Source organism: Lutra lutra, chromosome 4, assembly GCF_902655055.1.
Source record: "Lutra lutra chromosome 4, mLutLut1.2, whole genome shotgun sequence".
NCBI classification, from domain to species: Eukaryota; Metazoa; Chordata; class Mammalia; order Carnivora; family Mustelidae; genus Lutra; species Lutra lutra.
In genome coordinates, this window is record NC_062281.1 from 118,832,981 (window position 1) to 118,957,749 (window position 124,769).

Consider the following 124,769-nt stretch of genomic DNA (forward strand, 5'->3'; position numbering starts at 1 on the left):
AAGAACCTGGTCACAGGGTTATAATTAGCTGCAGGATTAGCTTCCCAAGGCTGGGAAATGGACTATTTATTCTGATTGGCCAAGTATCCAGCTATAAAATTCAGGATTTTATTAGGAAGGAAAAGGAGAAGAATAGATTTTAGAGTAGGATAGAGCAGCTGCACCAGTCAGGGTTGTCCAGAGAAACAGAACCAATCAGAGATATTATTAGATTTATTTCAAGGAATTAGCCCACAGAATTGTGGGGGCTGACAAGTCTGAAATCTGTAGATCAGGTTGGAGACTCAGGCAGGAGTTGGTGCTTTGATCTTAAGGCAGAATTCCTTCTTTAGAAAACTTCAGTTTGTGCTTGTAAGGCCTTCAACTAATTGGATGCAGCTCACTAACATTACTGAGGGCAATCTCCTATACTTAGCCAAGTGATTTATACAGGCTAAATACATTGACAAAATACCTCAGAACAACACTTAGATTAATGTTTGATTAAATCACTGGGTACTATAGCCTAGCTGAACTGACACATAAGACTATCACAGCAGTCTTTATCATAAATAGTTTATACAATTTATACATATATACATTAATATCTCCTTCATTTAATTGTGATAAAATCACAATAAATCCCCAAATAATCAGATATTTATTAAAATGGTGTGATATCCTAACATATCAAAATAATTTATTTATTCCTACATTTCAAGACTTTAAAAATATCATACACACACACACATATATATATATATATAAATTATTTCTGATTATCATTAAATTTCTAAAAGTGAGATTATCAAGTTAATGATTATAAAGAATGTAAAGGCCTATATTCCTATTGCCAATGTGCTTTCCAGAAAGTTTGCACCAATTTACACTTATACCAACAATTTATGAATGCAATGCCAATGTCACTGTACTCTGGACAAAAGTAGATTTCATAATCTTATCAATTAAATAGATGAACATATTTTGTTTTATTTTGTATCTCTTTACTGCTATATAAAACATTTAATCATTCACTATATTTTTATTGATACTTTCTATTTTTTCTTTTGTTAATTTTGTTTTTACTTTTGCCTAGTTTTCTGCTAGATTACTACTAGCATTCTTCTGATTGATATATGAGGTATTTATATATTAATATATTGGTCATACTTCCTGAAAATAAGATTCCTAATTTGCTTTTCTAGTTTTTTCTTATTATAAAACTTTTAGGGGCGCCCTTGTGGCTCAGTGGGTTGAGCTCTGCCTTCGGCTCAGGTCATAATCTCAGGGTTCTGGGATAGAGCCCCCCATCGGGCTCTCTGCTCCGAAAACAAGGAGCCTGCTTCTCCATCTCTCTCTGCCTGCCTCTCTGCCTACTGATCTCTCTCTATCAATCAGTAAATAAAATCTTAAAAAAAAAACTTTTAGAATATAAAATCCTTTAAGTAAAGTAAATCCTTCCTTTAAGTAAAGGAAGAAACTATAGATACTTCAAGTTTTCACTTAGGGTAAACACTTGATCAAAATTAATAAAGATATAAGGGAACTAAAACATGAAAATGAGATTATTTTCATACACAAAAGAAGTATCACTCCCATGGATGGCTCAGTAACTAGTCACATCTTTCCAAAAAACATACTTAGGAAAACTCACATTTTTTTTCCCTGAGAATTCTTACATATGAAATATCTTTCTTCATTTAGTAGTATCACTAACTTCAGAACCTACTGACTGAATTGTCATTCCTAAGATGTCATCAACATTATGTTCAAATAAATTTTGAGATGATCAGTAATTTTTAAGAAAAAAAGTAGAATAAAAAATTAACTTATGATTTTTTCTGCTTCTAAATACATTAAAAAATGTAAAAAGCAAATAAGGTGTTAAATCTGTGATGGTAATAATAGCTGCTTGACACTGACATGCTACAAATAAATCTGTGTGGCAATATAAACTGACTCAGAGATTTGTGCCACATATGACAGCTCAAAATATTTTCATTTCCTCCTTAGTAATTTTTAGATTTTCTTATCTCATTGACTATGAAAAGCACAATCATCCCACACATTGTTCTTGAATTGAGTTTAATGTAATCGGCCCAGAATTCTAGCTTGATTTTTTCTTTTTTTTTTTTCAGCTTGATTTTCAAAATTGAGGTGAAACTGAATTCCAAGCAAGTTATCTAATTTGACCAATAATTTAAACTTGTGTAGTATAGTAATACTTGGAATTATTTTTCTACTTTAATATAGTTCAACTGGTTAGTTGAGTCTAATTAGTTCCAATGATTTTTTATAATGTTGGCAAAGCATCTAATTTGTTTTCATTTATAATTCCTAATTAAAGTGGGTTAGTGGCTATTCACTTATTTTACTTAAAATATTTTCACTTATCAAATGTGTTATGACTTACTGAATCTATGCATATTTTTAAAAACCTTTTCTTCTATGGTTCTTTTTCTGATGCTTCTTTAATCATGAGTCTCGTCAAATATATTTTGTTTACCAGCTGTTTGCATTTTAATTTTTGTTAAAAAGCAAAAATTTGCTAATAATACATATATGTTAATTTAAAAAAGCAAAAATTTCCCCCCAATTTATCTTCTGCTTTTTCATTTTGTTTATGGTATTTTGGACATATGTTAGTTCTAAATTTTAAATAGCCAAATTATCAATCTCATACTTTATGTTTAATGTTTCAGAGTTGCATGAGTCTTCTGAGGTTTGTGTGCTTTATTTCAAGATTATATATATATTTTTAAAGATTTTATATATATATTATGTTACATATATACTATACTATATTATATTATTATATATATTATATATTTATTAATATATATATTTTAAAGATTTTGTCAGAGAGAGAGTACAAGCGGGGGAGAGCAGCAGGCACAGGGAGAGGGAGAAGCAGTCTCCCTGCTGAGCAGGGAGCCCAATGTGAAACTCGATCCCAGGACCCTGGGAGCATGACCTGAGCCAAAAGCAGACACTTAACTGAGCCACCTAGGCGCCCCTTATTTCAAGATTATATTAAAACACTATGCATGTTTTTGTATAGTACTCTTTTGGCTTCATAGTTTCAAGTTAAATTTTGGTATCTATGGAGATGATGGTATTATTTTTCTACATTTAACCTATTAATATGGATGTACCATACGTCTAGGCTTCTCTACATTAAATCATCTTGCATTCCTTAAATTTTCATGTATTAAATATTTCTGAGTCTTTTAGGAATTTTGTGTTATTATAAGTGGTATTATTCTATAATTTTCTGTATTATGCTATGTTTAGGCAGGTTTATGGTAATCACGTTATGACAGCTTCTTAAATTGCATCTGGAGGCTTTTCTTGTTTCTCCATACTCCAAAATGACCTTGGATGCTTTCTCCGTTTCTTCCAAGGTATAGATTTTTTTCTCTCTTTTTGAGCTTATTTTGGTAATTTATATTTCTCTAGAAGTCCATTTCATCCAGGTTTTCAATGGTTTTGTATGCAGTTGTGCAAATTAGTACCTTGTTATTTCATCTCTAATATTATGTTTTTCTCTCCATTGTGAAGATTATTTTAAGAATCAGCTCTTAGACTTACCAGTTTCACTCATCTCTGATTTCTAATTAAGTTCTACTATTGTCTGTATTCATTCCTTTCTTCTGATTCAATTTAATGTTATTTTTCTCACTTCTTGAGTGCTATTCTCTATACTTTAAATCAGAAAACTGTAAAAGTATTTTATTTATCTTCTTGACTTTAAAAGTAGATTATGTATGTTTTGAGAGTTGCATGTATCTAAGTAAAAAAACAATTTTGTAAGGGTGTTGTAGACATCTTTTTATTAAGCGTGTAGTAGTTTAAATGTAAGTATATTTCTATTTCAGTTTTTTATAAAGTTCTCTTGCCAGGCTAATATTGAGCATAAATGGAAAGAAAAGAGGTACATTTTATATGAAAACTTTTTTTTTTAAGATTTTATTTATTTATTTGACAGAGATCACAAGTAGGCAGAGAGGCAGGCAGAGAGAGAGAGGAGGAAGCAGGCTCCCTGCTGAGCAGAGAGCCCGATGGGGGCTCGATCCCAGGACCCTGGGACCATGACCTGAGCCGAAGGCAGAGGCTTTAACCCACTGAGCCACCCAGGCGCCCCATATATGAAAACTCTTTTAGGGAAAAAATAAATCTTTGTGTGAAAGTATTTTTTCTTAATAACTTCCTAATTTGGAAATTCATGTTTAATTGATTGGGATATTATTCTTTTTAAGATTTTATTTATTTATTTGACAGAGAGAGAGAGATAACAAGTAGGCAGAGAGGCAGGCAGAGAGAGAGGGGGCAGCAGGTTCCCTCTCGATGTGGGGCTCAATCCCAGGACCCTGAGACCATGACCTGAGCTGAAGGCAGAGGCTTAACCCACTGAGCCACCCAGGCACCCCTGACTGGGATATTATTATAAAAATGTAGAATCAGAATAGAATTGAAATTCTCAAAATTAAAATTCTTGTGCTAATGTTGGCTAAATTTGGAAGTAGTTAAGGAATCACTGTATGAAAGATGAATCATGTACATTAAAAGTAACTCATGTGATATTAACATGATAAAAATGTACACCTCTCATATCTAAGCCAGATTCAAAGTGCTCTTAGTATAAGAATTTACAATATGAAAAATATAAATATCACTAGAGAAGAGTGTATAGATAATTACAAGTTGAAAATAGCTCCTGGAAGTTATCATTAAACTGAGCCAAACCAAGTCTCCACTTTCAGCTGCCCAAACCCCTGCAGAACTAGCAGAAGATGTTGTGGGAGTAGAAAGATCATAGTTTGTTGAGTTTCTGAATTTTGAAAGATGTTCTATTGTGTACCTTGGTTATCTCAATTACACCTCAAATGTGACATGTCCAAATTGAAAATTATCTTTTTTTCAATCAGGAACTGTCTTCCTTTTTTTTTTTTTTTTTTTTACTTGTTAGAATTATGGGATATGGGTAGGGGATCACCTTTATCCCTCTTCCCAAGTCTTCACCCTCAAATTGCAACCACATCTCGTTCATTCTACTCCAATTATCTCTCAATTCTGTCCTCTCATTTCTATCCTTGATACTAGTTCCTAAGCGTGGGCCTCTTTTTTCCCTTAATCATTCCAATGACACTTTTACAGGTCTTCCTTCCTCTAGTTTCTTTTCATTCCAAAATATTTTCTATATAACCTTAATGAAAGTCCTATAATGTATTTGCTTTAAAATTTTTTCTAAATATGTTTGCCTAGATGGCAAACATCATGTTTTGGCCTGGCCTGTATTTCTCCAGCTTTATATTCCACTGCTGTCTCACATGCATTCAGTGCTTTAATTGTATTAAATACCTGAAGTTCCTTGAAGTGCCCGGTGTTGGTTAGGACTCTTTGTGCTTTATCCCACTGCCTCCTGCCTCTTCCTTGATAGCCTTCATTCAGTGATTATTACCAACTTCTTATTTTCAAAGTGCTGAAGTTACTTCCATCTCAAAAACAAACTACCACTGTCTCCTTTTCAGTCTACTTCCTTGAAACAGTTGTTTACCTCCTGCTCACCTTTTTGCCCTTCCTACTACTCTAAAAAACACCAACTGACAAAAGCTGCCAGTAAAATCATAATGTCCAAATCTAATGAACTAGTCTAGGTGTGCACCTTAGTTGACATTTCAAACAGCATTCAACACTGTTAACTACTTCTACTTATCCCCAAACAAACAAACCTATTTATTTTTCTGTGCTTTGTAGAACACATGGAAAATATGTGAGTTAAAAGATAAAATCATCAGTACCACTTAACCATAACCATCATTAACATTTTTACTTATTTCCTTCAAGTCTCTTCTTCTATATACTTATAAATATGGAAAATTGGGATATTATAAATATGTATTTTGGGTTTTTAAGCATCTTCCCTTGGCATTAAACAGATGTTCTGGAAACAATTATAATCATTGCATAATGTGTTATAGACGCACCATATTTTATTTAGCCTTCTGCTACTGTTGACATTCAGCTAGTTTTCAATTTTCATTAATGTATCTAGGTCTCAGATTCTTATTTCTTAGTGGGAGATTCCAAGAAGGGAAAGGACTAGGTTCAGGATATGAAGTTATATTCATGATATAGATTGCCTAATTACTTACAGGAAAGGTAATTTACATGCCCATAGCAACATAGGAGTATCCAGAATTTATCATTCTCTTGCTAACATTGTATTTTTTAAAAAATCCTTTCAGTTTGATAGGTTCAAATGGAATCTCTTGGCCTTGATTTGTCCTTCTGATTAGTAGTGAGATTATACATTCATCAGTCTTTTCTCCTTACCTTACCCTGCTAGTTCTCTTACTTCAGAATATTCCTTTTCATTCTCCTTCTCAGGCTTTTTTCTTTTTTTTTTTAATTTTTTTTAAAGATTTTATTTATTCATTTGACAGAGAGAGATTACAAGTAGGCAGAGAGGCAGGCAGAGAGAGAGGAAGGGAAGCAGGCTCCCTACTGAGCAGAGAGCCTCACGCGGGGCTTGATCCCAGGACCCTGAGATCATGACCTGAGCAGAAGGCAGAGGCTTTAACCCACTGAGCCACCCAGGCGCCCCTCTCAGGCTTTTTTCTATTCCATGGTATTTTGTCCTCAGCCCCTTGAATGTCCCACAGGCAGCTCAAACTCAGTTATACTCAAAATTAAACTCATCCTAAGCTTACTTCAATTTCTGGGTAATGATATCATCAACCACCCAGGCACCCTAGTCAGAAACCTGAGTCTTTTAACCCACTGAGCCACCCAGGCGCCCCAAGAAACCTGAGTCTTTTAAGATGACTCCCTCCTCTCACCCCCACATCAGTCACTAAGTTTTTCTAACCCACATGTTAAATCTCTCAAATATGTCCACATCTCTCTATCTCCACAGCTACTACTCTTATCCAAGCTTTGGTTACTGAAATACTCATCACTGATCTCCCACCTTGTCACCCTGCTTCCAGAATGATCTTTTTCTTTAAGATTTATTTATTTGAGGGATGCCTGGGTGGCTCAGTTGGTTAAGCGGCTGCCTTCCGCTCAGGTCATGATCCCAGCGTCCTGGGATCGAGTCCCACATCAGGCTCCTTGCTCGGCAGGGAGCCTGCTTCTCCCTCTGCCTCTGCCTACCACTCTGTCTGCCTGTGCTCTCTCTCTCTAACAAATAAATAAATAAATAAATAAATAAATAAATAAATAAATAAATAATTTATTCGAGAGGGGAGAGAGAGAGAAAAAGAGCACAAGAGACAGGATGAATGGGGGGCGGGGTGGGCAGAGGGAGAGAGAGAATTCCAAGCAGACTCCCCACTGAGCATGGAGCCCCTCCAGTCTTGATCTTAAGACCCTGAGACCATGACCTGAGGTGAAACAAAGAGTCAGTCACTCAACAACTGAGTAACCCAGAAGCCCCCAGAGTGATCTTTCTAAAATGTACATCTGGAGCACCTGGGTAGCTCAGTCAGTTAAGTGACTCTTGATCTCAGCTCAGGACTTGATCTCACGGTTTTGAGTTCACGATCCACTGGGCCCAGCATGGAGCCTCCTTAAAAAAATAATGAAAATAAGATGCAAATCAGATTGTGTTACTCCCGGGACTCTACATCCCCATCCAACTTTATCCCTTGCCTTACCATCTGTTCCCTTCTCTCTAGCCATATGGAACAACCAGAATTCCCCACTGCCTCTAAACTCTTTCTGCCAAGAGTATGCCTCTTTTGTCTTGTGAACTCCTACAATAATAAGGGAACCCATCCAAGTAACATCCCATCATTTCCCTCTCCTTTAGGCACTGATTATACTTTATATAGAGCTATGTTATGACACATTAGAATTTCATAATTTTTTAAAAAAGATTTTTATTTGAGAGAGAGCATGACCTGGAGGGGAGGGGCAAAAGGAGAGGGAAAGCAAGCTCCCCACTGAGTAGGGAGCCCCATGCGGGGATCAGTCCCAGGACACGACCTGAGCCGAAGGCAGACGCTTAACCAACTGAGCCACCCAGGTGCCCCTGAATGATAGCGATTATAAAATTCCTTTTAATCTTCTCCCACCATCTAATTATCACCAAATTCTGTAATCTCAGTCTATCTGGTATCTCTGTTACCAGATCCTCCTTCATTTCCCATTTCTAAGGTTGACAAAACTATTTTAATTGCATCCTGAGACTTGGGTGCTTCTTCAAACCAGGCCATCTTCACTAGAGCTGACAGTTATTTTTCTGAAATACATCTAGTTTTGTTACCTAATTACTTAAAAAAAACAACTCTGATGACTACCCATTTTGATTGTAGGTGGCTATTTCCTCAAAACATGGATAGCTTGTCTATTGAGAGTTAAAGGAATGCACAGTGGAAGGAGAGACAATTCTCACTAAATCCAGGATTTTGACTATTTAAACACTATAGCATAGTATTTCCGAATTTTAAGAATCCAACTCTAGTCTCTTCTTTAGCTCCTATAATTCTTCCTCCTCATCCTCAATACACATCTGTTACCATTCTTTAACACACTGTTGTGTCTAGCATGCCCTATCACCAAGCAAATTCTTACTCATCCTTGAAAGCCAGCATCTGGTTACTTGGTTGCTCCAAGAGATGGTATAAAGGGGTTTTAGACTGTTTTCATAATCTTTATCAGTCCTCCAAAGCAAGCCAAATCATAATCTTTATCAGTCCTCCAAAGCAAGCCAAATAAAAATAGGATTTTTTTCTAGGTATGGGCAATTGGATGTTTTGTAACTTCATATAAACTATGTATAAAAGCATCTTTTAAGGACATTTCTATTTTTATTTATCTATAACATAGAGTCAAAGTAAAACCAAAGTACTTTCTATACAAGTACTCTTCAAACTAAGTCCCCTGGCCTACACTTCCAACTAGACTGTAGCCATTAAGCCCTTTATAAAAATTCTGAAGGAGTCACAGAATATTAGTTACTCTAAGAAGCTTTCTCTAATCTTCTCTTCCTGACAAACTGTTTGTAGCTTCTCCTTCTGGGCTCACACATCTCTGACCATATACAACTGTTATCTTACCAAACAAAAGTATAGTGTGTTATTTCTCTTTTAGTTTCTTCCACTAGGGTAGCTAATCCAGGGTAAGGACTCTATTATCAGTTTCCTCGTGTGTAAAATAAAGATGATAAGAAGACGATTCTCATATAATTATTATGAGAATTAATGTTAGTGTATATTTAAAGCACTTAGCACAGTGTCTAGCATATAATAGGAGTTAAATAAATGTTAGCAATTATTTTTCCCTTTGTGTTTGTTAAATCATGAAGTACTAGCCTGAAGAGTCCCACAGCAAACAGTCTGGCAGATGCATAAAAAGCATAAGAAAACACACATGTCCTGAAATTACCTAAGAGGTCACTACTTAAGCAAAATGCCTTCCCTATTACCTAATTTGCAGATGTAACATGAAACTGAATGGCTTTTTAATGTCTAGTAGTTGAAGAACAAAGTTTTTAATACCTTAGAACTGGGAAAGAAGTCTCATTTATAAAGCATCAAATTTCTGAGCTATTTATTAAAAAGAACACATAAAACAATTTCACATTTGGAAAAAAGGAATTAACACAATGTCTTGGGAATTTGCACTCTTTCTGACTATCATACATTACTTCTTTATATCACAAATCACCTATAAATATACTTGCTCTCAAGCTTTATGATAAAAATCAAATGAGCATGTTGTGTGGTAGAAATAACATCAAATTAAAATAAAGAAATATTAGATTGTAGCCCACGAATTAGTTGTGGGACCTTAGACAATCTTTCAATTCCTATGGGCTTCAGAATTCTTTGGAATTTGAAGGGATTAGACTAATCTCTAAGTTCCCACCCGGCTTGAAAATACAATGTTCTTACAATGCTGTATTTTAACCTCTTACATGGTTTTCCCCCTCACTAGAAACTGAACACTCTTTTTTTTGAGTGGAACAGGAATCAAACCTTATTTATCTTTGTACCTCCGTGTGTAGAACAAATGCCTGTTTCTTGACGGAATGAATGAGTGCCCCCTCCAGAGCTTCTAGTTTAAAAAGGCTTGGCTTTGGGGCGTCTGGGTGGCTCAGTTGGTTAAACAACTGCTTTCGGCTCAGGGCATGATCCCAGGGTCCTGGAATCAAGACCCACATCTGGCTCCTTGCTCAGCGGGGTACCTGCTTCTCCCCCTCGGAAAATTTATGGTGTAACAGGTTAGTGGCTAAAATATAATTGTTATGATATAAAAATAAATGATTGTGCATTAATGTGATTGCAGCTATTCAAAATACAGATTCACTCTACTGTTAATTTGTTGAAAACTGTTATTTTATTTATTTATTTATTTATTTGACAGAGAGAGAGAGAGAGAGAGAGAGAGAGAGAGACAGCCAGCAAGAGAGGGAACATAAGCAGGGGGAGTATATGAGGGAGAAGCAGGCTTCCCGCCGAGCCAGGAGTCTGATGCAGGGCTTGATCCCAGGACCCTTGGATCATGACCTAGGCAAAGGCAGACCCCCAACGACTGAGCCACCCAGATGCCCTGTGAAAACCGTTATTTTAGAAAAGGAATTCTAAACCAAAAGGTTTCCTTACTTTTGACATATTTTAGAGAAATTATGTTAGTTACATAGCTTTGAGAGAGGCTAATTCTATTAAATTTTATCATCCTAAGAGCAATGTCCACATATATGAAGTAGGTATCCAAGTGTTCACTCTCCAGTACCATTTTGTAGAAGAGATTTTTATCTTTGTCTTGCTACCAAAATTATAGACTGAAAGACAATGTGATCCAGGAAATAAGGAACCAGATTATACAGACACATGGAGAAAGCAAACATACATGCATGTGTGTGCACATACACACACAGTTTAACTTAGTAACTCAAATGACTCATGTACCCATTTTAAAATTAATATTTAGTGCAGGCTTATTGCTGGAATAGTTCCAAAACATCTCTAATATGGGATGGAAAATGAAGAGCGATTAACTAACTATAAAGTCTGTATAGGTGAAACAAATGGACAAGGGCAGATGCCTCTCTTTGGATATGTCCCAAAAAAGATAGTTACGAAGGATTCCATTTCTCTGTTTTAGTAGCAATGTGATTGAAATTTGAAGTGCATTTACTTCACAATTTCCTGGACCTGCACTGTTAGGAAAGTGAAAGTTTCTTCTAATATTCAGTTAGCAGGCTCAATCGCACCAACCTGAGCTTGAATGTTACTCACTGATTAACTCTACATAAATTGACACAAGCACAGCAAGTTTTTTTATTGTTAAATTACTGTTATCATATGCAGAGCAAAAAGTAAAGGGACTGATCTACTTGTGCATTCACATTTTAAATCCTTGAATTATAAACAAGTGAACGAATGATCAGTTAGGAAAGGAAAACTGTAGGGTTTCTTTGTAAGTTTACTAATTCCTCTAATAATTAATAAAACATGCTCAAAATTTTAGAAAAACACTTTTTCCTACATATGATATATTAATAAACAAATTATGTTTACCTCAACAAATTGGAAAGACTCCCTCAATATTAAGGACAGTCTATCTCTGGCTAATGCAATTATTATTTGGATATAATATAAGCATCAAAAAATAAAGTGGTGGCATAGTTCAAAATTTTCCGAAGTGTTAATACTCTTAATGCTGAGTTTCCAGTTCCAGAATTGTCCATTCCCCTTGGGGTGAACAATCTTCAGAGGAAAAACTAGCCATGGTGATGCTTGCTGAGGAATCATCAAGGGGAGAGGTTAGTTCACTCCATCTGTTCAAAGTGTCAACATGTGCTTTACCCTGAGGTTTTGAGCTGTCTCGTGCTAAAAGTAGTGTCTGCTTGATTAGATACTGTGCTAAATTTAAGTCTTCAGGAACAGAATTCGTAATATTTAAGTTTGAATCCTGTTCAGAGAGCAGTTGCTTTAATAGTGTCCAATCTTGTTCTGCAAAGTGCTGATCATCTTCAAAATCCATGTCTGTAACATGTGTTTCTGATTCCATTTTCTGCTCAAATGCTTCTATTACATCCATCTCATATATTGGAGAGAGGGTTTTTGAAGGCCGATGGTCATACATGTAGGTTTGTGCCAGTGTGTCACAATCATCTATGTCTCCTGAAATAATTCATAATACTACACAATGTAAAAATTGCTCATGTTGGTACCCCTCAGAGTTTTGTAGAACAATATTAAAACAATGTAACAGTTATAGTCCAAAAAAAAAAAAAAAACCCAGAATGGAAAAAATAACACTTATACAAAATTGACAAGATTATTGAGGCATTTCTTTTTCTATATTAAAAAAAAAAAACAACCGGAGGATGTTTAGCAGCAAAATCAACATAGGCAACTAACAATAATTCTCTATACTTTAATTTGAAAATGTGTGATACAGAAAACAAAAATTATTTAAACATAAACATAGAATGCACACATGTATCTAATTCACTATAATATGAACTTAAAAGAGAAAAAAAGACATGGCTATTTATGGTGATTTTTAAGTTAAGTCAGTTCCAAAAGGGGAATAAATACGTTTTATCTAAAGTCTTATTTGTATATTGCACATGCAAAAGAGGATGCAAGCAAGGACAAACAAAAAATACAACTTTAAAGAGCTCCCTACTGTTGTGATTTTGCTGAACAAGGGCTATTGATCAGTGTCTTTCTTAGTTCTGATATACAATAGCTATGCAGTCAGTCACTATTGCATATTTTAAATGTGGGTCATTAGTTCAAATTACTTTAATAAGGAAGACAAACACACAAAACAATTAGACAGGAAATCATCTATACATATTAAATAAGCCTGGGCTTTTTCATATATTTTCATTACTTCTAAATATAATCTCTTTTAGGAAATTTATCTTTTTACTTGAAAATTTTAGAATTATAGTGATCCTCAAAGTGTTAATCTCTGTAAAATGCATATAAATTGTAATAATTAATCTAGTTAAAATATTTCAGTGCTTTTAGTTATATTATTATAGTTATTGCACAGCCCTCTTAGATATATACTAGCATAGTCCATAAATCATATCCAATGTATAATAAAATTTCTAATAGTCAAGAATTCTATGTTAAATTAGACATAAATAACTAAGTAATAGCAAACTAAGTTTTTCTCTTTATTCTTTCATGTAAAATCTCTTAATAGATTAGCTCTAATAATAACCAAAATTTTGCTAGATCTTAACTCTGTACTAGGATTTTAAGTGAACAATAAAGATTAACTAGCTAGTTTTCATATTATTAAGAAATTTAAGTTTTCATTTGAAATTTGTATCTGTTGCTTAATTATTCTAACTAAAATATAACATTTGGGGCTACTTACAACTTTAAAATCTATAAACTCATTTTCTTACGGATTTAGCATTTCTATTTCTGTACATTACCTGCAGATAAAGCAATATTAGCTTTTTTGGTAGCTGTAGAATGGTTCTCTTTCACTTGACCTTCCTGAGGCAGAAGTTGACTCCGACAGGAGTCCAGAAATTTTGTAGAGCTGTTCTTTGGTATGTCAGAATTGGGTTCTCTTTGATGAAGCTCCAAATGACATGGTCTTTCTTGAGATTTTATATCATTATCTGAGAGTTTGCTGCGTTGTTGAAAGTCATTATCTACCTTGCTTCCACTGTTTACTTTATCTTCTGGAAGAAGCTGTCTGCCTCCTTTGAACAGGATATCTACTGTGAACTTTTTTCCTGTGGCTGAAGCACTCTGTTTATCTTTTCTTGATGAGTCAATGCTATTGGGACCCAAGAGAGAGCTTTCGTTTTTATATACACTATTGCCTTTATCTTGTTTACATTCTAAAATACTACCTTCACTTCCTTGTGTGTACCTGGAATAGCAGGTCCTTCCATGATGTTCATGAGAAATGCCATCAAAAACATCAGAAGGTGAAACAGAATCTACAGAAGGCTGAAAGGGAGTATGGGCTTCTCCTTCATCAGATCCTAGTTCTTCACATTCATCTACTGAAAGTAAGACTGATCTTTTAAATTTTTTAGTTGCAGAAAACTCATGACTTTCATTTTCTGTTGCATCTTCAAAAGCCAAATTAATTATTCCCTGAAACTGCTGAGGAACTGAGTTAGATGTACACAAATTTTCTCCAACATTTTCAGCTTCAGATCTTTCATCTTCTGTTTCATCTGCTGAGGAAGAAACTTGATCTAGTTCTTGAGCAAACTGGACACTGCCTCGTCGAATATTTTCTTTTTCCCTAGGGAGAACTACTGTAGATCGAGACCAAATTTCTGGCCGTTTCCTAGGAATCTCATCATCACTTGTTGAATTAACTTGGAAAAGATCATTACTACTTTGCTTCTTCATTTTCACCTCAATTCTTAAGTTACTATCATATATTTTTAATTCTTCAGGAGTACTGGTATCACTGCTACTTCTTCCAAGAAAATCATGGCACAGCATAGTGCCACATTTAGAAATACCTCTGTCATTTGACCCATCATCATCCTGAGACCCTCCAGCATCATAGTCTTCAGATCTGGGCTTTATGTCATCAGAGGATGTGGTAGCACTGCCAGTATCAGATTCAGGGCTTTCTCTCTGATGCAGACCACTGGTACTCAAATTCCAGTGGCTCATAAAGGGAATTTCTGGAGTTTCATGGCTCTCCGGAGTTTCTGTTGTTTCCATATCTTTAGGAGAATTTTTTCCCGATATTTGTTCCAAAACACAGTTGGAAGAAATATCTGAGTCTGCTGTAGCATGTTTGATTTCACTCATAGCAGAGTCATCAGACAAGTAACCAGGAATTTTCTGTTCTTCTACATGAGTTTTAGATTTTCTGTTATCTTGGACAGAATTTAAGGTACCATTTGTCCTTTCAGCAACACATGGTAGAACATCTTTGACACATTTAATGCTTAATTTTTTGTTTATATCTTGTTTCCCTCCTTGCTTCTCCCTATCTGATACTGAATGGATTTGCTCTGCATTTGCTGAATCTAAATCACAAACAGGATTAGAGTTCAAGGAGTTTTCACTGTGATTTGAAATCATGGATTTTAGGACAGTGGTGCTGTAAAATTTTGGATCTGCATTATCACTCCTATCAGAAAGACAATGTATTTTAGCTGTGTTGTATTGATCTGATTCTTTGCTGGAAAATTTTGTTTCACTTTTATCTGAACAAATCCATTTTGATTCTAGTTCATGTTTTATTGATTTATCCAGACTTGAAATACTTTGGCATTCTAATACTAACTCCTCTTTTCCTTGATTGTTTAATGGCTTTGTGGGTCAGGTTTGCATGATGACTGGAATGCTTCTCTACTGCTGATTTCTGATGTGACATTAATTAGAGGTTCATGAGGCTTCTGTTCAGAAATATCATCCTTGTTATTATTATCATGTATATCATGAAGCATACTTTTTTTGGACAACACATGTTTCACTTTTTAAAGGTCTTTGAGAAGAAGGCTGAGTTTGCAATATAACCTGTCCAGGAAGTGTTTTCTGTTTTGACTCTTTATTCCTCAAGTTTCACTTTTCTTAGACTGATTTGTTAAGTTTTTAGGCATTGCCGCTATTTTTGCATTAACCTTAGGCAAAGATGTGTGTCCTTGCTTAACAATTTTTCTCTTAGGTGTTTGTTTATCTGCAGCTGTATTGTGGTCCAATTTTGTCACATTTTCATCAGACTTCTTTGAAGACAATGAAGATTTTACTGAATTTGGTGACTCTCCTTGAGATCCTAAGAAAAGAAAATTTAAAGTACTTTCCAATTTGTGAATGAAATGCAGTATTTGTTTTTAAATTACTTTGGAAGAAATAAAATAAACAAGAAATTATGTACCTGTGACATGGACTATGAAAGATTAGGTGTCAGGAACATGATAAAATTAAAAAAAATTTTATTACAAATATAGGGGACTACTGCAGCATCTTAGTAAAATTATTTAAATAGGATCTTTTTTCCTCAAGAGTGTTGATCCTTACACCAGAATTGGATTTGCATAAATATATGAGGGTGGAAAAATCTGATTTTCTTATATCAAAAGAGTAGGAAGGGTCTTCCCTTTGAAGTTTTTTTTGGGGAGTGCTCGCTTCGGCAGCACATATACTAAAATTGAAGTTTTTTTTGGGGAAAAAGACTGTTCCACACAGCTAAAAGGAGCATCAAGCTAAATATAAAATAGAAATGTTGAAATTACTGCAGTTATTTTCCTGTCAAACATGAACAAAACTAATTTATTTTTCAAAACAAGACCATTATTATTGTAGATCATTTGAATTAACTTAGATGTACAGTGGAAACTAAAAATGGTAATTGGAGGGCAAGGATTAATTTTGAGAATCTATTTGTTTACACTGGTTGAGTCCTAGAGATGATAATTAAAACTATGAAACAGAATTGCCAAACCTCTGTAAATGTTTAATTTTTTTTTTTTAAAGATTTTATTTATTTATTTGACAGAGAGAGATCACAAGCAGACGGAGAGGCAGGCAGAGAGAGAGAGAGAGAGGGAAGCAGGCTTCCCGCTGAGCAGAGAGCCCGATGTGGGACTCGATCCCAGGACCCTGAGATCATGACCCGAGCCGAAGGCAGCAGCTCAACCCACTGAGCCACCCAGGCGCCCAAATGTTTAATTTTTAATTATTACTAAATCTTGAATAATTTTTCTCTAGCTTATTTTAAAATTCACTTTCAGTATTATCTAACTCAAAATCATTTTTAGGTTTTTACAAACTGCTCACACTTATGTGAATGCTTAATACATAAAGCAAATTAATTTTAAAATCAGTTGTTATGTCATCTGCATGTCATTATGCAATCTGATCGGTATGCTTTTCTCTTAGAACATGGCAAAACAGGCACGGCACAGAGGGAAAATTCTTCCCTACATGTCACAGTGCTCAAGACTGTACCATTACTTTTTAAAGGGCTCTAATATTAGTGCTGGTTTTGCACATGGAATTCCTATAGTTATCAATGAAACTGAAGAAACCTAGGCATAATATATAAAAGGACTAAAAATACAGATAAATTATTGACTCCCTTAATTATTTCTCATAAAAGACAATAAAAACCAAACCCACACCCTGAAATACCAAAGTCCTTATATAGGGGCGCCTGGGTTTCACTCTTGGTTTTGGCTTAGGCTCAGGTCATGATCTCAGGACCCTGAGATCCATCTGCCTGCTTCCTCCACAGCTCTGCCCTCCAGAGCCTGTTTGGGACTCTTCCTCTGACCCTCCCACTACGTGCTGGCCCCACGCTCTTTCCAAATAAATCTTTTTAAAAAATACTTATCTAAAAGTAAAAGGGTAAAGTCTTATCTCTATAGTATGACACAAATGTAAAATGAGTGAAACCCTGTTATATTCTTATTTGTTGCTAAAGTTCCACATCAGAGTTCTGCTTATTCAATTTAAACACAGAAGTAATACCCAGGACTATATCAGCTTTACCTTGAGTTTTAGCAAGATTAGATGAGGCATTTTTTGTCCTCTGTTGAGCTGTAGCACATCCACTGCCATTTCCTTTTTTCTTTAAAATTGCCTGTGGTACTGGATCACTATATCCTTTGTTAGTGACCTTCTTTAGCACACTAAGAAAAATGATTTGCATTCAGTACTGCACTCAGCAACACATGAAATTTTAAGACTCATATTACAAAATATATTTTTTTCTCAAAGAAATTAAAAATTATCTTTTTTTCCTAAAAATAGAAAAACCTTATGTTCATAGGTCTTTAAGTTTGTAAACCTGCAGGTCAAGTATGACAAAGCAATACGTATCAAGTGCCACAAATGTAATATATCATTTTTCAAACACTATCTTCTTTTAATAAAGTTTAAAAATATTGTGTAAATAAATACATTCCCTAACAAGAATAAAAGATGTTTTTAAAATATTTAGCTAGAAGTAAGCACATAATTAACTTGCAGAGAAAGCTAATGTACATGTAAAATAATGAATGAAGACTTACCTGTTATTTATACTAGTTTCTTCTTGAATGCCTTTTTTATTTGAAGTTCCATTGGTAACTTTGAAGCAGGTCGAGATTTTACTGCTGTAAATTAAGAAAAAGTCAACCATGAAACAGAACGTTGAATATGTAAAAGCCATGCATAAATTCACTGACCAGACACTATATCCAAAAATAAACGTTAATGTGGGAAGAAGTATGTTTTCTCTCAGTTTGCATGAACACATGTAAATAAATGTTTTTTGGAATTTGAAACTAAATAAACATCCAACTACAGAATCCTTTTTTTTTCTAGGAACTTTAACTGTCAGGAGCTATTAAAAGTGAGGGTGCTAAAACCCACCTACAGTAGAAGTTTTGATACTTTCCACACTGTTTTTCACTGTCTGTCCTGTAGAGTCACAAAAGGTCAGTTTATCACCAGAAGGCTTCTCTTCTCCTACAGATCCATTTTCTTTTGGTTCATCCAGGCATTCAGTGGAAATCAGAAATTCCATACTTGAATTGGTCGATCTGCTGGAAGCCCCTGCAATACTGAGGCATGGAGAATCTTTTCCTGTCACTTTCTTCAAAGGCTTTGCTTTGGCTTGCACATTTAAGTTTCCAGTGAGTACCTTGGGCCTGGCACCTGTAATGTGCCCTTCCTGATTTCTCACTCTTTTCTCATTTAATGAGTTTTTCTGTCCATTTGCTGACGCTGCTGCACACCTTTCCACAGCTTGTCTAGGCGACTTGTTTGCTGACTTAGCATTATCACTGTTTCTGTTTGGGACTTTATTACAGCTTTGGGGCTTTCCAGAAAACATTCTTTCCCCAAGTTTTAAGTTCTTTGTAACCTTAGATGCTGTTTTGTACCACCCTTTTCCTTTAAATCATCATGTTTCAAAGTTTTATTTATAGTATTTCTATTAGTACTTGATGAATGACCAGATGCTCCTAATCCATCAGATTTCATCTTTTGCTTAGTAGAGGGATAACTCCAACAATCCTTCTTGGTATTTCCTCTCCAAGATTTGTTTTTTATAACACCAGAGTCAGAAACTTGTCTCCTTTGCTATAAAGAAGAAAAAAAATTCTTTATAACTTGATGGAAGTACTTGACTTACAATACTTTGTTTCAATAAGCAGCTTTTCAAAGAGGAGAAAGTAAAGATCACATTACAATATAGGGCCACTCAAAATTTGAATCACCTTTGATCACTTGAATGTGTCTTTGGTCACATTACCTTAATTGAATCTGAAATACAGCATAAAAAATTAAAAGACAATGCTATTTTAAAAAGGCATACTATTAGCTTTGTGAAGTTACGGTAGAGATTAACACCTAAAGGTGTCAGGATGCCTTGGGTCAATGATAACAATGTCCAATGTTTTTTTGAGGCCCACTCCCAGGTTCTGTGCTAAAACCCTTTTCACGTGTTATCTCACTTAATATTCATAACACTCCTATGAGAAAGCTCCTGTTGCTATCTCTATTTCATAAACAAGAAACTGGGGATTAAAGCATATGTGATTTACCAAGGTCACATGCTTGTAGGGATGGAAGTAGGATTGAGCTCATGATTTACTGCTTTAAGCAGGCAGGTCATTTGTATGGTATAATTTGAGGTACATTATAAGATTTTCAACCAAGAACTGTCTCTTCAATCCTATCCCAAATGTCTGAAATTTTATCACTAAAGATTTAATCCTTGGGGGTGGGCTCTTGGGCTGCAAGCCCCTGGGAAACGAGACAGTACATCTGAAAAGTTTGGCTTTTGGAAGAAACAAAATAGTAACACAACACTGGCAATATGGAGAAAGTGGAGGAAAAGGGATCCTAAAAACAGGTGAAGTAGGTAAAAAAGAGGAAAAGAGAAGAACAGTTAAGACACTGAAGACAATGTGCCTGTATCATTTTGGTTAGAATCAACCTTGCTATGCAAGGGAACAACAACATTTTAAAAAGTGCTGGGAAGTGCAGAATAAAATTTTAAGATTATATTGCCACTCTTTATGAAATATGCCCCCTCTTTGAAAAGCTGTATGAGACTGCAAAGGTCTAAGGAGGAGCCTATGCTGTCTTCATCTTTGTATCCCTTAATACTGTGCCCATAACATACTGGATACTCAAAAAAATGTGACACATATTCTCAAACCTGAGCATATATTGATATACAAATGAAGGGCTAATATTTCTGAATATAGAAAACTTCCATTTACATTAAAAAATCTATCTAAGGTAACATATATGGGGGTGGGAATACACACATACACAAAGTAATAAATAACCTGGCTGAGTTTAGGGAAAAGAGAGGTAGAGTCCTAACAAAGGAATCATTGGGTTGTCATAGTTTTATCTCTAATTGACTTAGGATAGTTAAGAAGTTATTAACCTCTCTGGGCTTCATATTATTTATTTCTAGAGGGTAGAGACTGGTCCTACTCAGAGCAGTGTTCCAGGATTCTATGTAATATTTATAAAAGTTCAAATAGGTTTGGTTCTCATTTTTTGTTTTCTTGATCAAATCTTAGCTCAAAAAAAAAAAAAAAAGGGGGTGCCTGGGTGGCTCAGTGGGTTAAGCCTCTGCCTTTGGCTCAGGTCATGATCTCAGGGTCCTGGGATCAAGCCCTGCATCGGGCTCTCTGCTCAGCGGGGAGCCTGCTTCTCCCTCTGTCTCTCTCTGCCTGCCTTTCTGCCTACTTGTGATCTCTGCCTGTCAAATAAATAAATAAAATCTTTTTTAAAAATCCTTTCTCTATTTTTAATACCTAAAACCAGGCAGACTTCTGATTTTAGACTTCTTACCCTTAAAAGTAATCCTACTTAATCTACCATATCCTTGAATCGATCTCTTATTTTTTTTTAATTTTATTTATTTGACAGAGAGAGAGATCACAAGTAGGCAGAGCAGCAGGCAGAGAGAGGGGGAAGCAGGCTCCCTGCTGAGCAGAAAGCCTGATGCAGGGCTCCACCCCAGGACCCTGATATCATGACCTGAGCCGAAGGCAAGGCTTAACCCACTGAGCCACCCAGGTGCCTTGAATCTATCTCTTTTAAAGCATCATGAGATGGGTGAGATCTATGTAGTATATGTGGTAACCATACTCCTTTAGAAACTTTATATTAACATAGTATAGCATGATGAGGATTCAATGTATACACATATATCTAGGCATTCTCTAACTTACATCTGTGAAGTTTACATATATTTCTTAATACAAATGGCCAGGTGGGAAGATGCCTGCTACTGACAAAAATGAGACCACATGCTAATGAGAAAAATGAGAAAAGAGAGCTATCCTCTAGAGAATTTTGTTTCCAGTATGATTCCTTTTGTTTGTTGGTTTTTATTTAACTTTTTATTGTAGTAAAATTTACACATAATCAAAAGAAGATAGACTAGCATAATGAACCCCCATGTACCTATTGTCCAGCTTTAACAGCAATCAGCTCTTGGCCAATTTTGTTTCATATATTAACTTCCCTTTTATTTTGAAACAAGTCCCAGACATTACCTTAAGTATTCTGGTACCAGCAGTCTTCTTAAACCTTTCTCTCTGTCTTATCTCACTATCTTTCTCCCACTTCCAGATCTCATCTCGTCTTGTAAAACACATCTATTCATTCCATACTTATGAGCACTTACTACGTACCAAATAATTGCACATAAATTATTTCACTTAATTTTCCCAAGAATTCTGCTAGGTTTTATTAGTCCATTTTACAGATAGCTAGCTCACAGATGGCAGAGATAACAAACTCGACATCAAGGCTGCACTGTCCTGGCAGCTGTGCCGGTCGGCAGTGCTGCAATCCCCGCACTTGGCTGAAGAGGCTTCCTCCCACACTCACACACACTTCCCGCCCCTGTGTGGGAGTAGGAAAAAACACCTTAGAAGATAAAGAATGATGCTAAAAGACCCCAGGAAACCTGTATCCTGTGCTTAGCCTTCTGGCCTCATAGAGGCCACACCTTTTCCACTTTACTCCCTCACAAAACCAGTGAAAATCTAGCTAAGGATTAAAAAAAAAAAAAAGAAAGAAAGAAAGAAAGAAAGAAAGAAAGAAAGAAAGAAAGAAAGAAAGAAAAAGTGAAGTCAAGATTTTAACTCTTATTATCCCAAGTCCAGCACCCCTGTCAGTATTCTGCCCTTCTGAGGGAAACAGTATTACAATATTACCCTATTTTCTTCCCACCATGGTTAACAGTATAAACCCTCAGGCCACCTGAATGTCAGGAGGGGAAGAAGAACAATGAGACTGTTCTCTTTTGCTGTTAAGCAAGAAAAGTGGACAAGCTTGGCTGATAACAGCGAGTAGAAAAGCAGAAAGAAAGGCAGATAAAATAATTCTTAGGAACCCTAAAAAAACACAAAAAACAAACAACAACAACAACAACAAAAAAAAACCACTGGGGATAACAGAGAGGGAATCAGTACATAGAGAATAATGTCCTAAGAGTATTTTCTTAGAAAAATGTCCTAAGAGTATATGGTACAGTGTATATGGTACAGTTTGATAACTGTACCATATACCTAAGAATGGTCAGTGGGGAGTCTAAGCGTTCCATGCTTAGCAGAAGAAAAATGGCTCACATTGTAACAAATATACCAAGTCATTTGTGTGTGGGAAGTGGTTAAAAAAAAAAGACAAAATTTACCATCTTAACCATTTTTAAGTGGGAAGTACAATAATGTTAACTATACAGACCTTGTGCAACAAATCTCTAGAACTTTCTCGTCTTGTAAAACTGAAATTCTATACCCACTGAAAAATTGCCCTTTTCCTTATACCTTTAGCCCCTGGCAACCGCTATTCTCCTTCCTGTTTTTCTGAGTTTGACTACTTCATATACCTTATATAAATACAGCAAGTAACTTTTAAAGTAAAACACAACTAACTATACTCTTGGTATGAATTGCCTTTTTCACACCAAAAATGTATTATGTGAATTAAAATCTTAGTATTGAGAAAACTGGGACAACTAAAATCTTCTTTAAGAAGTAGGTTAATTAGAAAATTAGACATTGAATTAGGTGTAGTATTTTAGACAACTTCTGATCTGTTGGAATAGCTTCAATATGTTAGTTGCCAAAAAGGTTTTCAAGGAAATAAAAAAGGCAGAATATTTCACTTCCTATGCCAGCTGGATATTAAAAATTCACATCATTTAAAAATTTATAGAATATTAGCTTGATTGTAGAAAGACTCAAAATTATTTTCATTAAGAAACAGCTTTAATGAATACATTTAAATAATCACTGAAACATAAATAAAATTTAAATTATTTAGCATCCTTTTTCATTCAGACCCGTGAAATTTTAAAACTTTTTTTTTTTTTTTAAGATTTTATTTATTATTTGACAGACAGAGATCACAAGTAGGCAGAGAGGCAGGCAGAGAGAGAGAGGAGGAAGCAGGCTCCCCGCTGAGCAGAGAGCCTGATTCGGGGCTCGATCCCAGGACCCTGGGATCATGACCTGAGCTGAAGACACAGGCTTTAACCCACTGAGCCACCCAGGCGCCCCCAGACCCGTGAAATTTTAAAAGTTTACCTGAGAACTACTGAATACAGGTTTCTTGCCAAGTCTTCGATCATCACCTTTGTCAAATGCAGCTGTAGAAAGAAACAATTTATTTTTATAGGAAATACTATCATTACCATAAAAGTAGAGGGAAAACAGTACGCTATCGGAAAAAGGTTATGTTTTAATGGAAGTAACTTAAGAAAGGCTAAAAGCAACCTAGTGTACACAAGTAATTCCATTATATTTTAGAATTTTTTTTTAAAGAACCCCATTTTCAATCTTATTTTCTGGTGTCTATGGATTTTACATAATTAATAAATAAGAAATGTAAAATCATGAGAGGATTCATAAATTTAACAAAAAACCAGAATTTTCTCAAGCTGTGGAAATTTTAGAGATAATTGGTTTCATTTAGTTTTCTAAATTTCAAAAAATTACAGATTGTGGCAAATGTAATATTTTATAAACCATTAAATATGAGAAGGTGCCTATCCTAAAAAATGTAAAAATACTTTGCTGAAATTAGCTACAAATATTTCCTGCTTTTGCAGAGATATCATGAGGGAGAAGGAAAGAGAAGAGAAAAAAATTAGGTTCTGTTGAAGATAAAACAAGAAACAATCCTCAAACCCATATCGTCCTTTTCAGAGTTACATAAGAATTCACTTTCTACATTAGGTTTATATGGCAATTATTGGAGAACTCATGTTTTCATGCTCTTCAAATAAGAATTTGAATGACGTCAGGAAAATATAAAGAAATAATGGGATGAGAGCTATAAATACAGTTTAGCTAATATAGTTCTTTTTTTTTTTTTGAGGGTTATATTTCTTTTTTTTTTTTTAATGTTTAGTAAATGTTGATTGACTGGAAGAAGGCATGAGTGAATGACCTGAAGATTTTGGTGTTTTGTTTTGTTTTTTAGATTTTATTTATTTATTTATTTGACAGACAGAGATCACAAGTAGGCAGAGAGGGAGGGAGGAAGCATGCTCCCTGCTGAGCAGAGAGCCCTATGTGGGGCCTGATCCCAGGACCTGGGATCATGACCCAAGCCAAAGGCAGAGGCTTTAACCCACTGAGCCACTCAGGTGCCCCTTGAGGGTTATATTTCAAACTATATAAACTATAGTTTGGAAAAATACAATCTCAAAAAATCATTTGATATTTACTAAAACAGCCGATGAAAAATATATTAAATTATATGTAACACTCCCATTGCATCTTCTATTTGTATCCTATAGGATCTGTGCTATAACACAAAGCAGGATCCTAGAAATAGCATTATAAGGACTGATTAATAGTAAGCAAATGACTTTGCACAATCCTATACAAAAAGAAGTTAATATAAGATTTCTCCCAAAAGTGAGTAACTCAATCAGAATGTAAGAAATGCTGTAACAAAGACAATCTAGAATCACTCCTTTATCTGAGGTTTCCCAATGCAGTAACTATCCATAAGTCAGGACTCATTATAATTCAACATACTGAAGATTATAAAAAAGATATTATTACACTGATGGGATAGATTAAAAAAGTTCTTTTTGACAATTAGTACAATTACCAATACATTTTGTTTTACATATATGTGTGTATATATGTATTTGTATGTATTTGTAATTAGCACTTTATAGAATAAAGATAAAGAATGTTGTTTAAGGCACAACTTAACTATGAAATCCTCTAAAATGAAGAAAAACAAAGTTTACTACCAATCAGAAGAGAGCTGAATCACACCTACTCATGCAATGCTGATCTTATTTCTTCACATTGAATAGATTTTGTAGTAAAAATTAACTGTCATCCAAAAATCAGTACAGAAATAGTCACAAGGAAAAAATCTCAAATTCCTGAAGACCTTGATTTTCATTGTTTCATGATTTTGTTCTTTGATTATTTTGTTGGAATTTCTTTGAAAAGTGCTCCTCAGCTCACATCCAGCTACACAATCATGTTATGCTCATAATGCAAGCCAGAGCAAATCATATTCTGACTACTCCATTAAAGAATTTAACATATCTATGTACTATCAAGAAATATCACATATGGCTTTTGTGTTTTATAGTAAAAAATGTTTGCTTTCTAAAATATAGTCTCTTAAAATGTTTTTAAAAGTATACTTGCTGAATCTGCAAATATTTTTTTTAAGGCACCTGCTTTAACCCAAAAATAGTCATGAAGCCATTTTTAGCTCCACACCCTCAACATTTTTATCTTAATATTTTTGAAACAAACATATATTCTGAGCAATACACATCTTTTGTTTAATGCTAATGTTTTAAATGGTACCTATTAAATGTCAGAGAGCACTGTGCGGCTCCTGAGGGACACTCTGCAATAGCACACATCGTATCACTGAACCAATCAATTGTGAAATAAAGCCATCTAGTTTAGACAAAACCACAAGAAATGATACATTATGCAAAAGATGGAAAAGCTTTAGGCAAAATATATTTAAAAAGGAAGAGAAAGTATGTTTGGTAATATGTTCTCTGTGAATTACATTTTCCTGTACTTCTAACCTCTTTATAAAAACGCTTTTAAGCAAATTTGGTTGGAACACTGCTGCTACTATAGAGTAGGATTAAAAACTGATAAATACATATATAAAGGAAATGAGTCATTTTCCAAGAACAGCCGAGCATGATTTATTAAAACTGCCTAAACATACTATCATGAGTTTCAAATAGCAAGCTATTATTGAACAGAAGCAAACAATGTTAATCCTACTACTTATTAGCATCCCCTCCAAAGGTCTCTTATCACAGAGATCATAAAATAAGAATAAAAAAATCTCACAGCTAACATACCTGCTTGGATTTTCTGTTGATCATCTGTGCTCATCAGCTTCCAGCTTTCTGTGTGACGAACAGCATAGAAAGACCGAACCAGGAAGATCCACAGCTTATCACGCAGAGCCTGGATCTTGCACGTAAAACCCTGTGTTCAAGCAACAAATCAGCAGCTGGTAAGAGCCACATTGTCATAGCAACCAGTCATTATTCCTTTCCGAATCTACTTACTCCTCAGCTAGATCAATGATGTCATCACTTAGATTTTTAAAATCGTCGGGTATATGTTATTTATGAAGGCTTACTCGTCAAAAACAGAATTTTATAGTGAACATGAAACTAAACCTTATCCTTTCAACCAAACATTATTTTAAATCACCAATAGCCTTTACATAAATATCTTCTACAGCCTTTTCAAATCAACTATTACATTACAAGGTCAAATATTCTATATAATAGTAATAAATACGATGAAATTTTTTATCATTCTTGTTGAACAGATAAAAACTGTCAATAATTTGCAATAAGCTTACTAATCTTGATTAAGTGGATTTCAAAATAAGTAATATTTTAATTTTGCTTTTTCCTAGTCCGTCCAATTTTAAATATGATTTTATGAGGGTAAAAAGGGATTAATAATATATTATAAAATTAAAAAAGATTATTAAAAATTATTTAAAATTTATTTAAATTTTTCTGTCTGTTCTATTTTTAGGAAATTTAATATGGTGCACAGGAGAAATACTAGAGTTATGCTATACCAATTAATATTAAGTACCAAACTATGTTTAGAATTAGTGAGTCAAACTGCCAAATTCTGAACTTTTACAGTAAGTCTATTTAGAGGTAAATGGAATTAAAAAATTTTTATTTTGTGAAAAATTCCAAATAGACACGAAAGTAGGGACAATAACCAATCCCCATTATCTAGTTTCAGTGAACCATGCAACATTTAAGATGTGCATATATTATAAAATCTTAAAACAATTCAAATATTATATCATTTAAATGAATTTCATCACTTTCAATACCATTTCCTTTGTGCTGTCAGAGTTCAGTAACATGTCCAGAGCCATAAGAAGAGAGCAACTATTCTCAGTGGTAATGTTTTCTTCAATTGCTTTTAAAATTTTGTCCAATAGATCAGCTGTGCTGCTCATTGCTTGCGACTACAAAACATAGAAATTTATATTTAATAGGAATACATGTAAAATGTGTAAGAAATGTGAAAGTCTGGCTTAACAACAGACCATTCATCATAACTGGCCATATGAAGTCAACCAGAAATCTTATTTTCTCTGTTAATAATTATTATAATTACATAACTATAACAATAACTATTATTATAAAAATCCCTTTCCTTTAAAAAAAAATTTGCACACAACACATACACTGTTCCTAGAAGCCAAAATAGTCCTAAAAACGGATCTAGAAATAAATAAAGTTCTTTATTCAATAACTAAGTTTAGAACAAGTGGGTCCCCAATAAGACCAAGAATTTTGCATTGATCATAACTGTATTACTGACAAAACAGTATCTTTATGACTGGTTTCTAAAATATGGCTTATGCTGATTGAGGGTTACTGCTGGCCAGAGTTACATTATGCCTTGCCAGTGCATGCAAACCTGTCCCCTCCTGCCTTCATTATCTTGTGAGCCAAAAATCCTGTCCATCATTGCTCTAAATCCTATGCAAGCATGCCATCTGCTATGGAATTTATTTAAGTTACACCAATTTAATCAAAGGCAACCTGTGTTTAAAAACTCTTACATAATGGTAATCAGAACACAAAGATGCGGCTAAATATAGGATATAATTTTAGACATAGTACCTGTAAGAGAAGAGCAAAATTTTCACTTTGAATGATCTTGGAGAAGTTTTCTATAATAAAGGCAATACATTCTTCTTGTAGCTGAGATGCCATAGTCAGTGCTACTTCTGTCCACTTCACTCTGGGTAAACTGATGATTAGCCTGTCACTTTCCATCAGAATAAAAGCAGCATTCTTATCATTCTTACAATTTTAAAAAAATTGGAAAAAATGTTAGATTACTATTCATAATACAACTTTCTAAGCAAATAAAATACCTTTGTTTTCTTATGATGTTTTCTGCAAAAACAAAAAAACAAAAAACAAAAAACAAAATTCCAGGTAGCTAATGTCTTTGTCATTACTTATAATATTTATTTATTCATTCATTCAGAAATATCCAAAAGGGCAAACTTTATGCTGGGAACAAACCACCTCTAAAAGATCACTAAAACAAACCTGAGAACAGAGGTATAATATAACTACAGAGAAAAACTTGACCTGAGATTTTCACTACTGAATTAGTTTTTGTGCTTATAGATATCATTCATAACTGTATAGCTACACTGACATAACCTTAATTCTTTTCTGACTATAAAATACATGTAGTTTATTATAAATTTAGAAAGGTTAAAAATTACTTATATTCTCCAGTGATTTTTTCCCCTCCTAATTAGGTAAGACTCTTTATATTTATTCATTTAATGATGATTCATTTTTATGCCACAGGAAAAAAAATTCATGAATACTGATCCCTATGGAAGATAGAATGATAATTTACAAATACCATGTGCTCCAAGGAAAAGGAAAAAAAATAGCAACATACAAACATTACTGTATCTTATTCATATTTGATTTCTAGTTCTTAAAACAATGCTTAGTAAATAACTAATGAGTACATAGTTACCCAATAGATTATAATAGATTGAAAAACATGGCCACAAATTCTTTGTAGCTCTATTCATCAAGAGGTGGAATTTATTTACTCTTCCCTTGAATTTAGACTGGCCTTTTCACCTGCTTACAGAAATAGTGATACTGTGCAAGTTCCAGAGCCAAGGTCTGAAGAAGCCCTGCAGCTTCTGTCTTTCTGCTCTTGAAATTCTGGAATCGCAAAGCCACGAAGTTGGGTTAAGAAAGACCACACAGAGTGGGAAGGAACTCAGAAGAATCAGTGGAAGAATCACCCACTTAATCCACAAAATTATGAGAAATAATAAACCGTAGTTTTAAGTCACTTAGTTTCGGAGTAGTCTGTTACAGAACAATAGACAACTGATAAATATCTGGAAGCCGCAGAATGAAATTCCCTTTTTTTTTTTTTTAAAGATTTTATTTATTTATTTGACAGAGAGAGATCACAAGTAGATGGAGAGGCAGGCAGAGAGAGAGAGAGAGAGAGAGGGAAGCAGGCTCCCTGCTGAGAAGAGAGCCCGATGCGGGACTCGATCCCAGGACCCTGAGATCATGACCTGAGCCGAAGGCAGCGGCTTAACCCACTGAGCCACCCAGGCGCCCCGCAGAATGAAATTCTTAACAAAGGCTGCATGATGTAAACTTTGCACATCCTTTGTATGCTTCAGATCTCAACTCAAACTCTATCTTCCCTGATTTATAGCCCCACATCAGATTCCTTTTATATATAATACCATCAGAAAACCTGTCCCTTTTCTCTAGAGTACCTGACTCATTTGTAATTATTTGATCATGAACACAACTCCTTGATTCATATCTGTCTCTCACTAGGCTTTATGCTTACTGAGCATGAAACCATGTCTGTTTTGGCTCACCACTATATCCCCAGGGCCTACTACAGAATTGGGTCATAGTGGACCCTCAAATATTTGTTCATTTTTTAGCATCACCAGGAGGTAAGAGTCTATATGTGAATTCCTAAAGCAAATTAAGTTTAATCCTTGAACAACAAAACATTTTTTAATTTTTAAAAATTAACATATAATGTGTTATTTGTTTCAGGGGTACAGGTCTGTGATTCATCAGTCTTACACAATTCACAGCACTCACCACAGCCATTACCCTTCCCAGTGTCCATCACTCAGCCTTGCCTCCCCTCCAGCAACCCTCAGTTTGTTTCCTGAGATTAAGAGTCTCTTAATGGTTTGTCTCTCTGGTTTCATTCCATTTCCTTTTTTCCTCTCTTCCCCCATGATTCTCTGACTTGTTTCTCAAATTCCACGTATCAGCGACATCATATGATAAATGTTTTTCTCTGATTTACTTACTTCACTTAGCATAATACCCTCTACTTGAACAACAAAACTTTTAACATTTTACCCTTTTACACTTACCAAGAATTATTTTTTTCCAAGAATTCTTTTAAAATGTATTATATATTTCCCATGCTTTATTAGAATAAAAATATCATACGTTGCTATAATTTTTTTTATTTTTATTTTTTGGTACCATCATCCTTCCCTCCTCTGGCGACATCCTGAATAATTGTGCTTTTAGGCAATTTGCTCTACCATAGGCACTGTTCTGGGGGTGAAGCCAAATGCAGGGTATTCAGATAAACTTGGCAGGTAGCTACCAAGTGCTTACTATACACAATGTTATGTGTTATGACAATAATTTTTTTATTTAATTTTTTTTCAGTGTTTCAAGGACAATTTTTTAAAAAATACAGATATAAACTATAGTTGGAACCTGTTGGAAAACTAATATGGACATAAATGATAACATAGGTGGTAAGTGATCTTATTCCAATACTGATCTGAATATATAACATTCAATGTTAGCATTCAAAGAAGGCTGAGAAGGAAGAAAATGTAATACATTTCTAGACCAAACAAAAAAAATTTTAATCCAATAATTAACATATGCTCCAAACTTCAACCATCTATAAAGGGCGGTATTAAGAAAATTCTCCTTCCCTTTCCTGTCTCCAAGCTATGCATTTTCCTTCCTCCCAATCAATATTATTTAATTTCTGTATCTTTCCAGAGTTATTTCATACATACACACACAAGAAATATATGTCATATTGTCTTTATTTTACTCTCATGGAGGCATTAGTATGAATGATACTCTATCCTCACCCTTTATGCTTAGCATACATCTTAAATATTTTTCTTATCTGAATATAAAGAACCTTGTTATTGTTATAACAGCTATATAATAGCCCACAGTACAGTAAGTCATTCAACCAACCCTCTACTTATATTTATATTGTTTCTATTTTTTTGCTGTTATGATATTGTAATGAAAGATCTTGTAAATAAAATTATTTTATACGTATGGGAACATTTCTATAGGATGAATTCCTAGAAACAGAAGTAATGGATCATTACTACTTGTCTTAGCCTGGGTTCTGCCTAACCCTTGAGCCTGAGAAACAGGCTTGTATGAAGATAGTTTATTTTGGGAAATGATCCCAAGAGAATCTGAGGTATTAGGGGAGTGAAACAGGGAAGGAGGGAAAGCCAATGGAGGGATATGTTTTCTAGGTCCTTACAACTCAGTGTGAGCCACACCATCTCAATCACCTGGAGCTCACTAAAAACAACAGAATCTCAGGCTCCACCTCTGACTTACTGAATTAGAATCTACATGTAACCAAGATCCTGAAGTGTTTTGTGTATATATTAAACTTTGACACACACTGATATAGCATTCACTATTATTGGCAACTGGGGCTCAGTCTTGCTGAGCCACAGAGAATGCACTTTGAGTTACTCTGCCCTAGGGACAAAACAGGTAACATTTGACCACTGGCTCCCACCTCCCATTAATCAAGGCTTATTCCCTGGGGTGTTAACGTTCTTCTACTTCCAGGTTTGCACAGGTGTCAGAATTACTGAGTTGTAGGTACACTGTGTTGAGTGATAGTGAAGACTTAGGCCAGAAAGTGAGAAATACGTGTGATGTGGCTGAGGGAAAGTGCTGTCGGACTTTACGCATATGCAGCTAGATCCTGCAGCAATGGGCTAGAGTTATTACACAGGCCAAGAGGATATGAGGTGGGGCACCAGAAGTATCCTAACCATTGCCAATATATTTCAATGGAGAACTGTTTTCCAAACTGTAGATTTCTCTCCTGGCAACCTAGAGGAATATTTTTAGTGGCTTACAATCAGCATTAGAAAACAAAAAAGAGAGAAAAGTGAAAAATAGGAAATATCAGTACATCATGTAATAATGGTAAGTATTCTTTTGTGAAACTTGTTTCAGTTTTGTATGTGTGAGTATACTGGGTTACAGAGTAAAAAGAAATCCTACTCAGTCACAGTCAAAAAAGTTTGAAAAACACAGCAAAAGTTGTGCTAATTTTTTTTATTCTAAAAGTCAGAAAATGGTTTGATACTGTAATTTCCATGTCCATTTCTCTTAAATGAAGTTGATTTATTCATCAAATTAAGAAGTGTTTATATTTTCTTTGTGAACTAATTCTATACTATTTTTAAAAATCCTCTATATTAGGAAAATTAGATAAAAAATATGATATGAACTGTCATTTGTCTTTTAAGTTTGCTTATTGTCATTTTTACTACACAGAAATTTTGCATCTTGATCTTGTAATTCTGATCTCGTAATCAGAATTTTTTAAGGCTTCTGAATTTTATTAGTGTTTTTTTTTTTTTTTAAGATTCCATCCATTTATTTGACAGAGACCACAAGTAGGCAGAGAGGCAGGCAGAGAGAGAGGAGGAAGCAGGCTCCCCGCTAAGCAGAGAGCCCGATGCAGGGCTCGATCCCAGGACCCTGGGATCATGACCTGAGCCAACGGCAGAGGCTTAACCCACTGAGCCACCCAGGCACCCCAAGGCTTCTGAATTTTATATCCCCACTCCCCTGCCAAGGTTATAATTCTCCTAGGGTTTATTGTAGTATTTTAATGGCTTTTTCCCCCCACATTCGAACCTTTGATCTATTTGGAATATATCCCTGGCATACAGGATGTGAGGTATAGATTCAACTTAAAATTTTTCTAGCTAGCTTCCTCGTTGTCTTAATACCGTATATTGAACAAACACTATGACTCATCTTATTTCCTAATTCTTATGATATTGTGTTAAATAGGTCTTTAGCTATCCTTTAGCCTTAGGACTAATTGCATAATATATACAACTTTGATTTACCCTAACGACCATGCCCATACCTACTTTTGTTTTAATTTTCTCCAATTTAAAAACTTTTCATAATTTGCTTTTTAAGGGGTTTAAACAAAATATTTTTTTTAAAGATTTTTATTTATTTATTTGACAGATCACAAGTAGGCAGAGAGGCAGGCAGAGAGAGAGAGAGGAGGAAACAGGCTCCCTGCTGAGCAGAGATCCCGATGTGGGGCTCGATCACAGGACCCTGGGATCATGACCTGAGCCGAAGGCAGAGGCTTTAACCCACTGAGCCACCCAGGCGCCCCTAAACAAAATATTTTGACAAAGAAAAATTTAATCTTATTGTGAGATAGTTCAAGTAATTACACATTATAAAATCATAACTTTCCTAACACCTTTGTCTCGTATACTAATGCCTCCTCCCTGCTTTCCCTTCTTCCCCAAAAGAGTGGTTGTACATGGTAGGAGGGAGCAGTCACGTCTTAGTGAACTGCCCTCACATTAATAAAAAACAAACAAAACCCTCCAAATATAGTTCAATGCAGCATTTTCTTATCTCCCTTGGTATATGACAGTGTAGGGCATGTCACCAATGGAGGTAACTGACGGAAGTCACCTATGGAGTAAAGCACCCATCATGGCATCTGCAACTGACCTGAATTAGAACTAAAGAAGACTGACAAAACTGCCTGCTCTTTCACTTTTTGGATAACGTATTTTAAATTTTAATTTGAAAAAAATTAATAGTATTCTATTAAATATGAGTATAGTTGACACACATTACTTTCACGTGTACAACATACTGATTCAATTTCTCTATACGTTATACTATGCTCACCAAAAGTGTAGCTCACATCTGTCACCAAGCAACGCTATTACAGTACCACAGACTATTCTCTCTATGCCACTTACTTGTTCCATAACTGGAAGGTTGTATCTACCTTTTACCCATTTTGTCCATCCTCCCACCCTTTCCTTTTGGCAACCCCAATTTGTTTGTATTTATAGGTCTGATTCTGCTTTTTGTTTTTTCATTTGTTTTTTTAGTTTCAAAATATAAGTGAAATTATATGGTGTTTTTTTTTCTCAGTCTGACTTATTTCACTTAGCATAATACCATCTGGGTCCATTCATGTTGTCACAAATGGTAGGATCTCATCCTTTTTATGGTTGCATAATATTCCTCTGTGTGTGTGTATTTGTGTATGTGTATGTACATCTTCTCTATCAGTGGACACTTAGATTGCTTCCATATCTTGGCTATTGTAAATAATGTAGCAATAAGCAGTGAGGTGCATTTATCTTTTTGAACCAGTTTTCTCATTTTCTTTGGGTAAATATCCACTAGTGCAGTTACTGGGCCATATGGTATTTCTATTTTTAATTTGTTGAAGAAACTTCATACCGTTTTCCACAGTGCTTGCACCAGTTTGCATTCCCACCAATAGTTTATGAGGGTTCCCTTTTCTCCATATCCTCGCCAACACTTGTTATTTATCTTTTTGATAACTAGTCATTCTGCCTGGTGTGAAATGATATCTCATTGTGGTTTTGATTTGCATTTCCCTGATGATTAGTGATGCTAAGCATCTTTTCATGTATCTGTTGGCCATCTGTATATCTGCTTTGGAAAAATGTCTATTCAGCTCTTCTGCCCATTTTTTAATTGGACTGTTTAGTTTTTGGTGTTGAGCTGTGTAAGTTCTTCATATATTATGGATATTAATCTCTTATTGGATATATCATCTGCAAATATCTTCTCCCATTCGGTAGGTTGCTTTTTATTTGTTGATGCTTTCCTTCACTGTGCAAAACCTTTTTATTTTGATGTAGTCCCAATAATTTATTTCTGTGTTTGTTTTCCTTGCCTGAGGAGACCTATCTAGAAAAATATTGCCATGACCATATCAGACATACTACTGCCTCTGTTCTAAGATTTTTATGGTTTCAGGTTCCATATTCAGGTCCTTAATTCTTCTTGAGTTTGTTTTTGTGTATAGTGTTAGAAAATGGTCCAGTTTCATTCTTTTGCATGTAGTTGTCCAGTTTTCCCAGTACTATTTTAAAATACCCTATTTTTAAAATAAAAAACTAAGAATATTTTATTTATATAATAAAATATGAAGGGGGCACCTGGGTGGCTCAGTGGGTTAAGCCTCTGCCTTCGGCCCAGGTCATGCTTTCAGGGTCCTGGGATGGAGCCCTGCATTGGGCTCTCTGCTCAGCAGGGAGCCTGCTTCTCCCTCTCTCTCTCTGCCTGCCTCTCTGCCTACTTGTGATCTCTCCCTCTCTGTCAAATAAATAAATCAAATCTTGAAAAAATATATGAAGACTATATTAAGTTAATGTTTCTTAAAGCTTGACTATTCACAAGGAAAGACATAATTTCAAATTTTCATTATAATCATCAGAATACCAAAGGCTACTGGATGTTTGGCTGTTCTGATGTTCACCTGTTCATCTCTCTTGAAAGGAAAAAAAAGAACATTCACAATGCTTCTAAAAATCTGATTAGAGTTATAAAATTAAAATAACAGAGGTAGAGGCGTAGTTCATAAAGGGCTTATTCTACAATTAAACTCATATACTTACCACTTATAAAAAAAAATCAGACTTTTTAACAAGACATTCAGTTAAGATCCCTCCCAAATCTGGCCTTAGCCTCGCCCCAGACTTATCTCTTCTCATTCCAGTTACAGCAGAATATTGGAATTGCCTGTCTCCAGGTCTCTGGTACATTTTTAAAGTTTGTTAGGAATATCCTAATGTACCTATTTTATTTGGAAATTATCTTCATCTTCAGCTTCATCTCAAATTACTGCTCTCATCCCTCTAATTACTTTAACCTCTGTGATTCCAGTACATACCTGAATTATATCTTATCCTTATCCATTCATTTATTTACCTATCTGACAATATACAGTGAGTTGCCTAATATGTGCCATGCACTGCTCTAAGGCTGGGCTATCAGCGTAAATTAGACTGACATGGAACTTTTCTTCTTTTCAAATTTTTATTTAAATTCTATTTATTTATTTATTTTTAAGATTTTATTTATTTATTTGTCAGAGAAAGAGCACAAGTAGGGGAATGGTACACAGAGGTAGAGGAAGAAGCAGGCTTCCTGCTGAGCAAGAAGCCTGATGTGGGACTCGATCCCAGGACCCTGGGATCATAACCTGAGCCGAAGGCAGCCGCTTAACTGACTGAGCCACCCAGGTGTCCATAAATTCTGTTTAGTTAACATATAGCTCAATATTGGTTTCAGGAGTAGAATTCAGTGATTTATCACTTACATACAACACCCAGAGCTCTTCATATCAAGTGCCCTCCTTAATATCCATCACCCACCTAGCCCACCCCCAACCCTCGTCCCTCCATCAACCTTCAGTTTGTTCTCTGTCTTAATCTTAAGGAGTCTCTTATGGTTTGTTTACCTCTTTTTTTTTCTCCCATATGTTCTTGTTTTGTTTCTTAAATTCCATATGAGGGAAATCATAGGGTATTTGTCCTTCTCTAACTTATTTTCCTTAGTACAATACCCTCCAACGCCATCCGTGTCATTGCAAATGGCAAGCTTCCATTCTTTTTGACGGCTAATATTCCATTGTGTATATATACACCACATCTTCTTTATCCGTTCCTCAGTGGATGGGCATTTGGGTTGTTTCCATAATTTGGCTATTGTTGACAATGCTACCATAAACATCAGGGTGCACATGCCCCTTTGAATCAGTATTTTTAATTTTTTTGGGTAAATAGCTAGTAGTGCAATTGTTAGGACATAAAGTAGTTCCTGTTCTACATTTTTGAGGAAGCTCCATACTATTTTCCAGAGTGGCTACACTGTTTTGCATTCCCACCAACAGTATGAGAGAGTTCCCCTTTATCCAAATCCTAACACCTGTTGTCTCCTGTGTTATTAATTTTAGTGATTCTGACAGATGTGAGGTGGTATCTCATCCTGGTTTTAATTTGTATTTCCCTGATGATGAGTGATGTTGAGCATCTTTTCATGTGTCTGTTAGCCATCTGTATGTTTTTTTGGAAAAATATCTGTTCCTATCTTCTGCCCATTTCTTTTCTAGATTGTTTATTTTTTGGGTGTTGAGTGTGCTTAAATTCTCTACAGATTTGGGGTACTAGCCCTTTATCTCTTAAGACTATTTGCAAATATCTTCTCCCATTCTGTAGGCTGCCTTTTATTTTGTTGACTATTTCCTTTGCTGTGCAGAAGCATTTTATCTTGATGAAGTCCCCATAGTTCATTTTTGCTTTTGTTTTCCTTGCCTCCAGAGAGGTGTCTAGTAAGAAGTTGCTATGGCTGAGGTCAAAGAGGTTGCTGCCTGTTTTCTCCTCTAGGATTTTGATGGATTCTTGTCTCACATTTAAGTCTTTCATCCATTTTGAATTTATTTTTGTGAATGGTCTAAGAAAATGGTCCAGTTTCATTCTTCTGCATGCCGCTGTCCAGTTTTCCCAACACTATCTGTTGAAGACATTTTCTTTTTTCCATTGAATATTCTTTCCTGCTTTGTTGAATAATAGTTGGCCATATAGCTGTGGGTCGATTTCTGGGTTCTCTATTGTGTTCCTTTGATCTATGTACCTGTTTTTGTGCCAGTACCATGTCTTGATTCTTATAGCTTTGTAATATAGCTTGATCTGAAATTGTGATGCCTCCAGCTTTGCTTTTCTTTTCAAAATTACTTTGGCTATTTAGGATCTTTTGTGGTTCCATACAAATTTTGGGATTGTTCTAGCTCTGTGAAAAATACTGGTGATATTTTGATAGGGTTTGCATTAAATGTGTAGATTGATTGAGTAATATAGACATTTTTTTTCCAATTGTTCTTCCAATCCATGAGCATGGAATGTTTTTCCCTTTCTTTGTGTCCTTCAATTTCTTTCATAAGTATTCTATAGTTTATAGAGTACAAGATCTTTTAACCTCTTTGGTTAGGTTTATTTCTAGGTATCTTACTGTTTTTGGTGCAATTGCAAATGGGATCAAGTCCCTGATTTCTTTTTCTGTTGCTTCATTATTGGTGTACAGAAATGCAACAGATTTCTGCACATTGATTTTATATTCTGTGACTTTGCTGAATTCATGTATTATTTCTAGCATTTTTTTTGGTGGAATCTTTTGGGTTTTCTACATAGAGTATCGCATTGTCTACAAATAGCCAAAGTCTGACTTCTTCCTTGCTGATTTGGATGCCTTTTATTTCTTTTTGTTTTCTGATCGCTGAGGCTAAGACTTCCAGTACTATGGTGAGAGTGGAATCCTTGTCTTGTTCCTGACCATGGAGGAAAAGCTGTTTTTCCCCATTGAGGATAATAATAATTGTGGGTCTTTCATAATATGGTCTTTATGATGTTGAGGTATATTCCAGTTATCCCTACTTTGCTGAATGTTTTTATCAAGAATGGATGCTATGTTTTGACATGGAACTTAATGTTAGTACTCATCAGAGTCTAACTTGTATTTTACTTAGTTAAATACCATTTCTTCCATCAGTTTGTGAAATGATGAAGTCAAGGTCCATACTTCTTCTTCAAAAAAAAATAATAATCTACCCACAGTGAGTACCTACCATATTATTTTTAGAATGGCAGCAACTGGTTTTAAGATTTGCTATGTCATTTACTGACATTGTGAACTTGAATAAAGCCTTAGTTCTCTGATTCTCTTTTCTCATACGTGAAATAGAGATAAGAATACCTTATATAAAATTTATATAAATTATATATATATTTTATTTATATATATATTTATTATATATATATATTATATATATAATTATATAAATTATATAAAATTTTAAAAATTCAAATTATTTTTTCAACTGTAAAGATCTAAAAACACCTACTAAACAATAACAATAATAATAACAGTAATAGTAGTAAATGATGTTTGTACCTCTAGTAAACTGAATTGTAGCTGGGCCATTTGTTTGCCTTCATGAACAGTGAGTAACTATTCACTGACCAAAGAAACTAATACAAAATATTAAGCAACAAAATGACACAGTTCTTCATTAGCAGAAATACAGATTTAGATTTATTTTTTGCAGTGGTATCTCACCAGCTGACGGCCTACACTTATTTTCCCGGTTATGTTTAGATACATCTTCAATGTCACCCAGTCTGATGTATCATTCAGGGTTCAATCAGAGAAAGAGAACCACTAGGAGGTAATTACAGATACATGGGAACTTGTTACAGGGATTCTACCGTAGGCAATCATGGGAGCTGGTTAAACAGTCTTTGCATGTGTTAATGTAGTTTGAAGATCACAGGGAAGGTGGCTGAGAAGGAAGGACAAATATAAAGTATAGGACAGCAAGAACAAGCTGACATCCAAGAGCGCAAACTATAACCCAGTAGGATGAACTCATTTCAGTTCTCACTGCCTCCAACCTGGATGAAATGGGTGTCCTCCAGGAGATGCTCGTGCCCTTCATCATGGAGCTAACCATATCCTTTGCATAGGGGTAAGAGCAGCCAAAAAAGGACACAGGGCAAGTGGAGCAGTTGCAGCTCGTCTGCTATTTCATGCCAACTAGGTGAGCCAGTAAACAAGCAACATATATGAGATAAGGTGCTTGCCCCAACAGTCCCGGTGTTAAGAAAAAAAAAAAAGAAAGAAAGAAAGGCTGCTGCTTCACTTTTATCCTCTAAATCTCATGACAAATTGTCTCGTGTGGCCACTTCAACTGGAAACATTCAAAGAGGGAAATTCTGGGAAGCACAGCTTATCCTAGCCAACCTGACAATGTTACAAAACCATTATAGCCAGTCCTTTGTCAGCTTGGCACCCATATGCTTACTTCTCTTTAAACAATACTTAATTCCCAAATGGAGATAATAACAAACTTACGTTTTTGCCTAACCTGGTATAACTCTCCTGTATACAACAAACATGCTAACCCTTTCCCAGTAAGAGGATACAAAGTCCCTTTTTTGTCTTTGGGTGATATTGTTTATATTGATTCATACTCCCCTTTGGTATCCTGTAACTTCAATACAGAGATATAAAATCCACTATTATTAACATGGCTTAGATGGTAGAGAGATGAGACAGTGGAAAAAGTCTATACAAAGAGTGGTTAATATAAACAAATATTCACATAAAAAAGGGAAATGGGTATTTATAGTATCACTACTATAGCACTCATTTCTGTAACTGGTAACTTGGTCATAACTGGTATTTATCAAGCCAGCTATTTGAGGATGATAGTAAACATGGAAAGACTGGTGAAATCATGAGCATGGGCTCACTGACAGACTCGATTTCCTGTGAAGTGAGTTCATTAGTTACAAGCGATGCTGTGTGAAATACCATGATTGTGAAAAAGGCATTCCATAAGTCCACGGATAGTGATTTCAGCTGAAACACTGGGGGGCAAGGAAGGCAAATCTATATCCAGAGCAAATATCTACTTCACTGAGAACACGGCACTGCCTTTCCCAAGATGACGTGGTCCAATGTAATTAACTGGCCACTAAGTTAACAGCTGGTCCTCTTGGGAAATGTTGCCATAGAAAAGTTTCAGCATTTTATCCAAATCCACTTTAGTGAATGGAAATCCATGTTGTTGATACCAATGCATAACCTCCATCTGTGGCACCACTCTTCTGTTCATGAACCAAAATATACTTCCTAGTGGTTCTGCATCTCTGAACCCTAACTAATGAATCTGGTACAGGGGAACAGAATCTCAAGGACAGGTTCTCAACTGGTTCTGGGTTATCTGGAATTGGTTCTCTTATCCTGCTTTTATAATGTAATGCCACATTTATATTTAAAACATTCCCAGTACCTATACAAAATCAAATAAATTTTTTGATGACAAACACAAACAAGGATATTGAGGTTATACTCACTAAAGACTGAATCAACATAGTAAGACAACTTTTCTGAATCTCAGGAGGTACATTTGCAAAACTTCTCTCAGACCAAAACCTTGCAAAATGCTTTACAATCCACCTGTTAAAAAAAAATATATCAAAGAATCCCAAGTTAGAAAAATGAGAATATTTCTAATTATAATACTCAAATAATACTTTTATTTTCAATGATGCAAGTTGTACATATATATGTGATGAGTAATCTCTATAGTTCATTTTGTGAGTTATCTGATGGACTTAATTATCCTCCCTTTTCTGTAAACACATATTTTAAATCCACTCTAAGTTATGTGCATGGATTTTAATATAATCATGGTTTGACTGAAATAAAATTGATCCCAAGCATCTTGAGTAATATCTAAGTCAATACTTCTTCTCACAATTGTTACAACTAGTTAAGCCTTAAACTACATACAATGTGCCCAAGAAAATAGGCCAATTCCAAAATTTCCCAGAAAATTAGAAGAATGGAAGAACAAAATCCCTACATTAATAGTATCAACACTACTTCATATCACTTACTTCATGCAGTCAGCAAAAAGACTGTCCACTCCAACTGTATGAGCAATAATCAGGCACTCTAATACAGACGCCAACCTTCTGGGAACAGGCTAAAATTGATAGAAAACACCAAAGGTATTCTTTTTCAATTTACAGAGGCTAAAAGCATTTGGTTCATAAAGATGATCTGATTTATACACCTAAACTTCAGAATCAATATGTGTAATTCAAAAGTCTGTTCTATTAAATTTGAGTATCACTAACAACCTTTAGTTTTATAGAATAGCATTTGAGCTCTCTCAGCTGTCAGAATGCACACGTTTAATTCTAATTTAATTTAGCTTGATTTAACTTTTACTTAAATTCAATTTAATTAACATATACTGTATTATTAGTTTCAGAGGTAGGATTTGGTGATTCATCAGTTGCATATAATACCCAGTGCTTATCAAATCACATGCCCTCCTTAATGCCTACCACCCAGTTACCCCATCCCCCCACCAACCTCTCCTCCAGGAATCCTCAGTTTCCTTCCTGGAGTTAAGAGTCTCTTATGGTTTGTCTCCCTCTCTGTTTTTGTCTTATTTTTCCTTCCCTTCCCCTGTATTCATCTATTCTGTTTTTTAAATTCCACGTGAGTGAAACTGTATGGTATTTGTCTTTCTCTGCCTTATTTTGCTTACATTTAGCTCAATTTTTTAAAGTAAAATGATGTAATAATTTCTAGAACATCACATTGCAATGCAACCATATGGTCTAATCTGCTTCCTAAAGTATAAATATAACTTTAGTACGTGTGCAATGGGAGGTCCTACACTGACCTCAGACAAAACGAGAGAATTAGATCATAATTATGTAACAGTTTTAAAAGCTCATATACAGAAATAAGGAATTAAAAGAAATAAAATATAGATATAAATAGTGACAAGTCACTGCTCTTGGTGTTAAGCCTCTGTGCTACATATTGCCCGTATCATTTATTTTCAGGCTTTGGATTATTTCCTAAGACATCTATTGCTGATTAGGGTGAATAGAGTTCAACTTCTCTTTTTACACATTCATTTGTTGTAATGTGAGGCTTATACACTTAATAAAGATCACTGATCAATTTATGTGTATTGTCTCTAAATGTGTCTCTCTGAAGATCTGCTCTCAGAGAACAGCAAAAGCTTCTTTAGAATCGCATTCAGCATTTCTAATAAGGTCAGTGATTTACAACTTTCAAAATTATGAACTGTTTTAATTTGAGTTTCTAATATGCTTCTCCTAAAATATCATATTGGTGTTTAGTAAACTGAATGTAAATATTTTGTCTTGCATATTAACAATTTGGTTAGTCCCTCTGAGATAACTGAAGGTACTCTAGATTATTCTAAAATCAGAAATGGCTGTTTCTGTAATATAGATTATACAGTGATAATTCTATCAAGTTAAATACTTTGGTTTTCTGAATGACTTCAGATAATAGTATCAAACTCAGGGAAGAAATTACTGGTATAAAATAAAAACAACCAGTCTAAAAAAACTATAAAACAAGAGTTAAAAAGTCCAGCAATCTAATTTTATTTAGGAATAACCAACCTTTGATAATGTGCTGTCCATTAAGTGATGTATAACAAGAAAAATTTCCATTAAAAATATTAAGATACAAAGTAACTTGGGGTATGTAGGTGGCTCAGTCCATTAAGTGTCTGCCTTCAGTTTAGGTCATTATCCCAGGGTCCTGGAATCCAGCCCAGTGTCAGCCTCCCTGCTCCGCAGAGAGCCTGCTTCTCCCTCTGCCTCCGCCCCTCCCCACTGCTTGTGCTCTCTCCCTCTCTCTCAAATAAATAAATAAAATAAAATAAAAAAAAGTGACTTGCTGCTTAAAGCAGAGACTAGCAAACTATACTTGTGGGCCAATCAAGCCCACCACTGTTTTCGTGAATAAAATTTTTTTTTTTAAGATTTTATTTATTTATTTGACAGACAGAGATCACAAGTAGGCAGAGAGGCAGGCAGAGAGAGAGGAGGAAGCAGGCTCCCTGCTGAGCAGAGAGACCTATGCGGGGCTCGATCCCAGGACCTTGGGATCATGACCTGAGCTGAAGGCAGAGGCTTTAACCCACTGAGCCACCCAGGCGCCCCACGTGAATAAAATTTTATTTGAACATTGCTATGCTGTTCATTTACATATTGTGTATAGTTGTTTTTGCTCCACAACAGCAGAGCTGAGTAGCTATGATAGGGAACATATGGCCCACAGAGCCTACAATATTTGCTATCTGGCCTTTTACAGAAAAAGTTCACTGACCATTGGCTTAAGAGGTTAACTTTAGCTCTCTGAGAATTTTACTTATATAAAAATGCTAATTCCCGGGGTGCCTGGGTGGCTCAGTGGGTTGAGGCCTCTGCCTTCAGTTCAGGTCATGATCTCAGGGTCCTGGGATCAAGCCCCGCATCAGGCTCTCTGCTCAGCGGGGAGCCTGTTTCCTCCTCTCTTTCTCTCTCTCTGCCTGCCTCTCTGACTACTTGTAATCTCTACCAAATCAATAAATAAAATCTTTAAAAAAAATGCTAATTCCCAAGTATTTTGTAACAGGATGATTGCCCTGTAGTCATTTTCAAAATCTGCTTGCAGAATTTGGGAAGACATATGTTTAAATTACTACCTAAAATATGTTTTTAAAGAAAGGAGGCAAGGTGCACCTGGTTGGCTCAGTCAGTTAAATGTCTGACTCTTGGTTTCGGCTCAAGTCATGATCTTATGGATCATGGGATGGAGCCCCAACTGAGGCTCCGCACTCTGTGAGAAGTCTGATGAAGATTCTCTCCCTCTGTGCCTCCCCTCACTTGCACACCAGTGTGCTCTCTCTCGCTATTTGTAAAGTAAATAAATAAATCTTAAAAAAAAAAGAGGTGGCAAAAATTATATAATGTAAAGCTAACTGTAATTCTATAAATTAAGTCCAAAAATTTTAATTGTGTAAAAGGTAACATTGTGAAGTTAATGAAATAACTAAACCTTGTTAGTAGTTCCAGGGCCAGTTACCCATTACTTTATACTCAAATTTGTATTACTGCAGAGTGTGTTATAATAGGCTTACTATATTTAAGTCACCGCCAAGAAACTACATAATTGAGTTCTAGAAGTTAAAAATTGTATTTGTATATTCATAAACTTATATATTATAAACAACATGTAAAGCCAAAAATTTAAAGATCAAGTGATAAAATCAAAAATTACTGTCTCAAATGTCTGTTACCACAATATAGATGATATTAAAAGAAGCAAAATAAAGTGAAATAAGTTTTCAACAAAGTAGACTGACAATCTTTTTAAAATTTCACTTTCTTGGGGCACCTGGCTGGCTCAGTGGGTTAAAGCCCCCGCCTTTGGCTCAGGTCATGATCCCAGGGTCCTGGGATTGAGCCCCACATCAGGCTCTCTGCTCAGCAGGGAGCCTGCTTCCCTTCCTCTCTCTCTGCCTGCCTCTCTGCCTACTTGTGATCTCTGTCAAATAAATAAGTAAAATCTTAAAAAAAAAATAAAATTTCACTTTCTTGTTTTAATCTCAACAAATATGCCTTCTGTATTTTAAAAACTAAGTGAATTACTGCTACTTGCTAAGAGTTCACCCTGCCCTGGTGGTCTCCTGCAGACACACCCTCTTCAACTAGGCCTTCCTCCAAGTCTCCTCTTATAGCAGTCCTGTACAAACTTGCTACTATACCACCCCTGCCCCTGATTTCTCCTGTGGCCCTATCCCCTTCAATACACCCTTGAATGGAGCCTATCCAAAGTGATCCAGTAAGCCTGGCAGTCTGCAAGGGGCAGATTTGCCCCTGAAAGTGGCAGTACTCCAAAGTGATTCCAGCCCTGGGGAGAAGGAAAAATAACTACACACAACAGTCCAAATGTGGCTCCAGCAGTGGACTGGGTACAGACACCACGTCTGATTGCAGGACCTGCCCAAAAGCAAAAGCTTCTCAGGGCACATGGAAAGTACTCTGCAGTTTGGTGCTACTGCATCTCTGACATATATGTGGTCTGACTTAACTCAAGCCCAAGGCAGCCCCAAAGTGGCCCACTAAAAACACAGGGACCACCCCCTGCCCACAACAGGCAAAGAGAGCCATTTCAGACAACTGGACTGAAGGCAACAGTGGCTCAGCCACATCAGCCGGGCACATGCAACACACATAGGAGACACCCCTGAAGCACCAGGTTCTAGTGAACAGGGGACACTGCACTGTCAGACACCAGACCTCTTTTTCATAAGCCTACTATTTTCAAACACAGGAGATAAAGCTGATTTAGACATAAAAATATATTCAGAGAATTAGACAAAATGAGGGCATAGAGGAATATGTCCCACATGAAAGAACAAAACAAAATCACAGCAAGTGAGCTAAACAAAATGGAGATAAGTAATATGCCTGAAAGAGAATTTAAAGTAAAGGCCATAAAGACACTAGCTGGACTTGAAAAAGAATGGAGGACCTCACTGAGACCCTCGACAAAGAGAAAAAACAAAACAAAACAAAAAATCAGAGATGAAGAACTAAATAACTGAAACTAAAAATATAGTAGATGGAATAAATACTAGAGGAAGCAGAAGAACAAATCAATGACCTAGAAGACAGAATAATGGAAAGCCTATAATAACCTATACATACTCATAAACATATTAAAAACTAGAGGCAATGGTCCAAAGGATATCCCTAGAAGAGATTATTTTTAAAATGTTATATGTAATTGGTTTATTGAGGAATCTTAGTTCAGAGATACTAAGATAAAACTTTTTTCCCAAGTAGTGCTGGCAACTATGCTGTGTCAAACTCCCTTTTTTCCCCCATCCCTTAATGATATTATGGACAAATTCTAGTATTTTCTGGTTATTTTTGGTACTGGAATTCAGCACAGTACTGTTTAAACACCTATCTTATATTTTACCTTATATCTTTCTCTCCCCCATCACTTACTACATTCACAGGTGGGGAGATCTGGAATAGGGAATAGAGAGAATGGTCTGTTCCCCTGCTCCTCCATTTTCTGGGTCTAACTCTTGTGGAAGAGGGCTACGGATGGCCATATAACTAACCAGACACAACATTGCAGTAGGTTGATGTCACTGAGTTTGCTCTAATTAAGATGTTGATGGACTTTGCTGATGACTCTTTTAGGAGTAGACTTCACCCTAGCTTCTCAGTGGATAAAGATTCTTCTAGTGGTTCATGATGCACAGTGCTTCCCTAGGTGGGACACAGCATCATTTGACCCTGTACCAGCATCCTCTAATCTTCACAGAACCACTAAGGTCCTCTTCCTTCCCTATCTACCATGTTAACTGGGGTGTAGAGCAGATGCCCCATACTCTCTTCTATATATGACAATAGGAATTGTCCTTAATAACCAGGCTAGTACTGGCTTCTCCCTTTAGAAATCCCCACATTTAAGTATATGCTCACTGGTTTCTCAGGCATATTCCAGACTCTCCAAGAAATCTCTTACCATTTTATTCTTTTTTTTTTCTGAACTTTTTAAAAAAAAATTTATTTATTCATTTGATAGAGAGAAAGAAAGATAGAAGGAGGCAGAGGGAGAGGGAGAAGCAGACTCCCTGCTGAGCAGAGAGCCTGATGTGGGGCTTGATCTTAGGACCCTGGGATCACGACCTGAGCTGAAGGCAGATGCTTAACTGACTAGTCACCCAGATGCCCCATTTTCTTTTATTCTTAAATGGAAACTCCAGAGTGGGTTAATTTTATACATGTGGTATATGTCCATCTGAGGGTAATACCTATCTCCTCACTGCAGATACCCTCTATCTTTAATCTTTATTCAGAATATGTTTGTATCTCCCTCCTAACTTTAATTTGGCTGGGAAGATGGGGGAAGCAGATGAATGAGAAGGAAAATCTTTCATCAAAATCCTTAATCCTTCACCTTCTACAAAGTTGAGGACACCACGGACCACTCTTCCTCTTCTAGTTCCCTTACTTCTAACAACTGGAGTGAATGACTGATTAAAGTTAGCTGAGGGGTTTATAACTGTTTCTCTGTAAACTCCAAGTAGGTGGTAGTGGAGGTGGTGCTATATGCAACTATTCATGGGGAGGTTCCTCAGCTACAACTTATACAGAGGTAGGCAAAGTCCTACCTAACACAAAAATCTAAATTTAAATGTTATTCAAATTATTAAAATTACCTAACTACAATTCATACAATGCATACTGTGGTCTCAAGTACCCAGTAAGAAGGAAATGTTGAGGGGTACCTGGGTGGCTCAGTCATTAAGCATCTCTTTTCAGCTCAGGTCATGAAACCAGGATCCTGGGATTGAGCCCCGCATCGGGCTCTCTGCTCTGCGGGAACCCTACTTCTCCTCTCCTACTTCTCTTGCTTGTGTTCCCTCTCTTACTGTGTCTCTCTCTTTCATATAAATAAATAAAATCTTAAAAAATTAAAAAAAAAAGAAGGAAATGTTAATGTAAACAATTCTTTCAAGATTTGTTTTTCTGGGGGCACCTGGGTGGCTCAGTGGGTTAAACCTCTGCTTTTGGCTCAGGTCATGATCTCAGGGTCCTGGGATCGAGCCCTGCATCTGACTCTGCTCAGCAGGGAGCCTGCTTCCCCCTCTCTCTCTGCCTGCCTCTCTGCCTACTTATGATCTCTGTCAAATAAATAAATAAATAATCTTTAAAAAAAAAGATTTGTTTCTTCTGTTGATTATAAAAGTAATACATGGGGGCGCCTGGGTGGCTCCAGTCAGTTAAGCGTCTGCCTTCAGCTCAGGTCATGATCCCAGGGTCCTAGGATCAAGGCCACATCAGGCTCCTTGCCCAGTGGGGAGCTTACTTCTCCCTCTCCCTCTGTCCCTCCCCCACTGCTCATGCTCTGTCTCTCTCTCTTCCCCTCTCAAATAAATAAAATATTTAAAAAAAAGTAATACATGACCATTGTAGAAAATTTAGAAAATGTAGAAGAGCATAAATTAAAGAAAATAAAAAATAACCTATCAGACACAGAGTAAATTAAAACAATGGAGAATCTAAGAATAATGTACAAAATGGCATCTGTACAAATGCATAGTATGAGATCCTTCTTTAGACAATAAATTTATGTTTGCATAAACTAAAGTTAAAGTTAGTATTCATATTCCACCTGGGGAGACTGAGAGAAATATATTCCACCCCAAGTACATGCTATAAAGAGAAGTCAGAGGAAGGAATAATGTACTTTCAGGGAAAAGAATCAATGAAACACTTGTGATAAATGTGTTTGATAAATGGAGAAGGTAACTTTGGTCCTTGACTGTCTTCTCTTAATTCCAAAACCTGACTGAGTGCCAGGTGTATATTCTACCTTTAAATTATAAAGGATGCTCCTATGTCATCTTGACAAACCAATGTGAATTTTATTTTAGCTAAATAATATGAATTAAATTCTGGTTTTTGGCAAACATACGATACAAGCTGTTTCTCAACAAGAGTTCCCATAAATTAAACTTACTTAATATTTTAAGACTGAAAGCACTATTCACTACCAGAGTAAAAAATCTAGTAGGTAATAATGGGTGACTTTAAGCATTGGGTAAAAGATTTCTGAGACTCAATAATTACCTTCTGAAAGAAATTACAGTAATCTCTTCTTAAAATATAGATTGCTACTTCTTTTAGTCCTTCCAGTCCATACATATCAGCCATATTGAGTATCTGACTAAAATAAAAATACACTGTTAATTCTCCAATTTAAAAACCAAGAAATAACACACAATAATTTCCTAATAATATATAGTCTGTTTAGAAAAAATAATAATCTGAATTATTTTAACTCTAACTCCCTCTGCTATATAATAAATATCCTTTATGGGTAATAAAAAGGACACAGGTCAAAAGTTGAAAGCACTGTCACATGACTTGGTTAGTGGAGAATAACAAGAAGTAAATTTGGAGATGTTTCAATCAAAATCCCCTCATATTTTCAGTGACATATATATCAAAGTTCAGGAAGCTGCTTCAAAGGCTGTAAAAGTTACAAAACTCTTTGCAACAAATTTGTATAATAAAAACTTACTTGGGAGAAGGGTAATTAATTGATGCTTACCATAATGAAAATCCCTATCAATGACCCTGAGATTAGAAACAGTATCCAATGACTCATAGTTTCCACTGCTTCTTTCATTTGGCAAGTTTATTTCCCAGCACCACACTTACTTTAGGTATTTAGGAAACCGACAAGCCTTGAGAGCATGATAAAATTTCATATAGGTTTCCAGGGGGGAAAACTTCAGTACTTAATCCCTGTGACTCATGACACCTTCCCTCCAAAATCATATTTATTCAGTTTGTACTTAAAGGAACCAATGAAAATTTAAATTAAAGGAGCAGCTTTCATTTGTTTGATATTAGAACAGCAATAAAAGAAGAGGACATAAAAAAAATTAGAAGAGCAAGGTATATTTCACTTTCCAGAATGATTTTAGCAACCTAGATGGCATTTCACTGAAGAGCACCATAACCATTGTTGGTCTTCAGGGTACCTATATTCTTAAAGTAATTTTAAGGTTTTTCTTTTTCCTTTTCTTTTGCTGCTTAACAGAGTAATCCTAAAATTTAAAAATAAAGTAGATAATAAAATAAATAAATAAATAAATAATAAAACAAACAAATAAATAAAATAAATAATAAATAAAAATAATATATAAAAAATAAATAATAAATAAATAAAAAATAAAAAATAAATTTTATGTTCAAAATTTGATGAAGATTCAATTTTACTTTATAAAAATCTGTTTCTATTTTCCGAAACAAATATAAGCATTTTTGAACAAAATAAGAGTCAAATACTTTTCTTAGTCTTCTGTGAATTGCTAGATCATCTTTTCTTCTAAATAAGGTGATCTACTGTTTTTAGATATTCCCAACACACAAGATATGGCAAAATAATAAAAGTGAAGCTTTTACTTCACTGATACTTTACAACATAGCTCAACAAAGCAGAAACCACAAAGTATTAATACTTTTATATTTAAATCACTAAAAAGTAACACATACCCAACATTAGCTTTGTCTGGAAAGTCCAAGGTTCCTCCATATATAAAATGCATCATAACAGTCATTTCTACATGGTTTATACTGAAAAATAAAACTTAATTCAAATCCAGAAATAATTAAAGTTTAACTGATATCAATGATACATTCTATTTTCTCATAAAATTTTAACCAAGATAAAGTTTTAATCTCACTGTTATCTGAAGAATATATTCTTCAAATAATATCCATGCAGTTATTCCATTAATCTAAAATTAAGTATAACTGCAGCTATAGATTTTTATATGTTACACAATGTTATTAGTATGTTATTAAATCACTGGTACCTGTTGAGCATCTTCTGTAATGAACTTTTATTATTTATTTATTTATTTATTTGACAGAGAAAGTGAGAGAACACAAGCAGGGAGAACAGCAGAGAGAGAGGGAGAGCAGGCTCCCTACTGAGCAGAGAGCCCAAAAAGGGTCTCAATCCCAAGACTGTGGGATCATGATCTGAGCTGAAGGCAGACACTTAACCAACTAAGCCACCCAGGTGCCCCTGTAACAAACTTTTAGAGTTAGAAGGGATCTGAGAAGTCACAATACAATCTCTCGCTCATTAGGAAATCCTCTCCCCAGCATTACTGGCAAATGGCCTCTGGTCTTCTTAAAGCCCCAGATAAACAACTCTATCCACTAGAAAGATTCTTGTTATGCTGTAGAGATTTCTGAATTTGTAATACCTATCCAGCTGCTCTAGTTTGACCAACATCCCTGTTACATAGATGAAAAGTAAAGACATGACTTAAGAAGTAGCCTGGAGTGATAATTTTTATGTCCTACTGACTACCAGATCTCAAACTGAATTCATGGCCTCCTTCCTCTTTCCCACCTCCCCCAGTACCCCAGATTCAGTCTCCTTTCCTGCTATTCCCATTTTGTTCATAGTACTGTTATAGGGCTTCTTGCATCTTGTCTCACCCTCTGCCTCTGTGCCAAGGGGACCGAATTATCTGGTTCATGGGCAACAATCACTGGTCATTGGTCAGGAGGAACTCAAGATGAGAGGTAACTGAATTTCCTTTTTCCTTCTTCTCTGCTGAACAAGTGTGAAGAAGTGATTGGGAAGAAGTGCATCTACTACAAATGTCACACTTACTTTCAGGTGGGTTGTCACAGAAGGGACATAGTAAGCAAGTAAACTTTGGTTCTTGCATTAACACACATTTTACTGCTTTAACAGTTTTTAGCAGTAATAAAGGAAATTTAGGGCACCTGGCCAGCTCAGTTAAGTATAGACCCTTGATTTTGGCTTAGGTCATGATCTCAGAGTCATGAGATGGAGCCCTCATAGGACTCTATGCTCAGTGGGAAGTCTGCTTGAGATTCTTTCCCGCTCTCTCTCCCTCTACCCGACCCCTGGTTGCACACACATTTTCTCTAAATTAAATAAATAAAATCTTTTAAAAATAGTAGCAAATGGGGCGCCTGGGTGGCTCAGTGGGTTAAAGCCACTGCCTTCGGCTCAGGTCATGATCCCAGGGTCCTGGGATCGAGCCCCACATCGGGCTCTCTGCTCAGTGGGGAGCCTGCTTCCCTTCCTTTCTCTCTGCCTGCCTCTCTGCCTACTTGTGATCTGTCTGTCAAATAAATAAATAAAATCTTTAAAAAAAAATAGTAACAAATGCTTTCTTACTTCATCTGCTAGTTCTCTCATATTATTTTGAACAGGAATAAAGTATATTATTTGCCCACCTCAACTCTAATACCATCTAGATTATAAACTATAAACCTAGATTCTGAGATTCTTCTTAATTCCCTCCCTCATTATATCCCATCACTTATACCTTCAAAAATTCTTCAAATCAGCCTCTTCTATTTCTCTTCTAACTACTCTGGGTTAGCCTCTTATTTTCTCTCATCTACTATGATTATACGTTCTCTCTCATGGGGGTTTCCTACCTGAAATAATCCTTTCATATCCCATTTCCCATACTGGTATTAGAGTGAAAACCCTTCCACAATTCTCCACAGCCCATAGAAAAAAAGTCCAAATTCCTTAGCTTGGTATATAGTGTTCTTTTATCATCTGACCTCTAGTTCTCCCTCTCTAGCAACTGTTCCAAGATAAATGAACTACTACTACTCATTTCCTATACCTGAACTAGTTATAATTCCTTATACATCTATGCCTTAGTACAACTGTTCACTGTTTACTGTTTAAAATGCTGTCCCTCTCTACTTATTTCATCTTTCAGACATTAGACATGTGGCTCTTTATCTCTGAATGTTTCTTTAATGTCCCCAAAGCAAAAAAAAAAAAAAAAAAAAAATCGCTGAATGGTAAATAGTAATCACTAACATTCATTGAGCACTTATGAGCCAGCCACTGAGCTAATAAGTATTTTGAACGCCATTTGCTCATTTAATCATCATAATAACTCAACAACATATATTATTATTTATTATAAATGAAAAACTGAAATTAAGTAACTTGCCCATAGCCAAATGGCTAGTGATACACTATAATTTAAGTCCAGGCCGAATGACTCTAAGTGTAGGCTCTAAAGCAGTACACTACACTATACGTTTCCATTATCACATTTATCAAACTGACTTGTAATATTTTTGTTTACACATTTGTTTCTCCTTCTAGACTAAGTTCTGTTAGGGCAGGCTGTGTCTTAGATTCATCCTTGCATTTCCAGTAGCAGCTGAATGTCAGCATTCATTCAATACCCCCCAGAATGAGAAGAATTTTCTTCACTCACACAATATAGGAGCTTTGCAGTGGAATCAGTGGGAACAGTGCTAATAGGATTCCCACAGTTTTTAAAGCATTGTATCTAATATCTGCTAAAGGAAAGAAAGAAGGCAGGCAAAAAGAAAAGAAATAAAGTCCCACAGGGTAGGACTCAGAAAAGTGTCTGATTCTATTGTCTTTATATAACATATGCTCAGTAAATGTTTGAAGAATGTTTAATGAATGGCTTATTAAGGCACTTATGGCATCTTCCTAACCCTTCAGAGGAATATTGCGTTGAAAATACACAAGTATTTTTCAATTAATTTTATACAAATTTACTGTCTTCTATGATGGCTAAGTACTGATTTCTGCTGATTAAGAAACTCCACATCTTTAATACTTAGGAAAAAAGTTAAATCTCTACATATTCTCATTTTTATATTATGGATATGAGAAGATTTGGTCTCAGAATAATTATGCCACATTAATTGTAGTCTTTTAATCTAGAACACTAGCATAATTACTAGAATGTATACTATTCCATGTACCTTCCCTCAAAATTTCAAGGGCCATTATTATTGTTAGTGAGAACTGGTCATTTATGTTTAAATAAAGTTTCTTTCAAGACTTGACATATTTAAGTAAAAGATAACAATGACTAAATAAAAACAAAAGTAGTTTTGTTAAAATAAATTGCAAACTCTAGATATTTGAGCTTATATATCAATATATATGATAGTTATAAAAATGACAAGAAACCATTTTCCTGCAGCTTTACAGATGTTTTACTAAACTGCATTCTCATTACATTGTTGTAAGTCATTTGCATTTTTACTAAAAGTATTTATAATGACATAATCAACTGGCCTAGAAAAAAACAAATCACTTCAAAAGCCTACAGTTTAAATGGAAAGACTGAAAGCACTATCACCATTTAAATGTTTACTGTTTAAAATGCTATCCCTCAGGGGCGCCTGGGTGGCTCAGTGGGTTAAGCCTCTGCCTTCAGCTTGGGTCATGATCTCAGGGTCCTGGGATTGAGCCCCACATCGGGATCTCTGCTCGGCAGGGAGCCTGCTTCCTCCTCTCTCTCTCTCTTTCTCATTCTCTGCCTGCCTCTCTGCCTACTGTGGTCTCTCTCTGTCAAATAAATAAATAAAATCTTTAAAAAAAAATAAAATAAAAATAAAATGCTATCCCTCTCAGAATAAAAGCTTTTAGGATATAAAAACATTGCATAGACTCAAGGAGAAAAATCTATTAGAGCTCTAAGACCAGAGAATAAACATGTACCTCATCTGCTAAAATTTCTGCGCTTCATGTGTGCTTCCTGAAGTTTAAGGATTTTTTGTGTGTGGGCTAAAGTAATATAAGGACTCACTCATAAGTTAGTTCATTCACATTCAATATTTATTGAATGACAGGCTCTATTCTAGACCTTGAGGCTATAAGCAGCTTACATTTTAGAGGGAGGACATGGAGAGTAAATATATAAACAAAGATATAAAGAAGACAATTTTAAGAGTGAAAAGTGCCATGAAAATAACACAATAGGAAAACATAAAAGGGGGTAACTGGAGATTTGGGCTATAGTTAACTTTTGGTGGGACAGTATGGAAAAAACCAAGGGGCCAGATCATATAGGATCTTACAGGTTATGCTAAAGATTTGGGTTTGATTTTAACTGTGATGAGGAGGCAATGAACAATTTTGGTCAGAAGAGAAATCTATCTAGTTTATATTTCAGAAGATCATCCTGAAAATTCAGTGCAATCCCAGGAATCTCCAAGGGAGCTGAGAAAATCCAAATTTATGCTCCAAAGCCCCAAGTCACCACTGAAAGACTTCTATTTACATAAGATGTAAATATGTGGAGTTAGTTATATTGGCTGTGGTTCAATTTCCAGTGCAGGATGTGGAAAATTTCCCCCTCTTCCACCAAAACTGGAGGACTTCCTTTTATCTCCCAAAACCATGGCATAGGTAGAACTAGGATTAGGGACTCTGCTATTCCTACCTCAATTTATTGAAGGCTGTCCCTCTTGAAAAATATCATGTGCATTATGTCTATGAGTTACCAATTCATTAAAAACACTATGATTCTTTTCTGTAAGGAAAGACAGGATTTCATTCTAATCTACTGCAAAAAACATCCTGCACACATTGCAATATAACAATGGCACAGTTCCAAAAAGGGCTGCTGATCAAGCAAAGCAGGCATTGCTGACCTGGTATTGGTAATGGCCCTTACTTGAACCCTTTTCTCGCTAGAAAATGAGAATAATCTAATCTAGGGAAAAAGAAAAGACAAATATTAGTAAACATTATATACTACATACTAAGTACTATCTTGTTTAATCCTTTCAATAACCTTAGGAAACTCAGGTAAGGCAAGCAATGTCCCTAAACTCATGTAACAAGTTAGGACTGATGTTGGACTGTCTATAATGACACCAAAGTCCATGATCTTTCTACTATACTACATTACCCATGGAAACATCTACCCAAGTTTACCCATAAGCTAATGTGAAGTAAGAACTGTTTTGTAGGTTACTTTGGTATAACATAAAAATTCCTGGGGCGCCTGGGTGGGTTAAGCTGCTGCTTTTGGCTCAGGTCATGATCTCAGGGTCCTGGGATCAAGTCCCACATCGGGATCTCTGCTCAGCAGGGAGCCTGCTTCCCTCTATCTCTCTCTGCCTACTTGTGATCTCTCTCTGTCAAATAAATAAATAAAATCTTTTAAAAAATATATAAAAAGTCCAAAAAGTTGTGATTTTTTATTTATTTTCTTTTCAAGCTTTATTTATTTATTTTGGAGAGACAGAGACTCTGTGTGTGTGTGTCTATGTGTGTGCAAGAGTGGGGGGGGAGAGGCAGAAAGAGAGGAAGAGAAAGAATTCTTCAAGCAGACTCCCCTCTGAGTACGAAGCCTGATGAGGGGCTCGATCTCACACCCACTGAGATCATGACTTGAGCCGAAACCAAGAGCCAACTGCTCAACTAAAACAAGTTTAGCTACTTATATTTGGCTTTCCCTTGAGCAAGGTACTAAAGTTGGTCAGTGGTAGTCAAGCCAGATTATAAGAGGAGATATTTATCCATCATATCCATCATTATCAAGAATGGAAAATTACATGTAAGGGAGTGGAGACCACTAGTTGATGGTACTATTTCTTTCTTGTCTATGGACCTCTTAAATAGGCTTCACCTTCAAAAGGCTGTGGGTTTTGAATGTTTGATTTGATCACTCATGAGGGCTGATTAGGGACTGCTTTTATTCCTACAGCTTAACTCCAAGGTCATCTTAAACAATACAAAACAGATAAAAGTGGAGCAGCTAAGGTTGAAGGAGTGCCCCTTCACATACACATTTCCCCTGAGATCCCAATCCCATGCCACATGTTCCCTAACATACCTGCCAAGAACTTTAGGGTCCTATAGGATAAGGTTTGAAAATCAATGATTTAAACACTGGAGCAGAAGAGTAGTCTGCACTAACTCAAGAGTTCCTATGCCAGTGGGAAAGTTCCATATTCTCCAGTGACTGTGGTGGAATGGATACTGAATTAAGTATCAAAAACCATGTGATTTATATTCGGCATGGGCTTCAGCATTTATTTAGGAGGTGACTCCAGGAATATATTTAATTTAACTGATCTTGTTTTTATTTATCTGCAATATATGAATACACCTGTTCTCTGAAACACTGATTCTAAAAATTAAAGGGCATAGTAAATGTGGAAGAAGCCCAGAAAATACATGGTGTTACTGTAAGGTATTACTACTGCTGAGGACAGAATCTATTTGGAGAAAGGAAGAAAGAGTTACATAACAGGCATCAGATAGTAGAAGCTGTCACTAAACCTATAAGGGACTAAGATTTCTTCCAGGAAAAAAATTAGACATGTGCTTTCTCTAAATTACTTTCCCTTGCTGTAGGATTAAGATCCCATAATCATATCCTTCTTTTGACTTTCATCTCACTACACAGAATCATGTGATTTTTTAACAAATGTCAAAAGTTGCATTTTTGAGTCAAATTAGTGTTATCTCTCTATTTAAATTTCTATTGAATTCAGTTCTAATGAGAGTGGATTGACAGTTCTTTAAAATAATGTCTAAAAAATATGAAACACAGTCCCTGGACAAGTTTCCAAAATTATACCAGTGTAGACTCTGGCCTCTACTAGTACTATTCTTCTTTCTATATTCAGTGGGTATTTTAAGTTCATCATAAAAAAAGAGATCTTATCAGTAGGATATATACATTTCAGATTATTTTTCAATAGTGATGATAAAATTTCACTGCTCCATCTATACATTCCTTTTACCCACAGGATAATAAACTCTTTAGGTTGGCATATAAAATCTTCCATAATCAGAAACCACCTGGTTGCCAAAGGCAGGGGGTAGGAGGGTGGGCGAAAGGTAAAGGTGTTCAAGAGGTATAAATTTCTCGTTATAAGACAAATAAATCCTAGGGATATAATTTATAGCATGGTAACTATAGTTAACAATACTATATTATGTATATGAAACTTGCTAAGAGAGTACATTTTAAAAATTCTCATATGAAAAATATATGTTGTAATATATACATAAATCAAATCATTACGTTGTATACCTGAAACAAATACAATGTTAAATATCAATTACTTCTCAATTAAAATTTGTTTAAATAAGTTTAAAAAAAAAGGGCAGCCCAGATGGAAAAATAGGGAAACAGGGTTACTTAGAGTAAATTTTTTTTTTTTAACATCACCAAAGCAATTCATGTAATGCTTTAATGCTGTAGTAGCGAGGGACAGAAAAACAGAAGAAAGACAAACCTGTCATATGTGGGTGGAGGTCAAATTAGTTAGAGAGGAAGTTCCTTTTAGTAGCAATATCAAGTAAAAAGTTGGTGATTATATGCAATTTTACATCATCCATTATTGTCTCTTTATTTCACTAGTCTTTTTTTTTTCTTTAAAAAACACACTGTAATAAGGGCATCCACATAATTCCATGGATACATAATTGAAATCACTAATGGTGGCAGCTGGTGAAACTACATCCAAAAGACAGGTTGCAAAATACATTTAGATATGTGTATTGAAACTGTAGTAGTATAATTAAAACACAATCTTCAAAGGGCCCTAGTATGAAGAAAATGGGGTTGGGTCCTTTTGCATGTGTTTGATTTCTACTAAATGAATAAAATATGAAAAAAAGGACAAAATAAAAACATATTATATATAATTATAAATAATATTTCAAGACTCCATCTTTTATAGAGTGAGAAATTACAAAATGATAAGCATTTGGATATCTGTTCTGCAACCAAGAATCAAGATCATAGGCCAGGGTGACAAATAAATGGTAAGACTTTATCAATACTTTTCATGCATCCATTGTCATGGAATTGCCACTATCACTATTCTACACCCAAACCTCTGGCTAAGATGCAGGGCTGAGAGGTTCCCTCAGAACTCCCAGGCAATTTTCCTACTGAGAAAACCCTCCCCATACTACAGAATCTTACAGGGATCATCTGTGACCAAAAAAGGTTCCTTCTTACCATTTAAGGTACTAGTTCATCTTTCATAACTATCTTGGCAGTTTATATAAACTGCCACCATTGTGCAGATTCACCATTGCCTCATGGTAGGTCAATGAAATCCACACCTATCCAAGTTATTCTTTAAAAAAAAAAAAGAAAAGAAACGTAAAGAAACTACCTTTTGTAGACTGAATATTTACAGCCCCACCCACTCAAATTGATATACTGAGGCCTGAATCTCCAACGTGGCTATATTTAGAAATGAGGCTTATAAGGAACTAAGGTTGACTGAGGTAATAGGGTGGGGCCCTCCCTAATGTACTAAAATTAGTGTTCTTGGGGCGCTTAGGTGGCTGTTGGTGAAGCATCTGCCTTCGGCTCAAATAATGATCTCAAGATCCTGGGATGGAGCCCTACATCAGGCTCCCTATTCAGCAGAGAGCCTGCTTTCCCCTCTCCCTCTGCCTGCCGCCCCGCCTGCTTGTGCAGTCAAATAAATAAATAAATAGAGCATTAAAAAAATTAGGGGCACCTGGGTGGCTCAGTTCTTAAGCATCTGCCTTCGGCTCAGGTCATGATCCCAGGGTCCTGGGATGGAGCCCCACATCAGGCTCCCTGCTCAGCATTCCTACTCTCTCTCCCATTCCTACTCCTTGTGTTCCCTCTCTTGCTGTCTCTCTCTCTGTCAAATAAATAAATAAAATCTTTTAAAAAAATTTAAAATAAAATAAAACCAAGGTCCTTATATGGGATACACCAGAGAGCTCTCTCTCTCTCTCCCTCTCACTTCTTTTCATCTCCCCATGCCCCCATGCACTAAGGAAAGGCCATTCATTAAGCTCATACAAAGAACCAGCTGTCTGCAACCCTAATAAGAGCTCTCACAAGACACAAACCTTGCTGGCACTCTGATCTTGCCAAACTGTGAGAAAATAAATTTCTGTTATTTAAGCCACCTAGTAGTGGTATTTTGTTATAACAGTCTGAGAAGACTGACACATTATCTCTATTATTAAATGCTTCATACTAACTCTCATTTTCAGAAAATGTACTTTGATGAATTCCACAACATGAGAAACATTTCATTGAACACATGGGGAAATCAGATTCATAAAAAGTGCTTTGTATGAAGTATTATTTGTAGGCAAGCTGCCTTGTAAGAATTATGCTTACCCTTGAAGAGTTATGTACTCTTGGGAGCTTTCAGCCCAACAGCCACTCAGCATTGCAGCAAAATAACTAGATCTGGCACTTAAAATGGCTCTAAAGGGAAGGAGAGGGAAAAAAACACAGATAAACATTTATGTACTATGCAAAATATAATTTTTATGAAACTCTACATCTTTTCAAAAAATTTCTTATTTTTTTTTTAAAGATTTTATTTATTTATTTGACAGACAGAGATCACAAGTAGGCAGAGAGGCAGGCAGAGAGAGAGGAAGGGAAGCAGGCTCCCTGCTGAGCAGAGAGCCCGATGCGGGACTCGATCCCAGGACCCTGAGATCATGACCTGAGCCGAAGGCAGCGGCTTAACCCACTGAGCCACCCAGGCGCCCCAAAAATTTCTTATTTTTTATTAACATGTAATGTATTATTTGTTTCAGGGATACAGGTCTGTGACTCATCAGTCTTACACAATTCACAACACTCACCATAGCACATACCCTCCCCAATGTCCATAACCCAGCCACCCTATCCCTCCCCCCAACCCCCGAGCAACCCTCAGTTTATTTCCTGAGATTAAGAGTCTCCTACAGTTTGTCTCCCTTCCTGGTCCCATCTTGTTTCATTTTTTCCCTTCCTACCCCCCATGGCCCCTTACCCTATCTCTCAAATCCCTCATATCAGAGAGATCACATTATAATTGTCCTCCTCTGATTGACTTATTTCGCTTAGCACAATATCCTCTAGTTCCATCCACATCATTGCAAATGGCAAGATTTCGGTTTTTTGATGGCTGCATAGTATTCCATTGTATATATATCCCACCTCTTCTTTAGCCATTCATCAGTTGATAGACATCTAGGTTCTTTCCATAGTTTGGCTACTGTGGACATTGCTGCTATAAACATTTGGGTGCACGTGCCCTTTCAGATCACTCCATTTGTACCTTTAGGGTAAATACCCAGTAGTGCGATTGCTGGGCCGTAGGGCAGCTCTATTTGAGGAACCTCAAATAGAGGAAACTCCATGCTGTTTTTTTGAGGAACAAAAAAACATTATATATTCTTATATTTGAGGAACCTCCATGCTGTTTTCCAGACTTGCTGCACCAGCTTGCATTCCCATCAACAGTGTAGGAGGGTTCCTTTGAAACTCTAAATCTTAACTCTTTAAACATAATAATCTATTTGTCTTGTTTGTATTTACTGGTAGGATTATAATAATAAAAATTATAAACTTATATTTATACCTAAATTTTCCTTTGTTTTGTTTTTTAGAGAGAGAGCACATGCATGAGTGGGGTGGAGAGGTGGAGGGAGAGGAGAAGGGAGGAGGAAGACAGAGAATCTTAGGAGGTTCCACACCCAGCAGGGAACCTGACATGGGGCTTGATCTCACAAGCCTGAGATCACGACCTGAGCTGAAATCAAGAGTTGGACACAATCAATTGAGCCACCCCGGCACCCTAATATACCTAAATATTTTGGTTATTTAATTAGAACATTAATTCCAATGTCCTTATTATCTTTTTTTTTTTCCTTTTAAAGCTCTTTACCTTTAATAATGATTGAAACTGTTTTCATGAGTAAGAGTAATAAATTATTTTCAGGGCCGCCTGGGTGGCTCAGTGGGTTAAGCCGCTGCCTTCGGCTCAGGTCATGATCTCAGGGTCCTGGGATCGAGTCCCACATCGGGCTTTCTGCTCCGCAGGAAGCCTGCTTCCCTCTCTCTCTCTCTCTGCCTGCCTCTCCGTCTACTTGTGATCTCTCTCTGTCAAATAAATAAATAAAATCTTCAAAAAAAATAAATAAATTATTTGCAAATGGAGAAATAAAGAACAAAAGATGTCATTTAACATTTTAAGGGAGTATCAATAAGAAAGGCGTTAGAACCGTAAAGGTCCTGAGTTCAAGTTCAGAATTTACCCAATTGTGCTAAAGAAAAGCAGTATCTTAAATGTGAGAAATAATAAAAAAGATATTTTCTTTTGAATTTCATTCTACCTTCTCACATAAAATGTCCATTCATTCTTTAATTCAACAAATATGTATTGATTTCTATTTTGTGCTAGGCACTATTCTAAGTGCTAGGACTATAGCACTAAAGGAGATACACAGAACAATGTTATATTCTAGTGGAGAATGGTATGGGAGAATGGAGAGGTAGAAGGAGAAGAAAAATATGCTTCTGGCAATGGGTTACTAGGTTGTCTCAGATCAACACTCCTGAAAACAGCTGGGGAAAAAAGGGAAATACATATAAATATATACATACATAAATATACAGAAATTTTTTTAAAGAAAGCAAGAATGATTTGAAAGCATCAGAAAGATACCATCATGGTAGATTTCGAGACAAATTATAAGGGAGAAAACAAAAGAGCTGATCCAATTTTTTTTTTAAAGATTATTTATTTATTTGACAGAGAGAGAGAGAGATAGATCACAAGGAGGCAGAGAGGCAGGCAGAGAGGGGGGAAGCAGGCTCCCTGCTGACCAGAGAGCCCAATGTGGGGCTTGATCCCAGGACCCTGAGATCATGACCTCAGCCAAAGGCAGACACTCAACCAACTGAGCCACCCAGGCACCCCCCAAGTAAGATTTTATTTATTTATTTATTTATTTATTTTTTAAGATTTTATTTATTTGAGAGAGGGAGGCATGGTGAGAGAGGGAACACAAGCAGGGGGAGTGGGAGAGGGAGAAGCAGGCTTCCTGCTGAGCAGGGAGCCCTGTGTGGGGCTTGATCCCAGGACCCTGGTATACGCTTACCAACTGAGCCACCCAGGTGTCCCTGACTCAAGTATTTTAGGGAACTTTTTCCATTGAGGCAACTGCCAATATCTCTTATGAACACAGATGCAAAAGTCCTTAACAAAATATTAGTAAACCAGATCCAACAATCACTCACTACGATCAAGTGGGATTTATTACTGAGATGCAAATGCAAGGGTGATTCAGTAACTGCAAATCAATCAAAGCAATACATCACATCAACACAAGTAGGATAAAATCATTTCAATAGATGCCAAAAAAGCAGTAGGATAAAATCCATATAATCATTTCAACAGATGCCAAAAAAGCATTTGACAAAGTACACCATCCATTCATGATAAAAATCCTCAAGAGAGTAGGTTTAAAGGGAAAATACCTCAACGTAAGGGCCACACATAAAAAACACACAGCCATCATCATACTCAATGGTGAGAGAGCTTTCCCCTAAGGTCAGGAACAAGACAAGGATGTCCACTCTCACCACTTTTATTAAACATAGTACTGAAAGTCCTAGTGACAGCAATCGGACAAGAAAAAGAAATAAAAGGTATCCATATTAATGAGGAATAAGTAAAACTGTCACTATTTGCATATGACATACTATACATAGCAAACCCTAAAGACTCTACCAAAAATCCATTAGAACTGATAAATGAATTCAGTAAGGTCACAAGACATATAATCATTATACAGAAATCCACTGCATTTCTATACACTACTAATGAAGTATTAGAGAAACAAGAAAACAATCCCATTTATAATTGTAGTAAAAATAGTAAAAGATACCTAGGAATAAACCTAACCAAAGAGGTGAAAGATCTGTACTCCAAAAACTATAAAACACTGAAAACAGAAACTGAAGACAACACAAAAAAATGGAAAGATTCTCCATGCTCATGGACTGGATGGACAAATATTATTAAAATGTCTAGGAGTGCCTGGGTGGCTCAGTCGTTAGGCATCTGTCTTCAGCTCAGGTCATAATCCTGAGGCCTGGGATCAAGCCCCAAGTCAGGCTCCCTGCTCAGAGGAGAGTGTGCTTCTTCCTCTCCCACTCCCCCTGCTGTGTTCCTTCTCTCACTGTCTCTCCCTGTCAAATAAATAAATTAAATTAAAAATAAAAAACCTTAAAATGCCTATACTACCCAAAGCAATCTACAGATTTAATGCAATCCCTATCAAAATACCAACAGCATTTTTCACTAAATTCAAACAAATAATCTTAAATGTATATGAAACTACAAAAGACCCCTATTAGAACAATTCTGAAAAAGAACAAAACTGAAGGTATCACAATCCCAGATTTCAAGATATACTACAAAACTGTAGTAATCAAAAGAGTATGGTACTGGAAAAAATAGACAAATAGATCAATGGAACAGAATAGAGAACCTAGAAATAAACCCATGATTAATCTGGACAAGGATTAATTTTCAACAAGGGAGACAAGAATATACAATGGGAAAAAAGTCTCTTCAAAAAAATGGTGTTGGGAAATGGGACCGCTACAAGCAAAAGAATGAAACTGGACCATTTTCTCACAACATATAAAAAAATTAACTCAAAATGGATTAAGGACTTAAAAGTGAGACCTGAAAATCCTAGAAAAAAAGAGAAGTGAGACCATAAAAGTCCTAGAAGAGAGCACAGGCAGTTAAATACTCTGACCTCGGCCATAGCTACATTTTTCTAGCTATGTCTTCTGAGGCAAGAGAAACAAAAGCAAAAATAAACTACTGGGACTACATGAAGATAAAAAACTTCCACACAGCAAAGGAAACAATCACCAAAACTAAAAGACAACCTATGGAATGGGAGAAGATATTTGCAAATAACATATCTAACAAAGAGTATCCAAAATACATAAAGAATTTACACAATTCAATACCAAAAAAAGCAAACAATCCAAGTTAAAAATGAACAGAAGACATGAACAGACATTTCTACAAAGAAGATGTCCAGATAACCAACAGACACATGAGAACATGCTCAATAGCACCCATTAGCAGGGAAATATAAATCAAAACCACAGTGACATATCACCTCACACCTGTCAGAACGACTAAAATAAAAAATAAGAGAAACAATAAGTGTCAGCGAGGATATGCAGAAAAAGAACCTCATGCACTGTTGGTGGGAACACAAGCTGGTACAACCACTGTAGAAAACAATATGGAGGGTGCTCAAAAAGTTAAAAATAGAGCTATCATGCAATCCAGCAATTACTCTAGTAGATATTTACCCAGGAATACAGAAATGCTAATTCAAAGGGACACAATGTTTAAAGCAGTATTTTCTACAATAGCCAGATTGAAGGAAGCAGCCCAAGTTTTCACTGACAGATTAATGGATAAAGAAGAGGTATATATATTATTTAATGGGAATGACATCTTACTATTTGCAACAACATGGACAGCGCTAGACAATGTTAATGCTAAGTCAAAATAAGCCAGCTGGAGAAAGACAAATACTGTATGATTCCACTCATATGTGGAATTTAAGAAACAAAACAAAGGAAAAAAGAGGACACAAACCAAAAAGCAGACTATTAACTATAGAGAACAAACAGATGGCTACCAGAGGGGAGGAAGGGAGGAGGATGACTGAAGTAGGTGAAGGGGATTAACAGCACAACTTACCATGATGAGCACTGAATAATGCACAGAATTGTTAAATCACTATATTGTACACCTGAAACTAATATAACACTGTATGATAACTACAGTGGAAATAAAATTTTTAAATTTTTAAAAATTAAAAAAAAAACTCATCAAATTGGACTTTTAACTGTCTGAATTTGATTATATGTGAATTCTAAACATAATAAACTTAACTGTAAGAAAAGAATAAAAATAAAACCTACTTAAGAAAGAAAATTACAGGCCAAGATGACTTCCCCAGTAAAGTCAAATAAACATTTAAAGAAGATATAAAATCAATCATCCTCAAATAAATTTTTATTAAAAATAAAATAGAAAAAAAAGAAGAAATACTTTTCAACTCATTTTATGAAGCCAACATAATCTTGAGACCTAAACCTAACAAAAACAATACAAAAAAGGAAAATCATGGGTCAACTTGTCTCAGAAATATAGATGAAAATATATTAACAAAATATTAGCAAGCTGAATCCAGCAATAAATACATTGAATAAAATATCATAATCAAGTTGAAATTATTATAGGAATGCAAGATTGCTTTAACATTTCAGATTCAAGCAATGTAATCTATCATGTTAACAAAATAAAGGAGAAAAACTGTGATCATTAAAATAGATGCAGAAAAGCATTTGACAAAATTCACCAATTTATGACTTTAAAAATTTAGGAAATTCCAATCAAAATCTCAGAAAGCTATTCTATAGATATTGACAAAGTGATTCTAAAATTTATATTAGGGGCACCTGGGTGGCTCAGTGGGCTAAATCCTCTTGGGTTCGAGCCCCACATCAGGCTCTCTGCTCAGCAGGGAGCCTGCTTCCTCGTCAATCTCTGTCTGCCTCTGCCTACTTGTAATCTCTGTCAAATAAATAAATAAAAATTTTTTTAAAAGTTGAAAATTTATATTAGAGGGGCGCCTGGGGTGGCTCAGTCAGTGAAGCGTCTGCCTTTGGCTCAGGTAATGATCCCAGGGTCCTGGGATGGAGCCCCATGTGGGGCTCCCTGCTTAGTAGAAAGTCTGCTTCTCCCACCCCCTCTGCCTCTCCTCCCACCTCATGTGCATTCTCTCTCTCACTCTTGCTCATTCTCACTTTATCTCAAATAAATAAATAAAATCTTTTTAAAAAATTAAATAAATAAAATTTATATGGAAAGGCAAAAAAACAAAAATAGCCAATAAAAACTGGAAAGGAAGAACAAAGTTGGAGGATTCTGACTACCTGATTTCAAGAGAAACTCTATAGTTAACGGTACTCATGACATCATGTACTGTTGAAAGAAAAGATGCATAGATCAGAGGCCAGAAACAGATCTACACTAATATAGTTAACTGAGTTTTGACAAAAGCACCAAGGCAATTTAATGGAGAAAGGATAGTCTTTTCAAGAAATGGTTCCAGAACAATTGGACATCCACATACAAAAAAGTAAACCTAGACACAGACCTTTTACTTACACAAAAGTTAACTCAAAACTCATCAGAGGTCTAAATATGAAATACAAAATATAAAATACAAAACCCTAAACTTCCAGAAGAAGACCTAGGATCTTGGGTTTGGTGATGAATTTAGATACAATATTAAAATACAAAGAAAAGAAAAAGAAAAAGAAAAAGAAAAAGAAAAAGAAAAAGAAAGAAAGAAAGAAAGAAAGAAGAAAGAAAGAAAAAAAACTGCTAAGTTCGATTTTATTAAAATTAAAAACTTAACTGAGGGCTGCTGTGAGGGGAGAGATAGAGTAGCTGGGTGATGGACATTGGGGAGGGTATGTGCTATGGTGAGTGCTGTGAATTGTATAAGACCGATGATTCACAGACCTGTACCCCTGAAACAAATTATACATTATACATTATATGTTAATTTTTTTAAAAAGTAGAACCCAATGGAAAAAGAAATTAAAAACTTTAGCAGGGCAACTACAATCAGTAATATTTTATTATATATTTGAAAGTTGCCAAAAAAGTAAATCTTAAGTTTTCACCACAAGGGAAAAAAATTTTTTTTTGTAACTTTGTATGTTGATGAATGGTAACTAGATTTGGTGATCACTTCACTATGTATACAAATATCAAATGATAATGTTGAACACCTTTGAAACAAATAAAATATGTCAACTTTAACTCAACAAAAAAATTTAAAACTTGCTCTGTAAATGACACTGTTAAGAGAATGAAAAGACAAGTCTCAGGGAGGAAGTAGTGGCAAATCACATTTCAGATAAAGGACTTCCATCCAAAATATAAAAGAACTCCTAAAATTCAACATTTGACAACGAACAAATGACCTACTTTAAAATGAGCAAAAGATATGAAAAAAAAAAAAAAACTCCCAATGATATACAGATGGCAAATAATCATGTGAAAAGATCCTCAAGGGGCACCTGGGTGGCTCAGTGGGTTAAACCTCTGCCTTCGGCTCAGGTCATGGTCTCAGGGTCCTTGGGATCAGGCCCCGCATCAGGCTCTCTGCTCAGTGGGGAGCCTGCTTCCCCCTCTCTCTCTGTCTGTCTCTCTGTCTACTTGTGATCTCTCTCTCTGTGTCAAATAAATAAATAAATTCTTTAAAAAAAAAAAAGATCCTCAAGATCCTCTGTCATTAGGGAAAAAGTCAAATGAGGGCACCTGGCTAGCTTGGTCAGTAGAGCATGTGACTCTTCATCTCAGGGTTGTGAGTTCAAGCCCCATTTTGGGCATGGAACCTACTTAAAATTTTTAAAAAGTTAAAAAAAAAAGTAAAATGAGATACCAGTACACAAAATGACTGAATTCCAAAAAACTGACAATATCAATTCCTGATGAAGATGAGGACCAAAAGGAACTCTCACTATTGCCAGTAGAAATACAAGTTGGGGGTGCCTTAGTGGCTCAGTCGATTAAGTGACCAATTCTTGATTTTGGCTCAGGTCATGATTTCAGGGTCATGAGATCAAGCCCCAAATCAGGCCCTCACTGGGCATGGAGCCTGCTTAAGGTTCTCTTTCTCTCTTCCTCTGCCCCTCCCTGACCCCCCACTCTTGGGTGTGCTTTCTATCTCTCCCTCACTCTCTCTCTCTCTCTCTCTCTCAAATAAATAGAAAGAAAGAAAGAAATGCAGGTGGTACAGGCACTTTGAAAGATAGTTTGGCAGTTTCTTACCAAGTTGAACATAATCTTACCATATATGATCTGACAATCACACTCCTGGGTATTCAACCATCTGATGTGAAAATTACGGCCACACAAAAACTTGCACACAAATGTCTACGACTTTATTCATAATCACCAAGTCTAAGGCAACCATAATGTCCCTCAATAGGTGAATCACTAAACTGTGATATATTCTTAACAACAGAATATTACTCAGTGATAATAAAGGAATTAGGTCTGAAACCACACAAAAACACGGATGAATCTTAAATGCATATTACTAAGCAAAGGAAATCAGTCTGAAAAGGTTACATGCTGTTTGATTGTATTATATGACATTCTGGAAAAGTTAAAACTGTGAAGACAGTTTTAAAAATTAACAGAAATTTGGAGAGGGCATCAAACACAGGGAAATTTTAGTTGAAACTACTCTGTATAATAGTGTAATAGTAGGTGTAGCACAATATGCATTTATAAAACCTATAAGACTTTACAGCACAAATGAACCTTAATGTACATAAATTAAAACAAAAACACTTGAGAGGTGGTCAGGGGACCCCAGGGTGAAATATAGACTGTGACAGAAGATCTATCTGCATATAAATATATGAAATAACCTCACTGACGGGAGTAGAAAAGAAAGGTCCTGGACTAAATAACTTTGGAAATGAGTATAGACTATAAGAATAAAGACAAAGGAACACTGTACTCCAGTTGGTGAAGTTATTTCCCATGAAGTAGGAATTAACAATTCTGAAACCGTTATATGTGAATACTGGAATTGAAGAATTAAGTACTAGATATTGGATGATGAAAGCCAAGTTTGTTACTGCTACAGAAGATTAAGATGAGTAAGAGAGTAGACTAGGATGATCTATGTGATGGCAGATTAGTGTTGGAGACATCAATATGAATTTATATTTAGCTTAATATAAAGATGGACTCAAGGGGCACCTGGGTGGCTCAGTTGGTTAAACATCTGCCTTTGGCTCAGGTCATGATCCCAGGGTGCTGGGATCAAGCCCTGCATTGGGCTCCCTGATCAGTGGGGAGCCTCTTTCACCCTGCTTGTGTGCTCATGTTCTCTGTCAAATAAATAAAATATTTTTTAAAAAGATTGATTCATATAGAAATATTTATAGCTATCTGCATATATGCAGGTTAGTATACATACATATATTTCTTTGCTCTGTCAGTTAAGAGACCTAAAAGAATCAGCAACAAGCAAACCCAGTACCCAGATATTAGTTTCTAATACCATCAGAATAAAAGAACCAGGGTTCATTAGAGAAATGGTTGGTTCTAGGACATATGAGCTTAGAGCATTTTTATTGTCCAAAAAATAAGGAAATACTACACACACACACACACACACACACGCACACACACACAATGATGTTGGGGGGAGATGTCAAAGGGACACAAAAACAAATTGAAAGAGGTCCTATAGCTAAAACTGGAACAATTTCAGCAACAAAATAAATAAGCCAAAGTACAAAATAAATATTAATCCATACTGATATACAGAAATGATTAAATAAATAAATAGGGAGAAAGAGGCAAATTTCTTGTGCAAAAGAATTCCAAATAATTTAGATAGACACTATTTCCTCAAGTAGATGAGCCATAACTCCCATTTCTTAAGTGTGGGCTATGTACAGCTACTTCTTTCCAGAGAGTACAGTGTGCAAATGGGAGATGGGTTGGAAGTAACTTTGGGAATGGTGATTAGAATAACTTTACAGTGCAAAAATTTTTTAAAAACTACCATAGCTAGATGATCAAGGTTAACATAAACAGAGTTAAGTCATAATGATTACATGTATTCACGAAATGATGTAGTAAGAATGACACTTTATCCTTTTGAATTTCCTCACCAAAACCTATAACCTATTTAATGTTGAAAAAAATCAGATAAACTCCAATTGAGGAACATTTCTACAAAATACTTGCCCAGAGCTCAAACTGTCAAGGTCATCAGAAACAAGCAAAGTCTATGAACTGTTAGAGCCAAGAGAAGCCTAAGGAGACATGACCACTAAATGTAATGTGGCATCCTAGATGGGACCCTGGGGGAATAAAGGACACTAGGCAAAAAACTAAAGAATTCTGAATAAACTATGAATTTTAGTTAATAATAATGTCCCAATATTGGTTCATTAATTGTAACAAATGTACTATTCTAAATGTATATATAAGATGTTAACAATATGGGAAATGAGTGTAGAGGCATATGATAATTCTCTGTATTCTTCCCAGTTTTTCTGTAAATTTAAAATTGTTCTAAGAAGTAAAGTATATTAAGAAAAAAACTAGGGATTCTTCTTCCACTTTTGAAAGATAACTTTTCTATATTAACAAGGAGAATAGTGAATAAAAGAATAAAATTTGACAATGGGGGTTGAAAAGCAGTACAGGACTGATCCTTAAGAGAAGGAAAACCAGTGAGATATGCCTTATAGTTATGATGCTTTTTCTTTCTAGAAACAATTTCTAGGACATGGCACAGGGAGTACAAACACAGGAGGAGCCTGGTTGTCTTACTGAGTTGAGAAGACTAATATAGGAGCTTCAGAAGGATGAGTCAGCTGGAATTTATGGGGCACAGTACTATGGAAGCAGGAGTTATAAGAAAAAAGAGCTCCAGAAATTAGAGGACTTAGTTTTGTCTGAATATTATCTACACATACACAGGGTAAAGATCCATGAAACCAGGCGAAGAATAAAGGCCAGGGAGCTGGTTGACATTCAAGTTCCTTCTAGCCAGAATTGAATAACTGAAGCACTAAGGAAAGCTCCCAAAAGAGTCAATACCAGTAGACGAGCTATATAGCATTTAGAGAAAAGGCAACTCTAGATCTACTTCAACAAAATTCAAAAACAAGTCTCATAAAGATAAAGCTGATCTACAATAACTAAATTACCTGTTAAAACATACTTCAACACTTTTTGAAGACACACAACAAAATTCAAACAGTCTAACAATATAATATAATGTTTCATATGTAATAAAAAATTCTAGGTATGTAAAAAAAGTAGCAAATATTAACTATAACCAGGAGAAAAAGCAGTCAAGAGAAGCAGACCCAGAAATGAAAGAGATGATGGAATTAGCAAACAAAGCATTTCATTTATTTATTTTCTGAAGAAAAAGAGAGTGAATAAGTATGCATGAGTGGGGAGGGGGGAAGGGAGAGGAAGAGAGTGAATCCTAAGCAGGCTCCTCACCCAGCATGGAGCCTGACAAGGGGTTTGATCTCACAACTCTGAGATCACAAACGGAGCTGAAACAAAGAGTCAAACACTTAATCAGCTGAGTCACCCAGATGCCCCTGGATAAAGCATTTTAAAAAGCTATCATAGATATGCTCAAGGATTTTATTAATAAGGAACATAGTAAAGAGAAAAAAAGAAACATTTAAGGAAAAAGAGAAACTTTATAGCAGCAATGTGCAATATCTGAGTGAGGAAATTCAAGTTAGAAACTAAAATAGAAAATATTAATGTACCTCTGTACATAACAACACAAATTGTCCAAATAAAACATAGAAAGAGAAAGAAGAAAAAAAAAAAAAGCTTAAGTGAGCTATGAAACTAACATACATATAATTGGAGTCCCATGTGTAAGGAGAGAAAGAAGGGGATTGTAAGACAATCTGAAAAAAATGATTTTTGTAAATTTTCCGAATTTCACAAAAACCATAAACCCGAAGATCCAAGAAGCTCAATAAATCATAAGCAGGATAAACATAAAGAAAAGCACAAGGTATATCATAATGAAATTGCTAGAAACTATAATGAAATTGCTAAAGACTAATTATAAGGGAAAAAAGCTTTTAAAGCAGTCAGGGAAAAAGGCACATGACATATTGATAAGCAACACTAGGCATGATCACACACTTCTTGTAAGAGACAATACAAACCAGGTAACAATAAAATTACATCTGTAAAGCCCTGGGAGAAATAAAAAATTGCCAATTTATAATTCTAAATCCAGCAAAAATATCTTTCAAAAATGAAGTCTAAATGAAGACCTTTTCTAGACAAAAGCCAAGAAAAGTCATTAACAAGTTGACATGTATTACCAGAAATTTAAACAAAGTTCTTCAAACCTAAGGAAAATTTTAACAGAAACCTAGACTTAATACAAGACTGAAAGTGCAAGAGATGGTAGTATGTGGATAAATTTAAATTTCCTCATTAAAACAAAATTACCTAGGGGCAGCTGGCTCAGTCAGTTAAGCATCAGATTCTTGATTTCGGCTCAGGTCATAATCTCAAGATTGTGAGATCAAGCCACGTGTCAGCTCTAGGCTCAGCATGGAGACTGCTTGAGTTTCTCTCCTTCTCCCTCTGCCCCTCCCCTCACTTGCATTTTCTCTCTCTCTCTAAAATAAATAAATAAAATCTTTTAAATAAGCAAATAAATAAAATTACATAAAAGATAATTATTTTAAAAAAATAATTACAATTTATGGTGGGGTTTAGAATATATACAGAAGTGAAATGTATGGCTGCAATAGCATAAAGAAAAAGAGGGGGAAAAGGTCCTAATGTTATATGTGAAGATGTATAATATTAACTGAACATAAATGATAAGGTAACAACACGTATTATAAATAAGAGCAACCACTAATAAAGATAGTACACAGAAACAATATGGCTAATACATCAACAGTGGAAATAAACTGTAATTTAAATTTTTTTAAATTCAATTAATACATTAGAAAGGAAGAAAAAGAAGAAAAAGACAACAAAGAAAAAAATAGTAAATGGTAGGCTCAAACCCCAACATAACAACATTACAGTAAATGGTATAAAAGGAAATTATGAGACCAATAAGACATATGCTGTCTATAAAAATTTTTAAGGCATTTTAAATATAAAGATACAGAGAGTTTAAAAGTAAAAGGATAAGAAAAGATACATCACATAAACAAACAGTAACCATAAGAAATCAGGAGTGGGGGGCTCCTGGGTGGCTCAGTGGGTTAAAGCCTCTGCCTTCGGCTCAGGTCATGATCCCGGGAACCTGGGATCGAGCCCCACATCGGGCTCTCCGCTCAGCAGGAGGCCTGCTTGTCTTACTCTCTCTCTCTGCCTGCCTCTCTGCCTACTTGTGATCTCTGGCTGTCACATAAATAAATAAAATCTTTAAAAAAAAAAAAGAAATCTAGAGTGGGACACTAAGTAGTATTGTAGCAATCATTTTGCAATATATACAAATACTGAATCAGTATTTTATACACCTGAAACTAATATAATGTCAACTATGCCTCAATTAAAAAAATAGAGCTTCATAATACATGCAGCAAAAACTAAGAGAACTGAAGGGATAAATAGGAAAATCAAGATTACACTTAGAAACCTTCTTCTCAGTAACAAACAGAGCAAGTAGACAAAGTCAGTTAAGGATATGCAAGACTTCAACAATACTATCAACCTATTTGACATCTCTAAGATCCGTCCACCCCAGTAAAGCAGAAGACACATTCTTTTCAAGTACATGTGGAACATTCACTAAGATCCATATGTACTTGAAAAGAACGCAAATCTCAATCTCAGCATAAAACACAGTACCTGGTATATAATCAATGCTTAATAATTCTTTTTAAGATTTTATTTATTTATTTATTTGACAGACAGAGATCACAAGTAGGCAGAGAGGCAGGCAGAGAGAGAGGGGGAAGCAGGCTCCCTGCTGAACAGAGAGCCTGATTCGGGGCTCAATCCCAGGACCCTGGGATCATGACCCGAGCCAAAGGCAGAGGCTTAACCCACTGAGCCACCCAGGTGCCCTAATGCTTAATAATTCTTAATGAAGAATGAATGCTATTAGAATTTTATCTTTCTATCTATTTACTTTCTCTGATTATGCCTAATGATAAAGATATACAGGCATACATAGGAGATATAAAGGGTTCAGTTACAGACCACCACAATAAAAGCAAAAAGCTTGGGTAGTAGCTTCCTAGGCTGCAGTGCAGTTCTGAGGGAAATCAGCAGACTGTTACAATTTTTTGGTTTCCTAATGCATATAAAAGTTATGTTTACATGTTACTGCAGTCTGTTAAGTTATATTATGACAATTAATAGTGTGTGTTTATTATATATAATATACATATATAAAATACATAATGCTATTAGGTCTAAACAATATATACACCTTAATTTAAAAATACTTTAATGCTAAAAAAATGCTTTCATCTGAGCTTTCAGTGAGTTGTAACCTTTTTTGCTGGTGGAGGGTCTTGCCTTGATATTAATGGCTGCTGACTGGTCAGGGTAGTGGTTCCTGATGGTTAGGTTGGTTGTAGCAATTTCCTAAAATAAGACAATGAAGTCTGCTGCAACAATTGATATTTTTCCCTTTTCCTATGAATCACTAATGTTCTTAACAGCATCTAGAATGGTGAATCCTTTACAGAGGTCTTCAACGGACTTCGCCCATCCACCAGAGGAATCACTATCTATGGCAACTACAGCCTTATATAATAATATATATATTATATTTAATGTAATATATAATAATTTCTTTTATTAATTTTTAAAAAGATTTTTATTTATTTGACAGAGAGAGAGAGCGTGTGCAAGCACAAGCAAGGGGAGCTACGGGCAGAGGGACAGGGAGAAGCAGGCTCCCCGCGGAGCAGGGAGCCCAATGTGGGGCTCCATCCCAGGCTCCTGGAATCATGACCTGAGCTTAAGGCAGATGCTTAACCAGCTGAGCCACCCAGGCACCCCTATAATAATTTCTTACATAATAAGACTTGAAAGTTAAAATGACTCCTTGATCATAGTGGATCACCTGCTAAGACATACTTCAACACTCTTTTTAAAGATAGACAACAAAATTAAAACACTCAACAACCTAACATTCAGTATGTAATAAAAAAAAACTTGTAGGTATGTAAAGAAGTAGCAAATTTTAATTTAACCAGGACAAAAAGCAGTCAAAAGAAGCATACCCAGAAATGAAAGAGATGATGGAATTAGCAGACAAAGCATTTTTTTTGTTAAAAGAGAGAAAGTGCACAGGAGTGGAGGGGTGGGGTGGGGGAAGAGAGAGGGAGGCATGCTGTGCTAGCAGGCATGAAAACAACATTAATCTGGTTGTCCATCTCCATCAGAGTTCCTGGGTGATCAGGTGCATTGTCAATGAGTAGCAATATTTTAAAAGAAACCTTTTCTTTTTTTCCTGAAGAGAGATACTCTATCGATAAGAGTCATTCTATTCTTTTTTTTTTTTTTTAAAGATTTTATTTATTTATTTGACAGAGAGAAATCACAAGTAAGCAGAGAGGCAGGCAGAGAGAGAGGAGGAAGCAGGCTCCCTGCTGAGCAGAAAGCCCGATGTGGGGCTCGAACCCAGGACCTGGGATCATGACCTGAGCCTAAGGCAGAGGCTTAACCCACTGAGCCACCCAGGTGCCCCAAGAGTCATTCTATTCTTTGAAGCCACGCATGACTTCTCCTCTTTAGCCAAGAAAGTCCTAGGTTAACCTGCATCTTTTTAATTTTTTTTTAGTCTCAAATTCTTATTTAAATTCCAACTAGTTAACATATAGTGTAATATTAGTTTCAGTAGAATTTAGGGATTTATCACTTACACATAAAACCCGGCGCTCATCACAAGTACCCTCCTTAATAGGCATCATTCATTTAACCCATCTTCCACCTACCTCCCCTCTAATAACCCTCAGTTTGTTCTCTATAATTAAAAAGAACCTGTTATCTGGTTTACCTCTCTTCCCACCCCCCATGTTCACCTGTTTCACTTCCTAAATTCCACATATGAGTGAAATCATATGGTTATTTGTCTTTCTCTGACTTCTCTTGTTGAGCACAATACTCTAGCTCCATCTCTGTCATTGTAAATGGCAAGCTGTCATTCTTTCTGATGGCTGGGTAATATTTCATTGGGTATATATATACCACATCTTCTTTACCATCAGTCAATGGGCATTTGGGCCCTTTCCATAATTTGGCTATTGCTGATAATGCTGCCATAAACAGTAGGGTACACATACCCCTTCAAATCTGTATTTCTGTATCCTTTGGGTAAATACCTAGTAGTGCAATTGCTGGATCGCAGCACAGTACTATTTTTAACTTATTGAGGAACAGTATAGACAGTACAGAGATACTGTCTTCCAGAGTGGCTGCAATAGTTTGCATCGTGACCAACATTGTAAGAGGGTTCCCCTTTCTCCGCATCTTCACCAACATCTGCTGTTTCCTGTACTATTAAATCTTAGCCATTCTGACAGGTATGAGTTGGTATCTCATTGTAGTTTTGATCTGTATTTCCCTGATGATGAGTTACGTTGAGCATCTTTTTTTTTTTAAGATTTTATGTATTCATTTGACAGAGATCACAAGCAGGCGGAGAGGCAGGCAGAGAGAGAGAGGAGGAAGCAGGCTCCCTGCTGAGCAGAGAGTCCCATGCGGGGCTCGATCCCAGGACCCTGGGATCATGACCTGAGTCAAAGGCAGAGGCTTTAACCCACTGAGCCACCCAGGTGCCCCGAGCATCTTTTTATGTATCTGTCAGCCATCTGTATGTCTTTGGAAAAATGCCAATTCATGTCTTCTGCCCATTTCTTAACTGGATTATTTGGTTTGGGGGAGTTAAATTTGACATGTTCTTTATAGATTTTGGATACTAACCCTTTAACAGATATGTCATTTGCAATATGATTGTATCTTCTTCCAATAGACTAAAATCTGTGAAAATCTGTGGTTTAGTGTAGCCACCTTCCTGAATTATCTTAGCTAGATCTTCTGCATAACTTGCTGCAGCTTCTACATCAGCACCGTGTGTTTCACCTTGCACTTTCATGTTATGAAGGCAATTTCTTTCCTTCAACCTCATGAACCAATATCCATCAGCTTCAAAATTTTCCTCTGCAGCTTTCTCACCTCTTTTAGTCATCACAGAATTGAAGAAAGTTAGGGCCTTGCTCTGAATTAAGCTTTGGCTTAAGGGAATGTGATGGCTGGTTTGAGCTTCCATCCAGACCACTAAAACTTTCTCCATATCAAAAATAAGGCTGTTCCGCTTAACATTTGTTTGTTCACTGGAGTACAACTTTTAATTTCCTTCAAAACTTTTCCTTGGCATTTACAACTTGGCTAAGTGTTTGGCACAAGAGGCCTAGTTTCAGCCTGGCTTGGCTTTCAGCATGCCTTTCTCACTAAGCTTAATTTTTTCTAGCTTTTGATTTAAAGTGAGAGATGTCCAACTCTTCCCTTCACTTGAATACTTAGAGCCCATTGCAGTGTTACTAACTGGCCTAATTTCAATATTGTTGTGCCTCAGGGAATAGGGAGGCCTGAGGAGAGGGAGAAAGACTAGGGAATGGCTGATTGGGAGAAAAGTCAGAACAAACATAACACGTATCAATTAAGTTGGCCATGTGATATGGATGCAGTTTGTGGCACCCCAGCACAATTATAATAACATCAAAAATCACTGGTCACAGATCACCACAACAAATAAAATAATGAAAAAAATGAAATATTGCAAAAATTATCAAAATGTGACACAGAGACATGAAGTCAGCAAATGCAGTTGGGAAAGTGGCACGATAGACTTGTTTGCTGCAGGACTGCCACAAACCTTCAATTTATAAAAAACAAAACAACAACAAAAAACCCATACCATCTCAAAAGCACAATAAAGCCAAATGCAATAGAAGGAGGTATGACAGTGTAAATATATAGCATGTCACGACTTATATGTATGGCAGTCTCTGATCTTTGATTGCATAAGTGACCAATGGCCCCAGCAGAGCACTCTGCATTCAGTACCACATGGGTCCCAAGGCCACTTTCTCATAGGCTGTTCCCTGCCAGTGACTGAGCACATCAGTGACAATAGGCAGGCCTATTTCAGAGAGACAGGGCCTTTTCTGACGGGTGACTTTGGCCCGGGAACTTTCTAATAGTCTGCTGAGTTCCCTCACAGCAGCCTAAGAAGCTACTGCTCAAGCTTCCTTCTTTCCCTTTCTCCTTCCATCACGGTCAAATCAACACTACAGTTTGACAGCTCCTTCAGTTGCCTCTGAATTCCTTTCCATGTTCTCTCACATGCATTTACCCTATTAAATATCTTACCCCTATCCTCATGTCTGCTTCTCTGAAGATCTGCACTAACACAGCATGCTATTTCCATTTAAGTAAGATTAAAAGCATATGAGACTTAAACAATTGCCCTGTCTTTCGGACAGAAACTCAGAAAACATTCCTACTCAATTAGGATATAGGCCTCAGTTTGAAAAATAATGCTGTAAGGGGCGCCTGGGTGGCTCAGTCATTTAAGCATCTGACTCTTGATCTCAGCTCAGGTCTTGATCTCAGGGTGGTGAGTTTAAGCTCCACATTGGGCTCTACACTGGGTGTGGAGCCTACATTAAAAAAAAAAAATAAAAGTGGGACGCCTGGGTGGCTCAGTTGGTTAAGCCGCTGCCTTCGGCTCAGGTCATGATCCCAGCGTCCTGGGATCGAGTCCCACATCAGGCTCCTTGTTCTGTGGGGAGCCTGCTTCTCCCTCTGCCTCTGCCTGCCACTCTGTCTGCCTGTGCTCACTCTGCGCTCTCTCTCTCTGACAAATAAATAAATAAAATCTTTAAAAAATAAATAAATAAAATAAAAGTGCTGTAAATGTCACTATGTATTAAATATCTTTGCCAGATTTTTCATTTTCCAACACACCAAAAACCATCTCTACCTTTTGATTAAATTTAATCTCAACTGACAAGGCTGCTTCTAGCTGTGTCAAGATGCCCTAATTTCCCCCTTGCTCTTGCTTTAGTACATTGCTTGCTATTTAATACTTCCTGATGTTAGCTGAACTAGATTCACTACTCCAGGCAGAATAATGGCCTGGATTACTCAGAGAAGCTCTAAAGAAGGAATTTTTTTACTAGGATGGTTTTGTTTTTTTTTTTTTTCTTTAAGTACTCTTGCTCCAAGAATACTTTCTAAACTTTTAGTTCTATATAACTAAATAAAGATTAAACCCAGGGTAATGAATCCAAAGTTTTTAGAGTTGTCACTATCACCTACTGCACTTCTTTGCAAACATCTTACGGAACATAAACTTTAAAAAAGCAAAGAGCTTTTTCTTAAGAAACCCACTTTGACATCCACTGATTATAGCTTTCATAAGACTATCTTTCCTAAGTTAAAAAATTATTTGTAAAGTGTAATGGATGCACTATTTAGAACGGATAGTTTTTGGTTAATAAAAAAAATTGAGAGACTTTTAAAAATTATTTGTGCATATCATAATCATTTTATAATAACTTAAAAGTAAATATGGAAAAGTACAGCATAGGAAATACAGTCAGTAATACTGTAATAATCATGTATGGGGACAGTGGTTACTACACTTTCTGTGGTGAGCACTGCATACTGTATAAGTTGTCGAATCATGGTTTATGCACCTGAAACTAATACATTATTATATGTCAACTATACTTCAGTTAAAAAAAAAGTCATTTTACTGAGCATTAAAACAACTCCAGAAATTCCAAATTATATAGATAGAAGTATACTAAGAAAGGTCTATACTCTTTATGGGGAGAATATCACCCATATTCACTTGATAATGACCCTATACTTCTTGCAAGAAATTAGCAGTCTCAAAAAAAACCTCTTTACCCCTAACACTGAACAATCCTTTCTCTTTTGAAATTTTTCAAACTGTTTGCTTGCTTTCTTGCAGCCAACCAATCACTGACAAATATACCTGAAGACCAGTTAGAATATCTCTCCCACTTCCAAAAACTATATCTTAATAAAACACCTGCCAATTATTAAAAAAAAAATATGCATTCATTCACAAATCTTTCACCATAAAACCAATCCCTTTTTTAATGTGAGCTTACTGACTTAAGTAGTATTATTTCTCATAATAATTCACATTATTTCTCATAAAAGATATAGATATATATGTATATATACTTATAATTTCTAATTTAAATTTTTCTAAAATGAAGAATGAAATCTAAAACTTTTGTGAAGAAACTTAAGTAAAGAATCATTTTAAATTTCTATAACTTCCTCTCAAACTTTTATATTGCTCATCTATACTAAATTCAATAGCAATTTTTAAAGTGTCGCTTTTTTATTAGATCTTCCCATTCACTTTATCATTCACTGGAATGATAAATTTTTTTAAAATAATTTTTTAAAGAGTTATTTACTTACTTTAGAGGGAGACAGCATGAGAGGGAGAGAGAGACTCTCAAGGAGACTCCATGCTGAATGCAAAGCCTGACTTGGGCTCGATCCCACGAACCTGAGATCATGACCCGAGCCAAAAAAGAGTCAGACACTTAACTGAGTGTGCTACCCAGGTACCCCACATAACTCTTTCATATTTCTTGCATCATTGGTTTATTAGATCTTTCATTAAGTTATGCTGTGAAAATAAGTTAAATGGCATTACATAGGTTTGGGAATAACCCAAGTGACTCTTGGAAGACACAAACTCAACAACAGGAATGGAAAAGTGTACTTACACTAGAGAAGGGCCTCCTAAGCCTTGAAAGTTCTGCCTACTATGCTGTTAGCATGTTCTACAGAGAATATATAAAGAGCAGTTTTAATCAGGTTTGGTTAAGGAACCACTCCTGCAGGTGTTTTGTCTCCTTTCAGGCACCCAGAGCCTTTAGCTTTGGTTCCCCACTGCAGCATCCCTCAAAGGCCTGCGGCACCAAGGAATTTTATCTATTTTCTCTCTGTTATTACCTCATCAAACCTCACAAGTGGACAGGGTTGACCACTGATCACTAACAAAGTAATTAATATTAAGATGTTAGTGACTCACTCTATTGCATGGTAATTTGGAATTTTATTATCATTTCATTAAAGGCTTCCTGGCAATCTGAGTAAGACAGTAAACTTTTTCTATAAAGGGACAGATAACAAATATCAAGCTTTACAGGTTACTGTTGCATATGCTTGTTTTTTGTTGTTTTATATAAAAAGAGTGCAGTAACCAGATTTGAGCCATAGTTTGCCAACCTGGACAACAAGGTCAGGTACAATAGGCAACAGTGTGTCTCCTTCCAGATACCTAATACATATTTATAGCAACTAACATTTACTGAAAGCTTACAGCATGTCAGCTATTGTGTTTTTTTTAAGATTTTATTTATTTATTTGACAGAGAGAAATCACAAGTAGGCTGAGAGGCAGGCAGAGAGAGAGGAGGAAGCAGACTCCCTGCTGAGCAGAAAGCCTGATGTGGGGCTTGAACCCAGGACCTGGGATCATGACCCGAGCCGAAGGCAGCGGCTTAACCCACTGAGCCACCCAGGCGCCCCCCAGCTATTGTGTTTTGTATTAACTGATTCAATCCTCATAGCCATCATATGCTATAATTATATTATTATTATTTTCATAGATAAGGAAATTGAGACTTGAAGACATTAAGCAACTTCTCAACCATTCCATAAATAGTGGAGTCAGAATCTAAACTCAGAAAGACTGACTTCTGAATTACTAAACTATACACTTCTGAAAAAGCTTTCAGCTGAACATGTAACTGATTAATACTATGGCACAAACTAGAACACTGACCTCCTGATTGATTGCCAAATTTGCTAAATATTCAGAAAAAACCTACATTTCAAAGGGGGAATTGAACACTTTAACTCAACAAATGAAAGCCTAACGGTATGATATCATGCACTGAAATGAAAAGGTATTTTGGAAAGGCTATCAGATTGTCAAAGCTAAAATCAGGAATCACTGCCACGCTTTTTCAACAAAGCAGCCCAAGAAAATCTTAATTATGGAACATGGAAATGCCACAAACAGACATCTTAAAAGTGTAACAGATTCAATTACTCTCAGGGAAACACCACAATAATAATGCCATAAAATGGGAGCTCTGCAATAGAGTACATCAGGTATGAACTTACGGGTAGGCTGAAGATGACAGGACAAAATAAAAGAAAACAGAAATGTACAATATCCAGATGGTATTCATCCAGTGATTGACAGCAATTCAGGCAGGAAAGTAATGTTACAGAGGTCTACAAAAGAGCATAATGCATAGTAGTGTCCCAGGAAGCAATACTCAGAAAAGGAGTAACATTACTAACAAACAGGATCAATGAACTCTAAGGGGTCCTCTTTTTATTTTAACCCTCACTCTCTCAAATAAAAAGAGCTCTCCTCATTTCTCCTTTGAGTAGAAGTATTGGAGATAAATAAGGACAAATATGTGAGAAGAGTGAAGAATATGCTTCAGAGGGGAAAAGGCCTGTGTAGATGGAGAAGAGTAAAGTAAATGTGACTTTTCCTGGAGGTAAACTGCTGTCCCATCCTTGGATTGGGGGGAAATGCAAGTGATTCAAACCATATTTCTCTGCTTACCCCACATAAGTCTATATAGGTTGTTTCTACCATCTACACAAAAGCTTGTTATCAAAGGGCTATTGCCTGGATGATGGTAGCAAACACCTACATAGTCCTTTCAAGTAATTTAATCCTCATAATCACCCCATGAGATGAGTACTTTGAGAATACCCATGTTTGATGAGGATGTTAAAGCAGAGAATGGTTAAATGATTTGCCCAAATTCACAGAGCTGAAAGATGGTAGGGTTAGAATTCAAACCCAGGCAAAAAGGCTCCACACACAGTTCATACACTCTTAACCACTCTGTTATACAATAACTTCTTTGGCTTAATTGTGCCACCACAAGGAAGTAACTGGCATCAGACCATATTGCAGCATATCAAGGGCTGGGGATCAAGATAAAGACTTGACAAAATAACTGGCAACTGGAGAGATAATCTTGGAAGAACCAGGTATCGGGTATGTTTGTGAAGAGAGAGCATGAAAGACAGGGATTCAAGAAGAAACTACCTCATTACCACAGCAATTTGGACATATTAAATTAAGCAAACTAAATGGGTTATAAAATACAACCCTAATGTGAATGTAATTCTGATCATAAATTCTGGTATTTATGAGTACTTGCACTGATCTTTCAATATATGAGTACATATAATTTAAAAATTACAACAGTCATATCACAAATGGATTTTTAGCCACATCACTAGGGTAAGTGATGACACTGATCATTTAGAACAAGAAGTAATTCAGAAAGTTCTGATGTTGGGCTTTAAACTACATGACATGAATGTGTGTCTTCTGAACTACTGACATAATTTTCCTTAAACTGTATAATAATATTATGTACTAAACATAGATTTATTCAAGTTTGGACTATGAAAGTAATCTTGAGATTTAGATTCTGCCATTGTAATTCATATAAGTGTACTAACAAAGTAGAAAAACTTAAGCCAGATCTTCTTGGAACATATGCTCAGGAAATTGCCTTTCTAGTTAATATACACTTATTTTTTATAGCTAGGTGAACAAAATAAACCTGAAATGTAAGCAAGAGCTCTCCTGGAATACAAACCTAATATTCCAGATCCAGCTCCTAAAACATAGTCCACTGTCAGGCAGCACACAGAGAGGCCAAATATAGATACTGTTTGAGGATATATTGCAAATGATCACAAAGTCTTGCTTCCCTGTACGATAATAACCTTAGGGATCTATAAGTAAAACTTTGGTACAACGCCCCTGTGGTTTCAAGAAAAACCTGAACACAAAATAAAATTAATTTTTTAAAACAAAATTGCGTTGTCCCACCCTCAAAAAAAAAAAAAAAAGAATCAAAGAAGTAAACAAACACACATACACACACACAATTTGGGAAATATATATCCACAATATGGAAAATACATTAATAGGTCAGTATTACACCCTATATTTACTATATGTAATGGAGATTTCATAAAAATTAGAAAAATGTGCATATGTATGTACTTACAATTACAAAATACATGTTCCCAAGAGAAAAGCTCAAATTCTGAATGGTAAATAGTCTGACTGAAACTGGTAATCCTAGAGTTTAGCAATGTACTGCTGTCAATTAACTGGCAAAGCCAATATGATTTTTGAAAGCATAAACATCACTACTATTGGCATGGTAGATTCCTGTCATCTAAACCCACTGCTAATTTCATTAAGACTGTGTACCGGGCGCCTGGGTGGCTCAGTGGATTAAAGCCTCTGCTTTCGGCTCAGGTCATGATCCCAGGGTCCTGGGATCGAGCCCGCATGGGGCTCTCTGCTCTGAAGAGAGCCTGCTTCCTCCTCTCTCTCCCCGCCTGCCTCTCTTGCCTACTTGTAATCTCTGTCTGTCAAATAAATGAACAGAATCTTTAAAAAAAAAAAAAAAAAGACTGTGTACCCGTGAACCTAGAAGACTGGTTCTTGCCATTGCAAATAACCTGGTTCTTCCTTTTCTGGAGCACCAGAATAACTTATCAACATTCTATTTGAAACACAAAAAGAGGGAGGAAAAATACTGGGTTCCTCAGTCTTCTGGTTCCATTTCTTATCCATTGTGAAGTCCAGCTGTACTTCTTTCCCTTGAGTTCCAAAAGAAAATCTGTATTTATTAAAAATTTTTCTTCTTTTAAACAGAATTTAGTTACTTGCAAAAAAAGAGTAGGATTTAATTTGAAATCTAAAAGACTAGAATGTCTAAGCAACCCAATTCTAAAGCATAATAATGGTTTTTAAAAAGTACATTGAAATATTAAGCCTTCTAATCAATGCTATTCATAAGAATATCTATTCTGAATCAAAGACTTTGAGCCAAAATGCATCCAGAGAAAATACATGTCATTCATGTAGAAATAATCATTTTCAGTACTATAATGCCTGGAAATTAAAAACTGCACTTAATTATATTTTCTGTGACAGTGGCTTTCAAACCTATTTTAGGCAACAGAATATCTTCTTCTAATGAAACCTTAGGTTCAAGTCCAATACAAAGCAGAGATCTACTCTAACTGAAACATGCTCACATGTGAGCCTGGGTGAACCTGCAGGCAGAAAACCCTGCCTGATGTCCACCCTCCTCCCCTGTCACAGGTCTGCTAAGGCATCACCATGAAACCCCTGTGATTTTTGTGAATCAGCTTGAAAACCACTGTGCTAGGAAGAGAAAACCACCCGTATAAACTTCATTTTCACAACCAAGACACCAAATCACATGCCTATTTACCTGTGAGCTTTAAAACTTTTTCCATCAACATAAATATCAATATCTGGGCAACAGTGTTTCACGTAAAGTTTCAATAAATCTTCTCCTAATTCAGATGCAGGATCCAAGTCAAAATTATCTTTAAAAGAGATAAATGGTTTCTTTATTATAAATATCCAAAATGGTTTCTTCATTAGAAATATCCAAAAAACTTGTGTTTTAATATTAACTACAGGTTTTTCCACATAGTTATCTTGATTAGCTACTAAGAGAGAACAATTATAACTACAATATTTAACTGGTAAATTCAAGATAAAACAACATTAAAATCATCTATATCTTGCTTTGAAATATAAATTTCAACTTAATTTAAATATAAATAAACCTTTTAATATAGACTTGCAGTTAAATATAGTTAATATTATTACAAAATTATATACCAAAACTGAAGCCACTTCATGAATATCGGACACAGGAAACTAGAAAATTTTCCAATTTTGATACCCTTTTTCATTACCTAATTCCTTCCTATTCCTGTTTATGACTTTGTGGTGAAAATGACATTTGAACCAACAGATATTCAACTAAAAGCAATGGAATTTATGGGACACTTACTATGAGTTTAGTACTACATACAATATAGAAAAATTAAGAAAATAAATACTTTTAAAAGTATCTCTACTTCAAAAGATTCGCCATTCAGAAAGTGAAGAGTAAAATATAAAACATGTTCATATTAAAAAAATTACTATACTGTATTATCATAGCTTTGTCAGTCCAGAAACTTTAATTAGTACATCTGCTGAGAATCCGTCACTGGGGACAAATTCCCACCAACCAAATTTACACATTTATAAATTTATATATTTATAAACCACAATGTCATCATTGGCTCTAATACCAAAAGAGATCCAGAATCCAACCAGGACTCATTATCTCCATGGCTACCACCCCAGTCCAAGCCACCATCACCTCGCATCTAGATCTCTGCAATAACTTCCCAACACATCTACCACTTTTAAGCCCCACAGAGGCATGTTTTAAAAATGCAATATAAATCATAATCCATCTCAGTTCAAAGCCATATGGCTCTCTCCATTTTTTTAAATAGTAAAAGCCAAGGTCTTACAATGGCTTACCAGGCCACACAACATCCAGCTCCCTCACTATGCAGGTGGTTAGGGACCAGCCCGAGCTCTCCAACCCTGGAGGGGGGGCCACAGCTCTCCAAGGCATGCTGACAGGGTGAAGATTGTGACCAGGACTATTACCCAAATAACAGGATAACCCTTAGTGTCAGAATTGAATTGCTGTATACCCAATTGGTATTGGAGAATTAGTTGGTGTGGTGGAAAAAACACACATTTTGGTGTCAGAAGTGGGGCAATGGGAAAAAAAAAAAAAAAACCACATTAGAGAAACTCCAACCTCAATGTTCCTCAGGCTGAAGTCATCATTCCACTCTACCCTAATCTTGTTCTGCTTATACTCCATAAGCCTGCCAAACAGTACCCTCTAAACTCTCCAAAATGGCTTATAAGATGACCACATGTCTCAAGATGGTTTGCCTGGGACAGTCCCAGTTAATGCCTATTGCCCCGGAATAATTATTGGCCACAATAATAACTCTGCACTTTTCACTCTTTCAAAAGTATTCCAATTTGGACAATAAGAAATAAGGTCATCCTTTATACAAGGCTTTCAATGATCTGGCTTCTGCTTATATATCCAGGCTCATCTCTTACTTTGACCATTCTTGTCCCCTGCTCCACCCCAGTCCCACAACAAACTATTTTCAGCCTTCAAAATTTGCTATGTGCCTGAGCTTTCTCTGCCTCTAAGCATGTTGTCTTCTTTGTCTGGAACACTTCTCCCCTAAATTATTTTTGCCTATTTAACTTCTGCTTTTTTTCCCCTCTGAGATTCAACTAAACATCACTCCCTTCATGTGGCTTTGTCTGAATGCTAACTAGGTCCAAGTAAAATGTACTTATCTGTGTCCTCATCACACTCTGGGCTAATCCATCTGACTGTATCTCCTCCTAGACTGCAGGACACCAACACTATTTGTTTTGTTCACTCTTAAGCATTCAAAACCTAATGCAAAGTCAATATTCCATTTAAAAATGTGATAATTAGGGGGCACCTGACTGGCTCAGTCAGCAGAGCATGTGACTCTTGATCTTGGGGTTGTGATTTCAAGCCTCATGCTGGGTGTAGAGATTACATAAAAATAAAATCTTTTAAAAATATATGTAATAATTAGAATGGCATTCCAGGAACAAATAGGAAGTGCAAGAGCATAGAGCCCAGAAAATACAGTTCTTTGAGGGAAATACCAAATAATTCAGTAAGACTAGAGCTCAAGGGGTAGGAGGGTGTTGTGAAGAGAAACAGCAGCAGAATTCTAGGTAAGAGCCAGTACACAAATTCCCTTATGTCATGGGAAAGAACCTGGAATTTACATTAAGGCTATGGGAAACAACCAAAGAATTTTAATAAGGAGAGTACTATGATCACATCTGCAGTTTATATTGTTCTACACAGTATAAATGGAGGGTGGTACAATGAGAGGCCTGGCAACTAGCTGGGGTGCAAATGCTCAAGAAAAATTGCAAAGACCTGAAATCAAGAAATGGCAAGAGGGTAAAGGAGAGAAGTATTGGCTTAGTTGTTAAGCGTCTGCCTTTGGCTCTGGTCATGATCCCAGGGTCCTGGGATCGAGACCCACATTGGGCTCCCAACTCAGTGGGGAGCCTGCTTCTCCCTCTTCCACCCTCCCTGCTTGTGTTCCCTCTCACACACACTCACTCTCTCTGTCAAATAAATAAATACAATCTTAAAAAAAGGAGAGAAGTATTTTAAATATTTAAGAAAGGGGCACCTGGCAAGCTCAGTGCAAGAAGCATGAGACTCTTGATCTTAAGGTTTGAGTTCAAGCCAAATGTTGGGCATAGAGATTATTTAAATAAGTAAATGAACTTAACAAAATACTAAGGAGACAAATCAATAGATATAGTCATGAATATAATAAAGGATAAAAGAGTAACTGAGTAGAATGATAAGAGATAAAATTCACATCACAGAGCACTTAAGAACAGATTAGGATGGGAAGCAAATGATGAAGTCAGTCTGAGACAGATTAAATTTTGAGATATTAAAAGTATATTTAGACAGATATGTCTAGTCAGTGGTTGGATCCAAAACTCAAAAAAAGTGGAGAAAACCAATTAATGAAGGGGTAGAAAAATCATGTGCCAGTGAAGGAGACAGAGGAATGGCCAGGAAGGAAAATCAAGAGAGCGGAGGGCCATAGAACACAGGGAATTTCAAGGAAGGTGACACTGACAGTAGGAAAGCTTGCAAAGAAGTTAGTAAAATCCGGACAACAAGTGTCTGCTTAAATTGGTAAACATGTGGGTCTTTCATAGGGGAAAGGAGAAAGTAGTTAAAAAACAAGGACTTGAGGGGTAAATGAGGTCTTTTCACTTACATCTGCAACATGTTTGGCCACTTTTAATGGGCTGCTGTGGGGCTGTGGGAGAACTCTAGACAAGAGACAGGAAAAATGAATACTAAATATCAGCTTGGCCAACTGTGTGGCCTTGAGAAAGTCCCTTATACCCTCCTTAGAGTTCTCATCTATAAAAATCAGCCTCCAGCCACTTACTTATCAGAGTTGTCTGAGACTAAATGAGATAGACTATATGACTGTATCTACCTCAAAGCCTAGAATAGACACATTCACCATAGCTAGATGTTAACACACATACAACAAGGATTCTAAATCAGTTTGGTTTTTAAATCAGTTTGGTTATTATTATTATTGTTGTACTAAATATCAGTAATAAAATCTTTTAGTTAACAGATACTTTCACATACATTCAATTGTGCTACAATGCTTGTTTTGAAAATATCAGTTTGATCTAACACAATTGATATTTTAGGGAACAATCTGAACATGATGTGAAATTTTCATCTGCTTATGTGCATTTCACTTCCTTGCAGCTTATTCACAACAAACAGTAGGTCCCTGCAAAAAACTACACCCAGCTGAATGGAGCCATATCAGAATACATAAAACATACACAAACATCTTATACAGATACCTCAGTTAACCGCATGTTATAACCTACATCCTCCATATCTGGTGTTATAAATTTCCATCTGATTTTACATAACCAACTGTTAGGAGACCATTTTCTATGAAAATTTTTGTGTTTCTGTATGAGGCAGAGCATACTTTCTGGGCAGAGAATTGGAAAACTTGGATAAAGAATGAAAAAGAACAAACATGCCTTGGAGGCTAGAAATACTGTGAGGTTCCAGAAAGATTTACAGATATTCTTCCCCTCAAAACCATTTCTCTGTACTCCAGGGTTTTGAAGCTACCTTCCTCTCCCTTTACCAGGGAAGATTTATTTACATTCCAAAGTAAAGACCCCCTCCCTCCTACTCTATTTCCCTCTGTCTATTTTGATCAGATCTGCCAGTAGCCTATGAAAATCTCCTAATTTTAGTATTCCTCTCATATGGTGCATTACCACTTCACATGCAGGGTAACTTCAGGCCCTCACCACAGAACTTTGTGGGGACTGTGGGTTGGGAACTTGCACTATGATGCTCTATAAATAATAATTAAACCAGAGATCTTGAGTCTCCTGCTAGAATATCTACTATTACTGTATCTCTAGCTATATCATCTATGCTTATATCTATATTTATTCCTATGTCCTTAACATCCTCCTTCTGCCAATTCACAACAGTTCACAAGCTGCAACCCTTCTTTCTTTTTTTTTTTTTAATACATAATACATATAATGTATTATTAGCCCCAGGGGTACAGGTCTGTGAATCACCAGGTTTATATACTTCACAGTGCTCACCATAGCACATACCTTCCCCAATGTCCATAACCCCACCACCCTCTCCCTTCCCCCCACCCCCCGCAACCCTCAGTTTGTTTTGTGAAAATAAGAGTCTCTTATGGTTTGTCTCCCTCCCGATCCCATCTTGTTTCATTTATTCTTTTCCTACCTGCCAAACCCCACATGTTGCATCTCAACTACCTCATATCAGGGAGATCATATGATAATTGTCTTTCTCTGACTGACTTATTTCGCTAAGCATAATACCCTCTAGTTCCATCCATGTCATCCAACTGGCAAAATTTCATTTCTTTTGATGGCTGCATAGTATTCTATTTTTTATATATATATATATATATATATATATATATATATATATATATATATATATATCACCTCTTCTTTATCCATTCACCTGTTCATGGACATCTAGGTTCTTTCCATAGTTTGGCTATTGTAGAGATTTCTGCTATAAGCATTTGGGTGCATGTACCCCTTCAGATCACTCTATTTGTATCTTTAGGGTAAATACCCAGTAGTGTGATTGCTGGGTCATAGGGTAGCTCTATTTTCAACTTTTTGAGGAACCTCCATGCTGTTTTCCAGAGTGGTTGCACCAGCTGCTGCAACCCTTCTGGCACTATCTTCAACAAGCAAATTCAATTTCTTTTTCAAGGTCAACTACCATATTTATTGTAGTATTTATGTATTTCTTAACAATTCAATGTGTAAAACCAGACCATTTTTATTAGATTCTTATCTTTTTAAAATGTATCACAACAAAATTGTAATTTTTTTGTGTCATAACAAAAAATAATGGTGATTTTTATGCTGCATGTTGTTTTTAAGTAATACATATATTGTGTTATAACAGAACTGAATCTATAGTCTGCTAAAGTTTTTATTGGTTTGGACTAGAATAAGGATGATGATGACATGTGGAGGCTTAAGAGGAGAATTGTGAATTTATTCATAATAACCCCATCTCCAGTTATTTGGGAAAACTAGGAGTTGACTATAGTATTACTTTCACTTACCCATAAAAAATTTACTTTCACTTACTTTTATTATATTTACTTTCATTTACTTTTATTTCATTTACCTATAAAAAAGAAATCAGTAGAATTGATTTTTGAAGTATGTTTTTCTCCAATTGTATCAGAATATAGTTACTTTCATGGCATTAAAATTTTATAAAAATCCACCAAAAAACTGCCTTACCAGTGGAAATTAAATTGTCTTCTCCATCACTGATATCCTCAGGAACTGCATGCTTCAGAAGAGAACAAGGAGATGACTTTTTATCTAAGAACTCTACAGATGATCTTCCATCATTATCAGTGTACTTTCCACAAGTGAAGTCCTGTTTCTTTTGTGGTACGCTCCTCTCTACTATCTTTTTCCTAAGAATTTCCTCTTCATAGTTTTTTAGGCTTCTATTTGATGAATATACAATCCTAAAAGAAAATGTAAAATATTAATGAAAATAATGGTGGTGATTCTTCAAAGCTAGTTTCCCAAGTTCTGCTTCCATATAATACAACTACATAATTTTATTTTCTTAAGATTTTATTTACTTATTTGACACAGAGAGAGAGATCACAAGTAGGCAGAGAGGCAGGCAGAGAGGGGAGGGGGAAGCAGGCTCTCCACTGAGCAGAGAGCCCGATGCAGGACTCGATCCCAGGACCCTGAGATCATGACCTGAGCCGAAGGCAGAGGATTAACCCACTGAGTCACCCAGGCACACCTCAACTACATAATTTTAAAACCACTTTTAGATGAAGTAACTGGAAAAATATCTCAAAGAGCAGAGCATTTTAAAAGTAGTCTATGAAATATTTTAATGTTAGAAAGGAATATATACAAGGCCATCAAACTAGATAACCTAGATAAAATGGACAATTCCTAGAAAGACACACACTACCAAACCTGACTTAAGGAGAAAGAGTATGTGAGCAGACCTATATGAACCACAGATATTGAATTAGCAGTCAAAAACTTCCCCCAAAATAAATCCAGGACCAGGAAGCTTCACTAGTGAACCTACCAAATGCTTAAAGAAATAACACCAATCCTTCACAAACTTTTCTAAAAAACAGAAAGCAGGAACACTTCCTAACTCATTCTGAGGCCACTATTATTCTGATACAAAAGCAAATAAAGACACCAAAAGAAAAGAAAACCATAGACTAATATTCCTTATTAATATAGATGAAAAAACTCCTTAGCAAAGTAACAGCAAACTGAATCTAGCAACATGTAAAAAGGATTATAAACCATGACCAACTGGGTTTTATCTCAGGAATTCAAGGGTAAATAAACAAACGAAAATCAATGTTATACATCGCATGCTATTGTCTGCATGTTTGTAGAACCTCAAAATTTGTATGTTGAAACCTAATGCCCAATGTGATACTTGGTAGGAGGTGAGGCCTTTGAGAGGTAACTCAGATGAAGCCCTCACAAATAGGATTAGTGCCCTTATAAAAGAGACTCCAAAAAGATCACTCACCTCCTTCCACCATGTGAGGACACAGTGAGAAGTCAGCATCTACAACCCTGAACAGGGTCTTCATCAAAACCTACCATGCTGGCACTCTGGTCTTGGACTTCCACCCTCAGAACTGTGAGAAATAAATGTTGTTTATAAGCCACCCAGTCTGTAGTATTTTTTTTAGAGCAGCCCAAAGACATCATAAAACCTTGTCAATTTAGTTCTCTTAGCAGGACTAAGTCAGCATATCAACAGGACAAAAAATACACGATCACCTCAATAGATGCAGAAAAAGAATTTAACAAAATCCAACACCCTGTCAGGAAGAAACACTCAACGAACTTGGAATAGAAGGAATGCCCTCAACCTGATAAAGAACATCTATGAAAAACCCGCAGCTAACATCATATTTAATGGTACAAGATGGAAAACTTTCCTTTTAAGATCAGAAAGGATGCCTGCCTATTCTCATTACTTCTATTCAACGTTTAACTGGAGGCTCTAGCCGGGGATTAGGCAAGAAATAGAAATAAAAGGCATCTGGACTGGAAAGGAATAAGCAAAGCTATCTCTATTTACAAGTAACAAACTCGTATATAGAAATCCCTGGAAATCCAACCCAAAACCTATTTGTTACATAAGTTCTACAAGGTTGCAGGATACAAGATCAATATGCAAAAATCAACTGTATTTCTAAATACTAGAAATCAGCAGTTTAAAACAAAATTAGAAAATAGTAGTATTTACAATAACATCAAAAAAATAAAATACTTAAGAATATATTTCACAAAAAAGCGTAAGACTTGGGGCATCTGGGTAGCTCAGTGGGTTAAAGCCTCTACGTTTGGCTCAAGTCATGATCCCAGGGTCCTGGAATCGAGCCCCGCATTGGGATCTCTGCTCAGCGGGGAACCTGCTCCCCTGCACCCCCCACCCCAGGCCTATCTGCCTACTTGTGATCTCTGTCAAATAAATAAATAAAAATTTTTTTTAAAAAGCATAAGACTTGTATATTCAAAAGCTATAAAAAACAAAGCTGAAAGCAATTTTATAAAGGCAAACACATTTTAGATGATTTAAGAGTGTTAAGATAGCAATACTCTCTGAATTGCTCTACAGATTTGATTCAATGCAGTATCTATCAAAACTCAACTACTTTGCTGCAGAAACCAAAAAAGTCAGTCCTCAAATTCAAACCGAAATGCAAGGCACCCAGAATAGTCAAAACAACCTTGACAAAGAACAAAGATGGAGGATTCACACTTCCCAAATTCTAAGCTTCCTACAAATCTATAGTCATCTGTACTATGTGGTACTGGCACAGGGATAAACATAGATTAGAGGAAGAGAACTAAGTGTCTACAACTACATATACAGGCATTGGACAACAGTGTTGTGATATTGTGATTTATAACATGAAATATATATTTGGTCTTTGTCCACTGTTCCTGGCACATATCTCCTAAAACCCTTGTAATTTCCCATGCAAGAGTTATAGAGACATTTTTGCTATAATACTTAGCTTTGTTCCCAGTTCCTGAAATAGCACCAGAGGGCTAGAAGTGGAATGGAAGGCTTTTCTTATCCATAACAAGCCCTTTGAACCACAGCAGAGTTTACATTAATGAGCTAGGTGACATTTGGAAAGTTCCCAAGGACAGGGGCTGGTTGGCAAGAGTTTGAATTAATTATCAACGGCCAATGATTTCATCCACCATGCCTATGTAATAAAGCCTCCATAAAAACCCTAAAGGATGGGATTGAGTGAACCTCTGGGTTGGGGAACACATGGAGGAGCTGGGAGAATGGTGCACCCAGAAAGTGCATGGGAGTTCCACACCCCTCTCCACATACTCACCCTTTCCATCTCTTCCATCTGGCTGTTTTTGTTTTTGTTTTTTTTTTAAGACTTTGTTTATTTGAGAGAGAGAGAGAGAATAAGAGAGAGAGAGTGTGTGAGCGGAGAGGTCAGAGGGAGAAGCAGATGCCCCACTGAGCAGGGAGACCGACGTGGTACTTGATTCCAGGACTCCAGGATTATGACCTGAGTTGAAGGCAGTTGCCCAATCAACTGACCAACCCGGGCACCCTCCCCCACAATCTGGCTGTCCTTAAGTTACATCCTTTTATAGTCAATCAGCAATCTAGTAAGTAAAATCTTTTCCTGAGTTCTGTGAGCTCTGTGTTCTAACAAATTAACTGAACCTGAGAAAGGAGTCATGGGAACATTCAATTCACAGCTTTTGGGCAGAAGCACAGGGAACACCCTGGACTTGCAACTGGCATCTGAAAAGGGTTTGGGGCAGTCTTATGGGACTGAACCTTAACCTGTGGGATCTAATAATATCTCCAGGTAGTGTCAGAATTGAATTAAGTGGGTAGAACACCCAGCTGGTATCTGGAGAACCTCAGAGAATTGCTTGGTGTGGAGGAAAACTCCCACACATTTGGTGACCAGGACAGAAGTGAATTATTCTATGAGTAGAGTATTAAAAGTAAACACACAGTATGTTTTTCCTTTACAGGTGTCCAGAAAATCCAACAGCAAAAGAACAGTCTCTTCAAAAGACGATGCTGAGACAACTGGATATCCAAATACAAAAGAACAAAGCTGGATACTAGCCTCACAATACATACAAAAATTAATCCAGTATAGGTGAAAGATCTAAATGTAAGAACTAAAAAAGTATACATGGGTATAAATCTTCATTACCTTGGATTAGGCAATGGTTTTTTACACATAACATCAAAAGTACAAGTAACGAAAAAAAAAAAGAAAGAAAGAAAGTGAAAATCATAGAAACTATAAACTTTTGTACTTTCAAAGACACTATGAAGAAAGTTAAAAGACAACTCACAGAATGGGAGAAACTGTTTGCAAATCACACCTGATAAAGAGACTTATATCTAGAACAAATAAAGAATTTTAAAATCCTTTTACATAGAACAAAATTCTTTTTTTTTTAAGATTTTATTCATTTATTTGACAGAGAGAAAGCACAAGTAGGCAGAGAGGCAGACAGAGAGAGAGAGGAGGAAGTGGGCACCCTGCCAAGCAGAGAGCCCCATGTGGGACTCAATCCCAGGACTCTGAAATCATGACCTGAGCCACTTAGGCGCCCACAAAAATTCTTTTTTGAAAATGGTTTTATTTATTTGAGAGAGAGATAGAAAGCGCATGCAGATACACAAGAGAGAACATGAACAGGGGTTAGGGTAGAGAGAGAAGCAGACTCCCCATGGAGTAAGGAGCCCAATGCAGGGCTCAATCCCAGGACCCTGTGATCATGACCTGAGCCAAAGGCAGACTCTTAACCCACTGAGCCTCCTAGGTGCCCCAGAATAAAATTCATATATAGAGACTATGTACAGAATATCAAATATATAAAAATTTAAAAATGTAAACAATTTAATAATATAAAGACAAATGACCCAACTTAAAATGGGCAAAGAATATGAATAGAGTTTACCAAAGAAGATATATAATAGCCAATATGCACATAAAAAGATACTCAACATCAATAGCCATCAGAGAAATACAAATCAAAATCACAATGAGATACCACTTCACACCCACTATGGTGACTATAATCAAAATGACAGATAATAACAAGTGTTGTCAAGAATGTAGAGAAACTGGAATCCTCATACATGCTGGCAGGAATGTAAAACGGTATAGCCTTTTTAGAAAGAGTCTGACATTTCCTCAAAAGTTTACCATATGACCCCAGAAATTTCACTTCTAGGTATATAAGACAAGGGAAAGGAAAACATATGTTCCCATAAAAATCAGTACATGAATGTTCACAGTAGAATTATCCATAACTGCCAAAAAGTCAAAACAACCCAAATGTCTATCAGCTGATGAATGGATAAACAAAATATGGTATATCCATATGCACAGAAGAGATTTAACATAGCAGCCCTGACTACTATCTTTTTTTTTTAAGATTTTATTTATTTATTTGACAGACAGAGATCACAAGCAGACAGAGAGGCAGGCAGAGAGAGAGAGAGAGGGAGGAGGCTCCCTGCTGAGCAGAGAGACCAACGTGGGACTCGATCCCAGGACCCTGAGATCATGACCTGAGCTGAAGGCAGAAGCTTAACCCACTGATCCACCCAAGTGCCCCTGACTACTATCTTTTTTTTTTTTAAGATTTTATTTATTTGACAGAGAGAGAGAGAGATCACAAGTAGACAGAGAGGCAGGCAGAGAGAGAGAGGGAAGCAGGCTCCCTGCTGAGCAGAGAGACCAATGCAGGGCTCGATCCCAGGACCCTGAGATCATGACCTGAGCCAAAGGCAGAGGCTTTAACCCACTGAGCCACCCAAGCGCCCCCTGACTACTATCTTTTAAAAGACTTTATTATAAGGTTGGCCCTTGGCTGGTATCTGGGAAAATGATTTCAGGAGTGTTCCTGGCATTCTATAAATGACAAGCATGTTTCATTGTACCCAAACTATTTATACAAAGAGTTATACAAATAATATGGTTTATGCTTAACACCTGCTTTCCTTCTAGGGGTCTGGAATATGGATGCACAATAGACACTGGGTGCCTACATGACAAGCACCTAGTAAAAACCCTGGGCACTGAGCTTCTAATGAGCTCCCCTGGTTGGCAACATTTCAGAAGTGTTGTCATAACTCATTACTAGGAGAATTAAGCATGTCCTGTGTGACTCCACTGGAGAAGACTCTTGGAAGTTTGTGCCTAGTTTCCTATGGACTTCACTTCACATGCCTTTTCTCTTTATTTCTTTTGTAGCAAATCACAGCCTAGAATATGACTATATGCTAAGTCTTAGACTCCTAACAAATCAACAAACCTGAGGATGGCCATGATGACTCTTTATCCATCATACAATGAAATATTCGGCCATGAAAACAAATGAAGAACTGATAAACACTACAACATCAATGAACCTTGAAAATATCACACTAAGTTTAAAAAGCAGGACATAAAAGAACATATAGTACATGATTCCATTTATATAAAATGCCCAGAATAGGCAAAACCATAAAAACAAAAATTAGATTATTGGTTGCCAGGAACTGGGGGAGGAGAGAGTGGGAAGTGACTGCTGGGGGCATGAAACTTCTTTTTAAGATGGTGAAAATATTCTAGAATTGGAGACTAGTGGTAGTTGCAAAACACTGTAAATATACTAAAATGACTGAATTATACAGTTTAGAAGGGTGAATTTTAAGGTGTGTGAATTATATCTCAGTTTTTAAAAGACTGAGAATAGAAGGAGAGGAACTAGAGACAGTGTAATAGATAACTCTTGAGCTTTAATATAAAAGGGTGCAGAGCATTAGAGTACTAGCTGGTAGAATATTAGATGGAAGGCAAATGAAGTCAGGAAAGCCTTCTGTTATTTTTAAAGTGGGAATAAAATTTCATGTTTATATACCAATGAGAAGATTCAAAAGAAAAAAAAAAGAAACTTCTTTCAGGAAAGTGAAAAGTGCTGGAGCAATGTCCCTCGATAGAAGAAAAGAGATAGGGTGAAAATGGCTTTAGTGGAGGGAATGGTTTTAGAAGCACTGACAGTTCATCAATAGTTACAGGGGAAAAGACAAACCATATAGTGTAAATGCAACTAAATGAATAGATGTGGGAACAGTTTGTGAAAGTTCTAATTGCTTCGATTTTCTCAGTGAAATATAAGGAAAGGTCATCAAGTGAGAATGAAGATGGGGTAAGAACAGCTGAAGGTTCAACAAAAAGGAGATATAAAATTATCTAGGAGAGAAGGAGAGCAAATGGGACTAGGGAAATAATGTATGACGGCATACAGTATGACTGACAGCACTAAGTGCCTACTTGAGGTTCATGGCCATGATTTAAAGTGAGATCAATGGAAGAATAAACATTGTTAAAATGTCTATACTGCCTAGAGCAATCTATACTTTTAATGCCATTCTGATCAAAATTCCACTGGAATTTTTCAAAGAGCTGGAGCAAATAATCCTAAAATTTGTATAGAATCAGAAGAGACCCCGAATTGCTAAGGAAATATTGAAAAAGAAAAACAAAACTGGAGGCATCACGTTGCCTGATTTCAAGCTTTACTATAAAGCTGTGATCACCAAGACAGCATGGTACTGGCATAAAAACAGACACATACACCAGTGGAACAGAGTAGAGAGCCCAGATATGGACCCTCACCTCTATGGTCAAATAATCTTTGACAAAACAGGAAAAAATATAGAGCGGAAAAAAGACAGTCTCTTCAAAAAATGGTGCTGGGAAAATTGGACAGCTATATGTAGAGTAATGAAACTCGACCATTCTCTTACACCATAAACAAAGATAAACTCGAAATGGATAAAAGACCTCAACGTGAGACAGGAACCCATCAGAATCATAGAGGAAAACATAGGCAGTTATCTCTTTGATATCAGCCACAGCAACTTCTTTCAAGATATGTCTCCAAAGGCAAAGGAAACAAAAGTGAAAATGAACTTTTGGGACTTCATCAAGATCAAAAGCTTCTGCACAGCAAAGGAAATAGTCAACAAAACAAAGAGGCAACCCACGGAATGGGAGAAGATATTTGCAAATGACAGTACAGACAAAAGGCTGATATCCAGGATCTATAAAGAACTTCTCAAACTCAACACGCACAGAACAGATAATCATGTCAAAAAATGGGCAGAAGACATGAACAGACACTTCTCCAATGAAGACATACAAATGGCTATCAGACACATGAAAAAATGTTCATCATCACTAGCCATCAGGGAGATTCAAATCAAAACCACATTGAGATACCACCTTACACCAGTTAGAATGGCCAAAATCAACAAGACACTTAACAACAAGTGTTGGAGAGAATATGGAGACAGGGGAACCCTCTTACACTGTTGGTGGGAATGGAAGTTCGTGCAGCCAATTTGGAGAACAGTGTGGAGATTCCTTAAGAAATTAAAAATAGAGCTTCCCCATGACCCTGCAATTGCACTACTCAGTATTTACCCCAAAGATACAGATGTAGTGAAAAGAAGGGCCATCTGTACCCCAATGTTCATAGCAGCAATGGCCACTGCCTCCATCAGAAAGTATGAATACCCAACTTTTTTATCAACATGGATGGGACTGGAAGAGATTATGCTGAGTGAAGTAAGTCAAGCAGAGAGGGTCAATTATCATATGGTTTCACTTATTTGTGGAACATAAGAAATAACACAGAGGACATGGGGAGATGGAGAGGAGAAGGGTGTTGAGGGAAATTGGAGGGGGAGATGAACCATGAGAGTCTATGGACTCTGAAAAACAATCTGAGGGTTTTGAAGGGGCGGGGGGTGGGAGGTTGGGTGGGCCTGGTGGTGAGTATTATGGAGGGCACGTATTGCATGGAGCACTGGGTGTGGTGCATAAACGATGAATTCTGTTACACTAAAAAGAAATTTAAAAAATTAAAAATTAAAAAAAAATAAAGTGAGATCAAATAGCATGTGTTTTTCTCCTGCCATTTAATTGTGTGAATGCAGGAGTGAAGTAGTTAAACAGTTGGATTTAAGGTTGGGGCTTTGCTGTGCATATAAGATAAATTCAGAGGGGACAAGGGAAAAGAAGCTGTATGTAAAGGAAGTGATATAATGATAGATAAAAATATTTAAACTAAGTAAGGATAGAAATAAGGATATAAAGAGGATAAAAGACAATAAAACTGTGGTAAGAGTCATTGCAGGTCCTGATGAATATCAGTAAGTTACTAGATTTGGGAGTTTTATAGGAGTGAGGTAGAGAGATGGGAAGTAGAAGTTAGAAGTTGAAATGTCTGGAATCAAGATTATGGAGGATTGCAGTTATTGATAATGACATGATTTAGGATTTGACATGGTAGTGAGGTAGCATGGAGAACAAGATTACTGGAAGACAAGAATTAAAGGAACCAAGAGGCCACGGTATTGGAAACATGACCTATGTTGCAATTTTAATTACCAAGAGTTACATTCAAGAGCAACTGAGCACATGTCTCCCATGGATACAACTAGATAACACCCACATCTGTGTAATAACTGAGTAAACAAAGTGAAGACTGGTAGAACAGACTCTCCACAGCTAAATGTAGAGAAGAGACCCATCAAAAAGGGCAGGAAGGGCAGAGATGCTGTCAGGAGCCAATGGCCCTCGGGACTGTCTATGTGAGAGAGGGATGCCATGGGTGTGAAGAGGATTAGACACTGGTCATGGGGTAGCCACATGGGAAAGATGATCCCCATTACATTTGGCTTTGAAAACCATATCTACTTAACAATCAGTGGGGCTTAACATCTGGAACCTTAAAAAATCAGTAGGCAGAGCTCTGGGATAGCCAGAAGCCCCCTTCTTTAGGGAGCAAGCACAACAAACGGCCAGGAGAAATACAGCATAAAAGCAGGAGTTTGTGCATCTAGGGTATATGGAAAGGGGATTTATTTACTAATCTCAAGAGTGTGTGCTGGAGAAGCAGGGATCTTAGGGAACTTCTCCAAGAACAAACAGCTGCTCAGGACCATTTCCCTCCCCCACACTAATGCCTAGATACACAGGCACCTGCGGGAATAAGCAGAGCATGTACACTCTCCACGTATATGCTAAAGCATGCTCCACACGCTCATTCTCCTGCAGAAATGCCCTCTGCATCACAGCCTCGGCAGGACTTTTCCCCAGGGGCTGTAGACCCCGACCCACAACTGACTGACACAGACCTACTCACACCCATCCCTCAATCTGATGCAGACCTGCCCCATTGAATACATCCTTGGTTGAAGCCCATCCAAAGCAGTGCCATAATTCTGGCAGTGTGCAAGCCACTGACAGAAGCCAGCAACACTTCAATGTGACTCCTGCCCTAGCAGATGGGAAATTAACAACACACACCAATCCTAAATGCAGCCCCAGGAGTGGGCTGGGGACAGACATCAGGTCTCACTTCAGGCCCCACCCACCAATGAAAGCTTCTCAGGAGACAATATGGGGAAAAACCCTGTGGCTCCCTGCCATTGTATCTCTGGCAAATGGCTGGTCTGACTCAGTTAAGCCCAAGGAAGCCCCAGACAGGCCCACTAACAACAAAGGGACCAAATTCTGCTCACAACAAGCAAAGAGAGCCACTGCAGACAACTAGACTGAAGGTAAATGTGGTTCAGCAACAACACTAGGGTACACTCACCACATATAAAAGATATCTCTGAAGAGCCAGGCTCTGGTGAACAGGAGACACAGCACAATAGGGCACTATAAGACCTCTTCATTATAAGACCACTACTTTCATGAGGAGAAGAGATAGCTGACTTTTCTAACACATAGAAACAGATACAGAGAGTTAGATAAAATGAGGAGACAGGGGAATATGTACACATGAAAGAACAGGACAAAATCACAGCAGGAGACCTAAACAAAATGGAGATTAATATGTCTGATAGAGAATTTACAGTAATTGTCATGAACATACTCACTGGACTTGAGGAAAGAGTGGAGGACCTCAGTGAGACACTTACCAAAGACAGAGTAAATATGGAAAAGAACCAATCACAGATGAAGAACTCAGTAACTGAAATTAAAAATATACTAGAGAGAATAAATAGCAGACTAGATGAAGCAAAAAAATGGATGAGTGACTTGGAGGCCAGAGTAATGGAAAGCAATCAAGCTAAAAAGGAGAGAGAAAAATAGTAATAAAAGAATCAAAATAGACTACAGGAACCCTGCAACACCACCAAATATAATAACATTTGCATTACAGGGATCCAAAAAGAAGAAGAGTCAGAAAAGGGAGCAGAAAATTTATCTGAAAAATAATGCCTGAAAACTTACTGAATCTAGGGAAGGAAACAGAAATCCAGATCCAGGAGCAAAGACAATACCCAATAAAATCAACCCATGGAGATCCACACCAAGACACACAGTCATTAAAATGGTGAAAAGTGGTTATAAAGAATTTTAAAAGCAGAAAGAGAAAAGAAAACAGTTACATACAAGGGAAAACCCAGTAAGGCTATAAACTTTTCAGCAGAAACTTTGCAAACCAGAAGAAAATGGCATGATATATTCAATGTGCTGAAAGGAAAAAAATTTGCAGCCAAGAATACTCTATCCACCAAGGCTATCATTGACAATTGAAAAAGAGATCAAGAGTTCCCAGACAAACAAATGTTAAAGGAATTCATCACCACTAAACCAGCTCTATAAAAAATTTTAAAGGTAACTCCTTCAGTGGAAAGAAAAGACCACAAATAGTTGTTAAAAAAAAAAAAAAAGTCCAGAATACAAAAGCAGTAAAATTAAGTTTATCTACTAAAATCAGTCAAGGGATTCCTAAAATAGAAGGATGTAAAATATGATACCATATACCTAAAATGTGTCAGGGCTAGGGGGAGGGGAGTTAAGAATGTGTTCAAACTTAAGGAACCATCAAGGTAATACAGACTGCTGTATGTGTAAGATAACATACATAAACCTAATGATAACCACAAACTAAAACCAGTAATATATATCAAAAAATAAAGAGAAAGGAATCCAAGTATATGGCTAAAGAAAGCCAGCAAACTGTAAGAGAAGAGAGTAAGAAAGGAAGAGAAGAACTACAAAAACAACCATTAGAAGTAACAAAATGGCAATAAGTCCATACCTTTCAACAGTTACTTTGAATGAAAATGCATTAAATGCTCCAATCAGAAGACAAAGGGTGACAGAACAGATAAAAAAGCAGGAACCATCTATATGCTGCCTACAAGAGACTCATTTCACACTAAAGATACATGGAGATTGAAATTAAGGGATGGAAAAACAATCACCATGCAAATGGTAGTGAAAAGAAAGCCACAGGAGCAATACTTATATTGGACAAAATAGACTTTAAAACAAAGACTGAGAGACTTCAAAACAAAGAGACAGAGAAGGACACTATATAATCATAAAGGGAACAATCCAACAAGCAGATATAAAATAATTGTACATATTTATGCACCCAAAATGGGAGCACCCAAATATATAACACAGTTAATAATAAACATAAAGGAAGTAACCAATAATAATACGATAATAACAAAGAACTTCAATACGCCACTTAACATCAATGGGCAGATGATCCAAACAGAATCAACAAGGAAACACTGAACCAGTTGGATCTAACAGATATAGTCAGAACAATCCATCCTAAAACAGGAGAATACAATTATCTTTTCAAAGATTTTTTTTTTTTTACAGAGATCACAAGTAGGCAGAGAGAGAGGAGGAAGCAGGCTCCCCATTGACCAGAGAGCAGGATGTGGGACTCAATCCCAGGACCTTGATCCCAGGACCTGAGCTTTAACCCACTGAGCCACTGAGGCACCCCTACAAATTCTCTTCAAATGCAAACACAGCACTCTCCAGTACAGATCACATGTTAGGCCACGTAACAAATCTCAACAAACTTAAAAAGATCAAAGCCATGCCATACATCTTTTCCAATCACAATGCTATGAAACTAGCAATCAACCATAAGAAAAAAATCTGAAAAGAACACACATACATGGAGGTTAAATAACATGTTAAAAAAAAATGAATGGATTAACCCAGAAATCAAAGAGGGAAAACAAATACATGGAGACAAAGAAAATGAAAACAACAATGGTTCAAAATCTTTGGGATGCAGCAAAAAAGCCCTAAGGGTCAACACTGCAGCAATTTAGGCCTACCTCAAAAACAGTAAAAATCTCAAATAAACAACCTAATGTAACACCAAAGCTAGAAAAACAAAACAAAACAAAGCCAGAAGGAAAGAAATAAAGATTAGAGCAGAAATAAGTGAAATAGAAACCAAAAACAATAGAATATATCAATGAAACCAGGAGATGATACTTTGAAAAGGTCAACAAAAATGATAAACTTTAATCTAAACTCATAAAAAAGGAGAGAGCGTGAAGACACAAACATCAAAAATGAAAGAGGAGAAATAATAATCAACACCACAGAAACACAAAGGATTATAAGATTATAAGAGAATATTATGAAAAATCATATGCCAATAAACTAGACAAGAAGAGATGTATAAATTCCTAGAAATATATAATCACCCAAAACTGAATCAGAAGAAATAGAAAATTTGAACAGGCCAATCACCAGCAATGAAATTAAATCAGTAAAAAAAACAAAAACAAAAAACAAAAACAAAAAAAAAAAACTCCCAACAAACAAAAGTCTAGGACCAGACAGCTTCACAGGTGAATTCCAACAAACATTTAAAGAAGAGTTAATACCTATTCTTCTCCAGCACCTAGGTGGCTCAGTCCATTAAGTGTCTGCCTTTGACTCAGTTCCTGATCTCAGTGTCCTGGGATCAAGCCCAGCATTGGGCTCCCTCAGCAGGGAGTCTCCTTCTCCCTTTCCGACTTGCACTGCTTGTGCTTGCTTTCTCTCTCTCTCTCTCTCTCTCTGTCACATAAATAAAATCTCAAAAAAAAAAAAAAACCTATTCTTCTCAAACCATTCCAAAAAATAAAAGAGGAAGGACAGCTTCCGAATTCACTCCATGAGCCCAGCATTACCCTGATAGCAATACCAGATAAAGATACCTAAAACAAAAAAGAAAAGAAAACTACAGGTCAATATGTCTGATGAATATAGATGCAAAAATCTTTAACAAAGTATTAGCAAATCAAATCCAACAATCCATTAAAAAAAATCACTCACCATGATCAAGCAGGATTTATTTCCAGGATTCAATATCCACAATACAATCAATGTGATACACCACATCAACAAGAGAAATAATAAAAACCATATGATCATCCCAAAAGATAGATAAAAAGCACTTGACAAAGTACAATATCCACTCACAAAAAAAAAAAACCCTCAACAATGTAGATTTAGAGGGAACATACCTCAACATAATAAAGGCCATATATGAAAAACCCAGAGCTAACATCATCCTCAGTGGGAAAAAACTGAAAGCCTTTCCACTAAGATCAGAAACAAGACAAGGATGTCTACTCTCACCACTTTTATTCAACACAGTATTGGAAGTCTTATCCACAGTAATCATAGAGGAAGAAGAAATAAAAGTCTTCCAAATTGGTAAAGAAGTAAAACTTTCACTATTGGCAGATGACAGGATACTATATACAGAAAATTCTAAACACTCCATCAAAAAAACTACTAGAACCAATAAATCAATTCAATAAAGTCGCAGGATTCAAAATCAATGTACAGAAATCCATTGCATTTCTATACACTAATAAAGAAACAACACAAAGAGAAATTAAAAAACAATCCCATTTACAATCACATCAAAAATAATAAGATATTTAGGAATAAAACTAAACAAGGAGGTGAAACACCTGTACTCTGAGAACTATAAAACGTTGATGAGAGAAACTGAAGATGACACAATGAAATGGAAATATATTCCATGCTCACGGATTGGAAGAACAAATGTTAAAATGTCTATACTGCTAGGGGCTCTTGGGTTGGCTCAGTCAGTTAAGCAACCAACTCTTCATTTTAGCTCAGGTCATGATCTCAGGGTTGGGAGATCAAGCCCAGAATCGGGGTCCACACTCAGCAGAGAGTCTGCTTGGTATCTTTCCCTCTTCCTGCCCCTCTCTATTTGCCCCTCCCCCTGCTCATGCCCTCTCTAAAATAAATAAACAAATAAATAATCTTTTTAAAAAATATCTATAGGGGCGCCTGGGTGGCTCAGTGGGTTAAGCCGCTGCCTTCGGCTCGGGTCATGATCTCAGGGTCCTTGGATCGAGCCCCGCATCGGGCTCTCTGCTCGGCGGGGAGCCTGCTTCCTCCTCTCTCTCTGCCTGCTTGTGATCTCTCTCTGTCAAGTGAATAAATAAAATCTTTAAAAAAAAATTTAAAAAAATAAAAAATATCTATAATACCCAAAACAATCTACGTAATGCAATCCCTATCAAAATACCAATAGCATTTTTCACAGAACTAGAACAAACAACCTTAAAATTTGTATGGAACCACAAAAGACCCTGAATAGCCAAAACAATCTTGAAAAAGAAACAAAGCTGGAAATACCACAATCCCAGATTTCAAGATATACTACAAAACTACAGTAATCAAAACAGTATGGTACTGGCATAAAAATATAGGTATAGATTAGTGAAACAGGATAGAGAACCCAGAAATAAACCCACGATTATATGGTAAACCAATCTCCGATAAAGGAGGCAAGAATATCCAATGGAGAAAATTCTCTTCAACAAATGGTGTTGGGAAAATTACAAGCAAAATAATGAAACTCAACCACCTTCTCACACTATACAAAAAAATAAACTCGACATGAGTTAAGGACTTAAATGAGAGACCTGAAACCATTAAAATCCTTGAAAAGAGAGCACAGGCAGTAAGACCTCTGACATCAACCATACCAACATTTTTCTAGATATGTCTCCTGAGGCAAGGGAAATAAAAGCAATAATAAACTATTGGGACTATATCAAAATAAAAAGCTTCTGCACAGGCAAGGAAACAGTCAATGAAACTAAGACAATCCATTGAATGGAAGAAGATATTTGCAAATGACATAACCAATAAAGGGTCAGTATCCAAAATATATAAAGAACTTATATAACTCCACACCAAAAAACCCCCAAATAATCTCATTTAAAAATGGGCAGAAGACCTGAGTAGGAATTTTTCCAAACAATACAGACAGATGGCAACAGAAACATAAAAAGATGTTCAAACACACTCATCATGAGGGAAATGCAAATCAAACCCACAATGAGATAGCACCCCACACCTCTCAGAAGGGCTAGAAGCAAGAAGATAAGAAACAAGCACTGGCAAGGATGTGGAAAAAGTGGAACTCTCACACACTATTGGTAGGAATGCAAATTGGTGCAGTCACTGTAGACAACAGCATGGAGGTTCCTCAAAAAGTTAAAAATAGAATTACTATATGATCCAGTAATTCCACTATTGGGTATTTATCCAAAGAATACAAAAACACTAATTGGAAAAAAATTATTATATGTACCCCTATGTTGACTGTAGCAAGAACAATAACTGGGAAAGATTATATGTACCCCTATGTTGACTGCAGCATTATTTACAATAACCAAGTTATGGCGGTGCCTGAGTGGCTCAGTCAGTTGAGCAGTTGCCTTCAGCTCAGATCACGATCCCAGGGTCCTGGGATCAAGTCCCACATTGGGCTACCTGCTCAGCAGAGAGCCTGCTTCTCCCTCTCCCTCTGCCTGCTGCTCTGCCTACTTGTACTCTCTATCTCTGTGTCAAATAAATAAAACCTTTAACAATAACCACCTTATGGAAGCAACCCAAGTGTCCATCAAGAAATGAATGGATAAAGAAGGTGTAGTATATATACACAATGAAATATTACTGAGTCATAAAAAAGGATGAAATCTTGCCAGTTGCAACAACATGAGTGGATCAAGAGGATATAATGTTAAGGGAAAGAAGTCAGAGAAAGACAAATACCATATGATTTCACTCATATGTGGGATTTAAGAAACAAAACAAATGAACAAAGAAGAAAAGAGAAACTAAAAAGCAGACTCTTAACTATAAAGAACAAACAGATGGCTACCAGAGGGGAGGTGGGGGGGGGGGAGATGGGTGAAATAGATGAAGGGGATTAAGAGTATACTTATCATGATGAGCACTGTGTATTGTACACCTGAAACTAATACAAAACTGTATATTAACTATACTAGAATTAAAATTAAAAATCACTTAATTAACATATTTTTTTAAAGTAAGAAAGAAAGAAGAAATGAGGAGGACTGACTTAAGGGGCTGTAGATGACTGGCTACTGATATAGACTAGCAAGACAGTTTAGGAAGATGGAGGGAAAATATCTGAAGGCAGCAGTTGGTTTTTAAATGTTTTAAAATGCAACTGGGAATTGGTTTTATTCAGGTATGCTGAGGCCAAGTGATTAAGAAATGATTGCCATTGAAAAGACAGTTTGTAATTTACAGTCCCCAAGTGGAAAGAGGTACACCACACCAGGAATGGCCACATGGGGAAGCAATAGGGTTGGTCTGGAAGAAGGAGGAGGGAGAGCTAAGCACAACGCAGAAACCTTTATTATGTTTTCTGTGGAAGTGGGGCAAAGTAAACAGCTAAAGAAGCTTAATAATAGATAGTTTTAATAATTGGGGCTGAGAGTGAGTGGGGGCCTGCTCTGGACTAAGAGGATGGTCTTTAGTTGCCTAGTACTTGGCCCTGGGAAGATTAGGGCAAGGACTATTGCCTTGTGGAGTGTAAGAATCAGAATGACGAGGTGGGTGTTAGAATGGATTTAGGATTACCTGGTATGCTCACATGAATTACCCAACCCTAGGAGGAGCAGTCTCTGCCCAGTCAGTGAGGCTCCAGATACCAGAGTATCAATGATACAGAAAATAAGAAAATATACTTAAATACAGTGAATACAACAAGACACCTATCCCACCCACTTCCAACCCTGCTAGTGTAAGAAATGTGAGAGAAAATAACCATTACCTGAAAAAGCTGCAGGGGAAACATAATCTTTTGCTCTGTGCTGTTCTATATGTTTATACCTTACTGACAAGTTATCTTAGCATCCCCCAGTAATTAATGTTAAGTTGTAAATTTAAAGGTCATTCCTCTTAAAAAAAAAAAAAAGACTATGGAATAAATAATTGAAGTGTGAAAAGAAAAAAAGGTCTTTCCTCTTTTCTTTACACACACACACACACACACACACACACTCTGACAACTACGACAGGGTGTGTCTTCTTAGGAACAGATTTTTATGATGCTAAGTTGAATTTTTGAATTTTAATCACAAGGTCATGAAGCAAGAACTATTTCCCATTGCCAATCATTTGAATCATATATGATGCTGCTATATATAAAACAATTTTTCACAGACTGTATTTCCTACTCTAACTCAAATGCATAATACCAAAGGACTCTGTAGTAAGTAGCAATATAACAATATTTCAAAAAAATTTTTTGGTTACCTAAAGAAAAAGACGTGCAATAAAGAACTGAATTTCATAAGTAAGATTTTAAAAATTATTTTTCAGAAGTTTCACTGAAAAAATTAATCTCAATATTTTACATTATAATCTTCTTATAATTTATATAGATGAAATTTCAATACACTCTGCTAAAAAAAAAGAAGGGGTATGTCACAAGCACTTTCTCTGTGCAAGACACTATAAGAGATACTACTGAGGACGTTCACATGAATGAGATGATCTCATTTCAAGGAGCTTACATAACCACAGACATACATGACTAACTTAATATAAAACAAAATGTGATTAAGTGCTTAAAATAGAGGCTGTGAAGTGCTATGAAGAACAAGGCCATCTACTCCAACATCCTTGTTCTAAATATGAGAAAACTGAGGCTCACAGAAATCATAAAACAAGGTAATACACAGCCCAAAGGCAGATCTCTGCCGTTGTTGCCAAATCCAGTGCCTCCTCCACTCTACCATGCTATCTCTTAATTTTTTTCTATTACTTTTCATGACAATAAATAAAAGAAAACATTGATATAGTTTCTCCCTTTCTCTGATATATAAAAATCTGACATATCCTATGGATCTTCATCTAAGCATTCGCTCAAGGGGTGCCTGGCTGGCTCAACAGAGAATGCAATTCTTGATCTCGGGGTTGTTTGAGCCCCACATCAGGTGTAGACATTACTTGAGAATAAAATATTTTTTAAAAAGTAGAAAATAAAATAAAAATAAACATACACTCAAGAAATATATCATTTCACAGAGCCTACCATAGGCCTACTACTATAAATAACACTTAATAAAATGTATTCCAGGGCGCCTGGGTGGCTCAGTGGGTTAAGCCTCTGCTTTCAACTCAGGTCATGATCTCAGGGTCCTGGGATGGAGCCCCGCATCAGGCTCACTGCTCAGTGGGAGCCTGCTTCCCCCCGTCCCTTTTCCATTTATGCATATAGGAGTTTCACAGAAGAAACTCTGAAATAATAAAGAAGTCAGATCATTCAAGCATGTCAGAGCATAAAAAGAAGAAAAATAAACTAAATCACACAGGGGCGCCTGGGTGGCTCAGTGGGTTAAGCCTCTGCCTTCGGCTCAGGTCATGATCTCAGGGTCCTGGGATCGAGTCCCACATCGGACTCTCTGCTTGGCAGGGAGCCTGCTTCCTCCTCTCTCTCTCTGCCTGCCTCTCTGCCTACTTGTGATCTCTCTCTGTCAAATAAATAAATAAAATCTTTAAAAAAATCAATCAATCACACAAATACACTTAAAATTTAATTACCCAAAAATAATTTTCTACACTAACGTCAGTATGATTTAGATTACAGGCAAAATGTACATCAGCAAATAACTAAAAGACTAGCATCAAAAAAACTTAGAATCCAGAATACAAAAACACAAAATTCAACTTTAAAAAAGCCAGTATTGGCTTTAAAACTTAGTTCCACATTTACTTTTCATCACTAAGCACTCAAATCAAGAGGCACTAACCAGTACATACCAACCCTTTTACACACGGTCTTGCCCATAACAGGGCATAACAAACACCTGCTGAATAAGAGTATGTGTTGGGTGGTATGACAGAAAGCCACTAAAAGAATCATTTAGGAAAATACTGACTTCCACATATTGGAAAAAAGGAAGAAATTATGGTAGGGCAGGATTTAAAAAACTGAAATGAAATACAAATAAACACTTCAAGATTTACAAACATAAAAAATTAGTGAATTTCTATGGTGCTTATTAGATGCCAGGCATTTTACACCTGATGAAATTCCAGGCATAGAATGATTAAGTTTGAGGCACACAACTATGAAATGGCAGCGCAGAGAACTTGAACTCAGGCATTCTAGCCTTAGAGTCCATGTTACTTAAATGTCACAAGTCTAAAAGAGGTACAATTTTGAGAAACTACATTAGAAAATACTTCCCTTCAGGATACATTTAGCAAAAATGAGTGTCAAATCATTACACAAATGTGCAGACAATAGTAAGGGATTAAAATAAAATTCTATTCAACTAGAATGGGAATTAATTTAAACTAATTTCTTCCATTACTTCGGTGATGAAAATTTGTGAATTCACGAGTTCAATGGATGCTCTATTTTCAAAATTTTGACCATACTCAAGCCATAAGAATAAAAGGTTATGACCTCATATTTTTACAAACATAATCTAAAGTTTTGCATACCAATAATAAGGAAGTCAGTAAGTTAGTATATAGCAAGGTTCTTGCATACGAATGATTTTTGTGTATCAACAATACAGAAGTCAGTATACAGCAATGATTCTCAGCAGAGGCTTATTCTACCCCCAAGAGGACATTTGGCAATATCTGGCGGCCATATTGATTGTCACAACTTGGGGGTGGTGGAACTCAGGAAGAATGCTACTGGCATCTAAGGGCTAGAGGAGAGAGATGTTGCTAAACATCCTAAAATGCACAGCACAGCACAGATCCCACAACAAAGAATTATCCTATCCAAAATGTCAATAGTGCTACTGTCAAAAAACCTTGGCACAGAGCAATTCATTCAAATTACTAGAGAATACACTATTTCTCCTCTTTCAGGCTCAATCTCAAATTAGTACTTAGTCTTTCCCAATACTAAGCCCTTAATACTCTGATACTCATACTTAGCCTCTACTATTATGAAGATAATTTGTAATGTAAATGAATGGATTTTTTTAGGTTATAAAACAGATATGAAAATACAGGAATTAAAAACATACATATGTGTTGAAAAGATAAAGAGTTATATATTAGACTTAAATATGAGAGAAAAAAGATAAAACACTTACTGTAAAAATGTTCTAAATTCTGAAGCTTCAAAGTTCTCCACAGCAATAGACTCATGATTTGTTAAATTATCAGATGTCTGTCCAACAGTATGAAAATAGAAGTCAGGAACCCTTGCTAAAAGGACTGCCTTGTGTGCTTTGAACAAAGTATTACCTACAGAGAAAGTAACATCTGTATGGATTTCTTCCCTTAGGAGCCTGTAATGAATAAAAAGGAACCAGAATTTAATTAGTGATACTCAGAAATATATAATATACCCATTTCTATAAAATAATTTTTCAAAATAGCACACACTAAAAATACAAAGGTAAGTCACAAAATTAAAATAGCTTAATATGAAAATGAGTTTGTTCTCAGTTCATTCCAAAGAACACTGCTTAATACTGGCTTAGAATCTAATTTGCTAAAATTTATAGTGAATGGGGCACCTGGGTGGCTCAGTGGGTTAAGCCTCTGCCATCATTTCAGGTCATGCTCTCAGGGTCCTGCGATCAAGCCCCGCATAGGGTTCTCTGCTCAGTGGGGAGCCTGCTCCCCCCTCTCTCTCTCTCTGCCTGCCTCTCTGCCTACTTGTGATCTCTATCAAATAAATAAATACGATCTTAAAAAAAAATAAAATTTATTGTGAAAACAAAGGTAACTACACTCATAAGAGTAAGACTATTTTTTCAAAAAAATTTTTTTAATTCCTTCTGATCATAAAAAATTTATATTCTGCTTTTTATATTGATTTTCCTTGAAAATGTACCTACTTTAGCTTTATTTCAGAAAAAGAACACAAGTAATATGGTTACTGACTGCTGAAAAGAATAAGTTTTTTAAAATCTTACTAAAAGAAGCAAAAAAAGTAAAATGTCAACAACACAAGCAAGCTGAGTATAACAATAGACAATACAGATTAGAAACTGGTACATTTTGTTCTGACTATTGTTAAATATCAAGTCTGAAATGCAGGCTTGGCCGTCAAGAATGTGACATTTAAGCCCTTTTCCAGGTTTTTCCTCACACAAATAGAACAAACCACGCTATAATCTATTATTAAAATGATGGGGTCATGGGGTAACCCATTCAAATCCCTTTACTAATGCACAGGTTTGTGGTAAAGCCCACTGATTACATGTAAAGTGATGGAAGAACGGAAATCAGCATCATAATACAAACTGTCATAATCTTTTGTCCCTGTGGTAACTATATATTTCTACTCTCTAAATACTAAATAATACTTCATATCACTGTATCATTACCCTCGGCAAGATATGTATTCTCAGAGGACTCCGTATCACAGGGTATACCTGGCAATCACACCAGTACACTATAGGAGGTAGAACTAATGGATAAAGATATCCATTACAGTAAAAGCTTAGAATGTTGCCACTGACACTCTCACTCCTCCAAGACCAAGTTAACGGCTCCTTCCTCTGATCCCAACACAATTGGTGCATACCTCTATACAGCCCTTCTGTCACTGCATCATTATTTTTTGAGTCTTTCTCTCTACTAGGCAATAAATTCCCAAAGGCAAAAACTGTATATGCAGTATACAGAGCTCAGTATCTGCTTGTTCAATTTTGTTGTATTTTACACTAAAAAAACAAATGCTTCAGAGCACAAAACTTTCAGAACCTTGGAAACAATAAGCAAACAGAAACATTTTAGTCAATATTTTATTTTTTAAAGATTTTATTTATTTATTTGACAGAGAGAGAGATCACAAGTAGACAAAGAGGCAGGCAGAGAGAGAGAGAGAGAGGGGGAAGCAGGCTCCCTGCTGAGCAGAGAGCCCGATGCGGGACTCGATCCCAGGACCCTGAGATCATGACCTGAGCCGAAGGCAGCGGCTTAACCCACTGAGCCACCCAGGCGCCCAATATTTTATTTTTTAAAAAAGATTTTATTTATTTATTTGACAGATTGCAAGTAGGCAGAGAGGAAGGCAGAGAGAGAGGCGGAAGCAGGCTCCCTGCTGAGCAGAGAGCCCAAAGCAGGGCTCGATCCCAGGACCCCGGGACTGTGACCCAAGCAGAAGGCAGAGGCTCTACACTGAGCCACCCACACGCCCCCATTTTAGTCAATATTTTAATCAATAAATTATTTTTATTAAGTAGTTTTTAAAGTTATGCAAAAATGGGGGCACCTGGGTGGCTCAGTGAGTTAAAGCCTCTGCCTTCAGCTCAGGTCATGACCTCAGGGTCCTGGGATGGAGCCCTGTATCAGACTCCCTGCTCAATGGGGAGCCTGCTTCCTCCTCTCTCTCTCTCTGCCTGCCTCTCTGCCTCTCTGTCTGTCAAATAAATAAATAAATAATCTTTGAAAAAATAGAGTTATGCAATAATGTACTGGTCTCTCAAACTTTAATAAAAACTCAAACTGCACATCAATTTATTCCTTTCTCCCATCTACCTTTTCTCCATCCTCCATTCTTCCCCAAGTGAATAAGAAAGCAATGCAGCTGGTACCATATAACATCACTAGGGAATCTGCCTGGTTCTTAATACATGCTCATGAGTATTTGTTAAATAAAAAAATTTAATGTGTTTAAAAAATTGTGAACATGAAAATATAGTGTCTTTTATTTTATAAAACTACTTATATCAGTTACGAGAATATCTTGTATGTTATAAGTAACAGAATTATCCGACTCAGACTGGCTTAAATATTAAAGGGGGTTTGTTGGCTCATCTAATAGTAAAGTCTAGAAGAAGGGCAGGTTGAATCAAAGGCTCAACCATGTCTAGGTCCAGCTTCTATCTCATTTCTCGGCCCACTGCTACACTAATCTAATGCATTTTGGACTGCTGATTATCACTAAAAATGTATTAAGCATGTTCTATGTACCAAGCACTGGGTACAGATTGATGACTAAAACATGTGCACGTAAGGATTTTACTGAATAGTATGGAAGACAGGCCTGAAAATTAAAGACTGTGAAATATTCAATAACACATGTAAGTAAAATTTTTTCAGAGACAGGCATAAAAGACCTTACAGAGGACAAGAAAACCAAATGAGATTTCAAAGATCAAATAAGAGTTGGTCAGGGCAGCAAGGCAAGGTCATAAAGAGTGAGTTCCTGGCGCCACGTTCCTTGCTAAGGTATGTGTGAGTATGAAGCTACAGACTGGTCAGTAGAGAGTACTGAGGGGCTAAGAAGTGACAGATGAAGCTGCTGGGATAAAGACCAATAAGAGGCAAAGAGTTTAATTCTATCTTACAGCTGAAGGCGAATCACCAAATGATTTGAAACATGGACAAATTCATTTTTCAAAATATCACCTATTAGTTGTGTAGACAAGGAATTAGCGGGAAATGAGAATGAGGATGAGAAAATTAATGCACAACACAGATGAATGATGGTTTGAGCCTGGCTTGAGCCAGGAGAGATCAATAGTGATATAGACTATGGAACAGAATTAAAATATACTTTGGTAATAAAATTGGCAGGAGGTGGTGACTGAATGTAGAAGGTGAATGGAAGGGAATAACCTCTCTTTTTTGGCTTGAACGACTGGGTGCTGATGATACTATCTTTTATAAAGATAAAGGTTATTATCTTTAATAACCTTTGCTGTCTATCTGCTATTCCAACCTTCATTTTCAACTCAAGACATATTTCCAATTGTCTCCTGAATATGGCTTCCTCAACATTCACCATGCTCCTCCCTTTCAAATGCCCCAAGACTTGGCTTGTTTCCTTTCCCCTGTACCTCCACATATAATTGATCACCGACCCCATCAACTGCACATGTAAATCTCTTCCCCTTCTTCCATCACCACTGCCTTACGTATCCCTTGACTATTAAAAAATCTCCTAGCTAGTTTCCTTGTTTCTAATTTCTCTTCCCTCAACTCAAGAACTAAATGTTAATTTTCTATTTTAAAAACACCAATGGCTCTCCACTGCCTCCACAATATATTCCAAACTCTTCACTAAAGAAAGAAGGCCTCCACGATCTAGTCTTAGTTTACCCATTCACCCTCATCTGCTATCACTTTGGTTGCAGGCCATACCCACAATCCCCTTCCAAAAAGCTACCAAATTCATTTATCATTCATATATGGCTCGTCTTTGTAGCACATGACCCTGATGCTCTTAACCACATCTGAATGAATAATGGAATGAGCCAAAGTTAGCCATCAGCCAATGTGGTAGTTAAACAAGTAAACTCTAGCAGAGATGGTCTATAATAAACAGGAACCGAGTGATGACACTGTATGAGAGTTTCAGAGCAAATCTAAACTAGAGTAAGAAAAAGAAATGGGTAAGGATAGAAGCAAAGATAAAGAAAATAAATTACCGAAAGATTATTTTGTATAACTATTGCAGAGAAAACAGACTGAGTAGGCTCATATTCTGGTTGTATGACCTTGGGCAAGTTATTTTAACGTTTTTGGAGTCAGAATGTCAAGGTTTTTATTTGGACTCTATCACTTCATGCCTAATGCTCAGTTTCCTCATCTGTTAAATGGAAATAATACCAAGATTTACTTCACAGGGTAGTCAACCCAGCATCTAACTAATAGTAGAAGAGCAATAAGTTTAGGTATCTTTATTACAACTGTCCTGAATAATGGTCCACTTCTCAATGAGGTCTTACTGTATAATTGCTGTTATATCCCAAGCAACTTTCCAATTCTACAACAGATCTGGCTTTTTGACCACTGAAATAGTTTCTTATTTTACTCACTTCTCCATCTACCCTATTACCTCAGGTCACCCAAAGGTGTCTCTGTTCCCTGATGTTTAAGAATCTAATACAACATGCTTTCCCAAAATAAACCAAACTCTTTCAAATCTCTGTGCTTTTATAAAAGCAATTTCCTTTGTTGAGATATCCTCTGACTTTTCCCTTCCTAATCTTTACCTAATCAATGGGGAATCAATCCTCAAGAGATCAAACACCACCCTAAAAATGTTCCCTAAACTCACCCCAATCCCCATAACTTTTGCTTGACTATTATCTCTCTTACTGGAGTGTAAGCACAACACCAAAGCTACGTCTTATTAATCTTTGATTCTTCAGGACCTAGTACAAATCTAGGTATATGGTGGGTGCCAGATACTTCATTAATATTTGCAGAATAAATCCATTTTATTTCTGTGTTTGAAAAAGATTAATTTGGTACAAGAATTAGGGTACTGGGTACACATATGAAGTTTTCTTGTTAAAAAAAAAAGAACTGCTACATCTTTTTCTTTCTTTTTTTTTTTTTTTTTTTGCTTGTAATAGGAACCTGGGAGTTCAGGATCCTATCCTTAATTACTGCTCAGATGAGTTCACCTACTATACCTGAATTTCATTTTCTTTATATAAATCAGACATCTTATCTTCCTTAAATTCCTGACACCTTAAGACTTATAATTCAACCCAAAGAATAAAGTCACTGAAAAGAAGGAGTGCCTCATTCTTACAGATTCACCCTAGAAACAGAACAACTTCAGTTTTATTTTTCCATATTTTACATTAATCCCTCACTGGTGGAGACAAAGCAGCATCTCTGGCAGATAAGTCCAAATTAAAGGGAATTTTTTTTTACTACATAGAAAGCACAGTTTATAGCTGCTGGAGCTTAAGTGTAGGGGATAGAAAGCACTTTAAAAAAAAGAATGCTGCACAACTGTTGGTTATTAGTGGTAATTATGTTTACTGTAGTTCAGTAGTTCTCAAAGTGTGACTCAAGCAGCTAGCAGCAGCATCACCTGGGACCTTGTTAGAAATGCAAACGCTCTCTTCCTGACCAACTGAATATTATGGTCTTGGACCCAGTAAATCTAAGTTTTAACAAGCCCTCCAGGTGATTCTGATGCACACTAAAGCTTACAGAATCAGTTTTGGTGGAAATGGCAATTGGCTAGGGAATATTTCTAGGCTTTATTTTCTTTATAGACTGAGATGTCATTAACCCGATTCACCAGAGCCTGAGTTAAGCTTCAGAACATCCCTCCATTTGCTTGTGTCCTCATGGGAGCTGGGAGTTGCTGGGAGCTGTAGAGTGTTCTAGGTGGAGATGGGAAACCAGTTTGCAGTCAGGAAATATTTCTACATAAACATTTCTGGTAAATTGTTTAAAGAAAATTCTGAAGAAAAGACCTCCAAGACTCCACTAATTTATTCTATTTTTTCCTTAATCTAAATAAATATTCATTTTTATACCTAACATTTTTCTTAAACTAAGCTTCTTTTTTTAAAGTGTACTCTTCAGTACCATGAAACCTGCCTGGATCCATCCCAACCTTAGTGACGTGTCTTTCAAAAACTAAGTGTAGGGGCACCTGGGTGGCTCAGTGGGTTAAAGCCTCTGCCTTCCGCTCAGGTCCTGATCCCAGGGTCCTAGGATCGAGCCGCGCATCAGGGAGCCTGCTTCCCCTCTCTCTCTGCCTACTTGTGATCTCTCTCTCTCTCTCTCTCTGCCAAAAAAAAAAAAAAAAAGAGAGAGAGAGAGAGAGGGAGAACAAAGCTTAGTCGTCTTATTCTGTCATAAACTGGGGGCTGCATATAACTATGATACGAATTTTGGTTTCCGTTTTTAATCTGGTACGTGATCTCCGAGGTGCTCGGGATTGGGTTTTTTAGAGTGAGGTAACGGCTCTGTAGTGAGGAGACTGGTGGACGTCCCACAAAAGCCTGAGGCGAGGAGAAGGAGGAGGGGGGGATGGAGTGGCCGAAAAGGGGCCACAGCTTCTGGGGCGGAGGTAGATGCCTTAAGAACTGAAGCAGCCAGAGTTCCCGCCTCCTCCTACCTGAGCAGATCCTGGCTGAGCTGCTCCGACACCACCGCCTTCAGCCGGCGCCGCTCACAGGACCCCTTTCTTTGCAACCCCTTACTGCAAACTCCAGGGGACCCCAGAAGTACCAGGGGCGCCGCGCTACCCTCCCCACAGCCGGCCATGTCCTACAAAGGTACCGCGGCACCCCGCAGGCCCTGTGCGGGATCTCAATCTCAGGCTGTGGAAGAAGGGGGCGTTGCCAACCCAACGCTCAGCTCCTACCCGAATCCGCCCCTCAGAGAAAGGTTGACACCTCCCCGGTTGCACACGGTCCCTTACGGCAGCAGGGCAGCTCTGCGGCGCGATCTGGTAGTCTCGCGCCGACACGTGACCCCAGAAGGGTGTGCGCAGGCGTAGTAGCTCTGTTTACTTAGGCCGGGAGGCACCCCGCCCCCATTGCCTGGGAGCAAACCACGTCTAGGGAGTATCCAATCTCTCCGGTTATTTTTCCTGGGTCTCTTTGCGTTGTGGGTGGTGCCAACCACTCAATTTTATTGTGAACCAAGTTCAGGTCAACCTGCGAACCTTTCCACGTTATGTCTTCCTGGGATGTCAGCGCTTTTTTTCCGCCCCCAGGAAAAAATAGGTTCACAGGACCCTTTACTGTGGCGAGTCACGCTCCCTTATTTTGTTGCTTTAGGCAAGAAAAACTGGGGGTGTGAGGAGCGGGGAAAGAACTTTGTAAAATCAGCAAGAGTTAGAACACTCCTGAGTCCCTGCAAAGGGTGTGTACAGTCTAAAAGCCCCCGGTCTTTTTCTAATCCAGGGAGAGTCTCCTATAACCGCTCTTGAACTTCAACCGAGAAATGACAGCTTGCGATCTTGGGATAGGGATATTATCTTAGATTATAGCCCCTAAATGCAACCACAAGTGTTCTTATAAGAGAGCAGCAGAAAGAGATTATACCTAGAAGGGAAAAGGCAATGTGACCACAAGCAGAAGAATACCGGAAGTCACCAGAAACTGAAACAGACAAAGAATAAGTCTTCCCCTAGAGCCTCCAGAGAGAGGATAGCCCTGTCCACACGTTGATTTTGGCCTATGGAAATTAGTTTTGTACCTCTGGCCTCCAGAACTGGGAAGGAGTAAATTTCTGTTGTTAAAAAAAAAAAAGAAAGAAAGAAGGAAGGAACTACCCGCTTGTATTCCAACGCTTTGCATACAAAGGCATAATATTTTTAATGAGGAAGGGAGGAGGTAAGGCTGAATGGGACAGAGCCTTTAATTGAATGGGGAAGTGAATGGATTGGTGAGCTATCGAATTTCGAACATTTCAGCCTGAAGGAAATAGCTGGACTAGATATCATTTAAAAATCTTTTGGTATTTTTTAACTTACCTCGTCCGAAGGAAGAAAGCTCAATAGTTAGGCTTCGTTCAGAAGCTTCGCACAAAGTATCCTTTGTGGTTGCTTGGTTTGAATCGGTTTTTAGACGAGTCAGAGGTTACATTTGGTTCTTATGTCCCCTGAGTTTCTTCTAAATACTAAGTATTTGGAAAATAGATGGACCTTGTACCTTAAGGTTGGCCAGAAAGTAGCTGTTTCTCCAAATAATGCCCCTCTCAAATATTCAGACACATCAATAATGAAAAATGTAACTGGATAATTGATTCTTAATTATTCATGTAGAAAAGAGGAATGTCAAAAATAATAGCTAATATTTATTGAGTGCTTTTATTAGGTGAAAGAACTGCTCTCCTGCTTTAAATGTGTTAACTCAATCTTCACAACTACCATTTAGCTAGGCACTAATATGAGCCTAATCTGCAGGTGAGGAAGTTGAGGTATGAGAAGATAGGTGATTTGGCAAAGGCCACAGTCAGTATAGTGGTGGTCTAAGTATTAAAATTTGGGCTGACTAGCAACCAACTCTTCCCCTTCAAAGTCCTGCAAGAGTTCTACCATGCCCCTTTATCAGCTGAGGTAACAGGCATTTTCACCATCCACAATTGTGCTTATTATTAACTCACTGGTTCGGAATGGATGACAGAATGGTTTCTGGTTCATATAATTTAATTCTCTTAAAACACCTTAGGCGGGGCACCTGGATGGCTCAGTGGGTTAAAGCCTCTGCCTTCCGCTCAGGTCATGATCCCAGGGTCCTGGGATCGAGCCCCGCATCGGGCTCTCTGCTCAGTGGGGAGCCTGCTTCCTCCTCTCTCTCTGTCTGCCTCTCTGACTACTTGTGATCTCTGTCTGTCAAATAAATAAATAAAATCTTTAAAAAAAATAATAAAAACACCTTAGGCAATTGACTATGTGAAGTAATTAAAGAATAAGTGCCCTTTTAAAAATCAAAATACTTAAAAATAAATTAAAAATAAATAAAAAACAAAAATCTGGTCAATGATACTTCACATTTAACCATTAGAGAATTTTTACCTAAAGCACTATTTTTATTTTAATTAATTCAGGCTGTGGAGTCAGTTATACCTTAATGTGAGTAAAGTGATCAGATTTTTTTCCTGAAAGACACTTAGGAAAATAAGAGAACCCTAAGGAACTAACGATGGGAACTTTGAAGGTAGACAGCTAAATCTATAATTTTTGGTTGGGTTGGCCTTAACTATGATTCTCATGTGTGAAAATCAATTTAGGAAGGCAAAAAAACAAACAAACAAAAACAGGAAAAAAAAACCCTCTTCTAAGAACTACCATTTCATGAAAGAAAAGTGACTTTTTGGATGCATTATTTTTTTCTTCTTTAAAAATGTTTTCATTTGAGGGGCGCCTGGGTGGCTCAGCGGGTTAACCCTCTGCCTTCGGCTCAGGTCATGGTCTCAGGGTCCTGGGATCAAGCCCCGCATCGGGCTCTCTGCTCAGAGGGGAGCCTGCTTCCCTCTGTCTCTCTGCCTGCCTCTCTACCTATTTGTGATCTCTCTCTCTCTCTCTCTCTCTCTCTGTCAAATAAATAAATAAAATCTTTTTAAAAAAATGTTTTCATTTGAGGGTGCCTGGGTGGCTCGGTGGGTTAAGCTGCTGCCTTCGGCTCAGGTCATGATCTCAGGGTCCTGGGATCGAGTCCCGCATCGGGCTCTCTGCTCAACAGGGAGCCTGCTTCCCTTCCTCTCTCTCTGCCTGCCTCTCTGTCTACTTGTGATCTCTCTCTGTCAAATAAATAAATAAAATCTTTAAAAAAAATGTTTTCATTTGAAACATTTCAAATATACAAGTAAGTAAAAAGAGAGATACAATGAACCCCAATATACCCATTACCAAAATGGGCATATGTGCCTTATCAAGCCTTCTCTTCTTCTGGTCCTTTCTCATGTTTTCTTCTTTCCTTCCTTCTTCCCTTCCTTCCTTCCTTCTAAAAATTTTGAAAGTAAAACCACAGACATTATTTAATTTTATTCCTACATACTTCAGTATGCATCTCTTAAAAAAATTGGATGATTTCTAACTTCTAACATTATTCCTTACAAATTAACAATAATTCTATTTACTATGTAACCCATTGTAAAATTTTCGCAACTGTCCTAAAAATATCCTTTATAGTTGGTTTGTTTGAATCCATTTTCAAATGATTCAAAGGTTGCATTTGGTTCTTAAGTCTCCTGAGTCTCTTCTAATCTAGAGCAGTTCCCTCTCCCATTTTTATCTCCATGCCATTGATGTAGCAGAAGCCTGGCCAACTGAGCTGTAGAATATCCCACATTTTAAATTTTACTGTTTGTGTCCTTGTGGTATCACTTACTATGTTCATTTATACCATACATTTCCTGCAAATGTTAGTTTCAGAGGCTTGATTAGATTCAGGTTCAATTCTTTAACACAAAAATATTTAATAGATGGAATACTAGGTGGAATATTAGTTTTCTATTGTTGTTTTAACACATTACCACAAATTTAGTGGCTCAAAAACAACAAATTTTTTCCCTTCAGTTTTGTAGATTAGAACCCCCAAATGGATCTGACTGGGCTAAGATCAAGGTTTGGGCAGAACTGCATTCCCTTATGATGGAGTTTCTAAAGGAGCGTTTCCTTGTTTTATGCAGATTCTAGAGGCTACCCATATTCCTTGGCTCTTGAATTCCTTTCTGCCATCTTCCAAGACAGCAGGTTGAGTCCTTCTTACATTGCATCATTCTGACCTCTTCTGCCTCTTCTCGCTCTTTTAAGGCCTCTTGTGGTTACATTCTGTACAATTGGATAATCCAGGATAATCTCCCTGTTTTAAGGTCAGCTAATTAGCAAACTGAATTCTATTTGCAACCTTAATTCCCCTTTGCCCTTTGGCATGTGACCTAACATATTCCCAAATTCTGGGATTAGGATATGGACATCTTTTGGGAGGATGGGCACAGGCATTATCCTGCTTACCACAAGTGGTAATTCATTTTGTATCATATCAGGAGGTACATAATGTTTGGTTATCCTCCTTTCAACGTTGCTAAAATGTATCATACATTTTCATCTAATAGTTTTATCTGTTGATAATTCTTGCTTGGACCAACTAGGGATTGCAAAATGATTTTAGAATGCATCATTCATTTGCTGGAAATTTGCTCGAAATGTTCCTTAAAGAAGAACCATCCTTCATCAGTTAGAAATATTGGATATCCAGAAAGACATTTCACACTGCAAAGGCAGGATAAAGACTTAATTCTCTTATTTAAATTATCATTTTTCCAAGTAAGGAGTTGATAACCTCATTAATTCCAATGTGTTCAATTTATCATTTTTGTTATCTTCATGAATTCACTGATTTTTATTTATGCAAAGACAATTGCATTTATTCTTTTTGATGCTCAAATTGCCTTATCTGACCAATGGGAGTTCCTTTGTATTGGCTCCTGTGTCCCTTTGACACGTTCTTTAATCTGTGGTAGCTTCCTTGCTTTCTGGCACAACCAGATACTAGATACGTTATTTATTTTCCACCCCAGCTATTCTCCCAAATAGCTACAGTTCTTTTTGTGTGTACTGGTAGATAGAGCTCACAATCTGGGTATTAACTGTGCTCACTAATATTGGGCTGGGTTGTTTCTTTCTTTTTTTTTTTAATTAACATGTAATGTATTAGCCCCAGGGGTACAGGTATGTGAATACCCAGGTTTGCTCTTCACAGCACTCACCATAGCACATACCTTCCCCAATGTCCATAACCCCACCACCCTCTCCCTGTCCCACTCCCCCCAGCAACCCTCAATTTGTCTTGTGAGATTAAGA

General features: G+C 36.6%; 1 protein-coding gene across 1 annotated transcript; it reads right to left on the reverse strand.

Annotated features, from left to right (window-relative positions):
• Positions 1-10,454: 10,454 nt before the first annotated feature.
• Positions 10,455-119,899, reverse strand: BTBD8 (BTB domain containing 8). Its single transcript, XM_047727669.1, is given in 23 exon segments — positions 10,455-12,116; positions 13,397-15,265; positions 15,268-15,403; positions 15,405-15,508; positions 15,511-15,723; positions 17,442-17,581; positions 17,963-18,023; positions 18,026-18,046; positions 18,306-18,809; positions 18,812-19,016; positions 23,501-23,562; positions 26,284-26,413; positions 27,297-27,434; positions 28,099-28,281; positions 41,046-41,148; positions 41,592-41,680; positions 49,176-49,272; positions 50,610-50,690; positions 60,053-60,142; positions 85,714-85,831; positions 91,782-92,017; positions 112,831-113,028; positions 119,571-119,899. Coding segments are annotated over 23 exon segments (5,397 nt in total). The 5' UTR covers positions 119,720-119,899; the 3' UTR covers positions 10,455-11,646.
• Positions 119,900-124,769: the final 4,870 nt, after the last annotated feature.